Source organism: Hemitrygon akajei, chromosome 9 (assembly GCF_048418815.1).
Source record: "Hemitrygon akajei chromosome 9, sHemAka1.3, whole genome shotgun sequence".
Lineage (NCBI taxonomy): Eukaryota > Metazoa > Chordata > Chondrichthyes > Myliobatiformes > Dasyatidae > Hemitrygon > Hemitrygon akajei.
Genome location: NC_133132.1, coordinates 104052720 through 104195117, shown reverse-complemented (window position 1 = coordinate 104195117; position 142398 = coordinate 104052720). Strand labels below are relative to the sequence as shown.

Sequence of the window (142398 nt, the reverse complement as noted above, 5' to 3'; positions counted from 1 at the left end):
CAAATTTTGAGCAGGTGCTTATACCCAGAGTGCAGAATTCGGGGATTAGATGGGTGAACACCAACAGAGGTGAAGGAAGAAGGAAGTCAGAGCAGGGTGGGAATCATAGTGAAGAGGCAGAGGCAGTTGGCACACATGTAGTGACAGACTGTAGGGAGTTTATGAGGAAGGATAGGAAGATGGTAGAGCAAAGAAGCACTCAGCCAGATGATTTGGCATGTGTTTATTTTAATGCAAGGAGCATCAAAAGCAAGGCAGATGAACTTAGAGCGTGGATCAATACATGGAACTATGATGTTGTGGCCATTACAGAGACTTGGATGACTCAGGCAGGAATGGCTGCTGAGTGTGCCAAGCTTTAGATGTTTCAAAAAGGATAGGGCAGGAGGCAAAAGAGGTAGGTGAGTGACACTGGTAATCAGAGTTAGTATCACAGCTGCAGAAAAGGAGGTAGTCATGGAGAAATTGTCTACTGAGTCATTGTGGGTGGAAGTCAGAATCAGGAAAGGTTTCTCACCAGGTGTTTTTTAAAGACCCCCCCCCCCCCCCACCCCCAATAGTAACAGAAACATCAAGGAGCAGACAGGGAGGCAGATTCTGGAATGATGCAATAATAAGAGTTGTTGCAATGGGTGATTTTAACTTTCCTAATATTGACTGGCATCTCCTGACAGCAAGGGGTTTAGATGGAGTGGAGTTAGTTATGTGTGTTCAGGAAGGTTTCCTGATGAAACATGTAGATAAGCCAACTAGCAGAGAGGCTGTACTTCATCTAGTATTGGAAAATGAACATGGTCAGGTGTCAGATCTTTTGGTGGGAGAATATTTTGGAGATAGTGATCACAACTCTGTCTCCTTTACCATAGCGCTGGAGAGGGAAAGAAGCAGACAATTTGGGAAATATTTAACTGGGGTAGGGGTAAATACGATGCTATTAGGCAGGAATTGGAGAACATAAATTGGGAGCAGATGTTCTCAGGGAAATATGCGGCAGAAATACTCAGGTAACATTTGCATGGTCGTTCTGCATAGGTATATTCCATTGAGGCAGGGAGAGGATGGTAGGATAAAAGAACCACGGTGTACAAAGGATGTAGAAAATCCAGTTAAGAAAAGAAAGCTTATGAGAGGTTTAAGAAACTAGGTACTGTTAGAGCTCTAGAAAATTACAAAGGTGTCAGGAAGGAGCTCAAGAATGAATAAAGAGAGCTAGAAGGGGCCATGAGAAGGCCGTGGCGAGCAGGATTAAGGAAAACCCCAAAGCATTCTACAAGTATGCGAAGAGCAAGAGGATGAGCCATATGAGTATAGGACCAATCAGGAGTGAGAGTAGAAACATGTGCATGGAGCAGCAGGACGTATTAGAGGTACTTTATGAATACTTTGCTTCAGTATTCACCAGTGAAAAGGACCTTAGCAATTTTGCGGATGGATGACTTACGGTGGACTGAAACCCTTGTCTGCATAGACATTAAGAAAGAGAATGTGCTGGAGATTTTAAAAGATATTAAGTTAGATAAGTCACTGGGACCAAATGAGATATACCCAAAGCTACATAGGGAAGTGAGGGAGGAAATTGCAGAGCATCTGGCGACGATCTATACATCATCAATAGAGGTGGGGGAGAAGGACCAAAGGATTGGAGGGTTGCAAATGTTGTTCCCCTGTTCAAGTAGAGATAACCCAGGAAATTATAGACCAGTGAGTCCTACTTCAGTGGGGGGCAAATTGTTGGAGAAGATCCTGAGATGCAAGATTTATGAGCATTTGGAGAGACATAATCTGTATAGGGATAGACAGCATGGCTTTGTCAAGGGCAGATTATGCTTTATGAACCTGACTGAATTCTTTGAGGATGTAACAAAACACATTGATGAAGATTGAGCAGTGGATGTTGTGTACATGGATTTCTGTAAGGCATTTGACAAGGTTCCCGATGCGAGGCTCATTCAGAAAGTAACAAGGCGTGGGATCCAAGGAGACCTTGCTTTGTGGATCCAGAATTGGCTTGACCACAGAAGGCAAAGGGTAGTTGTGGGTTCATATTCTGCATGGAGAACAGTAACTAGTGGTGTTCTGCAGGGATCTGTTCTGGGACCCCTCCTCTTTGTGATTTTTATAAATGACCTGGATAAGGAAGTAGAAGGGTGTGTTAGTAAGTTTGCTGGTGACACAAAAGTTGGGGGTGTTGTGAAAAGTCTGGAGGGTTGTCAGAGGTTACAGAGGGACATCGATAGGATGCAGAACAGGGCTGAGAGGTGGCAGATGGACTTCAACCCAGATGTGTGAAGTAGTTCATTTTGGTATGTCAACTTTGAAGACAGAATATAATATTCATGTTGAGACTTTTGGCAGTGTGAAGGATCAGTGGAATCTTGGAACCCATGTCCATAGGATACTCATAGCTGCTGCGCAGGTTAACAGTGTTGTTATGAAGGCCATTAAGATAATAAGATATAGGACCAGAAGTAGGGCATTTGGCCCACCGAGTCTGCTCTGCCATTCAATCATGGGCTGATCCAATTCTTCCAGTCATCCCCACTCCCACTTTCACCCCATACCCTGTGACGCCCTGTTTTCTGCCAAACAGCCAATGCTCCGCCCATACTAGTAACTCCCTGTAATTCCATGGCTCTTGTCTTGCTAAGCAGCCTCAGTGCGGCATCTTGTCAAAGGCCTTCTGAAAATCCAAGTACACCACATCTACTGCATCTCCTTTGTCTACCCTGCTTGTAATTTCCTCAAGGTGGTAGATGCAGATAGAATAGGGTCTTTTAAGAGTCTCTTAGGTACATGGAGCTTAGAAAAATAGAGGGCTATGCAGTAGGGAAATTCTAGGCAGTTTCTAGAGTATGTGCTGTAGATCTCTTTGTTTCTATGATAGGGCAAATGCAAAGTATACAGAATTATGAAGGATATATTTTATTTTATCTAGAGATACAGTAATGAGCAAACCTTTCCAGGCCAATAAGCTGCACCAGCAGTATCTTACCTTTTTAACCCTAGTCTTATCACCAGGACAATTTACAATGACCAATTAACCTGCCAACTGGTACATCTTTGGAACGTGGGAGGAAACCAGTGCATCTGGAGGAAACATACACAGTCATGGGTGGACATACTGAGACTTTTTACAGAATTGAACTCCAAACACTGATGCCCCAAGCTGTAAAAACATTGCGCTAACTGCTATGTTACCGTAGTGACCACATATAGATTGGTTAAATGCAAGCAGATGTTTTCTACTGAGGTAGGTGGAAGCTATGAGTCATAGATTTAAGGGTGAAAGATGAAATATGTAAGGGGAACATGATGGGGAACTTGTTCACTTAGAGGGTGGTGCGAGTGTGAAACGAGCTGCCAGCGGAAGTGGTGGAAGCGGGTTCGATTTCAACATTTAAGGGAAATTTGGATAGGTCCATGCATGGGAGGGGTATCGAGGGCTATGGTCCAGGTCCTGTGAGATCCGGCTAGGCACAGTAACAGACCTGCATGGGCTAGATGGAATGAAGGGCCTATTTCTGCCTTGCTGAGTGCTATAATTCTTATGAGGCTATGACCTTCAAGGAGTAAAGAGTTGTCTACAATAAAACCCTGGGGCCTTAGAATCTGCAGGTTTGACCAGCTGTGGTGGAGTGATTACAATCTTGCATTGAACAGTGCAAAGGAAGCAGTGTTGTCTAACTTCCATCAAGCCTGACATTCCACAGTATCTGTTTTAACCTCACAAAATAACTCGATATGATTGTGCACTTGATCGTTTGCCTGCACCGCACTCTTTCAGTATATTTTACACTTTATTCTGCATGGTTATTATTTTACCTTATTCTATCTCAATGCACTGTGTAATGATTTGATATATACAAAGCTTGCAAGTTTTACACTCTATCTTATATGACAATAATAAACCAAAAACCACAAACCAAGGATGCAATCTACAGCAAATGATAAAAACAACAGATTCTGCAGATGCTGTAAATCTAGAGCAACACACACAAAATGCTGAAGGAACTCAGCAGGTCAAACAGCATCTATGGAGGGGAGTAAAAGTAAGGTGGTGTTTATAAAGAGCAGACAGCTGGTATCTTTTTCCCAGCATTGAATTCCAGCAGGCCAATCAGCGGCAGGAGCGGCACAGAGAGGAGTAAGTAAAAGTACAGAAGGGACAAGCAGGGTGGCCATTATTGGGAGTGGGCCAGTGGGTGTGTCACCTGTGTGAAGTGCATCCAGCTGCAGCTCCTTGAAGACCGTGTTAGGGATTTGGACCAGCAGCTGGGTGACCTTCAGCTTGTACAGGAGAGTGTGGAGATTATTGATTAGAGTAACAGGGAATTAGTCACCCTTAGGCTGCAGGAGGATGGTAGCTGGGCGACTGTCAGGAGAGATGGAAATGTGAATAGGTGGTTAGTGCAGAGCAGCCCTGTGCCAATTCCCCTCAATAATAAGTATAACATTTTGGATACTGCTGAGGAGATGACCTCCCAGGGGAATGCCATGGAGACCAGTTTACTGGCACTGAGCATGGGTCTGTGGTGCAGAAGGGAAAGAAGGAGAAGATTCTTATTGACCTACAGATTCCATTCTGCCTAGTCCCATCACACTGGACCTGGACCATAGCCCTCCCTAACCCTCCCATGCATGTACCTATCCAAATTTCCCTTAAGTGTTGAAATCGAACCCGCTTCCACCACTTCCGCTGGCAGCTCGTTAGTGATGGGGACTAAATAGTCAGGAACAGATAGGATATACTGTGGATGTGAACAAGACACCCGAATGGATGTTGTCTCCCAGGTGCCAGGGTTAGGATGTCTCCAATCATGTCCACAGTATTTTAGAGAGGGACAGAGAGCAACAGAGCAGCAATTGCTTGAGTTTCTGGAAAAAAATGTGAAAGGTAGAGGATAGATGTATTCCAAAAACAAAGAAATAATCAAATGGCAAAATAGTAGAATCGTAGCTGACAACGGAAGTCAAAGCTAACATAAAAGCAAAAGGGAGGGCATACAACAAAGCAAAAATTAGCAGGATTGGGAAGCTTTTGACAACTTACAGAAAGCAACTAAAGAATCACTAGGAGGGAAAAAAATAAATATAAAAGCAAATTAACAAATAATATCAAAGTGGATAGAAAAAGCTTTTACAAGTATATAAAAAATAAAAAAGAGTTGAGTGTGGATATAGGATCACTAGAAAATGAGGCTGGAGAAATAATAATGGGGGACAAGGAGATGGCAGATGAACTAAATGAATATTTTGCATCAATCTTCACTGTGGAAGACACTAGCAGTGTGGCAGATGTTGAACGGTGTGAGGGAAGAGATGTGAGTGCATGGGAGAAGGTGCTCAAAAAGCTGGAAGATCTAAAGGTTCATAAGTCACCAGGACCAGATGGACTGCATCCTAGGGTTGCCAAAGAGGTAGGGGAAGAGATTGTCGAGGCATTATTAATGATATTTCAAACATCATTGGACTCTGACATGCTGCCAGAGCACTGGAAAATTGCAAATGTCTCTCCACTCTTTAAGAAAGGAGGAAGGCAGCATAAAGGAAATTATAGACCACTTAGCCTGACCTCTGTAGTTGGGAAGAGGTTAGAGTCAATTGCTAAGGATGAGGTTATAGAGCACTTGGTGACAGAGGACAAGATAGAACAAAGTTGGCATGGTTTCCTTAAGGGAAAATCTTACCTGACAAATTGGAATTATTTGAGGAGATTGCAAGTAGGATAGATAAAGGGGATGCATTGGATGTTGTATTTTAAGATTTTCAGAAGGCCTTTGACAAGGTGCCACACATGCCAAGTTATGAGCCCATGGTATTACTGCAAGTTACTAACAGGGTAGGAGTATTGGCTGATTGGTAGGAGGTAGCAAATAGGAATAAAAGGATCCTTTTCTGGTTGGCTGCTAGTGACTAGTGCTGTTAGTAGTGGTCGCAGGGGTCAGTGTTGGGACCAGTTCTTTTTATGCTGTAAATCAATGATTTAAATGATGGAATAGATGGCTTAGTTGCCAAGTTTGAAGATTAGTGGAGGGGCAGGTCGTGCTGAGGATACGGGAAGGCTGTAGAAGGACTTAAACAGATTAGGAGAATGGGCAACAAAGTGGCAAATGAAATACAATGTTGGAAAATGCATGGCCATACACATTGGTAGAAGAAATAAACGTGCAGACTATTTTCTAAATGCAGAGCAAATCCAAAAATCTGAGGTGGAAAGGAATTTGGGAGTCCTTGTGCAGAATATCTTAAAGGTTAACTTGCAGTTTGAGTTGGTGGTGAGGAAGCCAAATGCAATGTTAGCATTCATTTCAAGAGGTCCAGAATATAAGAGCAAGGATGTGATGCTGAGGCTTTATAAGGCACAGGTGAGGCCTCACCTTGAATCTTGTGAACAGTTTTGGGCTCCTTATCTAAGAAAAGTTGTGCTGGCATTAGAGAAGGTTCACAGGAGGTTCACAAGGATGATTCCGGGAATGAAAGTGTTATCATCTGAGGAAAAATTGATGGTTCAGGGCCTGTACTCGCTGGAAGTTATAAGAATGAGTGGGTGGGGATCTCATTGAAACCTTCCCAAATGTTGAAAGACCCAGACAGAGTAGCTGTGGAAAAGATGTTTCCCATGGTGGAGGAGTCTAGGACAAGTAAGCACAGCCTCAGGATAGAGAAGCGTCCATTTAAAACTGAGATGCAGAGAAATTTCTTTAGCCAGAGGGTGGTGAATTTGTGGAATTTGTTACCACGGGCAACAGTGGAGGCCAGGTCATTGACTGTATTTAAGGCAGAGATAGATAGGTTCTTGATTGAACTTGGCATCAATGCTACGGGGCGAAGGCCGGGAAGTGAGGCTGAGGAGGAGTAAAAAAGGATCAGCCATGATTGAATGGCAGATCAGCCTTGATGGGCCAAATGGCCCAATTCTGCTCCTATGTCTTATGGTCTTATGAAATGTCTAACAGTGGAGAACATGCATTTAAGGTGAGAGGTGCTAAGTTCAAATGACCAACACACACAAAATCCTGGAGGAACTCAGCAGGTAAGGCAGCATCTGTGGAGGGGAATAAACAGTCAATATCATGGCCCAAACTTTGTTCATTTCCCTCCACAGATGCTACCAGACCTGCTGGGTTCCTCCAGAATTTTTTTGTTTATTGCTGATTATTTATCAGCCTATCTATTCTCACATGTATACTTTACAACTTGTACCAGTGAAATGTATACAAGAAGAAAGCTGTGCCTTAATATGCAATGTATTGCACAGCCGGTTATGAGGTCAGCTAATTACTGTAATAGGCACATGTCAAACATTAACATCATTTCTAGCCTAATCCAAAGCAAATGGTTCCATCGACAATGTTTGCAAATGTAATCCGCTGCATGAAATAGTTCCATGCTGCTTTTATGGAATGCTAGCATTTGATCATGGGAAGAATAAATGTGGAAATAGAATTCCTCACCAAAGGTCACTCACACATAATAAAATCCATACTTTAAAAAGGACTGAAAATTCAGGTGTTTCTCTTGCTACGCTGAAAGATCTAGATAGAGTGGATGTAGAGATGGTGTTTCCTATAGAGTGAGATTCTAGGACCAGAGGGAACAGCAAGAATAGAAGCAAGTCTCTTTAGAAAAGAGATGAGAGGAATTTCTTTAGCTAGAGGGTGCTGAATCAATGAAATTCATTGCCACAGATGCCTGTGAAGGTCAAGTCAATGGAAATATTTAAAATGGAGTCTGATAGGTACATGATAAATTAGTAAGGGTGTCAAAGGAACATAGGAAAAAAGGGTTGAGTGGGAAAATAAATCACCTGTGATCAAATAGCAAAGCAAATTTGATGGGCTGAATGGCCTAATTCTGCTTCTATGTGTTAGGCTTTTATGTCTTATGGTCACATCACTTGTAAACATGATTCAAGTATACTCAACACTTTCATTCTTTCATGCAACTTCAGGAAATTGAGCCAAACTCAGAAAATACTTTTGGAAGAAGGTGTTGATTAGTAAGGGCATCAAAGGCAGGAGAATGGGATTGAGAAGGATAATAAATCAACTATGATTGAATCGTGGAACAGATTCAATGGGCCAAATGGCCTAATTTGCCTCCTATCTCGTATGGTTTTGGGCCTTAATTGCTTCTTCCCTTGATTACTGGGACCTGTGATGAAAAATCTTGTACAGAGCAGTACTGTGCAACAAATTCTTAAGTTAATTAATGGACTCCCCAACCAGTCATTTCTGAGGTTGGGAGAAGTTGGTGTGTCAAGGATTGTAAGAGTTTGCAACCTCTGCTTGAGTATCTGAAGGCTCTGCCCAATCTGACTGCCTGCCTCCCTTCTGTCAGTGTATCCCTGGAGAAGCACATGGTAGCCACGGATAAGATGGGGATTTCCTGGACTGCTGTTGCCACAGGGGCACGAGTATGTTCTGGATAGTGATCACCATGTTATAATTCAAAACTGTAAATAATGCATATCATGAAGTACTGTAAATTGTTTTAGAATCAGAATCAGGTTCAATATCACTGGCATATGTCATGAAATATGTTGTTTTGTGGCAGAAGTGCATTGCAATTATAACTATAAATTACAATAATAAGTATATGTAAAATAAAAGAAAATTAAATTAAGTAAGTATTTGCAACAAGAGAGGGGGAAATACTAAGGTAGTGTTTATGGATTCATTGTCCTTTCAGAATTCCTGTAATCAATGAATAATCCAGCTTTGGAAAAAAGAGCTAAATTGTTATTAGAGCTTGGAAATTGGGTGGAATGTCTTTGATTGGAGAAAAATTTATCCAAAGCAATGTTTGTTCAAGCAGGGATACTGTTTACCTGGAAAGTGATGGTACAACAGAATGGTATTATAGAGGGGAATATATAGTTTATATAGTAGAACATATGGAATTAGGCAGCAATGTAACATAGCTGTTAGCATAATGATATTACTGAACCAGTGACTGGGTTCAAATCTCACCACTGTCTGAATCAGGTTTAATATCACCAGCATATGTTGTGAAATTTGTTAACTTTGTGGCAGCAGTACAAAGAAATACATGATGGATATAAAAAAACTGAATTACAGTATATTAAATAGTTAAATTGAAATAAGTAGTGCAAAAACAGAAATAAAAAATGAAGTAGAGAGGTAGTGTTCATGGGTTCAATGTCCATTTAGAAATCAGATAGCGGAGAAGAAGCTGTTCCTGAATTGTTGAATGTGTGCCATCAGGCTTTTGTACCCCCTTCCTGATAGTTACAATGAGAGAGGGCATGTCCTGGGTGGTGGAGGTTCTCTGTGATGGACTCTGCCTTTCTGAGATGCCGCTCCTTGAAAATGTCTTGGATACTATGGAGGCTAGTCCCCATGATGGAGCTGACTAACTTTATAACTCTCTGCAGCTTTCTTCAACCTTGAGCAGTAGCAACCCCCCCCCCCCCCCACACCCCTCACCAGATGGTGATTCAGCCATTCAGAATGCCCTCTATGATGCAACTATAGAAACTTTTGAGTATTTTATGTGACAAACCAAACCTCCTCTAGCTCCTAATGAAATGTAGCCTCTGTCTTGCCTTCTTTAAAGCTGCATCGATATGTTGGGGCCAGGGTTAGATCCTTGGAGATACTGCCACCCAGGAACTTGAAATTGCTCACTCTCTCCACTTCTGATCTCTCTATGAGAACTGGTTTATGTTCCTTCGTCTTATCCTTTCTGAAGCTCTTTGGTCTTACTGACCTTGAGTGGAAGGCTGTTGCTGTGACACCACTCAACTAGCTGGTATATCTCTCGTTACCATCTGAGATTCTGCCAACAGTGGTTGTATCATCAGCCAATTTATAAATGGCATTTGAGCTATGCCTTGCCACACAGTCTTGGGTATAGAGAGAGTAGAATAGTGGGCTAAGCACACATTCCTGAGGTATGCCAGTTGTTGATTATCAGTGAGGTGGGAGTTGTTATTCCAATCCACACAGATTGTGGTCTTCTAGTTAGGACATCAAGGATCCAATTGCAGAGAGAGCTACTGAGGTCCAGGTTCTGTAGCTTTTCGATCAGGACTGTTGGAATGATGGTGTTAAATGAGCTATTGTCAATGAACATCATCTTGACATAGATATTTGTATTCTCCAGGTGATCCAAGGCCACATGGAGAGCCATTGAGATCATGTCCGTCATAGACCTATTGTGTTGATAGTCAAATTGTCATGGGTCTAGATCCTTGCTGAGGCAGGAGTTGATTCTAGCCATGACCAACCTCTCAAAGCATTTCATCACTGTAGATATGAGTGCTACTGGACAATAGTTTTTAAGGCAGCTCACTCCACTCTTCCTTGGCACTAGTATAATTGTTGCCCTTTTGAAGCAGGTGGGAACTTACATCCATAGCAGTGAGAGATTGAAAATGTATTTGAATACCCCCGCTAGTTGGTTGGCACAAATTTTAAGAGCCCTACTAGGTACTCCATCAGGGTCTACCACCTTGGGAGGTTTCATCCTCCTGAAAGACAGCCTTATGTTGGCCTCCGAGGCAGAGATCACAGGCTCACCAGATGCAGCAGGAAACCTCACAACTGTCGTTTTGTTCTCCCTTTCACAGCAAGCATAAAATGCATTGAGCTCATCTGTTAGTGAAATGTCACTGCCACTCATGATGTTGGGTTTTGCTTTGTAAGAAGTTATGGCTGGCAAACCCTGACAGAGTTGTGTGGAGTAAGTATGTTCTTCAAGTGACTACACAGGTTTCCTCCGGGTGCTTCGGTTTCCACCTACATTCCAAAGATGTACATGTTAGTAGACTAATTGGTTAATAGGTTAGCAGGTTTAAAGCAGAGGTTGATAGGTTCTTGATTAAAGGAAAAGGTTATGGGGAGAAGGCTGGATAATGGAGTTGAGGGGGAATAATAAATCAGTCATGGTGGAGCAGACTTGATGGACTGTATGGCCTAATTCAGCTCTTATGATTTTATGGTCTAAAATGCCACTTTTTACAAAAGAATTCTCCTGATTTAAATCACATTCCAAACTATCCCATCAAAAGCACAGATGTGCATTCATAAAGAAAGCAAGTATCAAGCTTAAAGCATGACATTCCCATAGAGAAAAGACATCTAGTAAATGGATAAAATACGACATAATAATCAAATGACCACAGCTTGTTTTTGCTCCCCACCCCCACTTTGAACTCCTCCAGCTCATATTCGTTCCTTTTGATTGGGATGTTGTGTCTAAATGTAAGGCAGACTCCCTCTGTTATGGTTTTGGACCCCGCCTAAGGCATTGATTTACTTCCCTCCCTTTGGTTTGGCCTCGCTCTTTGCTCAGCTGTACATATTCTTCACCGGGATTGTATTGGAAAGCCAAACCCTTCTCTATGCTCTTAATGTTGTTATATTCTCAATTCTGACAGATAACTACCTTTCTAAAAGGCATTACCTGCCTTTTAATGCTTCTGTTATGAGGACAAAAAAATCATTCTGCTGAAAGCCAGTCTATTAACACCTGAAATCTCTAAAACTTAAAACCTTTGAGTTAAATATTGAGTTGAATCAGTTGGCACACTCTTCTCATAGGACATAGAACATAGGATAGTACAGCACAGTACAGGCCCTTTGGCCCACAATGTTGTGTCATTGTTTTAACCTACTCTAAAATCAGTCTAACCCTTTCCTCCCATATGACGTTCCATTTTTCTGTCATCCATGTGCCCATCTAATGATGTTTACAGAGTAATCAGCAGTCAGTGATCCTCTATCTGGGCAGAAGAAGCACCTGCATTGGGAGACTTGAAGCCCGGATGCATTATCCTGAAAACATTAACTCTGATAATCCTTCTGCAGTTATTGCCCTGCCTGTGGTGTATGGATGGTTCCAGTACCTGGAGATACAAGAGATTCTGTAGGTGCTGGAAATTTGGATCAGCACACACAAAAACACTGGAGGAACTCAGCAGTTCAGGCAGCCCTGATGAAGGTTCTTGTTACGAAAACTTTGACTGTTCATTCCCCTCCATGGATTACTTAGTATTACCAAATGCTGGTATTTTTGTATTTATTTACATTTTATTTCAAATCCCTGCTTTAACCTCTAAGTATATTTAATTCTTTATTCTTGTAATTGTTGAATGTTGCTGTTTTTTGTTACATGTTGCATCAACACACCACAGTAAATTCCTAACACATGTGAACATATATGGCAAATAAAATTGATCCTTGATGGCCCTTTATTCATATCATTTAACTATACTCTGCAATCAATGGGTAGTCAAAACTGCCCAATGCATTCACCGGCACCAGCCTGCCCACCATCAAGGACATATATACAGAAGGGAACCAGAGAAAGACCTGTAATATCATGAAGGATCTTACCCCCCCTGCTAATGGACTGTCTCATTCCCTTCAGGGCGGAAACTACAGAGCATCCAGGCTAGGACCACCAAACTCAAAAATATTTACTTTCCCAAAACAGTAAGGCAGATCAATACCTCCACCCACTAACCATCCCACCCCACCACCACTAGTTTATCATTTGCTGTCAGAGTTGCCTTATGTACAGACACTCCTATATCAGGCATCATTTTATGCATACATTCAATCTATGCATTTAAATTATCTTATACATTTATAAGTGTTTTTATATCTAATTGTTTTTTTTAAGCTGCATTGTATCTGGAGTTACAATTATATCCTTCCCCTTTATACCTGTGAACTGAAAATGACAGTAAACAACTTTGAATGTCGAATGTTGATTATGCTCGCAAGTGTGATAAGTGCCATGGCCTCCCATGTCCAGCCAGCTGACTCTTGCTCAAGATCGATTTATCTTGCCGCTACATGTCCAGCGCAGATGTTCAGGACAGGCCTGCCAGAACCTTTGAAGTGCCTGGCTTACGATTGTGCTAAAGAGATGGCTACCATTAAAAAGCACTGTAATTAGTTCTTCTGAGATCATTTCTGTTCACCAGTAGGGTAAATCCCACTGCATTGTGGAGAATCTCAATCGTACTTCAATTTAACCCACTCTAAAATACATACATCAACAAAAAAGGATGTACAAGCCATTTAATGTTAGTTTGTTAACTGTTACCAAAATGTGCATGTGGATTGAATTATTTAATAAGAATTGACGTGCATTTTTTGACTTCCATTTGAGAATATTGCATTTCAAAGTTGACTCTGATCTTGGCACACTCGGAACAGGCCATTATCTAGTCAAAGAATCTAATGCAATACATGTGTTTTTTTTAGACAACCATTAATTTAATTTAAGAAATGTATCTCTTCTGGAGTTGTAGCAGATTGAAAAAACACATCTTCTGTCTGTCGAACAGCATTTGGCGTGTTTTGAAAATCCACTATTATTCTTTTGAATTAATCAATAAAGACAACACAAAATTTGTTGGCATCATTACCGATCATTTTACAGATAATTATATAGTTACAATACCTTTATCTCTTTAGTAAGGACCACATGATGATGTACTTTAGAATGGTCTCCCTTGTCTCTTAGCAACGGCCAAGGTGATGTATTTTATCACCCTCTCATTCAACGTTCACTTTTCCACTGTAAATGTAAATTTTATTTAGAGATACAGCGCAGTACAAGCCCACCCAGAAACCCACCTATTTAACCCTAGCTTAATCCCGCGACAATTTATAATGACCAATTAACCTACTAACTGGTACATTTTTGGAATGTGGGAGGAAACCGGAGCTCCCAGAGGAAACCTATGCACTCATGGTCAGGATGTACGAATGTCTCAAAGCAAGTACTGGAATTTTGAACTCCGAAATCTGATGCTCTAAGATATAACAGCATCGTGCAACTGTAAACTGCAAATTGGTTTATTAATGTTACATGGACCGAGGGGCAGTGAAAAACATTATTTTGTATGCCGTTCATTACTTTGCCACACTGAGGTGGTAAAAGAGAAAAGCAATAACAGAATGTAGAAGAAAATGTTGCAGTTACAGAGAAAGTACGGTGTGGGCAGACAATAAGATGCACAGTCATAATGCGGTAGATTGCGAGTTTAAGGTTAAGGTGACCGGTTGTATCATTGCCTGCTATGGAAGTTCCAATATACAGAATTGGAAAAGGCTTCAGAAGTTTGTAAACTCAGCCAGCTCCACCATGGACTCAAGCCTCCCCACCTTCAAGGACATCTTCAACAGTCAGTGGCTCAGTTAGGCAGCATCCATTGTGAAAGCAGCATCTGTAGAGTTTCATAGTTGGGGACCTTCACCATTCAGGTCATGCCTTCTTCTCACTACTACCATCAGTGTGGAGGTACAGGAACCTGAAGAACTTCTTCCTTCCCCCCACCCCCATCAGGTTTATGAACAGTCCATGAATCTACAATTGTCAGTGCTCTGACTGACGAAGACCAGAATCAGAAATAGGTTTAATATCACCAGCACATATCATGAAATTTGTTAACTGGCCAATGTGCTAAACTCGTTTTTTCAAAGTTCAAAGTAAATTGTGGCCTTCTCTACATTGCTGAGACCCGTCATAAATGGAGGGACGCAACACAAGGAAATCTGCAGATGCTGGAAGAACTTCTTCCTATAGATGCTGCCTGGCATGCTGCGTTCCACCAGCATTTTGTGTGTGTTGCATAAATTGGGGACCGCATTGTCGAGCTCTATCTGCCAAAATTGAAATTTCCCGGTGGCCAACCTTTTTAATTATTATTTTCATTCCCGTTCCGACATGTTGGCCCATGGCCTCCTCTTGTACCACAATGAGGCCGCTCTCAAGGTGGAGGAGCAACACCTCATAGTCTGTCTAGGTACCTCCAACCTGATGGCATGAACATCAATTTCTCCATCCAGTAAAAAAAATTCCCTCTTCTTCTATTCCCCACAATAGCCTCTTCCCTCTTCTCACCAGTTTATCACATCCCCCTGGTGCTCCTTCTCCTTCCCTTTCTCCCACGATCCACTCTCCTCTCCTATCAGATTCCTTCCTCTCCAGCCCTTTACCTTTCCCACCCACCTGTCTTCATCTATCAACTTCTAGCCATCCTTATTCCCCTCCTCCTACCTTTTTATTCTGGTGTCTTCCCCCTGCCTTTTCAGTCCTGATGAAGGATCTTGAGCCAAAACATTGACTGTTTGTTTATTTCCATAGGTGCTGCCTGACCTGCTGAATTCCATTTTGTGTGTGTTACTGGGGATTTACAGTAATGGCAGAATTTGTTGTGTTTATCCTTTGTTAATGACCTTCACCATCCAGGTCATGCCCTCTTCACACCACTGTCATCAGCGTGGAGGTACAGGAACTTGAAAACCCACTCTCAAAGTCTTAAGAACAGCTTGTTCCTGCCCGCCATCAGATCTCTGAATGAAGCATGAAGCCATGACTGATGAAGGCCAATATGCTAAACTCCTTTTTTCAAAGTTTAAAGTTCAATGTAAGCTTATTATCAAAGTCCATATGTCACCATATACTACCCTGAAATGCATTATCTTGTCATCCTGTCTACCTGTGGCACTATATTCACTAACTAAAAGACGTCTCACACTCGACAATATCCCTCAACAATATTTGGGAGGAGGAGGTCCATTAAAGCACCACAAGCTTATATCTGACCTCATCCATTGTGCACACGCAGATATGAATTCACTGAATTGTTTCTGAGCTTTTCCTTTCATTTGCTCCTCTTTCTGCTTTATGCCTTTATCAATGGGTAGAAGTGTAGGGATGTGGTAATTCGAATCTCTTTGGGAACACTTCTATCCCACTGTTATTAGACTCCTGAATGGATCTCTTGTACAATAAAATAGACTCTAGGCCACACAACCTCGTTACGATGTTGCACTTTATCAATTACCTGCACTGCACTTTTTTGGTAGCTTTTGCACTTTATTGTTATTTTACTTTATTCTAGCTCAACGTACTGTGTAATGATTTGATCTGCATGAACTGTACGCAAGACAAGTTTTTTTTATTGTATCTTGACTCATGTGACAATAATAAACTAATACCAATACATGTGCCCTGGAAGAAAGGTAAATTGGTTTATTATTATCGCATGTACCACAGTTCAGTGAAAAACCTGTCTTTTCATAAAAATCAATTCTTTACAACAGCTCATTGAGGTAGTAAAAGCAAAATTCTGTGAGTGAAGACTAAAGTGTTCCAGTTACAGAGAAAGTGCTGTACTGGTGCAAGGTCACACGAGGCAGATTGTGAGGTCAAGAGTCCATTTTATCGCACTAGCAAGACATTCAGACATTCTAACTGCTTTGGGGAAAACAAAATCTACCAATGAAATCTGCACATAACCACAAAGTAAATGGGATGCAAGTATGCGAAAATGGGAATGGCCAAGTACTGAGCATTGACTTTTCCTTTGGTCGCTAGGAAACCCAGAGGGAAGGTTCTCCCACAGAACAATGGAATGGAGTTCTTGGATTTGGTCCAAATTGTTATTTGCTAATTCTTTCTGAAAGCATGCTCAGATGAAAATACATGACCAATAGCAAACCCAACTGCAATGGATACAATGCGTAGGTTCCGAATGCCTCAGAATGCATGTGAAATCTTAAACCCTTCAATTGCTTGTGGCACAATTCTGGCTTTTACACTAAACCAGCTTTGCTAATAAACTTATAAATTCTTTCTAAACATAACAAGTGTTTCAGGACTTCTATCAATTCTGCTTTCCTTCCATGAAATCAAATCCATCTGCCATGGCTTGTCAGTTCAAAATTATATCGGCCGTTTTTTTTAAAATCAAGTTTTCACAAATATTTAGCGATTTCTGTCTGTTTGGACCTGTAGCAGTTAGAAAAACTTTATACAGTCCACTATGGACTGGAGCAGCATGGTAACACAGTGATTACTTTAACAGTATTACAGTGCCAGCTGTAAGGTTGGGGTTCAATTCCCACCATTGTCTGTAACAATCTTCCTGTGGGTTTCCTCTGGGTGCTCCAGTTTCCTTCCATATTCCAAAGATGTATGGCTTAATAGGTTAATTGTTCACATGGGTGTAACTGGGCAGCACTGGGCATGTTGGGCTGGAAAGTCCTGTTATAGTGGTGCATCTCTAAATCAACCACTTATCCCATATTTTTGTGGCTTGAAAAGTAGTTGTCTTGAATGTTTTAAAAATGTACAGCAACATTTTAACCCCCTTTTGCCAGTCCATCATAGGCAAAGCCCTTCTCACTACATCTACATGGAGTGCTGCCACAAGAAAGCAGCATCCATCATCAAAGACACTTCTACCCCCACTATCCAGGCCATGCTCCCTTTTCACTGCTGCCATCAGGAAGCAGGTTTAGGAGTCTGAGGACCCACACCACCAGGTTCAGTAACAGTTATTACCCTACAACCATCAGGTTCCTGAATCAGTGTGGATATCTTCACTCACCTCAACACTGAACTATTTCCACAACCTACTAACTCACTTTCAAGGATTCCACAACTCCTGTTCTCAGCATTATTTGTTTTTATTTATTTAGAGATACAACATGAAACAGGGTCACACCACCTAGAAACCCATCTACTTTACCCTAGCCTCATCACAGAACAATTCACAATGACCAATTAACCTACTAACCGGTAGGTCTTTGAAACAGAACATAGAACATAGAATAAAACTGCACAGGAACAGGACATTCAGTCCACAATGCTGTACTGAACCCACTAAAAAGCAAGTTAGGATGTGGGGGGGCATGGGAGGAAGATAGGGCACCCAGAGAAAACCCGCACATTCATGGAAAGGATCTACAAACTCCTTAAAGACTGACAGAATCAGAACTCCAAACTCCAACATCCAAGCTGTAAACACGTTGAATTAACAGCTACGCTACTGTGGTGCCCAATTTTAAATTTGCACAACTGCCTTCTTTTGAACACTGGTTGTTTGTCAGTCTTTATTTATGCAGAATATAAATTCTCGTGTATATCTTTATTTTCCTGTAAATGCCTGCAAGAAAATGAATCTCAAGATAGTACATGGTTACATAATCATACTTTGATAATATACGTACTTTGAATTTTGGCTTTGACTTTTTTCCACAGATCTCACAATGCTATCAGCCAATGCACAGGTCAGTTACAACTGCTCATGATGTTATAAAATGTTTATGTCTATGCCTTGATATGTAAGAGATTACCTGGGACAAGGGATCCCTGGGTAATCCACCTTCACACAAGTTCTCCCATACATTTTTAAAGTATTTTGAGATTGTATTACAACAAACTGTTTCATTGTGTTCATTACTGACTGGATACAATACACAGGTATATATTCCATTGGTATAATTGAGGAGAGTGTCAAGGTGAACTGGGGTGGCACGATGGTATAGCAATCACTGCAATGCCTTACAGCACGATTGTAAGATTGGGGTGGGTGCAATTCCCACCACTGCTTGTAAGGAGTTTGTACGTTCTCCCTGTGACCGCATGGATTTCCCCAGGGTGCTTTAGTTTCCTCCCACATTCTAAAGATGTCTGAGTTAGGGTTAGTAAGTTACTGGCGTGCTACGTTGGCGAAGGAAGCAGAGTGACACTTGCAGGCTGTTCCAACACATCCTCAAGCTGTGTTTATCGTTGATGCAAGAACAACACAGTTCACTGTATGTTTCAATGTTTCAGTGTAAATGTGACAAATAAAGCTATTATCTTAGAGAATTTATATATTTCAATGTTTTTTATTTAGCAATACAGTGTGGAGTAGGCTCTTTCAGCCCTTTGAGCCATGCTTTCCCAGCAACCCCTGACAAACTCAATTAACCCTAATGGCAAACACAAGGAAATCTACAGATGCTAGAAATACAAGCAACACACACAAAATGTCGGTGGAACGCAGCAGGCCAGGCAGCATCTCTAGGGAGAAGCGCTGTTGACGTTTCGGGCTGAGACCCTTTGTCAGGACTAACTGAAAGGAAAGATATTAAGAGGTTTGAAAGTAGGAGGGGGAGGGGAAAATGCGAAATGATAGGAGAAGACCAGAGGGGGTGGGGTGAAGCTGAGAGCCAGAAAGGTGATTGCCAAAAAAAATTTGCCAATCAACCCCCAAATCCCACCTCCCCGTAAAAGAAACAAACAAAAAACAGAACAGGCTCATCGTCCCCTGCACCCCACCCCGTACAAAAACCGAGCAAAATTGATCAAGCACATTGACCCCAAATCCCTGCTCTCACACAAAAAAAAACAAAGCAGATCAGGCATATCGAACCCCAAATCCCTCCTCCTGTACAAATAAAAACTCGATAAGATATGGGGCAGAAAAACACAGAATATAAAAACTATAAGACTATAAAATAGAGTTATAGTCAAAAGACAACATCCAAAAATACAGGAAAAAACTGGACAATACTCTCTAGGCCCAGGCACAGCAGCAAGCCTTTCCCTCTCTGGTACTGAGCAACCGATCAAAAGCCAGGGAGCCCCCACTCACCCTCTGCACTTTCTTCGATGCTTCAATCTCCCTCATTCCTTTGATCAGTGAACAATGGGAGATTTAATCGGTGAAATGGAGCCAAATCTTGGCTGCAGCCCTGCAGCCTCCCCCTATGAGGTTTGTGCAAGCTGTCTCCCAGAATCCTCTCAAGAGGCTACAGAGCACTAGAACACCCAAGCAATCTCCAAACCTCCGCACTCGCCTTGATGTCTCAATTGCCCTCGTTGCTTTAATCAGCAAAATGGGATCAAACATGAGCTTGTGCGCCTCCCTGTAGCCTTCTCACCTCGAGAATTGTACCCACTGCCTCATGGAATCGTTAAGAGAATGCAGAGCACTGAAGTACCCAAATGATCTCCTAACAGCAAAACACAATCTCCAACAGTTCCAGAATCACATTCAAGACAAGAGACAAACATAAACACATAAGAGTGAATCCATCCAGAAGATGTCGACCAGAGGAGCATTGTACACAGGCACCATCTTGACTGGAAGGTTCCTGCAAACAATAACCGGTAGATCTCCGGACTGTGTGACGAAACCAGGGCACCTGGGGAAAAACCATGCATTCCACGGGGAGAGCACAGAGAATGATACCAGAATTGAACTCTGAACTCTGGAATGCCCTGACCTGCAATTGCAGTACGCAATTCTCCAGTGTGGCCCTCATGGAATTGGCAGCCACTGTCAGGCAGGAGGTGCAGAAGCCTGAAGTCCCATGCCACCATGTTCAAGAACACCTACTTCCCTCCAACATTGCTGTTTATCTGATGCTCTGTGCCTGTGATGGTGTTCTAAGCTTTTCATATGTGGATTTGTGCAGGTGATAATAAACCCCAATGTACCTCTGACTGTTTTATCAATACAGGTTTCCCCCACTATTCAAAAGTAGAGCGTTCCTGTGAAATGGTTTGTAAGCCAGAATGTTGTAAAGTGAAGAAGCAATTACCATTTATTTATATGGGAAAAATTTGTGAGCGTTCGCAGACCCAAAAAATAACCTACCAAATCATGCCAAATAACACATAAAGCCTAAAATAACAGTAACATATAGTAAAAGCAGGAATTATCTGATAAATACACAGCCTATATAATGTAGGAATACTTTTCTGCAATTATTGCAGCTCTGTCAACCGCAGCGAAAATCTCACGCAAGTGCTCTCAGCAGCACTCGCGGCAAAAACACTCGGCACAAGCTCTTCCGGCAGAAGCTCTCTTTCCAGTAACCTTTAAACTATGAAGCTACCATATAACACATAAAAATACACAGCCTATATAAAGTAGAAATAATGTACAGCCAATGTAGTTTCACTTACCGGAATCGGGAAGACAGTGAGGATACTGATGATGGTGTGTTAGGCTGAGTCGGAGTTTGGGGTGGTGGGAGGTAGAGGAGACTGGGGTGTCATCTCATCATCGTCCGTTTCCATCAGGGCAGGCAGGTCACCTTCTTCTATGTCTGCCCGCCTCAATGTCGAAGGTCGAGTTTCATCGTCTGCTGTGGCTGATGTGGAAGGCTTGAAATACGACAGTATGCTTGACTGCTCAGCCTCACGCATTTTTCTATCGTACAGTTATTTGTAAGCACTCAAACCATCCTGCAAATATGCCCTAAACCCACGTACCCTTTCAAAATTAAAGTCATACTTTTCTGCAATCATTGCAGTGTTGTCAATCGCAGCGAAAATCTCATGCAATTGCTTTACGTTCAGTTCCTGGACGTCTTCATTTTCGGGCTACTGCGTTTGGCTTCAATTGTTATCCTTTCCTCTTCATCAGCTCTTCTTCATCTGTCAGTTCTTGGTCATGGGATGCCAAAACCGCTTCAACATCACCTTCGTCAACTTCCACAAACGCTTAGCCAAACTCACTATATCCTTACTTTGTTCACCATAATCAAAATGCTTTATTATGTCTAGTTTTACGCTAAGTGTAACACCCTTACACGCTCTTTTAGGCTTTTCCGATACCTTAGAACTCATCCTGCTAACGGATGCACAAAAATAATCGACATAAAGCACAGATGCTCACAGACACGTGTTTAAGCAAAGCCAGCTAGAATGCAGTTCCGGGGGAGGAGCTTGGCTGCTCGGTGCACGCGCTGCCTTTTTTCATAACAGTAAGAACACCTTCTGTTAGCGAAAACAGGTAACTAATGTAGGTCTTTCGTAACAGCGAGTTGACGTAAAGCGAACGTTCGAAAAACGGGGGATACCTGTAGTCACCATCACCCAATTTTCCACTGAATTAAGTTGATCTTTAATAGAAAGTATACATTTTGCATACTCAACATGACACAAACACATTCAATTTACCGAACTGAGATCTTTCATACATTGCGAACATTTGAAGTTTAAAGCTTTCATGTCAAATAGATTAACACTCAAAACTTTAATGCTACAGATAACACAGATTCTAACTTAGATGTAAAATAATCTCACAGGAACTTCTCTGTTACATTGTGGGATAAGTTAATCAAGTAATAAGACACATTGCATACATGGCACAGGTGTTCAAACAATACCCTGAGAGTCAGATGAATAACAAGAATGAGGCAGTAAAATAGATGGTACACATCTAGGCAATACATATAGAAAAAGACCTTCATTCACTTATTTTGGACAATGAGCAGATGAATAACTTGCATGGGCTTTGGTTAATAATATTATTAACATTGCATTTTGTATGATCCCCAGGCTATGAATATAATACTCCAAAACAGGGAGCAGGTCCCAAACTCAAGAGATTCTGCTGATGCTACAAATCCAGAGTAACAATCACATAAAACGCTGGAGGAACTCAGCAGATGAGGCAGCATCTGCAGGGAGGAATAAATAGTCGGTGTTTCTGGCCGAGACCCTTCATCAGGACCAGAAAGGAAAGAGGGAAGAAGCCAGAATGAGGTGGTGTCAAAGATAGAGAGGGTGATTTTAAATTCCTTGGTGTTATCATATCGGAGAATATATCCTGGCACCAGCACATAAGTGCTATCACAAAGAAGGCACGACACATCCTCTACTTACTTCGAAGTTTTCGCATTTTAGGCATACCATCTAAAACTCTGACAAATTTCTACAGATGCACAATGAAGAATATTCTGACTGGTTGCTTCACGGTCTGAAGGCAGTAATGAAAAGAGGGCATGTCCCGGCTGGTGAGAGTCCTTCATGATAACTGCTACCTGCTTGATGCACCATCTCCTGACGATATGCTCAATGGTGCTGAGGTATTTGGGGCCACGTTGCAAGAGGACTCAGACACATAACTAAAGACATTAACTATTTGACTCTGTCTCGTTCCTTTGCTCCAGAAATGTTTGATAAACGTAACTAACAGAAGCAACATACACAAAATGCTGGAAGAATTCAGCAGGTCAGACAGCATCAACTGAAGGAAATAGACAGCTGACATTTCAAGCTGAGATCCTTCACCATAGATGCTGCCTGACCTGATGAGCTCCTCCAGCATTTTGTGCGTTTGCTCAAGATTTTCAGCATCGGCAGAACCTCTTGTATAACTATGTTGCATCACAGAAGCTAAATGCAGGCATAAAAAAAAACTATTTATATCATTACCCATGTTCCATTTGAGTATCCTCATGAAATACAATGTTGTGATGTATTGCACTATGGCACATTACATTATTGGAAAGACTCCAGTGCAGTATTGAATTTAGTAATAGCATTAAATACTATGGCTTAAGTACTTGCAACAGGAATTCTCTTCAGTGCATCGCCAAGATCTCTGTCAAGGGTTGTAACAAGCTTGAGCCACTTTTGAGTTGGTCTTCCTGTTGAGCACTTCACAAATGAAGTGACCAGCTTCCATTAATTTGTACAAGTCTATTCCCTGGAGTCAAATAAAAGAAGAAATAGCATTGAAGAACTGCAGCTAACACAATACACTTTGCAGTCATTTTGCATTGAAGTTTACTCACCTGAATAGAGACAGAAAAATCAATGCAGAATTCTGAATGGTAAAGAAGCACAAATCAAAAAGGAAAATCCAGTCTTTTATCAGAGCATAAAATGTGAGACTTTTTACATATTATTTAATATCAATAGCAAATATCAGACTGTTGGTATTTCTTATGAGGCACAGGCATTAATAATTTAAGGGGAACCTGAAGGGGACCCCAGCTGATTGTGACCATAGGTGTTTTCTGTGTGGGGTTTGCACGTTCTCCCTGCAACCATGTGGTTTTCCCGAGGGCTCAGTTTTCCTCCCACCTCCCAAAGATATGCAGGTGGTTGACTGGCTGCTATACATTACCCCTTAATGATGGTCAGCAATATAAGACAGTGGGGCAACAATAATAAACCAATACCAAAGTCACCTGTGTTGTATGTACACTAAGTGGCTACTTTAACGAGGTACCTCGTGTACATGATAAAGTGGCCACTCAGTGTGATAAACATGGCTGCCTGTTGCTGTAGCCCACCCATTTCAAGTTGTAGCATTTGTTTGTTTCAGTTACTGTCACATTCCTGTCAACTTGAACCAGTCTGGCCATTCTCCTCTGACCTCTCTAATTAACAAGGCATTTTAACCAACAGAAGTACCCTTCACTGGATGTTATTTTTGTTTTTTTGCACCATTCTCTGTAAACGTTAGAGTGTTGTGCATGAAAATTCCAGGAGATCAGCAGTCTCTGAGATACTCAAACCACCCTATCTAGCGCCAACAATCATTCCATCAAAGTTGCAATACCTAATCTGCCAATCATGTGGCAGCAACTCAATGCATAAAAGCAGATATCAGATAAAAGCACTGAGTTGCTCCCACATGATTGGCAGGTCACATTTCTCCCCCATTCTGATGTTTGGTTTGAACAACAAGTCTTGACCATGTCTGCATGTTTTTATCGATTGAGTTGCTGCACACGATTGGCAGATTATTAGGTACACCTGCTTGTTAATTCAAGTAATACTGAGTGTATTGAACCCGTGCTTCTGTTGCATTCTTTGTGAGGTTATCCCAGCATCACATTATGGACCTGCAGAGGGTGTAAGTGGTAGGTAAACTACAGTTATGTTGGATAGAAATTTTTAAAAAACTAATGCTTAATTGGCAATGCAACTCAGAACACTCTGAAATGAATATACATTTTCTTCTGAATCTCAGAGTTGTACAATCGGATTTAAATAAATATTCCCTCTCTTTTTCTTGATTTCTAAAATCTTTGGAATGGGTAGAATGCAATTAGCTATTAACAGCAAATTTCCATTGCAGCCCTGCTGATAAAATGACATATCAAACTACATATTACCACAGCAAAATGCATGTGACAACATGGATAAAGTGTACTGAATGCACAGATTTATTTCATCTTGTACATTCACAGCCGGTTTTGCATCAATACTGCTCAATCATTGCTCAGACTGACCCCCGTCCCTAATAGCATGTTATGATTCATCAAGTATTAACCACTTCCATGAAAGGTCTTCTATCTGCTAGTTCTTCTCAGTCCCCTCTGATCTGCTGAAAACACTCACAGCCTGGTCATTCTCTCCCCAAAAATGTTTCCCTTTTTAGCAACATCCTTTAAGATCTCCTCCCTAGTACTTCCTTGAAGGTTAATGGCAGGATTCTTAGCAGTGTGGAGGTACAGAGGGATATTGGGATCAAAGACCAAAGATGCCTCAATGCTCCCACACAAGTCGATAGACTGTTTAAGAAGGTGTATGGTTTGCTGCCCTCCGTTAGTCAGGAGACTGCGTTCACGAACTGCAAGGTTCAATAGTTCCATTGAATAACAGAGAATGCGCACAAGATGCAAAATGAAATTCTCACTCCCTACCTCCAAACGGAAAATAACAGAGACCGATTGACAGAACTGCAAAACCCCCTACCCCCATGCGCAAGCAGCATCATTAACTCCCCCCCCCCCCACTTGCTCTCACATAAAGCATCAGCATTCGTACCACCTGTCAGGCAAGCAACAGCAAAGCCCCCAAAGAGAGACCATGACCTCATGATCTACAGTGCATCAAAAACTAACTGTTCATTCCAACATTTTCAACATCTCACACACACACGGGTAAGACAAATATCACTCCTTCCACTGAGTGAGTGTTACAGCTCTATAAAACTCTGGTTAGGGAGTATTCTGTTCAGCTCTGTGCCCCATTAGGAAAGATGTGGAAACTTTAGAGGACACAGAGGAGATCCACCAGGATGTTGCCTGGATTAGACAGCATATCTTATAAGAATAGGTTAAGTAAGCATGAGAAGTGACTTGATGGAAGTGTACAAAACATTAAGAGGGATAGACAGAATGAATAGCCTGCACATTTTTCCTAGGATAGCAATGGCATATACTAGAGAACATCCATTTAATGTGAGTGGAAGTAAGTTTAGGGGAAATGCCAAAGATATATACTTTACATGGAGAGTGCTGGTTGTGTGGAACACCCTACCAGGGGTGGTGATGGAGGCTGATAGAGACATTTAAAAAAACTCTTAGACTGGCACATAGATAATAGAAAAATGGAGGGTTACATCTGAGTAGGAGGAAGAGTTAAACTGATGGAGAAGTAGATACTGTATATATAGGTCGGCACAACATTGTGGGCCAAATGGCCTGTACAATGCTGTACTGTTCCATGCTTTATGTTCAAATGTCATTGTGCCCTTCCTTTTGGATCGTAAACAGTGTTAGGGAGAAGCAGCTATAATCAGGGATTCATGTCAAGTAGACATATAATAAAATTGAGAACCAGCCTTCAAACCGCTTTCAAAAGTAATCTACAAGCTTTAATTAGTTTTGAAGTTACAAAGATGGCTGTGTAAATAAATATCAATGTCTGTGAAGAGAACAGATTGTCAGCACATAATGAGGGATCACTTAGATCTGGTCTGGAACCTGATATGACCACGAAGGATTCTTGTGTACACTGACTGAATGGGCAGAATAGGCAGTGAAGAAAATTAGTCGACGTCAAATGATGCAGAAGACATTGTGAGCTGAAGAACTTTGCGCTATTGTGACAGAGGTTAAGATAGGTTCCAGACAACTGCTCCCTCTAAACTGCATGGGTGTGTGGCCATGCAGCAACTGAAATGCTCCCACACACATAGCATTTGTTGTCTTGCAGCTGGAATTTTCTGAAAATTTAAACATTTAAAGTGCCATACAGCTTCAGACCATCCATGAAAAAATTTCTGCTGTTAAAAAAAATTGAGGGAACATTACTCCAGACTGATTATTCTATCCTGCAAACTGCTTATAGTGGTATTTACCAAGTCAGCCCTGTAAAAATGACCTCAGAAACTTTTAAGAAACTGATGTGAATTACATTCAGTGGCCTCTTTTTTTAGATACAGATGTACACATTAATGCAAATATCTAATCAGCCAATCAGCAGCAACTCAATGCTCAAAAGCATGCAAACATGGCCAAAAGGTTCAGTTGTTGTTCAGACCAAATATGAGAATGGGGAAGAGATGTTATCCAGCTGACTTTGACCATGGAATGATTGTTGGTGCCAGACAGGGTGATTTGGATATCTCAGAAAATGTTGATCCTCTGGGATTTTCACACACTACAGTCCCCAGAATTTACAGAGAATGGTGAACAAAAAACATCCAGTGAGAGGTAGTTATGTGGTTGAAAACAATTTGTTAATGAGAGAGGTCAGAGGAGAATGGCCAGACTGGTTCAAGTTGGCAGGAAGGTGGCTGTAATTCAAATAACCATGTGGTACAACAGTGTTGTCCAGAAGAAGACCTCTGGATGCACAACACATCGAACCTTGAAGTGGATGTTCTACAGCAGCAGAAGGTCACAAACATACACTCAGTGGCCTGTTGTACTTCTGGCTGCCGTCTCTGTGTGGCTCATTCAAACTCACAACCACAACCACACATGCTCTAAAGGGAGCCTAATCTTTGTTTTTACGTATTATCCTCATGCCTCATCCAACAAAGACATAATGTGCTCTTTTAATTTTTCCCGCTCCATCTTTCTCTCTTTTCCATTCTGACTCCCCTCACAACCCTTCTCCTCTCCTCACCTGCCCATCAATGCCCCCTGGTTTCTCTCCTCTTTCCCCTTCTTCCATGGTTCACTCTCCTCCTCAATCAGATTCCTTTTTCTTCAGCCTTTACCTCTTCTATTCATTTCCTCCCAGGTTCTTACTTTATCTGTCCTCCCCCACCTATCTTCCCCCTCACCTGGTCTTATCTACCACCTGCCAGCTAGTGTTCCTTCCCCACCCCAACCTTCTTACTCTGGCTTTTGCCCGCTCCACTTCCAGTCCTGATGAAGGGCCTTGGGCCAAAACAATGACTGTTTATTCCTCTCCATAGATGCTGCCTGACTTGCTGAGTTCCTAAAAGCACATTATGTGTATTCCTTGTGATTTCCAGCATCTGCAAAATCTCTTTGTATTTATGATTTGCCCTTTCATCCTCACAGTCAATCAGCCCCACTATGTTCTGGGATATGCCTTCAAATTACCTCTATGTCCCTGTAATGATAAAAGATAGCAGTGATGGCTTGCAAACTTCCCAGCTGTGACGAGTAACTTGTGGTAAGCAGGTTCTTAGATGGCAAGGCAGTGTAGCAGTTAGCACATTGCTTTACAATGCCAGGTTTTTAATCAATCGGGGTTTAATTCCCAACTCTGTCCGTAAGGAGCTTGTATATTCTCCCCATGACTGCATGGGTTTCTTCCAGGTGCTCCAGTTTCCTCCCATGTTCCAAAGACGTACCCCCCATAAGACCATAAGACATTGGAGCAGAATTAGGCCATCTGGCCCATTAAGTCTGCTCTGCCATTCAATCACGGCTGATCCCTTTTTTTCTATCTCCTCCTCAACCCCAGTTCCCGGCCTTCTCCCTGTAACTTTTGATGCCATGTCCAATCAAGAACCTATTGATCTCTACCTTGAATACACCAAAAGAACTGGCCTCCACAGCTGCATGTGGCATCAAATTCCACAAATTCACCACCCTTTAGCTAAAGAAATTTATCTGCATCTCTGTGTTGAAGGGGCACCCCTCTATCCTGAGGCTGTGCCCTCTTGTCCTACAATCTCCCACATGGGAAACATTCCTGATAAAGGGTCTCGGCCCGAAACATTGGCTACTCTTTTCTCACAGATGCTGCCTGACCTGCTGAGTTCTTCCAGCGTTGTGTACGTATTCTGGGAAACATCCTTTCCACATCGACTCTGTCTAGGTCTTTCAACATTGGAAAGGTTTCAATGAGATTCCCCCCCCCCCCCCCCACCGAATTCGAGCGAGTACAGACCCAGAGCCATCAAACGTTCCTCGTATCATAACCCTTTCATTCCTGGAATCATCCTTGTGAATCTCCTCTGGACCCTCTCCAATGCCAGCACATCTTTTCTTTGATGAGGGGCCCAAAACTGTTCACAATACTCAAGATGAGGCCTCACCAGTGACTTATAAATCCTCAGCATCACATCCCTGCTCTTGCATTCTAGACCTCTTGAAATGAATGCTAATATTGCATTTGCCTTCCTCACCACCGACTCAGCCTGCAAGTTAACCTTCAGGGTGTTCTGCACAACGACTTCCAAGTTCCTTTGCATCTCAGATTTCTGGATTTTCTCCGTTTAGAAAATAGTCCGCACATTTATTTCTACTACCAAAGTGCACAACCATGCATTTCCAACATTGTATTTCATTTGCCACTTTCTTGCTCGTTCTCCTAATCTGTCTCAGTCCTTCTGCATCCTACCTGTTTCCTCAACACTACCTGCCCCTCCACCAATCTTTGTATCATCTGCAAACTTGGCAACAAAGCCATCTATTCCATCATCTAAATCATTTATGTACAGCATAAAAAGAAGTAGTCCTAACTATGACCCCTGCGGAACACACTAGTCATTGGCCAACTAGAAAAGGATCATTTTATTCCCACTCGCTGCCTCCTATCAATTAGCTAATGCTGTAAATTTGTTAGTAACTAGTGTCTTCAACAGTGAAGACTGACACAAAATACTCATTTAGTTCAGCAGCAATTTCCTTATCTCCCGGTATTATTTATTTTGCCTCATTTTCCAGTGGTCCTATATCAACTCTCATTTCTTTTATTTTTAAACATACTTGAAATAACTTTTACTATCCATTTAGATATTATTTGCTAGCTTGGTTTATTATTTCATCTTTCCCTTCTATTGATTTTTTTTGTTGCTTTCTAAAGGTTTTTAAAAACTTCACAATCCTCTATCTTCCCACTAATTTTTGCTTAGTTGTATGCCCTTTCTTTTGCTTTTACAATAGCTTTGACTTCTCGTCAGCCACGGTTGTACTATTTTACCATTTGAGTATTTCTTTATTTTTGGAATACACATGTCATGCACCTTCCTCGCTTTTCTCAGAAACGCACACCATTGTTGACTCTGCTGACATCCCTGCCAGCAGCTCCTTCCAATTTATTTTGACCAACTCCCCCCTCATACCACTGTAATTTCCCTTACTCCACTGAAATACTGCTACATCAGGCTTTACTTACTCCCTATCAAATTTCAAGTTGAACACAATCATTTTGTGATCACTGGCTCCTAAGGGTTCTTTTACTTTAAGCTCCAGAATTGCCTTCAGTTCATTACAGAACACCCAATCCAGTATAACTGTTCCCCTCGTAGGCTCAACAACAGAGTGCTCTAAAAAGTTATCTCTTCGGCATTCAACAAACTCACTCTTGAGATCCATTACCAACCTGATTTTCTCCAATCGACGTGCATGTTAAAATCTTCCATGACTACCTTAACTTTGCCCTTTTGATTCGCCTTTTCTATTTCCTATTGTAATCTGTGGTCCACCTCCCAGCCACTGTTGAGAGACCTGTATATAACTGCCATCAATGTCCTTTTACCCTTGCAGTTTCTTAGCTCAACCCACAAGGATTCAACATCTTCCAATCCTCTGTCACATCTTTCTTCTGATTTGATGCCATTCTTTGCCAGTAGAGCCACACCACCCCCTCTGCCTACCTTCCTATCCCTCAGATACAATGTGAGTCCTTGGACATTCAACTCCCAACTACAACCATCCTTCAGCCATGATTCAGTGATGGCCACAACATCATACCCGGCAATCTGTAATATTGCAAGATCATCCACCTTATTTTTTATACTACGCGCATTTAGATACAACACCTTGAATATCGTATTTGCTATCCTTTATCTATCCTTATCAATCCTGATTCTGCATCGCTAATGATTTGATATCCTGTTGGCTGCAACTAAGTCCCATCTCCTGCCTGCTCTTCCTGACAATCTGACTACACGCTATCTTTACTTTTTTACCATCTGTCCTATCCCGAGTCCCTTCACTCCAGTTCCCATCCCCCTACCAAGTTAGTTTAAACCCTCCCCAACAGCTCTAACAAACCTGCCCACGAGATTATTGGTCCCCCTTAGGTTCAGGTGTAACCCGTCCCTTTTGAATAGGTCATACCTCCCCCAAAAAAGATCCCAATGATCCAAGAACCTGAAGCCCTGCCTCCTGCACCAGCTTCTCAGCCACACATTTATCTGCCAAATCATCCTGTTTCTACCCTCACTAGCACGTGGCACAGGCAGCAATCCAGAGATTACTACCTGGGTGGTCCTGCTTCTCAGCTTTCTACCTAGCTCTCTAAATTCTCTTTTAAGGATCTCGTTGCTTTTCCTTCCTATGTCATTGGTATCAATATGTACCAAGATATCTGGCTGCTGCCCCTCTGTCTCCAAAATGTTGTGGACATGATCTGAGACATCCCTGACCCTGGCACCTGGGAAGCAGCATACCATCCGGGTGTCCTGTCACGTCCACTGAATCTCCTCTCTGTTCCCCTCTCTATCAAGTCCTCTATCACTATCACTCCCTTCTTCTCTCTCTTTCCCTTCTGCACCACGGACCCATGCCCAGTGCCTGTAATCCAGTTGCCGTGGCATTCTCCCAGACAGTCACCCCCGACAAAAGTATCCAAAGCGGTATACTTGTTTTTGAGGGGAATGGCCACAGGGGTGCTCTGCTCCAACTGCCTATTTCCATTTCTCCTGACAGTCACCCAGCGACTCGCCTCCTGCAACTTCGAGGTGACTACTTCTTGATCAATTATATCCTCGCTCTCCTGTACGATCTGAAGGTCATCCAGTTGCTGCTCAGATACAGGCTAGGGTTAGTAAGTTATGGGCAGGCCATGTAGCCACTGGAAACGTGGTGGCACTTACGGGATACCTCCAGCATAATACTTGCTGACTTGAGAGGGAATTTGTTGAAAGCCTGAGCTTGAGTCTACCAGGGGAAAGGCCATCTTAGATTGGGTGTTGTGGAATAACCCAGATTTTATTAATCAGCTTAATACAAAGGAACCCTTGGGATGCAGTGATGATAATATGATTGAATTCATTCTGCAATTTGAGAGGGAGAAGCACAAGTCACATGTATCAGTATCATAATGGAATAAAGGTCATAACAAAGGCAAGTGAGAGGAGCTTACCGAGGTGGATTGGAGGGGGATAGTGGCGGGGATGACGGCAGAACAGAGGTGGCTGAGGTTTCTGGGAATAGTTCACAAGGCACAGGATAGATATGTACCACATAAGTAGTAGTTTTCAAATGGCAGGAGTAGGTAACTCTGGCTGACAAGAGAAGTTAAGGGCTGCATAAAAACCAAGGAAAGGGCATATAAGGTAGCAAAAGTGAGTGGGAAGTTGGATGACTGGAAAAGTTAAAATCCAACAAAAGGCAACTAAAGTAACTATAAGGGAAAAGATGAAACGTGAGGGCAAATTAGCCGATAATACAAAGTTCTTTTTCAGTTATATATAGAATAAAAGGGAGGTGAGAGCTGATATTGGACCACTGGAAAATGATGCTCGTGAGGTAGCAATGGGGGACAAAGAAATGGAAGATGAACTTTTTAAGTACTTTACTTCAGTCTTTACTGTGGAAGACACTAGCTGTATGTCAGAGGTCTGGGAGTGTCAGGGAGCAGGAGTGAGTGCCATTGCTATTACAAAGGAAAGAGTTCAAGGCAACCTCCAAAGTCTTAAGGTGCATAAGTCACTTGGGCGAGATGGACTACATCCCAGAGTCTTGAAAGAGGTTGCTGAAGAGATAGCAGATACATTGATCATAATCTTTCAAGAATTATTTGATTCTGGCATGGTCCCGGAGGACTGGAAAATTGCAAATGTCACTCCACTCTCTAAGGGAGGAAGACAAAAGCAAGGTAACTATAGGCCAGTTAGCCTAACTTAAACACAAAATACTCTGCAGATGCTGGGGTACAACATGTACAACACGCTGGAGGAACTCAGCAGGTCGGGCAGCATCCGTGGAAACAAGCAGTCAACGTTTCGGGCCGAGATCCTTCTGTCCTGACGAAGAGTCTCAGCCCGAAATGTTGACTGCTCGTTTCCACGGATGCTGCCCGACCTGCTGAGCCTAACCTTAGTAGTTGGGAAAGTATTGGAGTCTATTATTAAGGATGAGGTTTCAGGGTACTTGGAGACTAATGATAAAAAAAAAGTCAAAGTCAGCATGAGTTCTGTAAAGGGAAATCTTGCCTGACAGGTCTGTCAGAATTCTTCGAGGAAGTAACAAGCAGGTGGACAAAGCAGAGGCAGTGGATGTCATTTATAACCATATAACAATTACAGCACGGAAACAGGCCATCTCGGCCCTTCTAGTCCGTGCCAAATGCTTACTCTCACCTAATCCCACCGACCTGCACTCAGCCCATAACCCTCCATTCCTTTCCTGTCCACATACCTATCCAATTTTACTTTAAATGACAATACCGAAACTGCCTGTACCACTTCTACTGGAAGCGCGTTCCACACCGCTACCACTCTCTGAGTAAAGAAATTCCCCCTCATGTTACCCTTAAACTTTTGCCCCCTAACTCTCAACTCGTCCTCTTGTTTGAATCTCCCCTCTCAATGGAAAAAGCCTATCCACATCAACTCTATCTATCCTCCTCATAATTTTAAATACCTCTATCAAGTACCCCCCCTTCAACCTTCTACACTCCAAAGAATAAAGACCTAACTTGTTCAACCTTTCCCTGTAACTTAGGTGCCGAAACCCAGGTAACATTCTAGTAAATCTTCTCTGTACTCTCTCTAATTTGTTGACATCTTTCCTATAATTCAGTGACCAGAACTGTACACAATCCTCCAAATTTGGCCTTACCAATGCCTTATACAATTTTAACATTACATCCCAACTCCTATACTCAATGCTCTGATTTAAAAAGGCCAACATACCAAAAGCTTTCTTCACCACCCTATCCACATGAGATTCCACCTTCAAGGAACTATGCATCATTATTCCTAGATCACTCTGTTCTACCGCATTCCTCAATGCCCTACCATTTACTATGTATGTCCTATTTGGATTATTCCTACCAAAATGTAGCACCTCACACTTATTAGCATTAAACTCCATCTGCCATCATTCAGCCCACTCTTTTAACTGGCCTAAATCTCTCTGCAAGCTTTGAAAACCTACTTCATTATCCACAACGCCACCTACCTTAGTATCATCTGCATACTTACTAATCCAATTTACCACTCCATCATCCAGATCATTAATGTATATGACAAACAACATTGGACCCAGTACAGATCCCTGAGGCACAACACTAGTCACCGGCCCCCAACTTGACAAATAGTTATCCACCACTACTCTCTGGCATCTCCCATCCAGCCATTGTTGAATCCATTTTACTACTTCAGTATTAATACCTAATGATTGAATTCCTAACTAACCTTCCATGCGGAACCTTGTCAAAGGCCTTACTGAAGTCCATATAGACAACATCCACTGCTTTACCCTCGTCAACTTTCCTCGTAACCTCTTCAAAAAATTCAATAAGATTTGTCAAACATGACCTTCCACTCACAAATCCATGTTGACTGTTCCTAATCAGACCCTGTCTATCCAGGTAATTATATATACCATCACTAAGAATACTTTCCTTTAATTTACCCACCACTGACGTCAAACTGACAGGCCTAGGTTTACTCTTAGAACCTTTTTTAAGCAATACGCCAATACACCATGAGCAATATGCCAATCCTTCCGGCACCATCCCCGTTTCTAATGACATTTGAAATATTTCTGTCAGAGCCCCTGCTATTTCTACACTAACTTCCCTCAAGGTCCTAGGGAATATCCTGTCAGGACCTGGAGATTTATCCACTTTTATATTCCTTAAAAGCGCTAGTACTTCCTCCTCTTTAATTGTCACAGTTTCCATAACTTCCCTACTTGTTTCCTTTACCTTACACAATTCAATATCCTTCTCCTTAGTGAATACCGAAGAAAAGAAATTGTTCAAAATCTCCCCCATCTCTTTCGGCTCCACACATAGCTGTCCACTCTGATTCTCTAAGAGACCAATTTTATCCCTCACTATCCTTTTGCTATTAATATAACTATAGAAACCCTTTGGATTTATTTTCACCTTACTTGCCAAAGCAACATCGTATCTTCTTTAAGCTTTTCTAATTTCTTTCTTAAGATTCTTCTTACATTTTTTATATTCCTCGAGCACCTCATTTACTCCATGCTGCCTATATTTATTGTAGATATCTCTCTTTTTCCTAACCAAGTTTCCAATATCCCTTGAAAACCATGGCTCTCAAACTTTTAACCTTTCCTTTCAACCTAACAGGAACATAAAGATTCAGTACCCTCAAAATTTCATCATTAAACGACCTCCATTTTGCTATTACATCCTTCCCATAAAACAAATTGTCCCAATTCACTCCTTCAAAATCCTTTCGCATCTCCTCAAAGTTAGCCTTTCTCCAATCAAAAATCTCAACCCTGGGTCCAGTCCTATCCTTCTCCATAATTATATTGAAACTAATGGCATTGTGATCACTGGACCCGAAGTGCTCCCCAACACATACCTCTGTCACCTGGCCTATTTCATTCCCTAACAGAAGATCCAAAACTGCCCCTTGTCTAGTTGGTACCTCTATGTATTGCTGCAAAAAACTATCTTGCACACATTTTACAAACTCCAAACCATCCATCCCTTTACAGTATGGGCTTCCCAGTCTATGTGTGGAAAAATAAAATCTCCCATAATCACAACCCTGTGCTTACTACAAATATCTGCTATCTCCTTGCAAATTTGCTCCTCCAATTCTCGCTCCCCATTAGGTGGTCTATAATACACCCCTATAAGTGTTACTACACCTTTCCATTCCTCAATTCCATCCAAATTTACTTAGATTTTCAGAAGGTTTGATAAAGTGCCTCACATGAGGCTGCTTAACAAGATAAAATCCAATGGCTTTACAGGAAAGATACTGACATGGATAGAGGAATGGCTGACAGGCAGAATTAAAGGGGGCCTTTTTTGGTTGGCTGACAGTAACTAGTGGTGTTCCTCAGAGGTCAATATTGAGACCGTTACTTTTCACTATTTTAAATCAATGATTTAGATAGTGGAATTGTTGGTTTTGTGGCAAAGTTTGTGGTTAATACGAAGATGGGTGGAGGGTTATGTAGTGCTCAGGAAGCAATGTGATTGCATTAGGACTTAGACAAATTGGAAGAATGGGTAGACAAAGTGGCAGATGGGATACAGTGTTGGGAACTGTATGATAATGCATTTTGCTAAAAGAAACAATAGTGCAGACTATTATCTAAATGGAGAGAAAATTCAAACACCAGAGGTGCAAAGGGACTTATGAGTCTTCATGCAAGACTCCCAGAAGGTTAATTTACAGGTTAAGTCTGTGGTAAAGAAGGCAAATGTAATGTTGGCATTTATTTCAGGTAGAGTAGAATATAAAAACAAGGAGATAATGCTGAACCTTTATAAAACACTAGTCAGGCCACACTTGGTGTACTGTCAACAGTTTTGAGCCCCTTATCTCAGAAAGGATGTGTTGTCATCAGGGAGAGTCCAGAGGAGGCTTACGAGCATGATTCCAGGAATGAAGGAGTAATACATGAGGAATGTTGGCAGCTTTGGGCCTGTATTCACTGGAATTTAGAAGAATGTGTGGGGATCTCATTGAAATGTACCGAATGTTGAAAGGACTAGTTAAGTTGGATATAGAGAGAATGCTTCCCCTGGTGGGGGTATCCAGAACTAAAGGGCACAGTCTCAAAATTGTGGGGTGACCTTTTAGAGCAAAAGTAAAGAGGATTTTTTTTTAAGCCACAGAGTAGTGAATCTGTGGAATTCTCTCCCACAGACTGTGTTGGTGGCCAAGTCCATGGATGTACTTAAAGCAGAAGTTGATAGATTTCTGATTGGTTTGGGCATGGTGAGAGGGCAGGTGCAAGGAGTTTGTGGGCAGAAGGGCCTGTATTGTGCTGTAGGTTTTCTATGTTTCTATTACTCAAGAGCAAACAGTGAGACCCTCAGTAACAGTAAGACATCATCAAGTCAGGACATGACAGAACATAACAGCACAGTAAGACCCTTCAGCCCACAATGTCATGCGACTTTTAAACTACTCTAGATCAATCTAACCTATTTTTCTATCACCCATGTGCCCATCTAAGACTTTCTTAAATCTCCCTAATGCATCTGCCTCTACCACTACCCCTGGCAGGGGTTTCATGCACGTGACACCTTTCGTGTAAAAACCTTACCTCTGACACCCCTCTATACTTAACTCCAATCACATTAATATGATACCCCCTTGTATTAGCCCTTTATGCCCTGGGAAAAGGCCTCCGGCTATCCACTCAATCTATGCCTGTTGTTATCTTGTACACCTCCATCAAGTCATCTCTCATCCTTCACTCCAAAGAGAAAAGCCCGAGTTCGCTAAGCCTATCATAATAAGACATGCTCTATAATCCAAGCAGCATCCTGGAGATGGTATGAGATATTTTGTTTTGGTGTCCTCTTACAACTTTTCTGTGAAGCCCATTATACTCCATTTAATGCTAGTTTTCAGTGAGAAAGCTGCAAAAGAAATGGTAATATTACTCAGCGCTCTGAATAGAGGAAAGCACATGATCAGGAGGAAAATAAATATTATGGTCTATAATTTAATGTCCTTAGAGTAGATACAAGATTTTGTAAGCATCCAATAAGAACATAAAAAGTATGAAGGGAAATGATTATGTACTTAATGGAAATTTAGCTACCTAAAACCCCCAATTATTCCATAATAGCAACCAGCTGCACTTTAGTTGATCAATGTTCAGAAATTCAGGCACTAAATTTATGAGGATGTTGCCAGGACTTTAGGACCCGAGTTATAGGAAAGGTTGAATGGGTGTGACGTGTGCTCATGGAACAACCCACATCAAACTCGTCAGTGGAAAAGACACCTTTCAGCTTCGACATCTTCTCTACCAGCCTCCGCTTCCAACCGCAGGAACCGGGGAGTCCCCAAAGTTGAATGACTCAGCAGTCAACTTTCCCACCTGTCCCAATAGTTTCTCCCCGGCTTGTCTCACAGGGACACTAGACATTACCGTCACCAGGAACAAATGCACTGGAGCATCCCCCGCTTGAAGGTGACCCCTCTCTTCATAGTGTTCCTGACAATCACTGCCATCCTGCATTCCTGTACAACTGAGGGCTTCTGCAATTTGGGTGTCACCAATACCCCAGCAGGAAATCCTGACTCCCCCCATGGTCTTCCGGAGTGTTCACTAAGAGGCTCTCGCCCTCAGGCACTCCAGATAATTTGGGGGTCCCCATCACTCTACTTCCCTGGGCCGTACCACCATTGGCTTTGACTGGGTGAACCACACAGTCCCTCGTCTAAATTCAGTATCCGGTCTAATGCAGCCACGCACTTCCTCAAAACCAGCTCAAAAAAAACAGGTGCACAGACAATGTTCCCAGAAAGCTCTCGCCAGCCTTCTCCTTGCAGGCTTCCATGAGCCTCCTCACAAGAGGGGTGTTGGTCCTCACCAGAATTGAAACACCACCCTTCTCAGTGGGGTCCGGACCAACCAGCACTAATGTATCAAGGACCTCAGACACTCCTACATCAGCCTCCGAGAACTCCAGTTTCACTGACAAATAACCATAGTACGATAATCACTAACATTAAGCCCCCAGACCTCCGGTGCCCTGAATGGGATCAAGGGTAAATGCTTCAGATACCGGTTGTAAAACGAACGGTACAACAACGTGACCTGCGACCTGGTGTCCTGATCCTAATACAGGATGCCACCTAAACCCTCTCGGCTGGCATCCACGTGCCGTACATATGGCAATCGGGGTTCTGCAAAAGCCAGCACCGGCACCTGGGTCAGCAGCTCCTTCAGCGACTGAAAGGCCTCCTCACATTTTGCATCCCACCTCGGTCTAAAGAGCTCTGAAGCGGGTAAGATACTCTCCACCCTCCTGTCCACTTTCCCCCTCCCTTCCTCTCTCTTCGTTGCTCCCCAACAAAAGAGTGTGAAATCCCCCTCCCAGACACACAAGAAAGAACAACATTCTGCTCATTGGCTAACATGCCCCATTATCTCTAGTCATAACCCAAACATTGCTGTTACAGAGAAACTATTACCTTTGCCTTAGCAGTGAAACATTACATTAGCAGTGAAACTTTAGCGCGTTACATGGGTTCGGACTTTATCCCCTGGAGCACAGGAGAAGGGAAATTCAATAGAGATATGCAAAATTATGAAGGGTATAATTTCCATTAAGTTTAGATAGAAATAAAACTAGAAACCTTAGGGTTCAGGGTGAAAGGGGAAATATTTAATGGGGATATGAGGGAGAAGTTATTTCGTCAGAGGGTGGTGAGAGTATGGAACAAGCTGCCAGTGGAAGCTGTGGCTGCAGGACTCAATTTCAACATTGAAGAGAAGTTTGGATAGGTACATGGATGGAAGGGAAATGGAGGGTTATGGTCAACACAGAATAACAGTTCAGCCTGGACTAGATGGGTCAAAGGGCTTGTTTCTATGCTGTAGTGTTCTACATCCCTACATACAAGTGCATAAGACTCGTGGTTCCCACTTTGGATATTTGAGTCTCAGAGGGATTATAGTGACAGAATCAGGTACAGAAACATCCCCTTCAGCCCAATGAGTCTGTGCTAGGCATCCAGTAGCCATTGGCACTGAATCTCATTTTATTGCTCCACATTCCCATGATCTTCCAGCCCGATTCGAACCCTCATCCACACTGCAGGCCAACTGAATTACCCAGCCCACGTGTCTTTGGTTTGTGAGAGGAAAGCAGAGCCCCAGAATCGCAGGAGAACATGCAAACTCCACACAGGGAGCACCAGTGTTCAGAATCTAACTGGGTCTCTGGAGTCACAGCCCCAGCCCTAGCAACAGAATTTAAATTCGGGTCATCGACATCAACAATGCAACTTATAGTCAGCCTCCGCTGGCCTTTCTCTGGAATGACAACATCATATTCTGCATTCTCCTTCCTTTTTACTACTTTGATATTATGTATGCATGACCTGCCCAGACAGCACACAAAACAAAAGTTTTTCAAAATAAACACAAGAATTTCTGCCAATGCTGGAAATCTTAAACATACACACAGGGGGGGGACATCACGTGGAAATCCAGCTCTCCCATAAAAAACCAGTAAAATAATGTTTAAGTGCAGAAAAGTTAGTAAATACTTTTTAAAAATTACTTATAAACTACTCAGGATTGTCTTAAGATATGTCTCCTAAACAGAAGCAGAAGAAAACTACTACTTTGAAGACAACACAAGTTGGAAAAGAATCAAGGCCGGCTGCCATGAAAGAGCCTCGGGCTCAAGTGCATTTTACCTCCGGCGATACAGAACAGGAAACTGCGGCATCATCAACCGTTTCCAAAAAAAAAGAGCAATAGGAATTGCGCATGCGTGAAGGAAGGGGCATGCGCAAACACAAGCAACCCAAACTTAAAATCCCAGTTATGATCGGAACTGAAAGTGAAAGTGAATATGAGGTGGAATTAGATTCTCTGGATAAATCAGATGAAGAGACAAACAAAGAGGAGCAACAAGAAGAGGTTGGAGGTGATATTGGAGACATAAAAAAATCTTTGGTGCAAATAATGCATGAATTAAAAGCATTAAAAGTAATAAAAAAGATATTAAAAATATGAAGATTATGTTTGATAAAATGATGAAAAGACAGGACAAAATGGACAAGAAAATTAAAAACTTGGAAGAAATAACAGGAGACACCATTGATAGAGTGAATAAAATGGAAGATAATATTTCTGCCTGGACATCAGAAAGAAAATGGTTGTTGGAAAAAGTGGATGTACTTGAAAATTTTAGCAGACGAAATAATATTAAGATTGTTGGACTTAAAGAAGGTATAGAGGGAGAGGATCCAATAAATTTTTTTCAAAAATGGATTCCGGAAATTTTGGAAATGGAAGAAGGAACCCAGTTAATTGAAATTGAAAGGGCTCACAGAGCCTTAAGATCAAGACCTCAAGTTGATCAAAACCCATGATCAATCTTGATAAAATGCTTAAGATATCAAGATAAAGATCCTGAAGGCGGCCGCCCAACGTGCCAGAAAGAGAAACGGGCCATTGATGATAGAAGGGAAAACAGTTCTTTTCTATCCTGATATAAGTTTGACCTTTTTGAAGAGAAAGAAGGAATTTAACCTAGCGAGAAAAGTTTTATGGGAAAAGAGTTATAAATTTATATTGCGCCACCCGGCAACCCTGATAATTTTTTTGGATGACGGAAAAAGAAGATTTTTTACGGATTATTGGGATGCGGAAGAACTTGTACAAGAACTCCCAAATATTCGCTAACCATAGCCAAAGATTTAAAAGTAAAACAGATTAAAGATGAAGACAGGGACAGTGAATGGAGTTGATGGATGTTTAAGGACAGAAGAATATTTAAATATATTCTTAATTATATGATACAGGGGGAGAAAGGTAAAAATTTGAGAAATATTAATCATGAGTAGTGATATTATTTTTTCTTCTCTTATATATACTTTTTTATGTTACGGGGGAGCTGGGGGAACTTTGGATCGATTGCTACGGGATTCACGTGTGTAATCATGGCGATTGCCATGACCCGTACAACGGAGGGGGGTAATGTGTTTTTTTTAATTCACAACATTAGTAGGGGGGTATTTTGTTATTTTTTTCTTTATAATCTATTTTTCTTTAATCTTTCTTTCTTTGCCTGGACAATCAGGGGGGAGACACATAGCAACACGGAGAATTTTTAAAAGATTCCCCAAGGTACTACGAAAGTTGAAAAGTTAGTATTACTATAGACTGGAGTAACCCTGTTAAAAATAATGACTAATTTACTGAATTTTTAAAGTTTTAATGTTAATGGGCTTAATGGATCGTTGAAAAGAAAAAGAATTTTAACATACATTAAGAAAATGAAAATAGATATAGCTTTTAGCTGCATTCCATTTGAAAAAATTACTTATAATAAGAGATAAATACAAAAGATTTCTGAAAATTTGGCGCCCTTATTTACAAAAGATAGGATTAAATATATAGGTGCTCCGAAGATAAAATTATTGGTTATTTGGGGGAAAGAAATAAATATATATACTAAAGTTACTATGAACTCCATGGAGCATGTGGGGATCTTCCGATATCCAGGCATTCCTCCTTTCTTTCTTTCTTTTCTCTCTTTCTACAGGGGTATGTTAGGGGGGAGGGGTTAAGGGGAGGGGGAAGGGTTTTTTTTCCTTCTGTAACCATTTGAAAATTCAATAAAAAAAATTTATTTAAAAAAACATACACACAAAATGTTGGAGAAATAAACAGTCACCATTTTGACTCCTTATTCCCTGCCATTGATACGACTTGACTTACTGAGTTCCTCCAGCACTTCATACACGTACCAATAACCCAGGTTTGGGGAATCAAAGCAAGCAGGCATAGGGTTAAGGTGCGATGGGAAAGATTTAATTGGAACCTGAGGGGCAACCTTTTCACCCAGAGAGTGGTCAGTATGTGGAATAAGCTGCCAGAGGAATTGGTCGATGCAGGTACATCCTAGATCTTTAGGAGATCTAGGCCTCATATGGAGCCAGTGATCATTAATGGAGAATGTGTGGAGCAGGTTAAGACCTACAAGTATCTGGGAGTACAGTTAGACGAGAAGCTAGACTGGACTGCCAACACAGATGCCTTGTGCAGGAAGGCACAGAGTCGACTGTACTTCCTTAGAAGGTTGGCGTCATTCAATGTCTGTAGTGAGATGCTGAAGATGTTCTATAGGTCAGTTGTGGAGAGCGCCCTCTTCTTTGTGGTGGCATGTTGGGGAGGCAGCATTAAGAAGAGGGATGCCTCACGTCTTAATAAGCTGGTAAGGAAGGCGGGCTCTGTCGTGGGCAAAGTACTGGAGAGTATAACATCGGTAGCTGAGCGAAGGGCGCTGAGTAGGCTACGGTCAATTATGGAAAACCCTGAACATCCTCTACATAGCACCATCCAGAGACAGAGAAGCAGTTTCAGCGACAGGTTGCTATCGATGCAATGCTCCTCAGACAGGATGAAGAGGTCAATACTCCCCAATGCCATTAGGCTTTACAATTCAACCGCCAGGAGTAAGATATGTTAAAGTGCCGGGGTTGATTGTATTTAATGTATTTAAGTAAACTACTTAAGAACTTTTTAAAAGCTATTATTAATGCTTTTTGAGAGCGTGATTTAGATGCATATCATATTTTTACTGAGTTAAGTATTGTATGTAATTAGTTTTGCTACAACAAGTGTATGGGACATTGGAAAAAAATGTTGAATTTCCCCATGGGGATGAATAAAGTATCTATCTATCTATCATCAACAACTTTGAAGAAAGTACTTGACTGGTAGATGGATAGGAAAGGATTAGAGGGATATGAGCCAAACACCAGAGTAGGTGGGAGTCTCGGGCAGCAAGGATCTGTGGAGCTGAGGGGCCCATGTATGACTCTTATCACTCTAATAAACCAATTAGCAATGTAGCCGAGTATGCTGGGATGTTATTAATCTAAATAGACCGCAACAAACATTGTTCAATTTCTGAGACCTTAGTAGCTTAGCTTTTACTGCCCAGTAAATTGATTGTCCTAAGCATTCTAGTAACCCTTTGGCATGTTGTCTCCACTTAGGAAAATCACCTGTTCTTGCAGAGCTGGAACATTCCTTCCCTGGAGAACTTTGAACACAGAACATTACAGTTCAATACAGGCCCTTTGGGTCACAATGTTCTGGCAAATTTTAATCTACTTTAAAATCATATAATTCCTATATAGTCCCCAATTTTCTCTCATCCACATGTCTGTCTAAGAATATCTTAAATATGCCTGTTGTACCTGCCTCCACCACCGGCCCTGGCAGGGCATTCTGTGCACTCACCACTCTCTTAGAAAAAAACTACCTCCAACATTCCCTCTACATTTCCTCCAATCACTTTAAAATTATGTCCCCTCATTTTAGCCATTTCTACCTTAGGAAAAAGTTTCTCCAAACCAGGTAGCATCCTGGCAAATCTCTTCCACACCCTCTCTAAAGCTTCCATATCCTCCTATAATGAGGCAACAAGAACTGAACATAATATTCTGCAACCATATTTGCTTTCATAACTATTCAACAAATGCTCCTCCTAGCCCAATTTATAAAACAAAACTCAGGAGTCATGGAGAAGTGATCTGAAAGTCAACTCACAGTGTGAATCCCCAAACCAGTCAGCATGTATACGACATCTTCGGTAGAGACATTGCCAGAAGCACCATCAGCATAAGGGCAGCCACCAAGACCAGCGACAGAGCAGTCCACCACACTGATTCCCATCTGCAGAAAGGAACAGGATAACAATTGTAAAACTAGAAATTCTACAGATGCCGGAAATCCGAGTAACACACACAAAATGCTGGAGGAACTCAACAGGTCAGGCAGCATCTATGGAAAAGAGTACAGTCGACATTTTGGGTCGAGACCTTTCGACATTACATACAAATGTAATTCAAAGTTCAAAGTAAATTTATTATTAAAGTTCGTACTGTATATGTCACCATATACAACCATGAGATTTATGTTCTTCTGGGAATTCACAGTAAATACAAAGAAACAAATAATCAAATTAATAATAATAAATAATAAATAAATATTGGTAACATGAGATGAAGATTCTATGAAAATGAGTCCATAGGTTGTGGGAACAGTTTAGCGTTGGGGTGAGTGATATTATCTGCTCTGGTTCAAGAGCCTGATGGTCAGAGGGTAATAACTGTCCCTGAGCTTGGTGGTATGGGACTCAAGGCCCCTGTACCTCCTTCCTGATGGCAGCAGCAAGTAGAGAGCATGGCCTGGATGGTGGGGGTCCTTGATGATAGATGCAGTTTTCCATACTGATGTATCAATAATCTATTCCATATTGGTAAGATAAATTCCTGGGCCACTGGCAACACCAGCAATACTTGCACCTTACTGATCGAAGAGTGTTCACCATAACACTCTACATTCCCATTGTGGTCTGTTAGGAGTTTGCATGTTCTCCCTCTGACCCGAGTTTCCTCCGGGTGCTCTGATTTCCTCCAACACTATATTCTGCTTTCTGTTTTCTCTTTGATCCCTCAGTGTATGATCTGTCTGGATGGGATGCAAAACAAATGCTTTTCATTGTATCTCACTACATGTGGTGAAACTAAACCAACAGCAAAACCTTAGGAAAGGACTTTGTCATTTCCACTGGGAGTCTGTGAGGAGCTGAGATACAACAGCAGATGGCAGTGTTAAATAACTTCATTCAGCAAGGTCATACACAAGCAGCCCCTTTCACTCATTTAACTTGTTATCTTCCTGTAACTATGTCCTTACACATAATACATTATTCATATAGGTATCAGGATAGACATGATTTTCTCAATTCCTTGTAAGAGATTTATAGAGAAAGGTTAAATATCTTACAACACAAGATTCTACAGATGGTGGAAGTCCTGAACAACAAACATAAAAAGCTGCAAGTCAGGCAGCATCTCTGGAGGGAATAAAAAGACAATGTTTTGGGCCATGACCCTTCATCAGGATAGAAGGGAAGGGGGCAAATGCTAGAATAAGATGGTGGGAGGAATACTTTGAGGAATTGGGGCTGGAATTGGATAGATAGAGACTTTATTGATTCCAAAGGAAATTACAGTGCCACAGTAGCATTACAAGTGCAGATATACAAATATTAGAAGAGAAATAGAAAGAATAAAAAATAAGTTACCTCAAACAGTCATTTCCCCGGCTATATGTTGACTCATTATAGAGCCTAATGAGTGAGAGCAAGAATGACCTCATATAGCGCTCTTTGGAGCAGCATAGTTGTCTTAGTCTATTACTAGAAGTGCTCCACTGTTCAGCCAAAGTGGTGTGCAGAGGGTGAGAAACACTGTCCAGAATTTACAGGATTTTCCGTAGGGTCCTTTGTTCTACCACAGCTTCTAGTGTGTCCAGTTTGACTGTTGTAACAGAGCCAGGCTATCTAATCAGTTTATTGAGCCTGTTGGCATCACCCGTGTTGATGCCATTGTCCCAGCACACCACCGCATAGAAGATAGTACTGGCGACAACAGACTGGTAGAACATGTGAAGGAGAGGCTTCCATACTGTAAGATTCAAAATTAAGATGTGCGTTTCTGAAAGAGGTCTGGATTAAAGTCAAGGGACAAATGTGATTTAATTATGTCTAGGGACAAATATGATTTAATTATGTCTGGGTTAAAGTCTGTAAACAAGTGTGATTTAATTATGAATGCAGAAGCCCTGACAAGATTAACTGTTTGTGGAATCATTGAAGTCCTGAGATATGGACTATTGTTTTACAGAAACATGTAAAAAAACAACTCCAAATATGGAATGGGAAAACACTGTGTACCTCCTGAGTCAGGGAGAAGGGGTGGTAAGGAAGAAGGATAAAACCTGCTGCCCTGTAAGGTTCAGGGTTCCCTTCTCTGAAGGGGCCCAGCTCTGCAGAACTGTTAATAAACTTTGTTTCCTTGAATTTGTCTTGAAGCCATTATTCGGGAGCGTGGCTCGTTTCTGACAACTTGGGGGCTCGTCCGGGATCCACACTCCAGCCGTGAGGGGGGCAAGGAAGGACATCGGAGAAGGTGCACCCTGCCGAGTTCGGCAGTCCCTGATTCCTTGCTCGTCGCCCCGCGCGGCTTGAGCGAGTGATATCCGGCGGACTCAAGGAAACAAAGAGGGGTTGTCGAGGCAGTTGAGACAGTGAGCGATCGAGTAATTTCTGTGCACAGGACCCAGGTAAGAAATTAAATTCCTGTAGAGACGTAGTACACGAGAATCGTGGAACTGCGGGGTTCCTGCAGGTGATTCCTCCTGTAGAGACGTAGTACACGAGAATTGTGGAACTGCGGGGTGCCTGCAGGTGAATTCCTGGGCGATCGCGGGAATACAGGTTCCAGAATTGGACAGGAGTGACCGAGCTAGGTGGGTCACATTCAAATTAAATTCCTGCAGAGACGTAGTGCACGAGAATTGTGGAATTACGGGGTGCCTGCGGGTGGATTGGAACCGGGCAAGTCCTCGAGATGGGGAATAAGGGGTCTAAGAGAGACAAGGGTAAAGGAAATCCAGGCGCCAATGATGAAAAATACCCCGGGGTACCCCGATAGTCCGTTGGGACGGATGCTAGAAAATTGGGATTACGGGAGGCGAAAAGGGAAGTCAAAGAGAAGGATGATACAGTACTGTGAATTCTGGTCCCGCCAGCCGATCCAAGGGTCGGCTGTGTGGTGGCCTAAGTTCGGGTCTAGCGAGGATTGGGTACAACAAGCCCTTAATCTGTACGTGAATTCAAAACCTAACGTTAAACCCGAAGAAAGTGATTACGTCCTATGCTGGTTACCAACGACAAATAGTTATAAATTGAAAATGATAAATGAAGGGGGACAGAAAAAGAATACATGGGAGGTGCTCGACCACCTGCCGCCCCATATGTGCCCCCTACCGCTCCGCAAATCGAAGACCCTGAGACGGAGGTTGGCCAACAGCTGATTCGTGTTGAATTTGTATCAAAAGCATGGCCAGATAAAAAAAAAACTGGAAAAACTAGAAGATTGGAATACTAAACCCTTAAGTGAACTACTTCGGGAGGCACAGAAAGTGTTTGTAAGAAGGGACGAAGAGAAACAAAAGAAGACGGCAAGGATAATGGTCCAGACAGTGCGACAAGTAACCGCAGATAGTAGAGAGAGACAGGGACCATGGTTGGATCGAGGTAGTAGCCAAGAGCAAGGAGGAGGGCTAAGGAAGGCTTTAAGATGTTTTCACTGCAACGAAGAGGGACACTTCAGGCGCGAGTGCCCCAGATACCGACGGGAAGTGCGCTCGTATGCCATGATGGAAGATGAAGACTAGGGAGGTCGGGAGTTCCACCCCTTGGGGATGAATTATCGGCAGGAACCCCTGGTAAATTTAAAGGTAGGTCCCCAAGGGTCAGATACAACTTTTATGGTAGATCCAGGTGCCGAAAGATCTAGCGTAATCCAGATACCTCCCGGCGCCCGAACTGGAACAAAGGTAATGGGAGTATCCAGTATTGGAGGCAAAATAATACAAGTACCTGTTATAGAAAACGTGAAAATTGAACATGAGGATAGGGTAACGGGACAGGACCTACTTTTGTTACCCTCTGCGAGATTCAACCTGCTCGGGCGGGATCTGCAAGTCAGGCTAGGCATCGGGACTGTGCCCAGGAACGGGAAGATAATGGTACAGCTGTTTGCCCTCAGGGAAGAAGACGATAGGAAAATAAGCCCGGAGGTATGGTACCAGGAAGGGAACCGGGGGGGTTTGAACGTCCCCCCTTGCAAATCTCACTATTACCTAACAGTTTGCCAGTACGGAGAAAACAGTACCCTATTTCAATGGAAGGAAGAAAAGGGCTGCAGCCGGTGATTGAGGGATTGATCGCTGACGGACTACTGGAGGAATGTATGTCACCATATAATACCCCAATACTCCCGGTGCGAAAGCCAGATAGGACTTATCGGATGGTACAAGACCTGCGGGGCCTAAATGCAGTAGTCCAAACCCGATACCCGGTAGTGCCCAACCCTTACACACTGATGAGTAAGATCTCCCCTGACCATGAATGGTTCAGTGTAATAGATCTAAAAGATGCCTTCTGGAGTTGCCCGCTAGAAGAGAGCAGTCGTGACATGTTTGCGTTTGAATGGGAAAATCCTATGACGGGGCGGAAAAGACAACTCCGGTAGACGGTCCTGCCACAGGGGTTCACCGAATCACCTAACCTATTTGGGCAGGTCTTGGAGCAAGTACTAGCGGAATTCCAATGTGCTCCAGAAAGCCAACTGCTACAGTATGTGGACGATCTATTACTATCCGGGCCAACACAGGAAGGGGTGCAGGAAGACACCATCAGACTACTGAACTTCCTGGGGAAGCAGGGGCTACGGGTCTCAAAGAAAAAGTTACAATTTGTAGAAAAGGAAGTAAGGTATCTGGGACACCGGGTCAGTAAAGGACAGCGATGCATTACCCCAGAAAGGATAGCTGGAATAACGGGAATGTCACTACCACGTACCAAGAAGGAGATATGCACCAGTTAATTTGTGATGCACTTGATATCGAATGGAAGTACCATACCCCGTGGCATCCCCAGAGTTCGGGACGAGTAGAAAGAATGAACAGCACCCTAAAGGCACAACTGACCAAGTTGATGTTAGAAACCAAACTACCATGGACTAAGTGTCTCCCTATTGCCCTTTTAAGAATACGAACAGCGCCCCGCAAGGACATAGGAATATCCCCATATGAGATGTTGTTCGGACTCCCGTATTGGAATAAGGTGGAAGGGTACCCCACGCAACAAGGGGGTGATATCTTTGTAAGGGACTATTTACTGGCACTATCTCGTTCCTTTGCAGAACTGTGGAAAAAGGGTCTCTTGGCCCAGACTCCGCCGCTCGACTTTGCTTTACATCAGATCGTGCCTGGAGATTGGGTTCTGGTAAGGACCTGGAAGCCGGAGAAGTTACAGCCACAGTGGGAAGGCCCTTTCCAGGTCCTGCTAACAACAGAGGCGGCTGTACGGACAAAAGAAAAAGGGTGGACACACGCATCCAGGGTAAAAGGACCGGTGAAGCCCGAAAGCCGCACTGAGTGGACCTGTGTTCCCGGTGAAGAACCGATGGTGGTGAGGCTAAAAAGGCAGCAAAAATGAACTCTATGTGGACTGTAACATTATTGACTGTAATATATTTGATTCTATATGTCGGGGAAATTGAAGGGAAATGTGACAAGTGCAGAACCGTGGTACGAGTGGGGCAGAGGGTGTTCCCAGGATCATTTGTGTCCCACTCGCATGTGAATGATCGATGCTATGATCTAAGCAAGAGAGAAACATGTTGGGAGAATAGTAAACCTTATTACCAAGTATATAATAAAGGATACATGGGACAGGGGGGGGACCATGAGAAGTCTCAGCTGTCCCAGGAAAGACCGGTGGTTGTGTATAAACAAGGAAGGCGGCAGTGGTCTCCACGGACCCGTCTATATATCAGGAGATAGAGAAAGATATAGTCCTCCCCGATGTTAAAGAGAACCTCTTTATAGACTTAGCGACTCGGATTGCCACGAGCCTAAATGTGAGTGGTTGTTGGGTCTGTGGAGGACCGCACATGAGTGAACAGTGGCCGTGGAGGGGTGAGAGCTTGAGTGTGTGGGAATTGCTTGCGCACAATTGGACAAATGTCCCAGACCGGAAGAAGCAAAGGTAGAAATTGACCAATTACCCGGAGAGACAAGTATGTGTTGAAAGGAAGGGGAAAGTAAAGGTGGGAGAAAGTCCCTGTCGAAGCATTAAATTAGCAAAGAGGGAAGGTAATGTTACCTGGTGGCCAGAGGAGCCAGCATGGTACATAACCAGAGAACCGAATGGCAGTTACGAGGCCGTAGGAAACGGCTCTAAATTCTGGAAGTGCAGCGGAACGAATCCGTACGAAGGGGTCCCCAGGGTCAGGGAAGTATGGAAGGAAGCAAAGAAAGGAGGATTTGCCCCGGAGGGGTTATTCTGGATCTGCGGTAATCAGGCGTATACCAAACTACCGTGGGATTGGGCGGGTGTTTGCTTCCTGGGTCTCATAAGACCGGAGTTCTTCCTCCTGCCTCAGGAGGGTGACCGGAAGCTGGGAACTAAGCTGTTTGATTCATTAAGGAGAGAAACACGGGAGATAAAGGTGGGCGAGTGGGGTGATGAGTGGCCACCGGCTCGCATCATTGAATACTATGGGCCAGCGACCTGGGCCCAGGATGGGTCGTGGGGGTATCGCACTCCTGTCTACATGTTAAACCGAATTATTAGACTGCAGGCGGTGGTGGAAGTGATAACCAATCAAACGGCACTGGCATTGGAGCTGTTGGCAAAACAGCAGAGCCAGATGCGAACAGCAATATACCAGAACAGGCTGGCTGTGGATTACCTATTGGCCTCTGAAGGCAGGGTATGTGGGAAGTTCAATCTTACAAACTGTTGCCTTAAGATAGACGACAGTGGAAAGGCCGTGTTAAAAATATCCGACAAAATTCGGAAACTGACCCACGTGCCAGTACAAACCTGGAGATCCCTGGGGAACATGAGTTGGCTAGACAGGCTACTGGGAGGTAGTTGGTGGCGCACCGCTCTCCTAGTAGCAGGCGGGGGTCTAATGATTCTCTTACTTTTGCCGTGTTTGATTCCTTGTATACGAACACTGATCAGGCGCAGTATATTCCAGCTCCAGGCAGTAGCGATACCCCAACATGGGACAAACGAGCTAAAACTTATGCTATTAAAGAAGAAAGTTGACCCTCCACGGGGGGCGGAGGAAGGACGGTGGGCCCCCTGGGAGTGAGAGAAATGCTAGCTGAAACGCACATCTTAAAAAGAAAAAGGGTGGTATTGTAAGATTCAAAATTAAGATGTGCATTTCTGAAAGAGGTCTGGATTAAAGTCAAGAGACAAATGTGATTTAATTATGTCTAGGGACAAATGTGATTTAATTATGTCTGGGTTAAAGTCTGTAAACAAGTGTGATTTAATTATGAATGCAGAAGCCCTGACAAGATTAACTGTTTGTGGAATCATTGAAGTCCTGAGATATGAACTATTGTTTTACAGAAACGTGTAAAAAAACAACTCCAAATATGGAATGGGAAAACACTGTGTACCTCCCGAGTCAGGGAGAAGGGGTGGTAAGGAAGAAGGATAAAACCTGCTGCCCTGTAAGGTTCAGGGTTCCCTTCTCTGAAGGGGCCCAGCTCTGCAGAACTGTTAATAAACTTTGTTTCCTTGAATTTGTCTTGAAGCCATTATTCGGGAGCGTGGCTCGTTTCTGACACATACTCCAAGAGACCCCAGCCTCTTAGGAAGTAGAGGTGACTCTGGCCCTTCCTGTACACAGCCTCTGTGTTGGTGCTCCACTCTAATCTGTCATCCAGGTACATCCCCCATGTACTTGTAGGTCCTCACCACATCCATATCCTCACCATCAATAGCAACGGGAAGAGGTGCAGACTTAATCTTCCAAAATGCATTACCATCTCCTCTCATTGTCTTACTGATGAACTCCAGATCATTCGAGAAGCTGAGTGGGTGATAGATAGGACATAGAGAGAGGATGTTACACCCAAAATGCAGGGCACAAGAAATTGGGTGACATTCGAAAGGGGAAAGGGATTAAACAGTCAATGCCTCTGTGGCCATCCCCCTCAACAACAGGTACATCACTTTGGATACTGTTGGTTGGGGGGGGGGGGGGGGGGGGGTTGGGGAATGATCTAGCAGAAGAAAGTCACATTTGTCAGGTCTCTGGCATTGGATTGGGCTCTAAGACTCAGAAGGGAAGGTGGGGTGGGGGGAGAAAAAGCGAGCTGTGTTGATAGGTGATTCATTATTTAGAGGAATGGTTAGGAGGTTCTGTGGGTGAGAACAAGATTTCTGGATGATATGTTGCCCCCCGGGTACCAGGGTCCAGGATATCTTGATCATGTCCACAGCATTCTTAAGTGGGAGAGTGAACAGGCAGAAGTCATGGTCTATGAAGATACCAACGACATGTAGAACAAGTTATGATGTTCTGTATGGCGAGTTAGGTGCTAAGTTAAAGGGCTGGATCTCCAGGGTTATGATCTCAGGACTGCTACTTGTGCTGCATGCTAGTGCAGCCAGAAATGGGATAATTGAACAGTTAAAACACAGCCACGGATTTGGTGTAGGAGGGAGGGCATGTTTGGATCAATGGGCTTTTCCAGGGAAGGTGGGACCTCTACAGAAGAGACACTTTGCACCTGAACTGGAGGGGGACCAATATCCCAATGGGAAAGTTTGCTATTGCTGCACAGTGGGGTTAAACAAGAGTTGCAGAGGAATGGGAACCAGAGTGCCAGAACAGATAATGGAGACGATGCACAGACAGGCATTTTTAAGACATGTGACAAAGTCAGGAATCAAAAGGTTGAGCATGGAGCAATTACTGTCCTTAACTGCATATATTTCAATGCAAGAAGTATCATAGGAAAGGCAGATGATCTCAGGGCATCTATCAACACCTGGAATTATGATATTATAGCCATTAGTGAGACTTGGTTGTAGGAGGGACAGGACTCACAGCTCAATGTTCTGGGGCTCCGTTGTCTTAAACACGACAGAACAGGAGGGATTAAAGGAGGGGAGACGTTATGAGTCAAGGAAAATGTCACAGCAGTGTTCAGCCAGGACGAACTGGAGAACTCATCTAGTGAGGTGCTATGGTGGAACTGAGTAATAAGAAAGGTATGACCTCATTTATGGGGTTATATCACAGACCACCCAAAAATCCAAGGGATTTAGAGGTAGAAAGTTCGCAGAATATTGCAAGAAACACAAGGTTGCTATAGTAAGTGATTTTAACTTTCCACATATTGACTGAGAACCCATATGGTAAAAGGACTAGATGAGATAGAGTTTGTCAAATGTGTTCAGGAAAGTTTCCTAAATCCGTACATAGAAGTCCCAACAAGAGAGTGTGTGGTACTTGCCTGCTATTAGGGAATGAGACAGGGCAAGTAACAGAAGTTTATGTAACAGAAGACTTTGAACCTAAGGATCACAATGCCATTAGTTTCAACGTAAATATGCAAAAGATAGGTGTGGCCTGTGGGTTGAGATTCTAATTTGCAGAAAGCCCAATTTTGAAGGCTTCAGAAAGGATTCGGCAAGTGTGGATTGGGACAGGCTGTTTTCTGGCAAAGGTGTACTTGGTAAGTGGGAGGCCTTTAGAAGTGAAATTTTGAAAGTACTAAGCTTGTACGTCCCTGTCAAAATAAAAGGTAAAGATAGCAGGTGTGGGGAACCTTGGTTTTCAAGAGAAATTGAGGCCCTGGTTGAGTAAAATAAAAGAGATGCATTGCAGGTCTAGGCAGGTAGGAACAAATGAGGTGCTTATGGAGTATAAGAAACATAAGAGAACACTTAAGAAAGAAATCAAGAAGGCTAAAAGTAGGCACAAGGTTGCCTTAGCAGACAAGGAAAAGCAGAACCTAGGGGAGTCTAGAGATATATTAAGCACAAAAGGATTGCAAGGGACAAAGTTGATCCTCTGGAAGATGAGAATGGAGCCAAAAGAGATGGGGGAAGTCTTAAATGCAGAGTGAGGCAAAACAGCATCAATTCATGGACTTTTGAGATTACAGAGGAGGAGGTGTTTGCTATCTTGAGGCAAATTAGGATGGAAAAATCCCCAGGGCCTGACAAGGTATTCCCTCAGACCCTGAACGAGGCAAGTGCAAAAGTTTTCAGGACCATAGCAGACGTATTTAAATCATCCTTAGCTACAGATGAGAGGTGCCAGAGGACTGGAGGATACCGATGTTGTTCCACTGTTTAAGAAAGGCACTAAAAATAAACCAGGAATTTATAGGCCAGTGAGTCAGACATCGATTGTGGAAAAGTTATTGGAAGGTGTTCCAAGGCACCAGCTTTATGAGAAAGTTGATGAAAACAAGACAGTGGATGTTCTTTACATGGACATCAGCAACTCATTTGACAAGGACCCACATGAAAGGTTGGCCAAGAAAATTCAGTCACTCGGCATTCAAGAGGCAGTAGTAAATTGGATTTGACATTGGCTTTGTGGGAGAAGCCAGAGAGTGAGAGTAGATGGTTGCCCCTCTGTGACTGGAGGCTTGTGACTAGTGGTGTGCTGCAGGGATCAGTCCTGTGTCCTTTGTAATTTACATGAACGATGTGCATGACACCAAGATTGGGGTGCAGTGGACAGCGAGGAAGGCCATCATGGCTTGCAACAGGATCTAGATCAGCTGGAAAAATGAGCTGAGAAAATGCAGATGGAATGTAATGTAGACAAGTGAGAGGTGTTGCAATTTGGTAGAATCAACTAGGGCAGGTCGTACGCAGTGAATGGTAGGGCACTGAGGAGTGTGGTAGAACAAAGGGATCTAGGAATACAGGTCCATAATTCATTGGAAGTGGTGCCACAGGTTAGAAATATAGAAAACATACAGCACTATACAGGCCCTTTGGCCCACAATGCTGTGCTGAACATGCACTTACTTTAGAAATTACCTAGGGTTACCTATAGCCCTCTATTTTTCTAAGCTCCATGTACCTATGCAAGTCTTTTAAAAGACCCAATTGTATCTGCCTCCACCACTATCGCCAGCAGCCCATTCCACATACTCACCACTCTCTGCGTAAAAAACTTACCCCTGACATCTCCTCTGTACCTACTTCCAAACACCTTAAAACTGTGCCCTCTCACGTTAGCCATTTCAGACCTGGGAAAAAGCCTCTGATTATCCATGCGATCAATGCCTCTCATCATCTTATACACTTCTATCAGGTCACCTCTCATCCTCCGTCGCTCCAAGGAGAAAAGGCCGAGTTCACTCAACCTATTCTCATAAGGCATACTCCCCAATCCAAGCAACATCCTTGTAAATCTCCTCTGCAACCTTTCTATAGTTTTCACATCCTACCTGTAGTGAGGTGACCAGAACTGAGGACAGTACTCCAAGTGGAGTCTGACCAGGGTCCTATATAGCTGTAATATTACCTCTCAGCTCTTAAACTCAATCCCATGCTTGATGAAGGCCAATGCACTGTATGCCTTCTTAACCACAGAGTCAACTTACGCAGCAGCTTTGATTGTCCTATGGACTTGGACCCTAAGATCCCTCTGATCCTCCGCACTACCAAGAGTCTTACCATTAATAGTATATTCTGCCATCATATTTGACTTTCCAAAATGAACCACCTCACACTTGTCTGGGTTGAACACCATCTGCCACTTCTCAGCCCAGTTTTGCATCCTACCGACGTCCCTCTGTAACTTCTGACAGGCCTCCACACTATCCACAACACCCCCAACCTTTGTGTCATCAACAAATTTACTAACCTACCCCTCCATTTCCTCATCCAGGTCATTTATAAAAATCATGGAGACAGGGTCCCAGAACAGACCCTTGAGGCACACCTGTGGGCAAGCCAATTCTGGATCTACAAAACAAGATCCCCATGGATCCCATGCTTCCCTTCTTTCTCAATAGCCTTGCATGGGGTACCTTATCAAATACCTACACTACATCTACTGCTCTTCCTTCATCAACGTGTTTAGTCACATCCTCAAAAAATTCTATCAGGCTCGTAAGGCATGACCTGCCCTTGACAAAGCCATGCTGACTATTCCTAATCATATTATGCCTCTCCAAATGTTCATAAATACTGCCTCCCAAGATCTTTTCCATCAGCTTACCAACCACTGAAGTAAGACTCACTGGTCTGTAATTTCCTGGACTATCTCTACTCCCTTTCTTGAATAAAGGAACAACATCTGCAACCCTCTGAAACCTCTCCCATCCCCACTGATGATGCAAAGATCATTGCCAGAGTCTCAGCAATCTCCTCCCTCACCTCCCACTGTGGCCTCATTTACATCTCGTTCGGTCCCGGAGACTTATCCAATTTGATGCTTTCCAAAAGCTCCAGCACATTCTCTTTCTTAATATCTACACGCTCAAGTATTTCAGTCCACTGTGAGTGACCGCTACAATCGCGAAGGTCCTTTTCCATAGTGAATACTGAAGCAAAGTATTCATTAAGAACCTCTGCTATCTCCTCCGGTTCCATACACTTTTCCACTGTCACATTTGATTGGTCCTATTCTCTCATGTCTTATCCTTTTGCTCTTCCTTGGAACGTAGAAGACCGAGAGGAGATTTGATAAAGATATATAAAATTATGAGGGGTATTGATAGGGTAAATGCAAGCAGGTTTTTTTCTACTTAGGTTGGATAGCACTACGATTAGAAGTCATGGGTTAAAGGAGAAAGATGAAAAGTTTAAAAGGGAACATGAGCGTAAACGTCTCCACTCACAGGCTTGTGGGAGTGTGGAATGAGCCTTCAGTGCAAGTGGTGCACGTGAGCTTGATTTCAATGTTTATGAGAAGTTTGGATAGGTATATGGATGGTAGAGGTATGGAAGGCGTAGATCAGTGGGAGATCAGTTTAAATGGTATGGCACGGATTAGATGGGCAGAATGACTTGTTCATGTGTTGTACTTTTCTATGACTGTATGATCTGCCAGCTTGTACTCCTTCCAGCCTCACTTAGCACCTTAAGACGACAACATCCATCATCAAAGATCACCACCATCATCTCACAGCGACCATTGGGCAGGAGATGCAGAAGCCTGAAGTCCCACACCAGCAGGTCCAAGAACAGCTACCTCAACCATTCAATTCTTGAACTAACTGACAAAAGCCTAAACATTGCCTCTGAACTGCAACACTATAACCACTTGGCACCGCAAAGGGCGCAGTCTTTCATGTTCTAATTGTGATCTTCTTGAATAATTTATATTGTTTAATTGATGTTTTCACTGTGAATGCAGCTCATTTGACGCTGTGCACCTGTGATGCTGCTTGCAAGTAAAGTCATAACACCCTGTGCATTCTGATACAGATACACAGTGACTATAAAAAGTATTCACCCCACTTGTAAGTTTTCATGTTTTACAATATTGAATCACAGTGGATTTAATATGACTTTTTGACACTGATCAACAAAGAACAAAAATCAAAGTGAAAACAAATTTCTACAAATTGGTCTAAATTTATTACAACTATTGAACACAAAATAATTGATTGCATAACTGCTCGCCCCCTTCAAGTCAGCATTTAGTAAATGCACCTTTGGCAGCAGATACAGCCTGGAGTCTACGTGGATGGTTCTCTATGAGATTTGCATATATGGACACTGCAATTTCCCATTCTTCTTTAAAAGTTCTGTCAGATTGCATGGGGATTGTGAGTGAACAGCTCTTTTCAAGTCCAGCCACAAAATCTCAATTGAATTAAGGTCTGGGCCCTGATCTAGCCACTCTAGGACAGAAACGTTGTTGTTTTTAAGCCATTCCTGGGTAGCTTTGGCTTTATACTTGGGGTCATTATCTTGCTAGAAAATAAATCTTCCAAGTCTCAGTTTTCTTGCAGGTTTTCCTACAGGATTTCCCTGTATTTTGCTGCATTTATTTTGCCCTCTACCTTCACAGACCTTCCAGGGCCTGCTGCAGTGAAGCATCCCTACAGCATGATGCAGCCACCACCGTGCTTCATGGAAGGGATGATGTTTAATGATGTTTGTCTTACGGCAAACATAACATTTAGTCTGATGGCCTAAAAGCTCGATTTTTGTTTCACAAGAACATAGAACTTCCTTGCAGATAACTTCAGAGACCCCGCATGCATTCTGGCAAACTCTAGCCAAGATTTCATGGGAGCTTTTTCAACAGTGGCTTTCTCTTTGCCATTCTCCCATAAAGCTGCGACCGGTGAAGCACCCGGGCAACAGTTGTTGTATGAACAGTCTCTCCCATCTTGGCTTGTAACTCCTCCAGAGTTGTCATAGGGTTCTAGCTGGCCTCCCTCATTAGTTCCCTTCTCGCACATTCAGTTTTCGAGGATATCCTGCTCCAGGCAGATTTACAGCTCTGCCATATTCTTTATATTTCTTGATGATTGACTTACCTGTACTCCAAGAGATGTTCAGTGACTTGGAAATTTTCCTGTATCCATCTCCTGATCTGTGCTTTTCAATGACCTTTTAGCAGTTACTTAGAGTTATCTTTTCTCTTCATGGTGTAGTTTTTGCCAGGATACTGACTCACCAGCAGTGAGAGCTTTCAGACACAGGTGTATTTTTACTATAATTAATGGAAACACCTTGAATGTACACAGCTGATCTCCATTTAATTAATTATGTGACCTTTAAAACCAATTGGCTGCACCACTGATGATTTGGTGAGTCATGTTAAAGGGGGTGAATACTTGTGCAACCAATTGTTTTGTGTTTTATATTTGTAATGAATTTAAATCACTTTGTAGAGATCTGTTTTCACTTGGATACGAAAGTCATTTTCTGTTTAACAGTGTCAAAAAAACCAAATTAAATCTACTTTGATTTAATGTTGTAAAACAATAAAACATGAAAGCTTCCAAGGGGGTGAATACTTTTTATCAGCACTGTAGATTCAGAGTTAGGTTTAGATTTAGATTCAGGTACAGATACAGATACAGTTTCAGATTCAGAATCAGATACAGATTTAGATTAAGATGCAGTTTAATTTTATTTGTCACATGTACATCAAAACATACAGTGAAATGCATGGCTTGTGTTTACAACCAAGGAGGTGCTGGGAGCAGCCTATAAGCGTCACTACACCTTCCAGCGCTAACATAGCCTGCCCACGCTGCTTGGCAGAACAACACACACAGCAACAAAACAAGCTGCTTTCCTCCCTCCCACCTATTTACCCACTCACATACAAACAAGACTCCAACCTTAGGACATGATGCTGCTGTGCCTCCAGTCCTTGGCCTCAGTTTCACAGACGTATGATAATAAACCTGACTTTGACTGCATGTCCACGCCACATACTGCATCTGACAATGATCCACAAGGCATAGGAGTAGAATTAGGCCATTCAGCCCACCGAGTCTACTCCATCACTCCATCGTGGCTGATTTATTATTCCTCTCAACCCCATTCTCCTGCCTTCTCCCTGTAATCTTTGATGCCTTTACTAATCAAGAACCTATCAACCTCCACTTTAAATACATCCAAAGACTTCACCTCCAAAGTTGTCTGTGGCGATGGCTTCCAAAGACTCACCACCCTTTGGCTGAAAATGTTCCCCCTCACCTCTGTTCTGAAGGGGCATGCTTCTATTATGAGGCCATGCCCCCAGGTCCTAGGCTCCCCCACCATCCTCTCCACATCCACTCTATCTAGGCCTTTCAATATTTGATGGCTTTCAATGAGATCCCCCTCATTTTTCCAAACTCCAGCAAGAACAGGCCCAGCGTCATCAAACACTCCTCATATGTTAAAAAAAATCTGTGTTTCTTTGGAAGGACTTTCATGTCATGTGTGGCACCTCAGACCATTCGACCACCTTGACAATCCCTTGCTCTAGTCAAGTGATAAAATTAAAATAATGCATCAGTCTGTCTTTAACAGAAGAGAGAAATCATTAATTATTCACCCACTGTTTAAAAGTAGTTAATATGGTAATCATGCTATGGCAAAACAATAAATCACTATAAATATATTCACTGAAATCTTTACACAGATTTTTTTTTGCTCATTTCTATCCCAACATGATCCCTAAAGTGCTGAGTAACAAAATTGTGGAGGGACACTTGTGGGCTGCCCCAAGCACATCCTCGGACTGTCTTGGTTGACAGAAAAGAAGAATGTTACTGTATGTTTCGATGTGTCAAATAAAACTAATCTTAATCTTTATCCATGTACCTGTCCAAGTAAAATATAATACCTTGCCAAATCTGGTGCCCCTCCTCCTTCCCTTTCTCCCAAGGTCCACTCTCCTCTCCTACCAGTTTCCTTTTTCTTCAGCTTTTTCCTTTTCTTCCCACCTCCCAGCTTCTCAATTCATCCCTCCGTCCCACAGCCACCCACCTCCTCCCTCATCTAGTCCCACCTATCACCTACACGAGAAAACCTGCAGACACTGGATATACTAAGTAACACACAGGTCCTGATTAAGGGTTCTGGCCCGAAACATAGACTGTTCATTCTTTTCCATAGATGCTGCCTAGCCTGCTGAGCTCCCCTAGCATTTTGTGTGTGTCACCTATCATCTGCCAGCTTGGACTTCTTCCCCTCCCCAAGCTTCTTATCCTGGCTTCTGGCCTTTCCTTCCCAGTCCTAATGAAGGGTCTCAGCCCGAAATGTTGTCTGTTTCCTCCTCTCCATAGATGCAGTCCTGTTGAATTCCCCCAGCAATTTGTGCATGTTGCTCTGTATTTCCAGCACCCACAGAATCTCTTGTGTTTATCCTTAAAGAGCTGAGTTGTGTCAGAAAATGGGAACTGGGTCCAGGGTGAGAAACGTGACATAGTCAAAACTGCACAGATAAAAATTGCTTGACTGAGATTTTCCAGCAGCGTCTGTTTGCATTATAGACTTCCACACTATTTTTGCCTCGAGATTGTGGAGGATTTCGTAACACTGTGGACACACACAGAGTGGGAGTGAGTAGTTGAGTCACTGTTGACCAGAAACTTAACTAAACCAGCCACATAAATACTGTGGCTGCAAGTGGCGGTCTAAGGTTGGAAAGACCATGTCAAGTGATTCATCTTGTAAATCCTTTCCAAAGCTCTTCCCTCATCTCGGAGGCACAGATCAGGAGGGTAACAGAACATGGAGGGTAATGTTGCAGTTGCCCAGGGGTGGAAATGCCAGAAGCAGTGTTGAAGAGAGCAGAGGTGTGGCATGCTGGAGTCAGTGCTGGATTGAGGGCGAGCCCCTCCTGTTGGTGCTGCTCTCCAGTGTTCATTTGGTGGATGATCCAAGCTGGATTGCATTTGTCTGCAGCTGTACTAACATGTTGAGGACTGCCGCATGCTTGTTTTTGCAGAAACCTGGCTCCAGGACAACAGCCCATGCACCATCAATCTACAGGCCACAACACTGAGGGATTTGGGCAAAATTTGTGACTGTGTGTGTTTCTGCTATCGTAGCTATTTGCACTATACATGCTGAGTGCTGTGTGTGACTGCCGAATCTAGGTTTTGCACCTTGGCTTTGGAAGAATGCAATTTCATTTGGCTGTATTCATGTGTGCGGCTCAGTCACAAATAAACTTGAACTTAAACTTTAAACTTAGAAATGAAGTTATTTTCCACTTGCCCTGGACGACACTGTAAAAACATCCAAGTTCAAGGCCATTTAGTACAAAGTTTGCCTTCTGTTTCTTCTCAGGCAGTCCGTTGGCATCAGGTTTGACTTCCTCCCACCCTATTTTTGGGGTTCTTGAGGTGGCTAATGAGACCAATGTGAGACATGCAACTTCAAGTTCCTGGACATCAACATCTCAGAGGACCCAACATACTGATGCACTCACAAAGAAACCACGCCAGCAGCTCTACTTTATTAGGTGCTTGTGGGGATTTGGTAAGTCACCAAACTCTTACAGATTTCTGTAGTTCAAACAGTTCAAAGGAAAATTTATTATCAGAGTACAGTGAAGAGTATTCTGACTGATTACATCACAGTGTGGTATGGTGGCTTCAATGAACAGGATCACAAGGGACTTCGGAAGGTTCTAGACTTAGTCAGCTCCATCATGGGCACAAAACTCCTCATCATTGAGGACAGCATCAAGAAGCAGTGCCATAAAAGAATATCCATCACTAAAGTTCCATTCAGGACATGCCTTCTTCTCTTGACTAACACTAAGGACCCTCAGCATTCAGGACATGATTAACATGCGACTAATCCTGTGTTACTTTCCCCACATTTTCATCATCTCCTCTCAGGTTCTAACCTCATTTTTATATGAAGTTTCATACTTTATCATTGTTGAATTTTGTTTTTGTTGCATATTGTGTCCTGACCAACACACCACAGCAAATTCCTAACACATGTAAATATAAATGGTGAATAAAGTTGTTCCTTGATGCTTGATTCCACCATTCATCCACACCTTGCTGACATTTTACAGTGATCAACCTTTGGGATGTAGGAGGGACCCAGAGGAAATCCATGTGGGCACAAAGAGAAGCGTGCAAACTCCACACAGATGGCAATGGAGGTCAGGATCAAAGCCAGGGCTGTGGAAGTCTGATGCAGCTGCACCACAGAACTTTGCCTTCTAATACTTAGAGATTCTCAGCCTCCATAACCTTTTAGTCTTTTAGACAATCTTTTTATATCAATGTGGTGCGTCTTCATATATTTGAAAATGTATTTATTTATTTAAAGATACAGCACTGTAACGGGCCCTGGACATCCATTACACCACCTAACCTCCTAACACGTACACCTTTGGAATGCGGGAGGAAACCAGAGCAGCAGGAAAAAAACCCATGTGGTCACGGAGACAGTGTACGAGCTACTTACAGACAGTGGCGCAACTGAACCCGGGTTGGTGGCACCTCAACAGCATTACTCTTACTGCTGTACTATTGTGCAGCCCCGTTAAATTTAAAAAAAAAATTCTCATTGTTTCTCTTCTGAAAGGATTCGGAAGCTGTTGTTTGCTTTTACAAAAAAATGGATTTAATCAAATTTAGAACGGAAAGTAATGGGCTTCGGGCATTTTATGAATCTTTATCATTGCCAGATGTTGACAGCTGGCCAGGATCACTGGATGCAATAGGGAAATCGGTACTTTGTCCTGGAGATTTCCAAGAAGTATTCACAGCACAATGAGAGAGAATGCCCATAGCTATCGAGCTTTGTCTGATGTACATTACAAAGGAAGAGGCGCTGGTAGCTGGTTAATTAACACCTCCGTTAAGTAACTCAGGATCAGGAACACTGCAGCACATACTGGTAGAACTGCTGCTTCACAACTGCAGCGCCCCAGGTTCGATCCTGCTCACCAGCTGTCTGAGTGGAGTTTGTACATTCTCCTCCGTGTGGCAATTTGCCACTCTAAATTATCCCCATTGTGTGGGTGAGTGGGAGAAACCAGACAAGAGTGCACGGAGAATAAAAGGTTAAAGATCAAAGGTCAGTCTGCAAATGTCATAAGACCATAAGAGATGGGAGTAGAATTAGGCCATCGAGTTTGCTCCACCATTCCATCATGGCTGATTTATTATCCCTCTCAACACCATTCTCCTGCTTTTTCCTTGTAACCTTTCATACCCTCACTAATCAAGAATCCATCAACCTCCCTTTTAAATATAACCAGTGACTTGGCCTCCACAGCTGTCTGTAGCAAAGAGTTCCATAGATTTACCACCCTCTGGCTGAAGAAATTCCTCCTGAACTCTGTTCTAAAGTCAGTAGCCTTTGATCCGACACACCCCCACTATAATGAACATCCTCTCCACATTGATTCTATCTAGAATTTTCAATATTCAATCGGTTTCAATGAGATCCCACCATTCTTCTAAACTCCAGCAAGTACAGGCCCAGAGCCATCAAATATTCCTCATACAATTAACCCTTTCATTCTCAGGATCATTCAGCATAGCATGCCCAACCTGTAAATTTTTGGGATGTGAAAGGGAACCGGACCCCACAAAGTCATGGAGAGAACATACAAGCTCTTTACAGACAGTGGCAGGAATTGAACCCCAGTCTTACAGCTGGCACTGTAAAGCATTGTGCTAACTACTACAGAATGAGTAGGGTGGCACAGTAAGGTAGCAGTTAGCCTAATATTTTATAGCACTAGTGACCCAGGTTCAATTCCCATAGTTGTCTGTAAGGAATTTATACACTCTCCCCGTGACAGTATGAGTTTCCTCTGGGTGCACCAGTTTCCTCCCACATTCCAACGGCGTATGGGTTAGTAAGTTGTGGGCATGCTACACAGGCACTAGGAGTGTGGCAACATGTGGACTGCCCTCAACCCCACCCCCCCCCCCCCCCCGGACATCACTGTGTTGGTCTTTGGCACAGAATGATGCAGCCCACTTTATATTTCAATATTTTAATGAATGTGTGACAAATAAAGCTAATGTTTATCTTTAACTTTGAACATTTACATAAGAGAGTTCAATTTCAGAATAGGTTAAGAATTCGGCACAACATTCTGGGCCGTAGGCCCTATACTGTACTGTAATATTCTATGTTCCAATATTACTTGTTACTCTATCTTATTCCCACTCTGACTTAGCAGTCTGTTGCTTCTAACAGTGTTGCAATGAGGCCCAACACAAGCTTGACAGAACGCCAATTTTAAGTTAGTCATTTCAACTGTATAAATATATACTGTATCACGAAATGAAGCAATGTCATTTGGACCAAGATAGAACAGCACAATATATATATATAACTCACACACATAACACAAAGTAACATTACCATAAATAAATAGTGCATTTACAACACAAGTCGAAGAGTAAACAGTACACCCTGCTGGCACTTCACACGTGATGAGTCCTGTGAGGTGGCAGTTTAGTAGTCTCATGGCCTGGGGCGAGAAGCTGTTTTCCATCTTATCAGTCCTTGTCCTAATGCTACAGTATCTCCTGCTTAATTAGGGGGGGGGGGGTGGTCAAAGAGGTTGCTGGACGAATGGGAGAGATTATTGACGATGCTAAGTGTCCTGCATATGCCATGCTACTGATAAATATCTCCTAATAAGCACCTTATCTTCTGTCTGGGCTCATTGCAGCCTCCAGGATTTATTACTGTATCATACAAGTTAACTTGATTTCGGTCTTCCTGCTCTGAATTTTGTAGCTGCCACTAAATTCTCTGTTCTTTTATCTGCGCTCTCACTCTCTATCTGTCCCCATCCACTCACCTTGTTTCCAGCTCATTGCCATGATCACCCAAATTACTCCAGGCTTACACCTTTGTCCCCTTCCCTGTTCTGATGAAGTACCTTCACCCTGAAATATATCACCTCTGTTTCTCCTCCTGTAGATTTATTTCCAGCACTTAATAAACACACGAGAATCTGCAGATGCCGGAAATGCAGTGTAACACACACAAAACACTGGAGCAACTCAGAAGTTCGGGCAGCATCTATGGAAAGGAATAAAGAGTTGACATTACAGGCTGAGAGCCTTCTTCATAACTCAGGTCCTGGAGGACAAGTTGGATTGCTTGAGGCTGTTGGAGATGAGGAACTTCATGCTGGTCCTTGAAGACATAAGGCTCCAGGACAACATCCAATCACTATCAATCCTCAGGCTTGTGTGAATATTACTTTGTGAGTGTATGTGCCTTTGTAACTATATGTGCTGTGTATGACGGTATGTATTGTGTTATGCACCTTGGCCCCAGAGGAACGCTGTTTTGTTTAGCTGTATACATGCGGATGGCTGTATGACAATTGAACTTGACTCTTTCTCTGCAGCATTTTCTATTCATATTTTACGTTTCTAGCATTTGCAATTCTTTTTTTAATTCATGACTGCCTTTGGGCATGCAAAAGTCTGGCTGGCAGACATTAAGAGATATTGGTGCTGACTTATTTTTGTCACATGTGCCGCGATGGAAAGCTCGTCTTGCATACTGTTCATACAGATCAAATCGTTACACTGTGCATTGATGTAGTACAAGTTAAAACAATATTCTGTGGGAACCAGCACATTACAGCAATTCCTCAGTGCAATTATGCCAACCTAAAAATGAAGGCAAATGACAAATGGGTATATTTAAAGCAAAGATTGATAGGTTCTTGATTAGTATGGGTGTCAAAGGTTACAGGGAGAAGGTAAAAGAATGGGGTTGAGAGGGATATTAGATCAAATGGCAGAGCAGACTCAATGGGCCAAAAGGCCTAATTCTGCTCCTATGTCTAATGGTCTAATAAAAAGAATGCAGAACAAAGTGTAACTGGAATATTGTGTTCAGTTCTGGTGGCATCATTATAGGGAGGATGTGGAAGCTTTGGAGATGGTCCATGGGAGATTTACTGGGATGCTGCCTGGATTGGAGAGCATGTCGTATCAGGAGAGGTTGAGTGAGTTATGGCTTTTCTCTTTGGAGCGAAGGAAGATCACAGATGACTTGATAGAAGTATATAGGATGATACAAGGCATAAATCAAGTAGATAGCCCAGAGTGGAATTAACTAATATGAGGGGGCATAATTTCAAGGCGATTGGAGGAAAGTACAGGGTATGTCAAAGATAAATTCTTTCTATACAGAGGATGATGGTTGCGTGGAATGCGCTACCAGAAGTGGCGATAGAGGCAGATACATTAGGAACTCATAAATTAAGGCAGTCTTACTGAAAAAGGGTCATTTTGGACAGAAGGGTTCGACTGATCTTGGAGTAGGTTAAAATGTTGGCACAACATCATGGGCAGAAGGGCCAGTACTGTATTGTAATTTTCTATGTTCTATGATACAGAGAAAGTGCAGTGCAGATGAGCAATAAAGTTGAAGATCACAGCAGGGTAGATTGTGGGTCAAAAGTCTATCTTATCATACTAGAGATGCAATCGATGGTCTGATAACAGTGGGATGGAAACTAGTCATGAGACTGGTGGTATATGCTTTCAGGCTTTTACATGCTTCTAATATCTGTCAAACAAAATATTCCACTAATCTTCCAGTTCTTTAACTCTAGGCTTCAATTCAGAATTTGAGTAACAAATACACAAGGAAGTATTTGTAGAGTTAGAACTAAGGATATCCAGACCTTTACTTCTGCAGTTCTTTGCTAGTTGTTTATGTAAACTGAGACTCTCATATCATCATCTCAATATTATCATTGTAAAATTCCATTGAAATGTGTTTATATAACGTAGCTTTCCCCTGTCTGACAAGCAGTGCACTTCAGAACACTTTGGGGTGGTATGGTAGCGTACTGGTCAGCCAGCAACCCAGGCTCAATTCCTGCCATTTTCTGTAAGGAGTTTGTACGTTCTCCCCAAAATCACATGGGTTTCCCCAAGGCGCTCTGGTTTCCTGCCACATCCCAAAGATGTACAGGTTAGTAGGTTAATACGAGAAAATCTGCAGATGCTGGAAATCCAGAGCAACACATGCAAAATGCTGGACAGTCCTGATGAAGGGTCTCGGCCTGAAATGTCGACTGTTTACTCTTTTGCATTGATGCTGCCTGGCCTGCTGAGTTCCTCCAGCATTTTGTGTGGTTAGTAGGTTAATTGGCCACATGGGTGTCATTGGGTGGCATGAGCTCATTGGGCCATTAGGGCCTGTTAGCATGCTGTATCTCTAAGAATAAGACAAAATTCTCTAACTACTTCACATGACAACACTTCTGGGCCAACCCCACACAATCCTCGGACTATGTCGGCTAACGACGCCTTTCACTGTTTGTTTCAATATTTTGATGTAACTGTGACAAATAAAGCTAATCTTTAATGATTGCTAGTGAAGAGTGTCTTCAATTTTACGGTTATCTTCTTTCTGAATAAGGGACTACAGTGTGTAACTGAAAGAACTGCTAAGAGCCCAGTTATAAAATAAATACCTGTCATAAAATCAGAACTTAGTCTACAAAGCAGCAAGCTAAATCTGACAATGCAAATAGTCATTAATGATAAAAGTATGATATCCGAGTGCTTACTTTCCAATTTCAAACCCATGCTCAAAAAATGTAAGTAATGCATTTTTTGCCTTTCTTATTTACATTGAGATGTAACGCTACATAGTAAACATTATCAACCCAAGTGGACTTCTTTCCCTGGGATTTTTATAGATTAAACAAGTTACCCATCAGTATGTTTATCACATGTCCATTTTATTACCATGGGACTGCCGGAGATGTTTTCCATGCTCTTTTACTGGGCCAGATGTCACAGATTCCAAAGTGAAGTGAAATTAAGCCAGTCCCCTTTGCATGACCCTCTCTTTATGTTTGTTTTATCAACCACCAGCGTTAAAGTACACAGGCCAGCCTTCCACTGAATATCCTCACATTCAGGCCATTTTGCCAGCAATTACCACAACTGCTGATGGAGTTGAACTGTAGCTTTGCAGCAGAACCTCGTGTGGTTTCCCTCACTCTAGTTTTTCTTTTAATTGCCGATTGCTTTGGCAAAAAAAAATGCACTGGGTCAGGTTTCTTCCGGCCCCTGCTTTCCCTCACATCAGCAAGGGATATTGTACGAGGCACAAGCTGTGTCATATAAGCACACAGACCCGTAATCTATTCTGTCAGCCAGCCGAGGTTTAAGCGTGAACTGCAGGAGTTTGGCCCATTATGGTGACAGCCCTCCAAGCTACTTTCACAATTAGTTATTTTTCTACAAATTCCAAAGTGAAAGGAATGGACTGCAGCAAGACATCATGGTTGGATTAATAAACTTAACTTTTTAAACAGCAACTGTTGTAAATACCTCAAGTGCCAAAAAGCTGTGCAAAAATGATTCATAGTTCATATTTTTCTTTATCACAAACTGCAGGCACCAGCTTGCTGATATTTTATTTGAACAGGACAGCACAATACAGGCCCTTTGGCCCACAATGTTGTGCTGGCCCTTTAACCTACTTCAAGATCAATCTAACCTTTCCCGTACAATAGGCCTCTGTTTTTCTTTCATCAATGTGTCTATCTACGAGTTTCTTAAGTGTCCCTAATGTATCTGCCTTTACTACCAAAACTGTGCAAAAAAACTATCTCTGATATCTCCCCTATACTTTCTTCCAAACAGCTTAAAGTTGTACCCCCTCATATTAACCATTTCTGTCCTGGAAAAACTTCTCTGACTGTCCAATCGATATATACCTTTTAGCATCTTGTACACCTCTATCAAGTTACCTCTCGTCCCCCTTCTCTCCAAAGAGAAAATCCCTAGCTCACTCAACCTATCCTCGTAAGACACACCTTCTAATCCAGCAGCGTCCTGGTAAATCTCTCCAAAACTACTATATCCTTTCTATAATGAGGTGACCAGAACTGAACACAATACCCTAACTAGGGTTTTATAGAGCTGCAATGTTACCTTGTGGCTCTTGAACTCAATTCCACAGCTAAAGGTGGCCAACACACATAACCTTTTAACCACCTGATCAAATTGCATTGCAACTTTAAGGGATGTTTCAACATAATATCTAATATCTGAGGTGAGAGGGGGTAAATTCAAAGGAGATGTGTGCAGGGCAGGTTTTTACACAGAGTGTGGTGGGTTGCTGGTGCGTTGCCAGGGTTGTGGAGGTAAATATTAAAGAAGTGTTTAACAGGCTCTTAGATAGGCACAGGAATATGCAGACAACCCTGTGCTGGAAGAAGGAATAATATTGATTCTATTTATTTTAAAATAGACACGCAGCTGGCCCTCCTGCCCAATAAGTCACACTGCCCAACAACACACCTGTTTTAACACTGGTGTAATCACAGGAAAATTTACGGTGTCCAATTAGCTTACAAACTGGTATGTGTTTGGACTGTGGGGAAAAAACCAGAGCACCCAAAGGAAACCCACATGGCTCCTGGAGAGAACATATAAACTCCTCACAGACGACAGTAGAATTAAACTCAGGAGTCAGGAACGCCCTGAGCTGTAACAGGGTGACACTAACTGTTACACTGCCATGGTGCACGATTATTCCTGCCTGGTTTTGATTCAGGGATCTTTTGCATGTTAAGCGGATGTGATCACCACTGCGTTACGTTTCCATGTATTAGTTATGGCACAACATTGTGAGTCAAAGGGCCTCTGTACAGTTCTACATTTTATATTCTATGCTTTACTACTATTTAATGGCTGTAAGGCAGGGTTCCCAGGCTGTAGAAAAGCAAAAACAGGTTCAAAAGGAAATGCTCTTCCGCTGCTGTTTATAACAACCATTGAGGCTGTAATCTTCCACACCATCGAGATATCTTCAAAACGCAGTGCCTCAAGAACGTGGCATCCATTACATAAGGCCACAAGAAATAGGAGAAGAATTAGGCCACTTGGCTCATTGAATTTGTTCTGCCATTCCATCATAGTTGACTTACTATCCCTTTCAACTTCATTCTCTTGCCATCTCCCCATAATTGTTGATGCCCTTACTAATCAAGAATCTTTCAATCTCCGCTTTAAATATACAATAAACTGGCCTCCACAGCCATCTGAGGCAGTGAATTCCACAGGCTCACCAACATCTGATTGAAGAAATTCCTTCTTACCTCTGTTGTAAAGGGTGTCCTTCTATCACGAGGCTGTGCCCTCTGGTCCGAGACTCCCCCACTATAGGAAACTTCCTCTCCACGTCCACTCTATCTCAGCCTTTCAATATTTGATAGGTTTCAATGGGATTCCACCTCCTCCCCCCCCCCAATCACTCTTCTAAATTCCAGCAAGTACAGGCCCAGTGCCATCAAATGCTCCTTATATGTTAACTCTTTCATTCCTAGAATCATTCTCACTAACATCCTATGGACCCCAAGGACCATCACCAACCAGGACATGACCTTTTCTTGCTAGAACTTGAACACACAAACACTCAGCAATTCTTCCCCTCTACCATCAGATTTCTACATTGTTCTATCACCTAATAACCCCAAGAACATAGAACATTACAGCACAGCACAGGCCCTTCAGCCCACGATATTGTACTGACCCTTTAACCTACTCTATGATCAATCCAGCCTGTTCCTCCCACATAACTCTCCATTTTTCTTTCACTGATGTGCCTGTCTGAGTATACTAAATAACCCCGATGCATCTGCCTCTACCACCACCCCTTACAGCACCTTCCATGCACCCACCACTCTGTGTGTGTAAAAAAATACCTCTGACATCCCTTCCAATCACCTTAAAATGTTGCTTCCTGGTACTAGCCATTTCTGCCCTGGGAAATGGTCTCTGGCTATCCACTCAATTTCTTATCAGTTTATACACCTCTATCAAAATATCAAAACAAGATAAACATAACCACACGTTGCAAAATTGAGGGAGAGAAAAGGAAATACTCTCTGAGCTAGCACAAGGGATTTTTGAGCCAGTTCACGAACCTGATGCGAGTTTGCCTACTCCCCTTCTCTTTTTTTTCCATCCCCATTCTGGCTCCCCTCTTACCCCTTGTCTTCTCACCTGTTCAGCTCCTCCCTCTGGTTCCTCACTCCTTTCCCTTTCTTCCATGGTCCACTCTCCTCTTCTACCAGATTCCTTCTTCTTCAGCCTTTACCTCTTCCACCTATCACCTCCCAGCTTCTCATTTCATCCTCCCTCTCCCACCAACCCTCCTTCCCCCTCACCTATCACCTGGCAGCTTGTACTCCTTCTGCACCACACCACTTTCTTATTCTGGTTTCTTCCCCCTTCCTTTCCAGTCCTGCTGAAAGGTCTCAGCCTGAAACTTTGTGGACTGCTTATTCCTCTCCATCGATGCTTCCTGATCTGATGAGTTCCTCCAGCATTTTGTAAGTGTTGATTAAGGTTTCCAGCATCTGCAGAATCTCTTGTGTTTACAGTCTTGAAAAGCAATCATTTACCCCAATTCTCTGCCCTATGCCCTTCAGCAAGGTCTATGTTTATCAAACAACTTCTGAGGGTCCACCTAAACATCAGCTGCATATGTCTCATTAGCTCCACTTTTCCCATGGAGAACTCAATCAATCTGGATAAGCATGACTCAGCAAACTGATGACACCATTTTACAAAATGATCAAGATGCCCGTGGCAAATGTTGCCAGATCAGGAGGGTCTCCTGATTTTATTCCTGGGAATGTAGAAAAATGTGGGGCAAACTGACAGAGGTATTTAAAATTATGAGAGGCATAGTAACAGTCTTTGCCTCAGGGTAGGGAAGTTTTTGAGTGGGCACAAGGTGAGAGGGGAAAGATTTATAAGGGAACTGGGGGGAATCCATCTTGTGCAGAGGTGTGAATGAACAGGATTGAAGTAAGCTGCAGAGATGAGAGAGGATATTGGACCGCTGGAAAACAATGCTGAAGAGTTAGTAATTGGGGACAAGGAAATGGCAGATGAACAGAGTAAGTATTTAGCATCACTCTTCACTGTGGAAGACACTAGCAGTATGGTGGAAGTTCTAGGTGTCAAGGGGCATGAAGTGTGTGAAGTCTCCATTACTAGGTAGAAGGTTCTTGGGAAACTGAAAAGTCTAAAGGTAGATAAGTCACCAGATGGTGTACAGCCCAGGGTTTCAAAAGATGTGGCTGAAGAGATTGTGGAGGCATTACTAATGATCCTTCAAGAATCACTGGATTCTGGAATGGTTTTAGAAGACTGGAAAACTGCAAATATCACTCCATTCTTCAAGAAGGGAGAGAGGCAGAAGAAAGAAACTATAGGCCAGTTAGTCTGACCTCAGTGGCGGGAAGATGTTGGAGTTGATTATTAAGGATGAAGTCAAGGTATTTGGAGACACACGATAAAATAAGCTATAATCAGCATGGTTTCCACAAGGGAAAATCTTGCCTAACAAAACTGTTGGAATTCTTTGAAGAAATAACAAGCAGGATAAAGGAGAACCAATTGATGTGAACTTGGATTTTCAGAAAGCCTTTGACAAGGTGCCACTCATGAGGCTGCTTAACAAGCTAGGAGCCCATGGTACTACAGGAAAGATACTAGCATGGCTAAAGCAATGACTGATTGGCAGGCAGCAAAGAGTGGCAATAAAGGGAGCCTTTTCTGGCTGGCTGGTGTTCCACAAGGGTCTGTGTTGGGACTGATTCTTTTTACATTATATGGCAATGATTTGGATAATGGAATTGATAAGTTTGTTGCAAAGGTTTCAGACATTATGAAGACGGATGGAGGGTCAGGTTGTTTTGAGGAAGTAGACAGGCTACAGAAGGACTGGGGCAGTTTGGGAGAATGGACAAAGAAATGGAAAATGAAATACAGTGTTGGGAAGTGTATGCCCATGTTCTTTGGTAAAAGAATGAAAGGGCTGACTACCTTCTAAGTGGAGAGAAAATACAAAAATACTCAGGTGCAAAGGAGCTTGGGAGTCCATGTGCAGGAATTCCTAAAGGGTTAATTTGCAGGTTGAGTCTGTGTTGAGAAAGGCAAATGGCTAGAATATAAAAGCAAGCATGTAATGTTGACTTGGCTTAGAAATGATGTGTTGCAACTGGCGAGTGTTCAAAGGAGGTTCACAAAAATGATTCCAGGTTTGAATGGCTTGTCATGTGAAGAGTGTTTGATGGCTCTAGGCCTGCATTCACTGGAATTCAGAAGAACAAGGGGAGATTTTATTGAAACCTATCAAATGGAGGCATCTCTTTTTCCCTTATTAGGGAGCTAGAGAGCCTGCGGTATGTCGAATGCCGGGTAAACAACGTAGTCTTTGGAATACTGCAAGTCTGTGTCTTTGCTGTTGCTTTGCTCACACTTGAGTGCTCAGTGGTGGGTGGTGCACTCTTCTGTTTTGAGGATGGCTACGAAGAAAAAGCATTCCAGGATGTATATTGTATACATTTCTCTGACATTAAATGTACCTTTGAAACCTTGAATGGTGAAAGGCCTTGATAATCATGTGCTATCTTAATCAGCGCTATCATGTTTGCTGTTGTGTGCTGGGGCAGCAGGCTGAGGGTAGCAGACACCAACAGAATCAACAAACTCATTCGTAAGGCCAGTGATGTTGTGGGGGTGGAACTGGACTCTCTGATGGTGGTGTCTGAAAAGAGGATGCTGTCCAAGTTGCATGCCATCTTGGACAATGTCTCCCAACCACTCCATAATGTACTGGTTAGGCACAGGAGTACATTCAGCCCGAGACTCATTCCACCGAGATGCAACACTGGGCGTCATAGGAAGTCATTCCTGCCTGTGGCCATCAAACTTTACAACTCCTCCCTCGGAGTGTCAGACACCCTGAGCCAATAGGCTGGTCCTGGAATTATTTCCACTTGGCATAATTTACTTATTATTATTTAATTGTTTATGGTTTTATATTGCTATATTTCTACACTATTCTTGGTTGGTGCGACTGTAACGAAACCCAATTTCCCTTGGGATCAAAAAAGTATGTCTGTCTGTCTGTAATGTGGATGTGGAGAGGATGTTTCTCATGGTGGGAGAATCTAAGACCACAGGACAGAGCCTCAGAATAGAGGGGTGTCCTTTTAGAACAAAGAATAGAAGGAATTTCTTTAGCCAGAGAGTGGTGAATTTGTGGAATTCTTTGCCACAGGCAACTGCAGAGGCCAAGTCTTTACGTATATTTAAGGCAGAGGTTGACAGATTCTTCACTGGTCAGGGCATGAAGGGCTACAGAGAGAATGCAGGAGATTTGGGTTTAGAGGAAAATTGGATCAGCCATGATGAAGTGGTGGAGCAGACTCGATGAGCTAAATGACCGAATTCTGCTTCTCTGTCTTGTGGTTTTATGGGTTATAAAATCAGCCATTTCCATTATTGAGAGTAGCCTCGGAACCACTGAGGGCATCTTCAAAAGGCAATGAATGCCTCAATAAGCTGACATCCATCATTAAGGACCCTCACAATCCAAGACATGCCCTCCTCTCATTATGACCATTGGCAAAGAGGTACAGGGGTCCGAAGACACATACTCAACATTTTAGGAACAGCTTTGTCCACTACACCATTAGATTTCTGAATGGACCATGAACCCATAAAAAGTACCTGAGCTTTTGCTCTCTTTTTATGCTACATGTTTGTCTTGTTTTATATTTCTTATTGTAACCTTGAGTAATATTTTATCTATTGCATTGTATTGCTGCTGCAAAACAACAAAGTTCACGGCATGTATTAGTGCTAATAAATCAATTTCAAATTCTGCTTCTGCTTCTGATATTTTCACTGCGAGGGTGGTGAGCATTTGACAATTAAATATATGGGGAATATTAATCCCCATATTAATTGGGTGTCACATTAAACACCCTGAAACCAATGTCTGATTTAAAATTCTAGTTCAGTAATATCTGTTGCAGAAGTAAATTTCTTCGACCTCCCACATTCGTCCCTACATGACTCCAGATTTCTGTGGCTGAGGGTTAATTGCCTGCCAGAAGTCCAGCAATCCAGACAACTCCAGAGTAATTAGACTCTGGCTAACACTGCTCTCTTTGCTAATAACAACCTTCTTGAGAGCAAATAAGCAGGTAGTTTAGGCAGTAGTGCAGGAATTATAATTTTGTTTCCATGCTTCTGTGCTGGAAATCAGGAATATGGACTACAATTTACTTTTAAATTTTGAATTTAGTCATCAGTCTTATTCATTTCAACTTGCATTCAGTGGCCACTTATTAGGTACACCTGTACATCTACTCATTAATGCAAGTACCTAATCAGCCAATCCTGAGGCAGCAACTCAATCCATAAAAACATGCAGACATGGTCAAGAGGTTCAGTTGTTGTTCAGACCAAACAGCAGAATGGGAAAGAGATGTAATCTAAGTAACTCTGATCATGGATTGATTGTTGGTGCCAGACAGGGTGGTTTGAGTATCTCAGAACGTGCTGATCTCCTGGGATTTTCATACATAACAATCTAGGGTTTACAGACAATGGTACAAAAAGCTCAAAACTTCCAGTGCGCAGCATTTCTATAGGTGAAAACATCTTGGTAATGAGAGAAGTCAGAGGAGACTGGTTCAAGCCTACAGGGAGGCAACAGTAACTCAAATAACCATGTATTGCAACAGCAGTGTGCGTAACAGCATCTATGGATGCACAACACCCTGAACCTTGAAATGAATGGGCTACATCAGCAGAAGATCACAAACATACACTGAGTGTATATTAGGAGCTACCTAATAAAGTGGCCACTGAACGTACAAACGTTTGTATCTTTAAACATTTTTGTTAGACTGTTATAATCAATAATTACATTTGTACCATTATGTAACGAAGCAGGGATAATGTCAATGATAATAATTATTTAGTTCATTTAGTGTCGTGTGATATCGCCTTTTAGTTGTATTATTGCAGTTCTCATGTTGAAAGAAGCAGAGTTTCTAGAAATTATTGATGGCGCTGGACTCAAAAGATTTTTTGTGCGGTTTCCACCTTCACACACCAGCTAACCCTCAGGATAGTTTGCCAAAGATCAGTGCAGATGGGGACTGTGATGCTGTCACATCATGTCTTTCAGTGGGTTGAACAGTGGACCTTTTAAACTGCAAACCTGTTCCAGTCCCCTGTCATTTACAGTATTTTACCACAAAACCTTATAATCTGCCCCGTGGGCTGGGCTGGTTTTCAGTTCTTTCTCGGGTATCCTATGATCATGGTTTTCTGTCATACAGGGATAATGAAAGGATCCTTATCCCCCTGCATCTGGCAGGAGCTCATCATGTGCTTCAACCATTTAGAGATAAAGAAAGCATAACCCTTAAGGGTGTCCCTTGCCCTGAACTTGAATGTGGTGCGAATGACATGTGCTGTCGCATTCACATATGCTGAATAGCTGAATCTTTGTCTCATGCTTTCACATTGGCGTGAAGTTCTCTGAAAAGAACTGTTTCACTTTTGGGAAGAGGAAGCTGTAGAGAAGTACAAAAAGACTAACAAACAAAATGGCAATTTAAACTGGCCGTATCTTTCCAGGTGAAACCATCTGTATATCTTTCTAATGGATTTTTTTGTAACAATTAAAGAAAAGGATTAGTTTTATTTGTTATATGCACATCAAAACATCAAACCATACAGTGAAATGCATCGTTTGCATTAGCAACTAGCACACTCCTAGGACACCGTGCTCTTGGCACCAACTATGCGTGCCCACAACTTATTTTGGTTTTTTTTTATAAAGGTTTATTTACACAAAGTGCAAACAATCAATATTTACAAGACAGTGGACAAACTGGAATTAAAATATGATTACTACAATTTTTAAAACAGTCAATTCCTGGGGGGGTGGGGGGTCCACCACTCTGTAAATTCCCCAACGTACCCATTGTGACCACATGCTCCAAGGACAGTCAGGCGTGAACGTGTTCTTGGAAGAGGGGAAGGCAGTCAGACCAGACAAAGCCCTCAACTTTCCACCGCCTAGACCCATGAATGGCCATCTTGGCCAGGCCCAGGAGCAAGCCCACCAGTAGATTCCCCTCGCAACCCGTCCCCTTCTGTACAGGGTGCCCCTACGGAGGATCATGGGGCTGAAGTGCAACCAGATTCTAAGCAGTTGCCCTTTCAGATACTCGGACAGGGGCTGCAACCTCTCACACTCCGTGTAAGCGTGGTACACTGACTCCTCCCAGACACAGAATGGACAAGTGGACAGGGTGGATCTATTAACTGCTACTGAAACGTATGTCTTTTGTAGAAAATGGGAGGAAACCGGAGCACATGGAGGAAACCCACCCAGTCATAGGGAGAACGTACAAACTCATTAGAGACAACGGTGGGTTTTCGCTAGTCACTGACGTAGTAATAGCGTTCCGCTACCATGCTGCCCGTAAACATACCTGGAGGAAGGTTTACTCTAAAGGAATTTAAAATAATGACTATTAGAGATTCTGCAAATGTTGGAAATCTTGAGCAACACACAAAAAATGTAGAAGGAATTCTATGAAGGAGAATAAACAGTTGAAGTTTCGAGCTGAGGCCCTTCATCAAGACTGGAAACAAAGTGGGTATAAGCCTGAATAGGGTGGGTGGGAAGAAGCAGAAGCTGGTGGGGTAGGTGTGACCAGGAGAGGGATAGATAGATGGGTGGGGGAGGGGGATAAAGTAAGAAGCTGGGAGGAAACTGATAGGAAAGGCCAATAGATCATGGAAGAGAAGTAAAAGGAAGGTAAAGAAAATGGGCACCAGAGGGGGGTGAGGGGCATGTGAAGAGAAGGGGTAAGAGGGAGTCAGAATAGGCAATGGAAAAAGAAAGAAAAGGTGGGAGGAGAAATTACAATGGTTAGAGAAATTGATGTTCATGTCATGACTGCAAGTGAGTGAATGTCTGTCCGTGTCTGTGTGTGTGCGTCTTTCTCTCTCTGTGTTTGTGTGATAAAAAATATCAGTCTTGACTGGATAGTTGGGCCTGGAGCCAACTCAATGGGCTGAATGGCCTAATTTCTCCTACATCTTATCCAATTATTTCTGCCCAGGGATTGGTCAGGACGATAAGCACACCAGTGTAGGACAGGGCAGGGAGATAAACTGCCTGTCCTGTCAATGGTCAGTCTTGCAGCCTGCTAACACCCATCAGCAGTTTATTGTCATTTTCTTTACACCTATGTATGTCTTTGGACTGTGGGAGGAAACCAGGGTACCCGGAGGAAACCCACACGGTCACTGGGAGAATGTACAAGCTCACTACAGTCTGCGGCAGGAAATGAAACCAAGTCACTGACACAAAACACTACACTACCAAGGTGTGGTATTGTCCGGCTCAAACAAAGGCAGCCGGCACGATGTCTGGCAGATGTAAGTGAGTGAGGATTTACCACAAAGAGTGAGTGTGAGCACTTCAGTTTACTCGGCTTGGCTCTGGAACTTCTGCCTCAGTAAGCGAAGGGACGAGCGTTTGTCCAGTCAGCAAGCAAGAGCCTCCTCACCTTCACCCATCTCACATTCCCCAGAAAACACCCAGGGAGGCTGTGGAAAGGAATTGCCAAGGAGGTCCATGCCAAGGGTGTTGGAAAAACTATGTGGTTGGGGAAGTATTTCTTCACTGCAAGCAGAATTTTTGCGATCCACACAGCTCTGTCAGTTGCTGCCTCATATATCCTCACACGAACATCACCACTTACCTACATTCCTTACAGCACAGCACTTAATCCCCAACTCATCGTCATTATTGGAATTGGTTTATTATTGTCACATATACTGTTACAGTGAATCAATTCATTGTACAATGAATTGAGTAAGTAAAGGGAAAACACAGATCATTACAGGCCCTTCAGCCCAAATTGTTGTGCTGACCTTTTAACCTACTCCAAGATCAATCTAACCCTTCCCTCCTACATAACCCACCATTTTCTATCTAAGAGTTTCTAAATGTCACTAATGTATCTGCTTCGACCACCCTTTATAAAGTGTAGCAGCTACAGAGGAAGTGCAGAGCAGTGCACAAGGTCAAGACCATAACAGGTAGATCGTGAGGTCCAACTTACTCTTCTTGGGGACCGTTTAGTAGTCTTATAACAGCCAGCGGGGTAGAAGCAGTCCTTGAACCTGGTGATGCAAGCTTTCAGGCTTTTGTTTCTTCAGCCCGACAGTAGAGAGAAGAGACAATGAATGGGGTGGGTGAGGTCTCTGACTACCGGTTACTCTACTGATGCAGCAGGAAATGTAGACAGAATCCATGAAGGGGAGGCTACTTTCCGCAGTCTCCCAACCAACACCCCCCATAAGTTCCATAAGTTGAATACACAAGCATGCACACACGCACCATGAACCAAAGCACACACACATCTATACCCATCATTTTAAATTTGATCTGGTCCATTCACTTGATAGGTGATGGGATAAAGATTGGATTGATCAGGTCACTAATCAGCATTGGGGATAAGAAGGGATCGGAGAGCTGGATTAGGGAATGGAGTCATGAATGGGAGCCGACAATATGGTTCACCATAAGACCAGAAGACATAGGAGCAGAATTAAGCAAGTTGACCCATCGAGTCTGTTCTACCATTCAATCACAGTTAGTTTATCATCCGGCTCAACATTATTTTCCTGCCTTCTGCCCATAATCTCTGACACCCTTACTAATCAAGAACCTATTTACCTCTGCTTTAAAGATACTCCACATTAGTCTGTGGCAATGAGGTCCACAGATTCACCACCCTCTGGCTAAAGAAATTTCTCCTCATCACTGTTCTAAAGGAACATGCTTGCATTCTGAGACTGTGCCCCCGGTCCTAGACTCCCCCACTACAGGAATGGCAATACAAATGATGAAGCATCAATCAAGTGGACAGTGAAAATCACTTTCCCAGGGTGGGAATGGCTAATATGAAGGTGATTTTAAGGTGATTGGAGGTAAGTTTTTTTACAGAGAGTGGTGGGTACATGAAACATGCTGCTTGGGCATTAGGGACAGTTAAGAAATTTAGACAGGTAAATGGATGAAAGAAAAGATGGGTGGCTTTATAGGAGTGGAGGGATAGACTGATCCCAAAGGATAGTAGGTTAAAAGTTGATGGAACATCAAGGGGTGAAGAGCCTGTAAGGTGCTGTAATGTTCTATGTTCTTAGGTTTTTTAAGGTGATAGAACAATGCAGAGATCTCATGGCAGAGGGGTAGAGGTCCTATACTGTGCTCTCTGTGTACTATAAAGCATTACCACGTACTGATAATGAAGAGAAAAATTATTCTAGCAAATACGTAGCTCTATGTTATATCATGGTAAAATCTCTATTTTATAACTCTCCAACTAAACTCAGGCTTACCTGTAAAGCCACATAGACATTGGCCAAAGCTTGTCCGTAAGTGTCATGGCAATGAACCGCCAACGCATTTTTAGGAATCACCTTCATCACTGCTTGAAGCAATCCCTTCATGTCACCAGGAGTCCCTATTCCCGTGGTGTCCCCCAAAGAGATTTCATAGCAACCTATATCGTACATTCGTTTTGCCACCTACAAAGCAAAATTAGAGTTAACTTCAAGTTCAAGTTCAAGTTTATGGTCATTTCAACCGTACACATGTATACCGCCAAATGACCAAGGTACACAACACAGTATAGATATAGCTCATACAAAACATAAAGTGATATTACCACAAATAAATGAACAAATAATAAGGTGCACTTATGTCACAAGTTAAAAAGTACAACCCTTCATACAAGGTGAAACCTGTATGGTGGCAGGGAGTATGATGTGGAATTTAAGTTCACTCTCCAGAGATAGAATTTCTTTTTTTTAAAGATTAACTTTATTTGTCACATGTACCTCGAAACATACAGTGAAATGTGTCTATTTATTTCAATGACCAACATAATCTGATTGTGCTGGGGCAGCCTGTAAATGCCAAAATGAGTTGAGACACAAGAGATTCTGCAGATGCTGGTTAATAACGAGCAACACACACAAAATATAGGAGGAACTCAGCAGGTCAGGTAGCATCTATGGCGGGAAATAAACAGTCAACATTTCAGGCTGAGACTCTTCAGAGAAGTGAACAGGAAGGACAGCTTCAAGTTCCTAGGACACAGTATCACCAATAGTCTGTTCTGGTCCAACCACGTAGATGCCACAGCCAAGAAAGTGCTCCAGTGCCTCTACTTCCTCAGGAGCTAAAGAAATATGGCATGTCCCCTTTGACCCTCACCAAATTTTGAGATACACCATAGAAAGTATCCTATCTAGATGCATTACACCTTGGTATGGCAACTGTTCTTCCAAAGACCACAAAAAAAACTACAGGGAACTGTGGAGACAGAAACGAGCCCCCTCTCCAATGTTCTTTACCTAGGTTTGACCTCCTGTTTGACATCAATAAAGTGGTTACTGAGTACATGTTCGTAATCTTCTATTGTTGAAACTAATCCACATCAAGGTTCAACGTGTTGTCTGTTCAGAGGTGCTCTTCTGCACACCACTATTGTAACACACGGTTATTTGAGTTACTGTCGCCTTCCTGTCAGCTTGAACCAGTCTGGCCATTCTCCTCTGACCTCTCTCATTAACAAGGTATTTTCATGTATAGAACTGCCATTTGTCTTTTTTTGTTTGTTTTTCACACCATTCTCTGCAAACTCTAGAGTCTGTTGTGCACGAATATCTCACGAGTTCAGCAGTTTCTGAGATACTCAAACCACCCTGTCTGGCATCAACATTCATTGCACTGTCAAAGTCACTTAGATTAAATGTTTTTCCCATTCTGATGTTCGGTCTGACAAATAACTGAGCCTCTTGACCATGTCTGCATGCTTTTATGCATTGAGCTGTTCCCACGTTACTGGCTGATTAGATATTTGTATTAACAAGCAGGTATAGAGGTGATTCTAATAAAGTGTCCAATTAGTGTAGGTCTGTTGTAACTTTGCCTTGCTATTGGGCTGGCTTCTCCATCACAGCTCCTTTCCAAGCACTTTGCCTATGTTTCCCACTGCATCGGTAAAGCAGATATCCAACCACCCAACATTCTCCCATCAGGCAGAAGATACAAAAGCCTGAAAGCATGTACCACTGGGTTCAAAGACAGCTTCTCTCTAGCAGTAATAAGACTATTGAACTTTTTCCAGTACAGTCAGATGGACTCATAATCTACCTCATTATGACCTTCTCTTTATTTTCTGCCTGCACTGCACTTTCTCAGTAACTGGATTCTTATTCTGCCCCGTTATTGCTTACCCTGTGCTACCTCAATGAATTGATGTAATGAACTGACCTGAAGAGAAGGCATGCCATACAAAGTTTTTCACTGTACCTCAGTACATATGACAATAATAAGCTAATTTACCATTTGAAAAGTGTTGAATTTAATGGCTACAATTTGGATGTTCTCAGTTCAGAGAAATTACCTCAGCTGATGTATGCAGGAATTAACAGAGCAGCTAATTCATATTTTAATCAGTTTTGTGAGAGAATTCTGCAAGTTTAGTTAATTATGGCTCTGACTCCTCATCTTTTCTTCTCCAGTCCTGATGAAGAGTCTCAGCCTGAAATGTCAACTATACTCTTTTCCATAGATGCTGCCTAGCCTGCTCAGTTCCTCCAGCATTTTGTGTGTGTTGCTTTAATAATAAGGATGTGGTTTTGAAGTTGGTAAGGATATTTTTTTGACAGGCTCATAAACTGTCAGAGTTTAGAATTCATTTCTGAAGTCCTCTGTAAGAATTGTCTCTTTCCCATGAACGCTCCAACATTCCAAACCCTTCAGCTCCTTTGAATGGTGCTATAAGCTTTTAAATCTCTCTTGAATTCCTGTTTCTGACATCATTAACAGTGATGGACCAGGCACCAGAAAGGGCACTTGCTTTTATCTTATTTCCTCAAATTTATTAACAACTCTGCAATTCTTATTGTTTCTGGAAGATGTCTGTACGAACACCGTCATCAGTTTCAGACTGGTTGTACGGCTTACCTCTGCAACTTTTGCTGGGGCGATGGTTCCTTCATATGGACACCCAACTGCACAAGACACATACCTGTGGTTGAAGCAGAAGTAAGTGCTTTGGTTTACTTCCCTTTTTGAAAACAAAAAATAAATATATTAGAAATCTAGAGATTAGAGTCATAGATTCTTGGGAATCAACCTTTCAGCCCAACCAGTCTGCATCGATCGTCGACCATGCATTTATACACTGTCGATACTTTTCACTGCCTCAATAAAGCAGTCAGCATAATAAAAGACCCCACTGACCTCGGACATTCTCACTTCTCCCTTCTCCCAGTGGGCAGAAGGTACAAAAGCCCGAAAGCAGGTACACCAGGTTTAATGATCAATTCAACCACATTCAATGATCATTTCATCCTGGTAGTGGTATACATTCCACCTCAGGCCAATGTCAGGCAGGCACTGGAGCAGCTGAGCAACATCATCAGCAGACACAAAACTGCACACCTTGATGCCTTCCATATCACTAGGGAGATTTCAACCAGGCCAGCTTGAATAAGTCTCTGAACAACTACCATTAATATATCACCTGCAGTACCCGAGGAGCCAACAGACTTAGCAACTGTTATATATCACCATCAAGAATGCTTACCGCATCATCCCAGGCCCATACTTTGGAAACTCCCATCATATAAGGAGAGACTAAAGACCACGGTCCCAGTGGGGAGGACCATGAAGGTATGGTCAAGGAAGATGGAGGAGTGCTTACAGGACTGCTTTGAGTCAGTGGACTGGACAATGTTCAGAGACTCACCTTCAAACTTGAATGAATATGCCTTAGTTGTCACCCACTTCAACAAGACCTGTGTGGGTGTGTATATGCTTTTGAGAACATACCAAATATACCAAAACCAAAAGCCATAGATAAACCAGGAGATTCATAGTCTGCTGAGGTCTAGTTCTATAGCATTCAACACTGGTACAACCTATGGAAGGGTATTTTAAGAGTGAAAAAACAATTCCCACTAAGATTAGAGAGAGAATTGGTTGCACATCAGCTCTGACAGTGTTTACAGGCCATTACTTCCTACAAAGTGAAACCTAACATTATGAATGGCTGTAATGCTTCACTCCCAGATGAGCTCAACGTTTTTTATGCATGCTTTAAAAGGGAAAATAAAGCTACACCTGTGTGAATCTCTTCAGCATCCGGTGACCCTGCGATCTCTGTCTCGGAGGCCGGCATCAGGACATCTTTCAAGAGGGTAAACCCTCGTAAGGTATCAGGTCCTGATAGTGTACCTGGTAGAGCTCTCACAATCTGTGCCAACCAACTGGGAGGAGTGTTCAAGGATATCTTCAATCTCTTACTGCTGCGGTTGAAGATTCCCCCGTTTCAAAAAGGTGACATGGGCCCCAAGAAGAGCTGTCTGACTAACTATCACCCAGTGGCACTCACATCTACGGTAATGAAGTGCTTTGAGAGATTGGTCATGACTAGAATCAACTCCTGCCTAAGCAAGGACCTGAACCTGCTGCATTTCACATATTGCCACAATAGATCTATAGCACAGATGCAATTTCACTGGCTCTCCACTGACCATGGATCATCTGGACAATAGTAATAACTTCATCAGGCTGCCGTTTATTGACTACAGCTCAGCATTCAACACAATTATACCCTCAGTTGTAATCAACAAGCTCCAAAACATGCACTTCTGTACCTTCCTGTTCAAATGGATCCTTGACTTTCTCACCAGGAGACAGATCAGAAATAACATCTCCTCCTTGCTGACAATCAACACTGGCACACCTCAAGGATGCATGCTTAGCCCACTGTTCTAATCTCTCTACCTCCACATTTGTGTGGCTAGGCACAGCTCAAGTGTCATCTAAAAAGTTGCCGATGACACAATTATTGTTGGCAGAATTTCAGATGGTGGCAAGGTGTACAGGAGCAAAGTAGATCATCAGCTGATTGAGTGGTGTCACAGCAACAACTTTACACTCAACAATAGTGAGACCAAAGAATTCATTGTGGACTTCAAAGAAGAGGGAGTTGAGGAAACACTCATCGAAGGATCAGAAATGGAAAAGGTCAGCAGTTTCAAGTTCCTGGGTGTCAGCATCTCTGAGAATCTATCCTGGGCCCAATATATTGATGCAATTACAGTGAAGACACAATAGCAGCTATATTTCATTAGGAGTTTGAGGAGAACCAGTATGTCACCAAAGACACTTGCTAATTTCTATGGATGCATCGTGGAGAGCATGCTAACTGTCTAGTATGGAGAAGCCACTGCTCAGGATCAGAAAAAGCTGCAGAAAGTTGCAAACTCAGCCATCTCCTTCATACGCACTAGCTTTCCCAGCATTGAGGACATCTTGAAAAGGCAATGCCTCATAACATGATCCTCTGTACTTTTGGATCAAGAAAGATCTCCAACCACACCCTACTCCTTCAGTGTCATCAAAAGGACATGGCCACAATTAACATGAGAAAACATTAGAGATAGAATGGGCACATGATGAGAAGTAAGGCCAACTCCATCATCAAGATAGGACTTCACTGGACCCCTGAGGGTGAAGAAATACAGGAGACCAAAGACAGCTTGGCCCTGTAGAGTTAGAAATGAGGACTCAGAACTATACCTGGGGCAAATAGAGAAGATGGCCAAGGGCAGACAGAAACAGGGGACCTTCATTGCTGCCCTAAATTTCAGTGGCATAATGGGCAGTAAGTAATTAAGTCAAAAAGCCTTATCCATCATTAAGGATCCTCATCACCTAGGACATGCCCTCTTCTCATTACTACAATCAATGAGGAGGTACTAGAGCCTGAAGATGTTTCAGGAATGGCTTCTTCCCTTCCACCATCAGATTTCTGTGTAGACGATAAGCCCATGGCCTTTCACAGTCCAACATTGTGAGAGGTGGAAATGGGTAAGATCGGCCATCAGGGCTCTGCTGAAGCTGTAGAGACCAATCCCCAGTAAAGTGGTTGCAATGGATTGCAAAAAGATTGATGAACTCCAACCACACCATAGACTTCAGAGAACAATGGAGACGGGAGGTCATCGAGGGCCTCTGCTCCACTGGGCACTAAGAGCCCAAGTAAGTAAGTAATAAACCCATGTATTTCCCCTCTCTTTTTGCACTAATTATTTAATTTAATTTTTTAAATATACTTCCTATTGTAATTTATAGTTTTATTACTATGTATTGCAATGTATTGTTGCCACAAAATAACAAATTTCACAACATATGCCAGTGATATTAAACCTGATTCTGATTTTGATCTGATTCTGAATATTTCAGATTGATTATCCTTCATCAGAATAGTTTCAACATTTCTCAGAAGGACAAGCTAGCAATAACTTAGCTTTGAGATGTGTCCTGACATGCTGATTATTTCTAGTATATTCCAGGTTATCCTCCATAAAGTATGTGTGTGGAACCAGACACAATAAATTTAAACCTTCAATTTATATCCTGAATAATTAATCCTATGTAAGATTAATAGTCTGGATTATGATGAGTATTAGAATTCCCCCTTTGCTATGAAAGTCAAAGTTGGATGTATTATCGTCCGCATTAATGCAATGAAAAACTTCCAGCAGCGTCACAGTTGCATCGCATCATATATACAGCATTCTCAAGAGAAACAAAAGTTATACGTAAATCATTCACAATTTTTGCAAGTAGTTATGGTGTTGCTATACTGAGGCAGCGATTAGGGGTGTATGGCTTACTCCAAGAATCGAATGGTTGGAGGGAAGTAGCTGCTCTTGAACCTGGTGGTTGTGGTGCGGAACTTTAGGGTAGGTAATCACATTTATTTGTTCGCAGTCCAGATGCGGTTTGCACTCAAATCGTAAGAATCATGCTTTTTACAACTGAAACCCAGCAACTGTTTAAATTGTATAATTTACGGAAATATTTCCATGTATTTCTATTTTGTTTATGTTTGGCTACATTACATTATGGAAAGTTCCTCAGCTAAATCTAAACTATTACCTAATTGCAAATAAAAAGTCTCAGTTGATAAAAGTTCATGCATTAGTTTGGCCATTGGTATAAAAAGCTACCTCCTCAGTAAAACAGCTGACTAGAACTCTTCACTGTTACAGTGATTATATTTTTAAAGTTTAATGAGATACTCTGAATATTTTTAAATGACATTATCAACTTTAAGGCGACTAAGCAAGAATAAAGACAACAAGGTGCTTGTATTGTATTTTGGGAGCACTTGCAATTGAAATCATAGAGTCATATAACACAGAAGCTTGGCCCTGTGGCCCAACTGATCCATGCCAGCCAAGATTCCCATCTAGTCTAGTCTCAGTTGCTTACATTTGGCCCATCCTTACATACCTGTCCAAGTTTTTATTGAGTGTTGTTAATGTACCTGCTTCAGCCACTTCCTCTGAAAATGTTGCCCTTCATGGTCCTATTAAATCTCTCCCTTCTTATCTTAAACCCATGTTCTCTAGTTCATGATTTCCCAAACCTGAGAAAAAAGATTGAGTACATTCACCCCATTTATGCCACTCATAATTTTATTCTGCTCCTATTGCCCCTCATTCCCCTACCCTCCAATGAAAGAAGCCCCAACCTGATCAACCTCTCTTCATGACTCTGTCCCTCAAGTCCTGGCATCATCCCTGTAAATCATCGCTGCACTTGTACCAGTTTAATGACACCTTTCCTACAGCAGAGTGACCTAAACAAACACAAAATTCCACAAATATGGAGCGAAGGAGGATGAGAGATGACTTGATAATAAGAGGCATAAATCAAGTGGATAACTACAGACTTTTTCCCCAGGGTGGAAATGGCTAATACAGGAGGGCATAATTTTAAGGTGATGGGAGGCTAGTATAGGGGATCTTAACAACGTTTTTAACAAAGAAATTGGTGGGTGCATGGCATGTTCTGCTGGGGTGGTGAAAGAGGTAGATACGTGAGAAATACTTAAGAGATTCTTAGGTAGGAAAATGGATGAAAGAAAAACAGAGCACTCAGTGGGAGGGAAATGTTATATTGATCTTGTAATAGGTTAAATACCATGGGCCTGTATTATGCTGTAATGTTCTATATTATATGCTTTATGTTCTCTGCATTGGTCTCTAACAACTGCAGTAAAACATCCTAACTTCTAAACTGAATGCCCTAACAGCGGCAATTAGAACAAAGGTGATGAGAAATGTCTTTAACCAGAGGGTGGTGAATCTGTGGAATTCATTGCTACAGATGGCTGTGGAGGCCCAGGCTTCAAGTGTATTTAAAGCAGAAGATGACAGGCTCTTGATTAGTCGGGGCTTCAAAGGTTATGGGGAGAAGGCAGGAGAATGGAGTTGAGAGGATAACAAAACTGCCATGACAGAATAGAGGAGCAGATTTGATGGGCCTAATGGCCTAATCCTGCTTCTATGTCTTAGAGTCTTAAGATAGAAAAAAAAATGGTGGGCTATGTAGGAGGGAAGGGTTAAATTGATCTTATAGTAGGTTAAAAGTTCAGCACATCATCGTGGGACAAAGAGCCTGTACTGTGCGGTAATGTAATCAAAGTCTCTAACAACTGCAACATAACATCCTAACCTTTACACTCAATACCCTAACTGATTAAGGTCAGATACCACATGCTTTCACCACTTCCCTGTCCACCTGTGATGTCACTTTCAGGGAAGCGTGTATTGTACTCCTGGGTCCCTCTGCTCTGAAGGGATCCACCCTAACACCCCGATTATGCCCCGTGATGATTAGCAAGTGGTGTAGTGGGCAGGATTACGTGGATCTGGACTGACCTCTATGACCACCTGAAGGCCGACCAAAAGACAACCCCTCAGGAGGGTATCATACTCAACTGGAACGATCGTGCTATTACTACTGTCACAGCACAGCTTTTATAAGCTGATAATAAATGAGCTTATTTACAACGCTGTGTCTCTAAAAATCCCTCTCACCAGTGATAATAACCATGGTTATGAACCACATGGTTATTATTTAGTAATTAATCTATCAAAAGCTGGCTGGTGGTGTAACGGCATCAGCACCGGGCTTCGAGCTGAAAGGTCCCAAGTTCGAATCCGTCCGGCTCCTTGCATGCTTTTCATCTATGCTGAGTTGAGCATCGAGCTAGCAACATAAAAAAGTCAAATGATACAGAAACAGCAAAAATGTGCGCCACAAGGCATGAAAAGGAACAACAACAACAACAACAACAATCTATCCAGGTATACAGTTTAAATGCTGACATATCCCATAGATGGCAGACCAGTTTCATGCCTGTAGACTCAAACTTCACAATTATGGAACATAGCCCTTCGCCCATGATGTTGTGCTGACCTATTCCACAATCAATCTAAACTTTCCCTCCTACACAGCCCATAACCCTCCTCCACTTTTATTTCATCTATGTGACTCTAGTGCATCTGCTTCTATAACCATCCCCGGCAGTACATTCCAAATACCCATCACTCTCTGTGTAAGAAACTGACAACTCTCCTAAATTTTCCTTCATTCATCTTAGAAAAAGTCCTCTGCTATTAGCTTTTGCCACCCTGGGAATAAGCCACTGGCTGCCCACTTTATGTATGCTTTTTATAATCGTATACACCTCTGTCAAGTGCTGCTCATCCCCCTTCACACATAGCTCACTCAATTTTTCCTCATAAGACATTTTCCTTAATGTAAGCAGCATCCTGGAAAATCTCTGCACTCTTTCTAAAGCTTGCACATTCTTCCTATAATGATGATTCCAGAAGTGAACATATAGTAACTCTTCCCAAAATATCTCTACAAGGATTTGCAATTATTCACAGTAGTCATCCATGGGATAACAGTGTGTGCCAGTGACAAAATGAACTATAGTTACCTCTACCCATACCCCCTGACAAAACAGCTCTTTAACCTGTGCTGCCGAGAAGGAGCAGGGCACAAGCTACATGGAACATCACATCTCCAGTTTTTCTCTGAACTGCACACCATTCGGACTTGGAAATTGCCTCTGGGCCTAAATCCAGGATCTCTTTACCCAACAGTGCTTAGGGTAGCTTCACCAACTGGACCTCAATTTCCCTCATCACCACCTCTTTGGTCAAGAAAGCACAGCAAGGGGGGACGTCACGTGATGACGTAGGATCGAGATGTGGAAATCCAGCTCTCCCGTAAAAAAACAGTAAAATAATGTTTAAGTGCAGAAAAGTTAGTAAATACTTTTTAAAAATTACTTATAAACTACTCAGGATTGTCTTAAGATATGTCTCCTAAACAGAAGCAGAAGAAAACTACTACTTTGAAGACAACACAAGTTGGAAAAGAATCAAGGCCGGCCGCCATGAAAGAGCCTCGGGCTCAAGTGCATTTTACCTCCGGCGATACAGAACAGGAAACTGCGGCATCATCAACCGTTTCCAAAAAAAAAGAGCAACAGGAATTGCGCATGCGTGAAGGAAGGGGCATGCGCAAACACGAGCAACTCAAACTACAAATCCCAGCTATGATCAGAACTGAAAGTGAAAGTGAATATGAGGTGGAATCAGATTCTCTGGATAAATTAGATGAAGATGAAGAGACAAACAAAGAAGAGCAACAGGAAGAGGTTGGAGGTGATATTGGAGACATAAAAAAATCTTCGGTGCAAATAATGCATGAATTAAAAGCATTAAAAGTAATATAAAAAATATTTAAATATGAAGATTATGTTTGATAAAATGATGAAAAGACAGGACAAAATGGACAAGAAAATTAAAAACTTGGAAGAAATAACAGGAGACACCATTGATAGAGTGATTAAAATGGAAGATAATATTTCTGCCTGGACATCAGAAAGAAAACAGTTGTTGGAAAAAGTGGATGTACTTGAAAGTTTTAGCAGACGAAATAATATTAAGATTGTTGGACTTAAAGAAGGTATAGAGGGAGAGGATCCAATAAATTTTTTTCAAAAATGGATTTCGGAAATTTTGGAAATGAAAGAAGGAACCCAGTTAATTGAAATTGAAAGGGCTCACAGAGCCTTAAGATCAAGACCTTAAGTTGATCAAAACCCATGATCAATCTTGATAAAATGCTTAAGATATCAAGATAAAGAAAAGATCTTGAAGGCGGCTACCCAACGTGCCAGAAAGAGAAACGGGCCATTGATGATAGAAGGGAAAACAGTTCTTTTCTATCCTGATATAAGTTATGACCTTTTGAAGAGAAAGAAGGAATTTAACCCAGCGAAAAAAGTTTTATGGGAAAAGGGTTATAAATTTATATTTCGCCACCCGGCAACCCTGATAATTTTTTTGGATGACGGAAAAAGAAGATCTTTTACTGATTATCGGGATGCGGAAGAATTTGCACAAGGACTCCCAAATATTCGTTAACCACAGCCAAAGATTTAAAAGTGAAACCGATTAAAGATGAAGACAGGGACAGTGAATGGAGTTGATGGATGTTTAAGGACAGAAAAACATTTAAATATATTCTTAATTATATGATACAGGGGAGAAAGGTAAAAATTTGAGAAATATTAATATTATTTTTTCTTCTCTTATATATACTTTTTTATGTTACGGGGGAGCTGGGGGAACTTCGGATCGATTACTACAGGATTCACGTGTGTAATCATGGCAATTGCCCTGACCCGTACAACGGAGGGGGGTAATGTTGTGTTTTTTATTCACAACATTAGTAGGGGGGTATTTTGTTATTTTTTCTTTATAATCTATTTTTCTTTAATCTTTCTTTCTTTGCCTGGACAATTGGGGGGGGGGGGGGGGGGGAGACACATAGCAACACGGAGAATTTTAAAAAGATTCCCCAAGGTACTACGAAAGTTGAAAAGTTAGGTATTACTATAGACTGGAGTAACCCTGTTAAAAATAATGACTAATTCACTGAATTTTTTAAGTTTTAATGTTAATGGACTTAATGGACCGGTGAAAAGAAAAAGAATTTTAACATACATTAAGAAAATGAAAATAGATATAGCTTTTAGCTGCATTCCATTTGAAAAAAATACTTATAATTTAAGAGATAAATATGAAATATTTCTGAAAATTTGGAACCCTTATTTACAAAAGATAGGATTAAATATATAGGTGCTCCGAAGATGAAATTATTGGTTATTTTTGGTGAAAGAAATAAATATATATACTAAAGCTATTATGAACTCCATGGAGCATGTGGGGATCTTCCAATATCCAGGCATTCTTTCTTTCTTTCTTTCTTTTTTTTCCTCTTTCTACAGGGATATGTTAGGGGGGAGGAGTTAAGGGGAGGGGGGAAGGGTTGATTTTTTTTTCCTTCTGTAACCATTTGAAAATTCAATTTAAAAAATTTATTTAAAAAAATTTTAAAATTTAAAAAAAGAAAGCACAGCAAGATCTCCACTTCCTGGGAAGATTGAGGTGAGTGAAGCTCTCCCCACTATTTTAACCAATTTTTGCAGGAGAGTGGCCTGACCAGCAGGTATGGGAATTGCAAGGCATCTGACTGCATCCCTGCAAAGGACTGCGAAGACTACTGAGTGGATTATTGAGGCACTCTTCCACCCATCCAAGATACTTAACAGGAGTGCTGCACACGCAGGGCCTTTAGTATTGTCAAAGATCTCTCCCACCTGTCCAGCAATCTCTTTGACCACCCCCCCCCCCCCACACACCATCAAGTAGGAGGTACCATAGCATTAGGATAAGAACTGTTAGGATGGGAAACAGCTTCTCCCCCCCCCCCCCCCCCCCCCCGGGCCACAAGACTACTGAATCTCTGCCTTCATCCAGCTCTCACCATGTACGAACACCAGCAGCGTTACACTGGTTAGTTTTTAACTTGTAGTGTATATGCAACTTACTATTTGCTAACTTATTGTGGTAATATTACTTTATGTATTATGTGGGTGAGTTATATGTACCACGATGTGCAGTTTTGTTCAGAGGAACATTGTTTCGTTTTGCAGTATACATGTGGATGGTTGAATGACAATAAAAATGAACTTGAACCTGATATAGGAAGGTTCTCACCACCTTCACAAAGACAATAAGTGTTGGCCTGGCCAGCAACATCACACTCCAAAATTAAATAAGTCAATGCAGTCAAAGATGCAATTACATCATGATTACAAATGGCTATGTCCCTCCTATATACCGCATGGAGAGCATCTGATTGGTTGCATCATCTTGTGGTATGCAGGCTCCGCTGCACAGGTTCAAGAGAGGCTGCAGAGGGTTGTAAACTCAGCCAGCTCCATCACAGACTCCCTACCATCAAGGAAATCTGCAAGAGGTGATGCCTTAAGAAAAAGAGATCCATCATTAATGGCCCTCACCGTCCAGGACATGCCTCTTCTCATTACTCTCATAATGAGGTACAGGAGGCTGAAGACCCACAATCAATCATTTAAGATCAGATTTCTGAATGGTCCACAAACTCATCAACACTACCTCACTGTTTCACTTTTGCATTATTTATTTTTATTGTAACTTAGATAGTCATTTTTATGTCTTGAACTGTACTGCTATCACAAAACAATAAATATCATGAAACATTAGTGATAATAAACCAGATTCTGATAGATAACAAAACATGAACAACTTTTAACTACATAAACCCCAATATTGGATGATGCCTTGAATATTTTATTTAAAGTCAGCCGGAAGATATAAAATACTCAAAATATGTTCCTTAATATTCCATTCATATAATTCCATTTATAAGATTCCAAAATTAAAATGGAAAGAAACATTTTTTTATAAATGACAAACATAATTATCAAAAATGTGTACCCTTCCTGAGAGGTCAAGTTGAGCTCTGTTTATTTAATGTCTTCCTGGTAATTGGCTGCAATGTTTATTTAACATGCTTTATTAGCACAAGCATTTGTTTAAATACTTGCTGTCAGATTACAAATTGTGTCATGGAGGACTGATAAGATATTTCCAGAGAGACGAAACAACATAAACATCTACCACATATTAACAAACTAGTTGCAGAGACTCCAGCAAGATTGACAAAGTTGAATAACTGCATAGCTAGGAGAATTCAACAGCTCCTTGGCCAACAATTGAGAGCAGATGTTCTCCATCACCTTTTGCTCTTCAATACTTTTATCAAACCTATTGAACAGTGGAAGGCCTAGATAGAGTGGATGTGGAGGGCATGTTTCCTATAGTGAAAGAGTCTAGGATCAGAGAGCACAGCCTCAGAATAGAGGGACATCAATTCAGATCAGAGACAAGAAGGAATTTCTTCAGCCAGAGGGTGCTAAATCTGTGGAATTCATTACCACAGATAGCTGTGCAGGCCAAGTTGTTGGGTATATTTAAAGAGGAGGGTGATAGGTTCTTGACTAGTAAGGGCATCAAAGGTTACAGGGAAAAGGCAGGAGAATAGGGTTGAGAGGGACAATTAATCAGCAAAGGTGGAATGATGGAGCAGACACAATGGGCCAAATGGTCAAAAGCTGCTTCTATGTCTAATGGCCTTACAGTCTTTTGGTTAGACCACTAAGCTCCCAAAGTTTACTACACTCTTCCTTTGATCTGCATCTGATGTACCTACATTGTTGAGGATTTGGTCTTACAGGTGTCATTTGATAAGCTGCCAACTTCTTTGCCAGTTGGCTGTTTGTTTGTCTTTGTGTGTAGATTTTCATTGATTCTATTGTGCTTCTTTGTATCTATGTGAATGCCCACAGGAAAATGAGTATCACGGTAGTATATAGTGACATTTGCGTACTTTGTTAACAAATTTATCCAGCACTTTTTTTTCCACTTGCATTTTTTTTTGAGGAACAGATAACATGCCTAGAGGGTTAGTTCTTTGCTCTGGGTGCCAGAAGTGGGAATCCTGGGAATCTTCCAGTCTCCCAGATGGCCACATTTGTGCCAGGTGTACCGAGATGCAGCTCCTGAGAGATGGTGTCAGGGATCTGGAGCTGCGGCTTGATGACCTACAGCTAAGTAGGGAAAATAAGCAGGAGATAGATAAGAGCTACAGGGAGTTAGTCACCCCGAGGCTACAGGAGTTAGATAAGTGGGTGACTGTCAGGGAAGAGATGAGAAGAGCTCAGACAGTAGCGAGCACCCCTGTGACCTGGCCATCCCCCTCAGTAATCGTTATCTCATTTTGGATGCTGTTGAGGGGGCTGACCTGACAGAGGAAGATGACAGCAATCGTGTCTCTGGCACTGAGCCTGGTTCTGTGGTGCAGAAGGGAAAGAAGATAAGGAATGTGGTAGTCATAGGGGATTCCATAGTGAGGGGAACGGACAGGAGGTTCTGTCAGCCTGATAGAGATACCTGCATGGTGTGTTGCCTCCCAGGTGCCAGGGTATGGGATGTCTCAGATCGGGTGCAGAGTATTCTGAAGGGAGAGGGTGAAAAGTAACACACATAAAATGCAGGAAGAACTCAGCAGGTCAAGCAGCATCTAAGGAGATAAATAAACAGCTGATGTTTCAGGCCAAGACCCTTCATCAGGACTGGAACTTCTTCTCCCTTCCTTTCCAGACCTGATGAAGAGCTCAGCCTGAAATATCGACTGTTTGTTCCTCTCCATAGATGCCTCCTGACCTGCTGAGTTCCTCCAGCATTTTGTAAGAACTGCAGACATTAAAACTGCACTACAGAATCAGATTTACTGCCGCATGTCACGAAATTTGTTGCTTAGCAGCAGTAGTACAGTGCAATACATAAATAGTACAATTAATTATAAGAAGAATGTATATAAACAATCACAAACCGCTACACTGCCATGTGGCACCATAGCAATGCAACTCAGGGCATCAGAATCCAGAGTTCAATTCTGGCACCGCTGTAAGGAGTTTGTACATTCTCCTCGTGACTGCATGGATATCCTCCAGGTGCTCCAGTTTAGAACGGAGGTGAGGCGGAATTTCTATAGCCAGAGGATGGCAAATCTATGGATTCCGTTGCCACAAATGCCTGGGGAGGCCAGGTTATTAGACATACTTAAGGCAAAGGTTGATAGTCTGGGCATGAAAGGTTACAGGGAGAAGGCAGAAGAATGGAGCTGAGAGGGATGAAATAGTGGAGCTGACTCGATGAGCCAATTGGCCTAGTTCTGCTCCTGTGTCTTAAGATCTTATAGTCTAAATTACAGGTTAAGTCAGTAATAATGAAGGTAAATGCAAAGTTAATTTTGAGAGGACTGGAACAAAAAAACCGGATGTACTGCTGAGGCTTCATAAGGTGTTGGTCAGTATATATTGAATAGGAATATATTGAGCAGTTTTGGGCTACAGTTTTTGATTTGATAAGTTCCCAAGAATGATCCCAAGCTTGGCATGTGAGGAGAATTTGAAGTCTTTGGGCCTGTACATGATGGAGTTCAGAAGGGTGAAGTGGAATCCCATTGATACCTACTGGATACTGAAAGCTTGGATAGAGTTGACTTTGAGTAGATGCTTTTATTAATAAGAGGGTCTAGGACCAGAGGGCACAGCCTTAGAATAAAGGGATGCCCCTTTAAAACTGAGGAGGATTTTCTTTAGGCCAAGGGTGCTGAATCTGTGGAATTCATTGCCAAAGAACTGTGGAGGCCAAGACATTGAGTGTATTTATGGTAGAGATTGATAGGTCTTGATTGTTAAGGAAGCTAAGGATTACAGGGAAGAGGCAGGAGAATGGGGTTGAAAATAAAATCAGCCATGATTGAATGGTGGAGCAAGCTCGATTTTGAATGGCCTAATTGTGCTCCTATTGTCTTATGGTCCAAATCTTTGAACCTAAATGTCAAGTGTCAGGAGAGCTGCCCAAGCCTGCTTGTACTGGACGTTTATCCCCCTGCACTGGTGGACCATGTCCTCTATTTCATCACAGACCACAGGTAGCCTGCTCTGGCCCTCCCCTGTCCAGCCATCTACAATGTCATTACCACACTGTTACTGAACGTCACAGCAGTACCTTAACAGTGTCAATTCTAAAGCTCAAGTCCCAGAAGCAATTGTTCAAGGCCAAAATTGCTAACTTTGCTTTTTTGCTGTTTGCTCATCTTTGAACCACACTTACCTTTGTTTCCTTTAAGTGAATTATCAATACTCCAAAATTGTTAGAACTATCAATAGTTCATGATACAAAACCCTGACAGCATTTACCACAAGGCTCAAGGATAGCTTCTATCGTACTGTTATAAGACTATTGAAAAACGCAATGGACTCTTGATCTTACAATCTACCACATTATGACCTTGCACCTTAAAGTCAGTCTGCACTGCACTTTCCCTGAAACTCTATAATACAGTGTTCTCCATTCAGTTATCACTTTTTCCTTCTGCTACCTCAATACAGATTGCAATGATCTGCATGGCTGCCATGCAAAACAGTTACACCAACCAGATATATAAAACACAGAGCAGTACTACATTGCACCAACCTTCTTATCTACTCCAAGATCAATCTAACCTTTCCCTCCCACCTAGCCCTCCATTTGCTCAAGAGTCTCTTAAATGTTCCTAATGTATCCACCTCTACCATCATTCCCAACAGCACATTCCATGCACTCACCACTCTGTGTATAAAAACATACCTCTGACATCCCTCAGAACTTTTGAACTCAATCCCCCCTCCCCAACCCTACCCCCGACAAATGGCCAACATTCCATACACCTTTTTAACCTCTCTATCAACTTGCATGGTAACTTTCAGGGATTTATAGATCTGGACCCCAAGATCCCTCTGTTCCTCCAGACTCCAAGAATCTTGCCATTAACACTGTAAACTGCCTTCAAATTCGGTCTTCAAAAATGAATCACTTAGTACGTTTCCAGATTAAATTCCGTCTGCTTTTTCTCAGCCCAGCTCCTCATCCTATCAATGTTCCATCGTAACCTATGACAACCTTCTACACTATCCACCACACCTCCAACCATCACGTCATCTGCAAACTTACTAACCCACTCTTCCACTTCCTCATCCAAGTCACATAAAAATCACAAAGAGCAGTAGTCTCAGAACGGGTGTCAATAGGTACTTGATGGACATGATAGGCTGAAGGTCTGATGTGATTCTATGACCCTATGGCATACAGTTAATGCCAAAGAAAACATGATGTACCTACCCTCGTACAGGAATGTTGCCTTTCTTTGCGGCTCCGATCACCTCCTCAAATCGCTGCATGCTCTCCTCAATGGAACAATTCATGTTCATCCGACTGAACGTTTCCGAGGCTGCTCCGAAGACAGCCACCTCTTTTGCCCCTGCTTCAATCTGAAATAAAACCATCATTGCCATTTCACAGAACAAGTTGCAAGGAACACAAAGTCGTTTCAAGTTCCAGTTTACACGTTTCCCCCACTATCTGAAAGTAGAGCATTCCTATGAAATGTTTTGTAATCTGAAATGGCGTAAAGCGAAGAAGCAATTACCATTAATTTACATGGGAAAAATTTTTGAGCATTCCCAGACCCAAAAAATAACCTACCAAATCATACCTAATTGCACATAAAACCTAAAATAACACTAACGTATAGTAAAAGCAGGAATGATATGGTAAGTACATAGCCTATATAAAGTAGAAACAATATATGTACAGTGTAGTTTACTTACCAGAATCAGGAAGACAGCGAGCACGCTGGAAGGTTCACCCATTTTTCTATCATACAGTTCTTAGTAAGCACTCAAAGCATCCTGCAAACCTGCCCTAAACCTACATACCCTTTCAAAATTAAAGTCATACTTTTCTGCAATCATTGCAGCACTGTCAATCGTAGCAAAAATCTCACGCAGTTCAAAGCTACGGCGGCTTCATGCTGAGAAGCTGAGTGTTTGTTTTGCTGAGAGCTAAACAAATGCTGATCGCTATTTTCGCTTTTCGCCACTTGCTGCTCGGGGTGCACGCTGCCTCTATAACAGCTCGCTAAAAAACAATCGCCGAATGCTATTTTCGCTTTTCGCCTTTTTTCGTAAAAGTGAAAATCCTCTTCGGATTTCTTTGTTAGCAAAAGCAGGTACTAATATAGGTGTTTCATAAAAATGAAGTGGCGTAAAACGAACTTCTGTAAAGCGGGGGATACCTGTATTGTCATTCAACCATACAAAGTAACCAGGTGACTACCAAATATCAATGTTTTATTGTTAAAGTGCACTGAAGTATTCACCTTGGTCTTTTTTTTGTAATTTTTTTTATTGATGTTCATCATCAAACAAACATTTCCATAAGATGTATTTCAGACATTGTACATATATATCATTTAATCATATATATCACAAATCTCCACAAAGTATTTATCTGAGGTATACACTCATAGAAGAGTGGAAAGAAAAAACAAGCAAAAGGAAAGAACTATGTACAAGTAGGGAGTGATCTTTTTTTTTACAACAGATTCATTGATTTGTGAGAATAAAATCAGGCCTATGAGGCATTATGTAGTTAAACCATTTTTCCCAATATGAATCAAATTGTTCCAAATTGGATAAAATTCTCTTATGTTTGATTGGATTTAATAGCCCATTGACATTAAAAGAAATGAATTTTACCTTGTCCTTAGCCATCTGTATTTATCTGTCTATGTACCATTGAAATTAGAATAAAATTTAATCGATCTACTCCCTGAACAAATAAGAACCAAGAAACACAAATAACAACAAAAATGGCAACGAACGTGTGATTCCAAGGCTGAGGTCTCTAGTAGATGACCCTGCGTTGAGCTAGAGAAAATGTCTAGCTGTGGGGGATAACCCCTCCTACTTGTGAGTTGAGGGCCCCCAATCCAGTATTCATAAAAGTCAGTGAACAAATCCATTACACAGAAAAGATTTCCGTGTACTCCACCTATATATATACATATATACACACACACACACACACACACACATATATATACACACACACACATATACATACACATACACACACATTACATATACATATATATATTCTCATTTTGGTGGAGAAAAAGGAGTAAGTGGGAGAATAAAGAATAACAACTAAGTAATATAAAATCCACATTATAATAAGTATTTCTCGAGATAGGTATATCACCGTGTACTTTTGCTTCCATTTAGCTTCTCAACATTTTTAAAGTTAGCCAAACCTTATGGCTCTTCTGAAGGGGGTGAGGACTGTCTTTGGGAAACTCCCGGTCTCTTCCTGATATACTTCTCTCGGCCTCCTCCCGTCTCCTGCCTTCTCGATTCTCGCACTGTTTCCCAAGCGGAGCGGGATAATTCCTCAATCAGGCTTTCCCTCGTTTTGGTGACACTGATGGGCAACCCCGTCACCTCTTCCACTGTCTGGTACAACCGCATCCCGTTGTCATAAAACACTCAAAGTTTAGCAGGGTACGGAGTTTGAAATCTAATCGTGCTTTGCTTTAGTACTCGCTTTACTTCAGGGTATTCTTTGCGTTTCTGCAGGACCGCGGGGGGGGGGGTAATCTTGGTCGAAATATATTAATTTATCGTCGTAAAACACTCTCTTCTTACCCCAGGCCCTTTGTAGAATCTGCGCCTTGGTGCTGTACCACAGGAATTTAATTATTATTGAGCGTGGCTTCCTATCCTGGGTAGGTTTCGGAACGAACGTACGGTGGGCTCTCTCGACTTCCAGCTCCATAACCGAGGGAAGATCCAGCGCGTCCCACAGTAACTTTTTGACAAACTCCGTCATAGACGATCCCTCTGCTCCTTCAGGAACGTTGTAGATTCTGATATTTTTCCGCCGTGATCTTCCCTCCAGGTCAAGCAGTTTACCTTCTTGGTGATGTATTATTTTTATTGTCTTGCTCAGTATCCGTTCCACGTTTTAAATGCGATCTTCCACCTTCTCAATTCGAGCCTCCGCCACTGCTATTTTTTGATTAACGCTGGCGAGCTCTGCCTTAATATCATGGAGCTGCTGCTTTATATCTTTCAGGATTTCGAAGATATTCACCACCTCGCCTGAACGAGGCCCAGCAGCCGCCCAGCTCGCACACAGTCGGGTCGGAGAGCCGCTCGCTGCACTCCTCTCGGACGCAGACTCCACAGTATCGCTTATTTTATTTCCATTTCTTCTCCCCATTCTTGCCCCTCTTTTCAGTTCAAATGTTTTTCGAAAAATATTATATTTGATGGGATAACGGGGCTTAATACGCGTTTTTCCGGAGGAGCTTGTGACTTAAGCTGCCGTTCTCGGCGATGACGTCACCAAAACCGTATTCACTTTGGTAATGCTAAAATAGTTGCCTGTGCCTTTAAAACGGTGATGTCATTTTGCATGGGTAGAGTAGCACGAAGAGATGCCACGTTCTAGAAAGGACGACATTTGAATGCTTTTCCCAGGTTTGGTGAGGAAAGGTAAATAATATTTGATAACATCCATGTAAATTCATTTATATTTGTTTGTAAATCTAGAATATTAGTAACTTGATGTGTTTTACATGTGGATGCAATAGACAATAGGTGCAGGAGTAGGGCATTCAACCCTTCGAGCCAGCACCGCCATTCACTGTGATCATGGCTGATCATCCACAATCAGTACCCAGTTCCTGCCTTCTCCCCATATCCCTTGACTCCGCTATCTTTAAGAGCTCTATCTAACTCTTTCTTGAAAGCATCCAGGGAATTGGCCTCCAGTACCTTCTGAGGCAGAGCATTCCATTGATCCACAAGTCTCTGGGTGAAAAAGTTTTTCCTCAACTCTGTTCTAAATGGCCTACCCCTTATTCTTATACTGTGGCCTCTGGTTCTGGACTCCCCCAACATCGGGAACATGTTTCCTGCCTCCAACGTGTCCAATCCCTTAATACTCTTATATGTTTCAATCAAATCCCCTCTCATCCTTTTAAATTCCAATGTATACAAGCCCAGTCGTTCCAATCTTTCAACATGACAGTCCTGCCATCCCGGGAATTAACCTCGTGAACCTTTGCTGCACTCCCTCAATAGCAAGAATGTCCTTCCTCAAACTTGGAGACCAAAACTGAACACAATACTCCAGGTGTGGTCTCACCAGGGCCCCGTACAACTGCAGAAGGACCTCTTTGCTCCTATACTCAACTCCCCTTGTTATGAAGGCCAACACACCATTAGCTTTCTTCACTGCCTGCTGTACCTGCATGCTTACTTTCAGTGACTGATGTACAAGAACACCTAGATCTCGTTGTCCTTCCCCTTTTCTTAACTTGACACCATTCAGATAGTAATCTGACTTCCTGTTCTTGCCACCAAAGTGAATAACCTCACACTTATCCACATTAAACTGCATCTGACATGCATGTGCCCACTCACCCAACCTGTACAACTCACCCTGCATTCTCCTAACATCCTACTCATATTTCACACTGCCACCCAGCTCTGTGTCATCAGCAAATTTGCTAATGTTACTTTTAATCCCTTCATCTAAATCATTAATGTATATTGTAAATAGCTGCGGTCCCAGCACTGAGCCTTGTGGTACCCCACTAGTCACTGCCTGCCATTCTGAAAAGGACCCGTTAATCCCTACTCTTTGTTTCCTGTCTGCCAACCAATTTTCTATCTATGTTAGTACCCTACCCCCAATACCATGTACTCTAATTTTGCCCACTAATCTCCTATGTGGGACCTTATCAAAGGCTTTCTGAAAGTCTAGGTACACTACATCCACTGGCTCTCCCTTGTCCATTTTCATAGTTACATCCTCAAAAAAAGATTAGTCAAGCATGATTTCCCCTTTGTAAATCCATACTGACTTGGACTGATCCTGTTACTGCTATCCAAATGTGTCATTATTTCATCTTTTATAATTGACTCTAGCATCTTCCCCACCACTGATGTCAGGCTAACTGGTCTATAATTCCCTGTTTTCTCTCTCCCTCCTTGCTTGAAAAGTGGGATAACATTAGCTCTCCTCCAATCCTCAGGAACTGATCCTGAATCTATAGAACATTGGAAAATGATTACCAATGCATCCATGATTTCTAGAGCCACCTCCTTAAGTACCCTGGGATGCAAACTATCAGGCCCTGGGGGTTTATCAGCCTTCAGTCCCATCAGTCTACCCAACACCATTTTCTGCTTAACGTAAATTTCCTTCAGTTCCTACGTTATCCTAGGTCCTCTGGCCACTATTATATCTGAGAGACTGTCTATGTCTTCCCTAGTGAAGACAGATCCAAAGTACCTGTTCAACTCATCTGCCATTTCCTTGTTCCCCATAATAAATTCACCCGTTTCTGCCTTCAAGGGCCCAACTTTGGTCTTAACTAATTTTTTCCTCTTCACATACCTAAAGAAGTTTTTACTATCTTCCTTTATATTCTTGGCTAGCTTACCTTCGTACCTCATCTTTTCTCCCCGTATTGCCTTTTTAGTAATTTTCTGTTGCTCTTTAAAAGTTTCCCAGTCCTCTGGCTTCCCACTCATCTTTGCTATGTTATACTTCTCTTTTATTTTTATACTGTCTCTGACTTCCCTTGTTAGCCACAGTCGCCCCCTACTCCCCTTAGAATCTTTCTTCCTCTTTGGAATGAACTGATCCTGCTCCTTCTGTATTATTCTCAGAAATACCTGCCATTGTTGTTCCACTGTCATCCCTGCTAGGGTATCCTTCCAGTTAACTTTGGCTAGTTCCTCCCTCATGGCTCCATAGTCCCCTTTGTTCAACTGTAATACTGACACTTCCGATTTTCCCTTCTCCCTCTCAAATTGTAGATTAAAATTTATCATATTATGGTCACTACCTCCTAATGGCTCCTTTTACCTCGTGTTCCTTTATCAAATCTGGTTCATTACATAACACTAGATCCAGAATTGCCTTCTCCCTGGTAGGCTCCAGTACAAGCTGCTCTAAGAATCCATCTCAGAGGCACTCCACAAACTCCCTTTCTTGGGGTCCAGTGCTTTAGATTTTCGCGAGTAAACTGATCAGCGCTGGATAGCGTGATTCCGAAGTTCATTAATCAGCCTGCTAGGTTAGTTTTTTCAGTAATTCAACTGCAAGGAAATATATTGTAAAAGTTTATTTGTCTTTCTTTATTACTTCATGACCGAAAATGAAGGTAACAGAGTAATGTGAATGTGTTAATCTCTGTTCACATGAGCAAGGAGAACTCATTTCAAGGTCTATCCTATATGTGTTTGGATGTTAAGCACGTGTGTGCCAAATGTGAGTATACCTCTTAGTTGAGATATACTTTCATATCTTCCGGGGTGCAAGTTGGTGGGATTCTAACATTGTTGTTTTCAGATTTGCCACTACAGTATTGGTTTTGTATATTTTGTTTTAGTAATTTTCATACTGCATACGTAACAAGGATGTGGTCTGAAGTTAAACTGAGGTTGTAATAGCAGGAACAGTTTTTTAAAATTTATTTTGTCATTTTTATTTTGATACCCTCTTTCTGCAATAAAATATCTAAAACAGATAAAGGAATTTAAGACCCGAAAATACATTTGTTGTCTTGCGTGTGCATTTTTCCCCAGGCTACACACGTATACAGCAAAATGAAACAACATTCCTCTGGGACCAAGGTGCAAAATACATCCACTCTTCTCCCCTCTCCCATCAAGCAGAAGATACTAAAGCCTGAACACATACACCACCACACTGAAGGATAGTTTATACATTGCTGTTATAAGAATATTTAAATAGTTCTTTCGTACGGTAAGTTGGGCACTCAACCTCATTTTATTATGAGCTTGCACCTAATTGTTTACCTGCAATGCAATTTCTCTGTAGCTTTTATACCTTATTCTGCACTGTTATTCTTTTACCTTGTTCTACCTCATTGCACTGTGTAATGATTTGATCTGTATGAACAAGACAAGCTTTTCACTGTATGTTAGTACATTTGACAAGAATAAACCGATTCCAATTCTAATTCCTCGATTGTATGACAAATTTGTCACATCCATTACAATAAAATACACATTAGTCTGTCAATCAAATGTGGAGTATTATATTCATTTACAACTCTTTAATTAAAATGAAGCATACTTCCAATCATAAAATTAATCACCTGATACTTGTATACATTTTTAAATCATCCCAATTAATTTCTTTAAAAAATGATTCTTTAATTATCTTTTTATGCCTCTAACAATCATCTTCTTATTCTTTTGCATTCAATTCTGTTTGCTTCATTATAAGAATAACGTGGAGGTGATGGAGAGGGTGAAGAAGAGTTTTACCACGATACTGCATGGATTAGAGGGTAGGAGTAATTAGGAGACATTGAAGAAGCTTGGGTTGTTTCCTCTGGAGAGACAGGTGTGAAGAGGGGACCTCATAAAGGTTCATCAGGTTATGACAGACATAGATAGAGAGTTGGTATCTTTTTCCTGGGGATGAAATAACTAATAGTAAAATGCATTGTGTTTAATGACAAAGGGGAAAAGCTCAAAAGAGATGAGCATGGCAAGCTCATACACAGACTACTGAGTGCCTGGAATGCACTGCCAGGGGAGGTGTTGGATGCACTTGTGACCGAGCCATTCAAGAGGCTCTTAGAAATGCACATGAATGACCATAAGATATAGCAGCAGACTTACAGGCCATTTGGCCCACTAGGTGTACTCCACCATTTCATCATGGTTGATCCAATTTTCCTCTCAGCTCCAATCTTCTGCCTTCTTCCCGTACCTCTTCATGCCCTGACCAATCAAGAATCTAACAACCTCTGCCTTAAATATACATACGGACTTGGTCCCAACAGCTGCCTGTGGTAAAGAATTCCACAGATTTATCACTCTCTAGCTAAAGAAATTCTTCATCTCTGTTCTAAAATGACATCCCTCCATTCTGAGGTTGTCTTTTCTGGTATAGACCTCACACTATCGGAAACATCCTTTCCACATCTACCCTATCAAGGCCTTCTACACAGTCAGTAGGTTTGACTGAGGACATCCCTCATTCTCCTGAATCCTAGTGAATACAGGCTCAGAGCCATCAAACGCTTTTCATATGACAAGCCATTCAATGCTTGAATCACTTTGTGAACCTCCTTTGAACCCTCTCCAGTTTCAGCACATCCTTTCTGAGATGAGGGGCCCAAAAACTGCTCACAATACTCCAAGTGAGGCCTCACCGTGCTTTATAAAGTCTCAACAGTACATCCTTGCTTTTACATTCGTCCTCTTGAAATGAATGCTAACATTGCATTTGCCTTCCTCACCACAGACTCAATCTGCAAATTAACCTTTAGGGAATCCTGCACAAGGACCCCCAAGCCCCTTTAGACCTCAGTTTTTTTTGTATTTTCTCTCCTTTTAGCAAAGTTAACTGTTTCTTTATTCTACCAAAGTGCAAGACTTTCTGACAGTGTATTCCATCTGCCATTTCTTTGCCCATTCTCCTAACCTGCCTGAGTCCTTCACAAAACTACCTGCCCCTCCACCTATCTTCATATTGTCTGCAAACTTTGCAACAAAGCCATCAGTCATCCAAATCATTGATATATAATGTAAAAAGTATCGCCCAACACAGACCCCTGTAGAACACCACTACTCACCTGCAGCCAAACAGAAAAGGCTTCCTTTATTCCAACTCTTTGCCTCCTGCAAATCAACTACTCCTATATCCATTCGACAATCTTTCTTGTAACACCATGGGCTTGTAGCTTGTTAAGCAGCCTCATGTGTGGCACCTTGTCAAAGGCCTTCTGAAAATCCAAGTACACAACTTCAGCTGATTCTCCTTTGTCTATCCTGCTTGAAACTTCTTCAAAAAATTCCAACAGATTTATCAGGCAAGATTTTCTCCTGAGGAAACCATGCTGAAAACGGCCTATTTTATCAAGTGCCTCCAAGTACCCTGAGACCTCACACTTAATAATCGACTACAACATCTTACAATAGTAAGGATTTGGTTACCAAATTACAACAGGAGATAGAAAATGCGTGTCAATAGGGCAATGTTACAATAGTCAAGGGGGATTTCAATACTGAGGTAGGTTAGGAAAGTCAGATTGGCGCTGGATTCCAAGAGAAGGAATTTTTAGGGATCCTTCAGCATTTTGTGTGTGTTGCTGGGAACCCCCTGCCAGTTTCATCTATCACCTTGTGTTTTTCTCTCTCTCCCCCACTTTTTATTTTTCATGTTTTTTTCCTTCAGTCCTGACGAAGGGAATCCAGCATCTTGTGTGCGTTGCTTGGATTTCCAGCATCTTCAGATGTTCCCTTGTTTGTGCAAGTTCATCTATCTTATTCTGTATACTGCACACATTCATATATATAACACCTTCGGTCATGTAGTCACCCTTTTCGATTTTGCCCGCGTTTTACATTCCAACTCATCCTGTTGATTGCAATTTTGCCCTATGCTCTCCTCACTACACATTGCCTCTGTTTGTAAACCAGCTACCTCATCTTCAGCACAATCATCCACCTTTCCTATAATACTTCTTACTTTGAAATATAGGCAGCTCAGGACACTAGGTGCACCATGCTCAACCTTTTCATTCCTAACTTTGTCTGAGGACTTACCAACATCTTCCTACAACTCCTCCACTAGCTGTCCTAGTAATCTATTTCCCATTCCCCTGCAACTCTAAATTAAATCCCACTGTGCAACATTAACAAACCTTCCCAATATGCTATTAGTCACCATCCAGTTCAGGTGCAAACCATCCCTTCTGTACAAGTCCCACCTTCTCTGGAAGAGAGACCAGCAATCCAAAAATCTTATGCCCTCCCTCCTACACCAACTCCTTAGCCAAGTATTAAACTGTATAATCTTCCCAGTTCTGACCTCACTGGCATGTGGCATGGGTAGCGATCCTGAGATCATAACCCCGGAGGTCCTGCCCTTTAACTTAGCACCTAACTCCCTGAACTCCCTATGCAGAACCTCATCACTCGTCCTATGCATGTTGTTGGTACCTACATGGACCATGACCTCTGGCTGTTCACCCTTGCACTTAAGAATGCTGAAGACTCGACCTTAGATATCCCGGACCTTGACATCGGGAAGGCAACACACCATTCAGAAATCTCATTCTCCCCCACAGAACCTCCTGTCCATGCCTCTAACTAAAAAATCACCCTATCACCACAGCATGCCTCTTCTCCACCACCATCCCCCCCACCTTCCCTTCAAAGTCACAGAGCTAGACTCAGTGCCAGAGATCTGGCCACTGTGACTTTCCTCTGTTAGGTCAATGCCCCCTCCCACAACAGTTTCCAAAGTGTCCAACAGTATCCAGTTGTTTAGGAGAATGACCACAGGAGTACAATGCTTTGACTCCATAATCCCTTTCCCCTTTCTGACTGTCACTCAGTTTCCTGTGTCCAGCACTACCTCTGCATATGTCCTATCCATCACCACTGCAGCCTCCCGAATGACCTGGAGTTCATCCAGTTGCAGATATTCAAAGGAAGCAGTGTTAATCCAAAGTACTGAAGTAAACAATGCATTGTAACTATTGAAATTGTATTAAATCACCTATTGTTACCATTGATCTTAAGAGTATAAAATATGATGTACTTTTGAGTTTGTGAGACTCTACCGAGAGGATCTCCAGAAGAATGCCTGCTTGTTGTGATGAATGAAGACTTCTGTTTCACCTGCTTCCGTGTCTCTCCGGTGACAGCCACAGAAACACTTGGAAAACAAATGCTTTTAGAGAGCTTTGTAGCTTAACAATGCTTCAGAATCAGGTTTGTTATCACTACATACGCTGTGAAATTCTTTTGTGACAGCAGTAGAGTTCAAGACATAAAAATAACTACAAATTACTATAAATAAATGAAGAGAACAGAAGATGTACACAGATCGATAGATAGATCAAAGATAGATAGTTCTGAAGTATTTTACTGTACTTTTACAAGCCTGTATTTGTCCTGAAAAGCCTCTTTTCAGATTAATGAAGAAATTCCTCTTCATCTCCTTACGGTAGTGCAGTGGTTAGCGTAACATTATAATAGCAGCAGTGACCCAGGGTCAATTCTGCTGCTGTCTGTAAAGAGCTTGCACCTTCTTCCCATGAAGGTGAGGATTTCCTTCAGATGGTCCAATTTCCTCTCATGTTCCAAAGACACACGGTTTAATAATTTACTTGGTCACATGGATGTAACTGGAGGACATGGACTTGTTGGGCTGAAAGAGCCTGTTACAGTGCTGTAGTTCTAAATAAATAAATAAATAAACCTCTCTCTCCACAAGGAACGTCCTTCTATTCGGAGGCTGGAAGTTAAGTCCCTTCCAGGCCCTTGGTTCAGGTGTGTAGGTTATGGCCCTTCAAATAGTTACTCTTTTAAAGTGATGGTGCTTTCAAAGGCTTTTCACTGATCTCCAAGTGTGCCAGTACTCATCATACGTAGAACACAGTACACAGGACTGAACAGCTCAACAAAAGACCCTTCAGCCCATGATGTTGTGCTAGGATAATTAATCTAGTAATTAAACACCTAGCTAAAGTCCCTCCTGCCTACACAATATTTACATCGCACCATTTTCTGCACATTCATGTGCCTATTTAAGAGCCTCCTGAACCCTCTATCGTATCTGCCATCACCAATACCCCTGGCAGCATATTCCAAGCATCCACCGCCTTCTGTGTAAAAATACTTGAAATTCCTTTGAAATTTCACTCTCCCACCTTAGCAGCTTAGCTGCCTAGTATTAGACAGTTGGTCTGTGGGAGAAAGATACTGGCTCTCGGCTCTATTTGTGCCTCTCATAATCTTATAGATTTCTATCCAGTCTCCCCTCGTCCTCTGCTGCTCCAGAGAAAGAAACCCACGTTTGCCCAGTCCCTCATTATTGTACAGGTCCTCTAATCCAGTAAACCTCAACAAAAATAATTATCATTGACTTCCCTCAAAACCACTGAGCAGTTAAGTCTACACCCACTCAGCTTTAGAAACAGCAAATAATATTCTGTTACTTTCAGAGCTTTTATAAAGTAGTAAGATGGATATACTGTAAAACATACTTACAGCAGCCTGAAACCCATGGAGATTTGGAGTTAAGACTGGGTAGGATACTTGTGGGGACTTCTTTATTCCTTGCATTACTTCTGTGTGATCTGCCATCTGACAAAAACAAGCATAAAATAGAGCAATCATACATTTAATCTCCTCATAAACATTCAGTGATACAAATATATCGAGGTTGCAAATAAATAAAAATTACAACACATTAAATATGTCCTGCTTAAATTTGACATAACAAACCTCAATATCCAAAACACAAGAAATTCTGCAGAATCTTGAGAAATCTTGAACAACATTCACACAAAAGCTGGAGGAACTCAGTGGTGTTGTGTTTTTGATATTTCAGTAATATTTGAGTAGTACAGTAACTATATTGTGTGATCAAGCATCCTTTGCTTGTTCCTGTAATTCATTATGAGTTATATGGAAGAAGTACGTGAATGGTATACGTCACTAAGCCACCACATCATATGTGAGCACTTTCCTAAAGAAAAGAAACTACGGTAAGTACATGAGTATCCCCAGCCCGTGAGTTTTTCTTTCAGCAGGTCGAGCAGCTTGCCTTGCACCGTATGGAACGCCAACATGTTCAGAAGTTGCCAAGAGCAGCGCCTCTCCGTCTCTGGGAATGGCCTGCATTGCCCAGGCAGAGGATTGTGCTGCATTATTCATGGGCACATGTTTCCTGATAGTAGTGGATGCAGCTACCAAGTGGACAGAAGTGTTCCCAATAGCCTCCATTACAGCCTCGCAAACGGTTGATACGTTGAGAAGCTCCTTGTCAAGGGCTAGTGTTGCAGAACCCTTAGCCAGTGACAGTGGACCGCAATTTGTTAAGGAACAGTTTCAGTCATTCCTGAAGATGAATGGAATAAAACATATTACATCTGCACCATACCACCCAGTTATAAATAGCTTAGAGAAAAGGTTTGTCCAGACTCTAAGGATCACGCCGCACTGACAGAGTCAGAAACTCACCAGTATATCACAATGCAGCACAATCCACAACCACCACTTCAGCGGTTATGCTGTTCCCGGGTCGTCCCTAGTGCTCCCGCTTGGATCTCCTCAAACCCAATCTCAGAAGATGTGCGAAGGACAAACTGCTGAGACAAATTGAGGGCTCTACAAATAGGGAGGTTCGATATTTCACTCCCGGACAAGCAGTCCCACAGAGATGAACGAGGTGATTACTTGGAAAGATTAAGGACAGAACTGGATCACTCTCTTACACAGTGGAGGCTGTGTCTGATGAACCGGGCTTCGTTTCCAGATTAGCTCAATACCTTCGATGCTTGTTTTAACCATCAAAACATGGTGAACCATTACAAACTATCACAGCCCCTTGATGACCCCGTGATAGCTGTCTCCGAGGCTGACGTGACAGCATTCTTCAGGAGGGTAAACCCATGGAAAGCATCCGGCCCAGATGGAGTACCTGGCTGAGTAGTAAACACATGGTGCTGATCTACTAGCTGTTAAGTTCACTGACATCTTTAACCTTGCATTTTGGCAGTCTGAGGTACCCACCTGCTTCAAACAGACTTCAATTATACTGGTGCCTAATCAGAACGTGGTAACCTGCTAAAATGGCTATCATCCAGGAGTACTTACAGTTTTGATAGGTCGATGATGAAACATATAAACTCCTGCCTAAGAAGCAATTTGAATCTGCTCCAATTTGCCTATTGCCACAAGTTCACAGCAGAAGCCATTTCATTCAGGATGCTCTTTATCAACTACAGCTCAGCATCCAATGCTACCATCCTCTCAAAACAAATCAATAAGTTTGGCATCAATACCTCCTTGTGCAATTGGATCCTCAATTTCCTCATCAGTTCTGATTGGTAACAACATCTCCTCCACAATCTCCATCAGCTGAAGTACACCACAAGGCTGTGTGCTTACCCCCTGCTCTACCCAATTTACACTTATGACTGTGTGACTAGGAAAAATTCCAATGCCATATTTATGTTTGCTGATGACAACAAACACTGCTGTTTGCCAAATCAAAGGTGGTGATAAGCCAGTATATAGGAGAGAGATTGAAAATCAGCTGAATTTTGTCACAATAACCTCTTACTCAACGTCAGCAAAACCAAGGAGCTGATTACTGACTTCAGGAGGAGGAAAGCAGAGGTCAATGGCCTCTTTAGAGAATCAGAGGAGGGGAGGGTCAGCAACTTTAAATCGGTCAGTGTTATCATTTCAAAGGACCTGTCCTGCACCCAGCATGTAAATGCAATTACAGAAAAAAAACACAGCAGCACCTCTACTTCCTTAGGAGTTTGCAAAGATTTGGAATGACATCTAAAACCGTGACAACTTCTATATATATATGGTAGAGAACATACTGACGGACTGCATCACTGCTTGGTATGAAAGCACCAATGCCCTTGAATGGAAAATCCAACAAAAAGTAGTAGATATGGCCCTGTCCATCATGGGTATAGACCTCCATGCTATTGGGCACATCCACATGGAGTGTTGTTGCAGGAAAGCAGTATCTATCATCAGGGACCCCCACTACCCAGGTCACACTGTCTTCTCACTGCTGCCATCAGGAAGAAGGTACAGGAGCCTCAAGATTCACAACACCAGGTTCAAGAACAGTTGTTACTCCTTAATCATCAGGCTCAGAACCAGAGGAGATAACTTCACCCACCTTCACTTGCCCCTTCACTGAACTGCTCCCATAATCTATGGACTTATTTTTAAGCACTCTTCATCTCATGTTCTGTATATTTATTGCTTATTTTTTCTTTATTTTTGTATTTACAGTTTGTTGTCTTTTGCACACTGGCTGTCCATCCCATATGTACAATCTTTCATTGATTCTATTCTGCTTACTGGATTTATTTAGTACGTATTCCTGCTAGAAAATATATCTCAGGGTTGTATATGGTGACATATGTGTACTTTGATAATGAATTTACTTTGAACTTTGAATGTCATCCAGACACAACACATCAATCAGTTGAGAGGAGCAGAGTCAATTGTGAAAGGAAATTGTCCAGAGCTGTCAGAACCACTTACTGCAGTCCCAGTGTCAACTCCTACAACCACCACAGAAGAGGCCCCAGAACTTGAGATTGTTTCACAGCCACAAGCCTCACCTGCCAAGTAAAGTAAAGTGACACCCTCCCACCACCCATCATTAAGACGGTATCCCACAAGAGTAAGAAATCCTCCACATCAATAAATCTTTCGGCCTAAAAGGGACATTTTAAAATGTATTATGCTGTGGATGTCTATACAGTAGTTGTATTATATAGTATTTTGTTCTTTACTAAGACTGTAATTTTCCAGCTCCAACCACCTTTTACTGACAAGGCTGATTAATTACATGAGCATTCATGCTCTTGAAGTCTACAGATGTTGAGAATTCTGCCAAGTATTTGTTTGAACACCTGCCATTTTTAACAGCTGTTTCATCACTTAACAGTTCTATCTGGCTACTGTGATCAATACTCTGCTTTTAAAGTCAACAGCATCAGATTTTAAAACCATAATTCCTGCTGGAGGCTTTGACTTTCAAATATGGTACTACCCCACATATTTGTTATGACAAAGGAAGCCATTTGGCCTATCTATTCGATGCAAGCTCCCACCAGTCCCACTTCCCTGTCACTTAGCAGCTTATTCTTTCTCACACAGCTTCCAACTTCCCATTTCATTTCCTTGTTGTTCTTGAGGTGTGGGAGGGAACTCCAATATTTCAAAGCCACCACTCACATCTCATTACGTATGAAGCGTCAGAAGTGTTACACTCTTTAATTTTTTAGTTTCTGTCATAAAAGCACCTTATAATTTGTTAATTTATTTGTGGTAATATTACCTTACGTGCTATGTGTGTGAGTTATACGTACTGTGCCGTGCAACTTTTTCCAGAGGAACATTGTTGCATTTGGCGGTATACATGTGTTCAGCTGAATGACAATTAATTTGAAATTGAACTTGAAACCAGAGCACCCAGAGGAAAATCTAGCAGTCGCAAGGAAACTGTGCAAACCCCACTGAATTGATGACCCTCCAGCTGCAGTTGATATCTGTGTGAGTGTGTCTGAGAAAAGCCGGCAGATCAGAGTCCTCTGTCATGCAGCTGCTTATAATGGACCATGACAAAGACCCTTACAACCCCATAAGCCACAAAAAAGGCAGCAATCATCTCATCCCCAGTGCAGTCATCATCGGGACAGCCAGTGATGGAAGCGATGTTCCCAACGTGCAAGAACGATGCGACTGGGTGGGACCTGCTCAAAGCCGGCCAAGCGAGGCCTCGGTGCTAGCTGATGAGTTGTGGTGATGAGGCATTCTGCCAGATGGTTTGGACGGTTTGCTTGGAGAACCAGCCAACCCCGTCCAGCCACAATACCCAAGGTCAGGATGCAACCTGGCTCCCTGCAACTGGGAGGGGCTACATTTGCTGCTTTACCACCACAACACCCCATTTCAATCTCTGCATAGTGACCATTGGTTAGAAGTCTCCAGTCTATTATAAACCAATCTGAGCTTATCAGTGGATTTAACGCAGCTCATCTTCCACTTGGTTCAAAGCAGGACCCAAACCACTCCCCATCGAGGGGTCAGCAGTGGAAAGGGTGAGAAGCTTCAAGTTCCTGGGTGTCAAGACCCATGAAGGTCTATCCTGTGCTCAACATATTGATGCAATAATGAAGAAGGTGTGACAGTGGCTATATTTCTTTTAGAGTTTGAGGAGATTGCTCTGTCACCAAGATCCTTACAAATTTATACAGATGTACTACTGAGAGCATTCAAATAGTTTGTGTCATCATCAAATACAAAGTCTCCACTGCACAAGATCAGAAAAAGCTGCAGAGGGTTGTAAACTCAGACAGCTCTATCATGGAGTCTAGTCTCCCCACCATCAAGGACATCTTCAAAAGGCATTACCTCAAGAGTGTGGCATCCATCATTAAGGTACCTCACTCTCCAGGACATGCCCTCTTTCAATTGCTACCATCATGGAGAAGGTGCAGAAGACACTTACTCAATGTTTTAGCTTCTTCCTCTCCGCCATCAAATTTCTGAGCGGACGATGAGCCCATGAACACATTCTCACTATCTTTGCCTTCTTTTCAAAGTTCAAAGTAAATGTATTATCAACCCAGTTTGTTTAGGTGCATTAGACACTCTCAAGAAGAAAAGATTAGCTCTATTTGTCACATGTACAGTGAAACACACAGTGAAATGCATTGTTTATTGGCAATGACCAACACAGTCCAAAAATGTGCTGGTGGGGTGGGGGGGGGTGGCATTCTTCTGAAGATAACAGAGAATGCTCACAACTTATTAACTTGCACACCTTTGGAATGCAGCAGGAAACCACCAGCAACCAGCAGAAACCCACAGAGTCACAAGGAGATACAAAAATCCTTAGACAGCAGCAGGATTTGAACCTGTGTCATTGCAGTTTCTATTAGAAGGGTGAAGGTGCTCAAAAAGCTGGAAGATGTAAAGGTACATAAGTCACCCAAACCAAGTGAACTGCATCCTAGAGTTCTGAGAGAAGTAGCAGTAGAGATTGTTAAGGCATTAGTAATGAACTTTCGAAAATCATTGGACTCTGGTATGGTGCCAGAGGACTAGAAAATTGCAAATGTCACTCCACTCTTCAAGAAAGGAGAGAAGCAGCAGAAAGGAAATTATAGACCAGTCAGCTTGACCTCAGTGGTTGGGAAGATACTGGAGTCAATTGTTAAGGATAAGGTAATGGAGTACTTGCTGACACAGGGTAAGATAGGACAAAGTCAGAATGGTTTCCCTTAAGGAAAATCTTGCCTGATGAACCTTTTGGAACTCTTTGAGGAGACTAAAACTAGAATAGATAAAAGAGAAACAGTGGATGCTGTATATTTGGATTTTCAGGTCTTTGACAAGGTGCCACACATGAGGCTGCTTACCAAGTTAAGAGCCCATGGTATTACAGGAAAGTTACTGGCATGGTTAGAGCATTGGCTAATTGATTAAGAGGCAGCAAGTGGGAATAAAAGGATCCTTTTCTGGTTGGCTGCCAGTGACTAGTGGTGTTCTACAGGGTCAGTGTTGAGACCACTTCTTTTTATGTTGTATATCAATGATTTAGATGATGGAATAGATGGTTTTGCTGCCAAGTTTGCAGATGATATGAAGATTGATGGAGGGGCAATTAGTGCTGAGGGAACAGGAAGGCTGCAGAAGGATTTAGATAGATTAAGGGAATGGGCAAAAAAGTGGCAAATGAAATACAATGTTGGAAAATGCATGGTCATGCACATTGGTAGAAGAAATAAATTTTCTAAACGCAGAGCAAATCCAAAAATCTGAGATGCAAGAGGACTTGGGAGTCCTTGTGCAGAACACCCTAAAAGTTAACTTACAGATAGAGTTGATGGTGAGCAAGGCAAAAGCAATGTTAGCATTCATTTCAGGAAATCTAGAATACAAGAACAGGGACACAATGCCAAGGCTTTATAAGGCACTGGTGAGGCCTCACCTTGAGTATTGTGAACAGTTTTGGGCTCCTTATCCAAGGAAAGATGTGCTGGCATTGGAGAGAGTTCTGAGGAGGTTCACAAGGATGATTCTGGGAATGAAGGGGTTATCATAGTTCTGGGCCTGTACTCACTGGAATTTAGAAATATGAGGGGGGGGGATCTCATTGAAACTTTTCAAATGTTGAAAGGCCTAGACAGAGTATATGTGAAAAGGATGTTTCCCATGGTGTAGGAGTCTAGGACAAAATGGTACAGCCTCAGGATGGAGAGACGACCATTTAAAACAGAGCTGTGGAGAAATTTCTTTTGCCAGTGGGTGGTGAATTTGTAGAATATATTGCCACAGGCAGCTGTGGAGGCCAGGTCACTGGGTGTATTTAAGGCAGAGATTGTTAGGTTCTTGATTGGACACAGCATCAAAGGTTACAGGGAGAAGGCCTGGGAAGTGGGACTGAGGAGGCCAAAAAAGGATCAGCCATGATTGAATGGTAGAGCAACTTGATGGGCCAAATGGCCTAATTTTGTTCCTATGTTTTATGGTCTTATGGTGATTGGTGCTGGAAAGCATAACAATAACTGTTATATTATCATGCCTCTCCAACGTCTATTGCCCAACAATATCCAGACAGCATCTGTCTCTGTAGGCTCTTACAATTACATCCTCTTTATAATGTCACCAGAAGTCCTTTATGAATCTGTTATGCACACAGAAGAGCCATTTTGACTGCCAATAGCACAGTGGTGATGTTAAAGGAGGATAATCACAGTACCCCCAAATTCCCATTATCAAGCCCATCTGGTTTTAATCCTACTGAAACACAGCTTGCTGGAAACTGTTTCACTGGGTTTTTTTTGTATTGACTGTTGATTGCCTGTCATGTGAAAAAAAGTAGTTCAAATTTATTGGTTCATTATGTGACACACTCTCAGTACTGACTGGGAGTTCACGCACATCTTTTCAGTCTATTGACATCTTTAACTACTGAGTATTTCAGCTGTGGTTTACCAGGCCAGCCATAACTTTCTCTCTCAAACCAAACTGGTGTGGAATTTAGAAGGAGGTATGGGATTCTTTTAAAATGTGCTCTCCATAGTATTTTAGACGTCAAGGATAAAACTTTGTTCACCTTCTACACTCAGTGGCCACTTTATTATGTACAGGAGTTCATGGTCTTCAACTTCTGTAACCCATCCACTTCAAGGTTTGACATGTTGTACATTTAGAGATGCTCTACTGTACATCACTGTTGTAATGCATGGTTGTTTGAATTACTGTTGCCTTCCTGTCAGCTTGAACCACTCTGGCCATTCTCCTCATATCTCTCATTAATAAGGCTTTTTCACCCACAGAACTGCCACTCATTGGATTTCTTTTTGTTTTCACACCTTTTTCTATACACTCCAGAGACTGTTCTGCACAAAAATTACAAGAGATCAGCAGATCCTGAGATACTCAAACCACTCTGCCTGGCATCAAAGTCGTTTAGACAACATTTCTTCCCCATTCTGATGTTTGGTGTGAACAACAACTGAACCTCTTGACCATGCTTCCTTTTTATTATGCTTTGAGTTGCTGCTGGCTGATTAGGTATTTGCATTAACAAGCAGGTCAACAGGTGTACGTAAGAAAGTGGACACTGAATGTACATATATTAGGAATTTGCTGTGGTGTTTTGATCATGACTGACATGCAACAAAAAACATCATAAAGAATAGAGAATTATATAAAATAAGTTAGTGGTTAAAGTACCTCTAATTTATTGTTGTTTCTCAAGGTCTCCAATGCAAGAGCTATGATTTAATAATTAAATACCGCAACTATCTAAACTAATATGGTTTTTGAAATTCTAAATGGTGTAATTAAACTAATGACACTAAGTGAGGTGAAGTCAAGTCAAAAGTAGTCATTCAGCATGGAAACAGACCTTTCAGCTCAATTGATACATGCCAACCAAGATTCCCATCTAAGCTAGACTTAATTGCTCATGTTTGGCTCATATCTCTTCAAACCTTTTCTATCCATGTACCTGTCCAAGTACATTAAAATTAAATGTATTTAAAAGGAGGAAAAAAGATAGATTGATTGTATAGAGTAGGTTAATATAGATCGGCACAGCATCATGGACAAAAGGGTCCATACTGAACTGTACTATTCAATACTGTGTTCCATGTACCTGCCTCAACCACTTCCCTGGCAGCTCATTCCACATACTGACCTCTGGGTGAAAATGTTGCCCCTCAGATTCCAATTAAATCTCTCCCCTCTCACCTTAAACCTTGGCCCTATAGTACTTGATTCCCCAACTGTGGGGGGAAAAAAGACTCTGCGTATTAAACTTTAGTTATAGTTAATCATAAAAATAAACATATTTACAAGTATAATAGGCATTGTCTCACTAATTTATTAACATTTGTATGTGCCTTCATGCTCAACATGAAGGAACTTGGTGATTCCAAGCTCATCAGACATCACCCAAATATTTAGAAAATAATAAATAAGAAAAATTGACTGGTGTTGAAATCTTATACATATGATCTGAACTAAAACAGATGATTCAAAATCCTTTCAAAATGTGTGAAATGATTTTGCAAGCACCAATATGTTTCTTGTTAAGCTACAGGCTAAAATAAATCTCAGATCAGTTCACATGCAATTTCCCTTTTCATGTACAATTTATAAATACAGTAAAATGTAAACATTATGTCAAGGAAGGAGAGTGTGCTGGAACTGAGTGAGAAACGTAAAACTGTCCCTGAGGAAGATTGATTACTGAAATGGCATTCATTAAATGTGTCCACACCCCATGGACCACTCTCCTCTCCTATCAGATTCCTTTTTCCACAGCCCTTTACCTTTTCCACAAAACACTTCCCAGTTTCACCCCTCCCCCACCCACCTGGCTTCACCTATCACCTTCTATCTAGCTTGTCCTCCTTCCCCACCTCCCACCTCCTTATTCTGGCACTTTCCCTCTTCCTTTCCTGCCTTGATGAAGGGTCTCAGCCCAAAACGTTGACTGTTTATTCATTTCCATAGATGATACCTGACCTGCTGAGTTGCTTCAGCACTTTTTGTGTGTTGCAATGGTTTACCGGCATCTACAGAATCTTATTTGTTCACTAAATGCATGTACACTTTATAAAGCTACAGGAAGCTGTCCTGAATATTTCTTTAAACCTGCTTTAACATCTGCAGTGTCCAATGGATGAAATTTGAAGGCAAGCTTTACCTACTGCACCTCCTCTACGTGTTGGGGCAATAACCACTATAGTAAAACTTCGATAATTCAGCAACTTTAAGATGTTGGTAGCAGACTTCTTTTACTCTGAATTCCTTGGCATTTTCATTTCAGAGGACCAGCAGTGCCTTTACAAGGAAGGCACGACAGCATTACTACTTTCTTAGAAGTTTATGCAGACTGCAAATGTCATTTAAAACTTCAATAAACTTCTACAGATGCAGAGTGGAGAGTGTCCTGACAGGCCTAGTACAGGAACACCAATGCCCAAGAACAGAAAAGTCTACAAAGAGAGGTAGATACAGCCCAGTCCATCACAGGTAATGCCCTTCCCATCATTCAGTTCATCTATAAGGTGTGCTCCGTCAAGAGACGGCATCCATCCACAAGGACCCCGACCACCCTACTTGTTTTTTTTTATTTGGCCTACTAAAAGGATTACTTAATGCCTGTTAATATTGATAATATTTACATAATTTTCTATATTTGAATACATTATATTCTCTATGCTTGTCTTACAGTTTTTAACCTTGACTCGTACTTTTATTACGACATTGATTTATTTTTACAATCTATGTAAAGCACTTTGAGCTTGCATCTTAATGTATGAAAGATACTATATAAATGAAGTATTATCACTGAAATTATACCAGTGCCTAAGAAGAATAATGTGAGCTGCCTTAATGACTACCGCCCAGTAGCTCTCACATTGACAATGATGAAATGCTTTGAGAGGTTGGTCATGACTAGACTGAACTCCTGCCTCAGCAAGAACATGGACCCATTGCAATTTGCCTATCACTACAATAGGTCAATGGTAGACACAATCTCAAAGGCTCTTCACACGGCCTTAGACCACATGGACAACACAAACACCTAGATCAGGATACTGTTTATCGATTATAGCTCAGCACTTAGCTCATACAGCACATTCCTACAATCCTATAGCAAATATAGGCCACTCAATAATGGGCTGATCCAATTCTTCCAGTCATCTCCACTCCCCTGCTTTCACCCCATACCCTTTGATGACTTGGCCTCCACAGCCACTCGTGGCAACAAATTCCACAGATTTACCACCACCTGACTAAAGTATTTTCTCCGCATCTCAGTTCTGAAAGGATGTCCTTCAATCCTGAAATCGTGCACTCTTGTCCTAGACTCCACTACCATAGGAAAACTGCACACAATACTGCAAGTGTGGTCTCACGAGTGCCTTATACAGGCTGATTGAGAAGTTACAGAAACTGGGCCTCTGTACCTCCCTCTGCAATTGGATCCTCAACTTCCTAACCAGAAGACCACAATCTGTGCAGATTGGTGATAACATATGCTCCTCGCTGACGATCAACACTGGTGCACCTCAGGAGTGTGTGCTTAGCCCATTACTCTACTCTCTATACACACATGACTATGTGGCTGGGCATAGCTCAAATACCATCTATAAATTTGCTGATGATACAACCATTGTTGGTAGAATCTCAAGTAGTGACAAGAGGGAGACATGCCAACTAGTGGAATGGTGCCGCAGCAACAACCTGGCCCTCAACGTCAGTAAGACAAAAGAGCTGATTGTGGACTTCAGGAAGGGTAAAACAAAGGAACACATACCACATAGAGGGATTAGAAGTGGAGAGAGTGAGCAGCTTCAAGTTCCTTGGTGTCAAGATCTCTAAGTCCCAACATATTGATGTAGTTATAAAGAAGGCAAGAGAGTGGCTATATTTTATTAGGAGTTTGAAGAGATTCAGCATGTCAACAAATACACTCAAAAACTTTTATAGTTGTACAGTGGAGAGCATTCTGACGGGCTGCACCTCTGTCTGGTATGGAGGGGCTGCTGCACAGAACCGAAAGAAGCTGCAGAAGGTTGTAAATCTAGTCAGCTCCATCTTGGGTACTAGCCTACAAAGTACCCAGGACATCTTCAGGGAGCGGTGTCTCAGAAAGGCAGCATCCATTATTAAGGACCTCCAGCACCCAGGGCATGCCCTTTTCTCACTGTTACCATCAGGTAGGAGATACAGAAGCCTGAAGGCACACACTCAGCGATTCAGGAACAGCTTCTTCCCCTCCACCATCCGATTCCTAAATGGACATTGAATCGACGGACATTGAATCTTTGGACATTAACTCACTTTTTTTTAAAAATATACAGTATTTCTGTTTTTGCACTTTTTTAATCTATTCAATATATGTAATTGATTTACTAGTTTATTTATTATTATTATTATGATTTAGATTTAGATGTATATCATATTTTTTTACTGAGTTAAAGTTTTTACTAGTTTTGCTACAAGAAGTGTATGGGACATTGGAAAAAAGTTGAATTTCCCCATGGGGATGAATAAAGTATCTATCTATCTATTGTTATTTATTTTATTCATTTTTTTCTCTGCTAGATTATGTATTGCATTGAACTGCTGCTGCTAAGTTAACAAAATTCACATCACATGCTGGTGATAATAAACCTGATTCTGATTTATTTTTTCTCAGCTCAGGCTAGTAAAACCTGAGGTGCGGGCATAGCCATAACACTCATTTCTCAATTGCTAGGAACTTTCAGAATATTCTAGTGGTGTTTAGTATTGTGGCTTTCTGGAGATTTACATAAATATTGCTGTCTAGGCCTAACTGTATAATGCTATTGTGTAGTACTTTGGGATGATACCAGTTGTAGATATTACTACTGGTGCAAAGTATACCCTGTTCATGTTCCATAGTCCTTCAATTTCTTCTTTTAATTCAGGGAATTTCTGATGTTTTTCACTTATTGTTATGTGTGTTTGAAATTACTATATCTATTAAATAAATTGTACTTGCTTGTTTATCATGTAATATTATATCCAGACCATTATTATGCATTGTTCAATTTGTAATAACAGATCGGTCATATATAATTTGTGGGATTTCGACTCTAAAACTGGATCAGACTTGTATTTATAGTAAGGTATGAGTTCTTTTATGAGTTTGTACTTTAAAGCAAGATATTTGTGAATATGTTTGCCACTTGATTGTGCCTTTGGAAGTAATCAGATTGAGTTAAACTGCTGCAGGATCCGGTCATGTGTTAGATTGTCTCTGTTTTTTCTTGGTATGTTCTACATTTATTATCTTGAACTTGTTAGTCTTTTATTATGTACTTCTGATAATATTTTTGTGTTAACCACCTGGTCCTGTATTGCCACAAGGAACCCGTTTCTGGAAAGAGGTCTCCAATCTGAGCCAGATTTTTGATGCTTCCTTGTCGACATCTAGTCTGCTCAGATTGTGGGGATGTCTTCCATGGAGGCTCAAGCTCTTCCATTGGTTAAATTTTTCTTCTGCAGTGATAATTGCTTCATTTTACTAAGCTGCGCTTCAAATCAAATCAAGTTGAGTTACCATTCAACCGTACATAGATACAGCTGAACAAGACAGCATTCCTCTGGGGCCTAGGTGCAAAACATTCAACATAGCAAGCAAAAATTCAAATAGTGAGTAACATTTAAAATAGTGAGCCACATCAAAATAACAAGCAAAGAAGCTATATATAGTTCAAGACCATAAGCGACAACGTCTGACAATTGATATTACAGTATCCCAGCAGTACGCAGATGCGAGCAATCCAACCTGTCGTTCCACCATTCATACACATGACAGCAGCAGTACCAGGAGAGGCCAATCCCCAACCGAGCGTGAACATCATGCTCTAACACTTCCACATCTTCTCAACTGGTCTGCAGCAGCAGGCAAGACTGAGGCTTGAGGCTAGTTCCCGCTACCACCAAGTCTACAAAGCTGTCACACCGCCAGACAAGGGTAACAGGCCTGTGGCAACTTCCATTATCACTGTCCAACAGAATCTTGCTAACACAAGTGAAATGTCTCAGACAATCTCCCACGGCTATGCTATAGGCTGCCTTCGTGCGCCAACTATGATGCCTTTGAGTAGCAGGCAGCAGCATGATCTGCAGCCAGGTCAGTTCCTGTGACCCAAACTGGGTCCTCCTGACACTCTGGCCAGTCCCTTTCCCGACATCCCGGCCGCTCCCTTCGACACCTCGTCTGACAATACAGTCAACACCAGTTCAGCAATTCCAATCAACAAACAGCTCACTGGTGGAGTAGCCATGCAGTACCCAAAGTTCTTGGAGAAGAATTGTCTTTGGACCATAAAAAACAAACTTAGCAAAGGAAAAAGTACCTTTGGTTGGCCTCCGAGAGGCCACTGCAATCGCGCACGTTGCCATCTTACCAGAAGTACTGAAAAGAATGCCTTAATTTAAGTTCAGTTGTGTCCACTTCTTATCAGAATTATTATCATTATTATTGTTGTTATTACTATAATCATCATCTTCATGTTTGATGAAAAGCATGTGTTAGGGAGGTCAATGACACGCTCTACTCCACGGAACTGAACGCCATCTGCTTCTAAACATTGTAATAACTTGAGCAACACATACAAAATGCTGGAGGAGCTAAGCTAGTCAGGCAGCAGCTATAGAGGGGAATTAATAGTCAATGTTTCAGGCATTTACAGTAGAACAAGGAAATACAATAGAATCAACAAAAACTGCATACAAAGATTAACAAACAACCAATGTACCAAAGACAAACTGGGCAAATACAAAAAAAACATAATAAACAAACAAGCAAGTAAATAAATACTGACAACATGAGTTGTAGAATCCTTGCAATTAAGCTCATAGGTTGTTGGATCAATTCAGTGATGAGGTGACTAAAGTTATCCACACTGATTCAGGAGCCTGATGGCTACAAGGTAGTCACTGCTCCTGAGCAAGGTAGTGTGGGGCCTAGGATCTCCTTCCTGATACTTTGTTGTGGCAACACTCCTTGTAGATGTGTTCAATGGTGGGGTGGGCTTTGTCTGCAATGGACTGGGCTGTATCCCCTAGGCTTTTCTGTTCTTGGGTATTGGTGTTTCCATACTTTGAAGAAATCAGAGGCCCTGTCATGCCTTCTCTATAATGGCACTTCCGTGCTGGTCCCAGGACAGATTCTCTAACATGATAAAGCCAAGAAATTTAAAGTTACTTACTCTCTCCACCTCCGTTCCACTAAAGAACCTCCGTTCCACTACCTCCGGTAGTCTATGATTAGCTTTTAGGTTTTGCTGATATCATGTGAGATGTAGTTGCTGTGGTACCTTTCAACCAGAGTTTCAATCTCATTCTTATATGCCTTCCATAAATCACCTCCCACACTGCCCCTCCTCCTTCCTTTTCACTTATGGTCCGCTGGCCTCTTTTATCAGATTCGTTCTTCTTCCTCCCTTTACCTCTTCCACCTATCATCTCACAGCTTCTCACTTCACAACACTTCCCCACCCACACACCTTCCCTCTCACCTGGTCTAACTTATCATCTGCCAGCTTGTGATGTGATGTGGCATGAGGGCCTCCGTCAGTCAGAGTTGACCATTATATTGTGATTGTGTCCCAGCTATCCCAATATGCAAGCCTGGGCAGTACGAAATGGAGAGCAAGTTTGTACTCCTTCCCATTCCCCCATCTTCTTTTGCTGGCTTCCGTCCCCTTCCTCTCCAGTCCTGATGAGGGGTCTCGAACAAAACATCGACTGTTTATTCGTTTCTATAGCAGACACTTGAACTGCTGAGTTCTTCCAGCATTTTGTATGTGTTGCATCAGGCATTATATTTTTAAAATATACTGTAATTATCTATTGACAGAACGTCACCTACATCAAAACTGAACATCAATTTACTTTTCAAACTACAGTGCAAATAAAAAGTATTCACCACCCCACCCCCAGAAGTTTTCACATTTTATTGCTTTACAACATTGAATCACAGTGGACTTAATATGGCTTTTTTTTACTCTGATGAGCAAAAAAAACTCTTTCATGTCAAAGTGAAAACAGATCTCTACAAAGTGATCTAAATTAATTACAAATATAAGACACAAAATAATTACATAAGGATTCACTGTCTTCAAGCATTTAGTAATTACAGCCTTGAGTCTTTGCACATCTGGACACTGCAACTTTTCCCCATTCTTCTTTACCGAACTGCTAAAGCTCTGTCAGATTGCATGGGGATTGTGAGTGAACAGCCCTTTTCAAGTCCAGCCACAAATTCTCAATTGGATTGCGGTCTGGACTCTGATTTGGCCACTCCATGACATTAACTTTGTTGTTTTTAAGCCATTCCTGGGTAGCTTTGGCTTTAAGCTTGGGGTCATTATCTTGCTGGAAAATAAATGTTCTCCCAAGTCACAATTCTCTTGCAGGCTGCATCAGGTTTTCCCTGTATTTTGCTACATTCATTTTACCCTCCACCTTCACAAAGCTTCCGGGCCTCTGCAGTGAAGCATCCCCACAGCATAATGCAGCCACCAATATGCTTCACGGTGGGGATGGTGTGTTTTTGATGATGTGTGGTGTTTGGCTTCTGCCAAACATAGCGTTTCGACGGATCGCTAAAAAGCTCAAGTTTGGTTTCATCAGACCATAGAACCTTCTTCCAGTTGACTTCAGAGTCTCCCATGTGCCTTCTGACAAACTCTAGCTGAGATTTCATGAGAGTTTTTATCAACAGTAACTTTTTCTTTGCCACTCCCCCATGAAGTTGTGACTGGTGAAGCACCAGTTGTTGTATGCACAGTCTCTCCCATGTCAGCCACTGAAGCTTGCAATTCCTCCACAGTTGTCAGAGGTCTCTTAGTGGCCTCCCTCTGCATAAGACCTGCAGAAATCTCTAGAACTTGCTAAAGTCTATGTTCATGTATCCATAGAGGAAACCACTGCACTCCAAAAAAAAACATTGCTGCAGGTCTCAAGTTTGCAAAAGACCACCTGAATGTTCTACAACACCTCTGGGAAAATGTTCTGTGGACAGATGAGACAAAAGTTGAACTTTTTGGCAGAAATGCAAATTCTATGTTTGGAGGAAAAAGGGCACTGCACACCACCCTCATCCCAACTGTGAAGTATGGTGGAAAAAGCATCACGGTTTGGGGCTGCTTTGCTTTGCTTGGACAGCTTGCAATCACTGAGGGAACAATGAATTCAAAATTGTATCAAGACATTTTACAGGAGAATGGCAGGGTAGCAGCTTATCACCTGAAGCCTAACAGAAGTTGGATAAAGCAACTAAACAATGATCCTAAAGACAAGAGTAAATCAACAACAGGATGGTTTAAAAAGAAAAAAAATCCATGTTTTGGAATGGCTGAGTAAAAGTCCTGACCTTAATCCTAGAGAAATGTTGTGGATGGACCTGAAGCAAGCGGTTCATACAGGAAAGCCCACCAACATCCCAGAGTTGAAGCAGTTTTGTAAGGAGGAATGGCCTAAAATTCCTCCAAGCCAACGTGCAGGTCTAAACAACAGTTACTGGAAATGGTTGGTTGAAGTTATTGCTGTCAAGGGGGTCACACCAGTTACTGAAAGGAAAGGTTTGCATACTTTTTCCAACAAATATTGCATCATTGGAACATGGATCTATGTCAAGTTCAACTTTAGTGCTAATGATATTATTTCTGACTTGAGTCTGCTCCCAACTGAAGAAAATGCAGGAATCTTTATAAACCTTTTCTTTTCCAAAGCATCTTACAGGCAATTTCATTTTTCAACTTACTTGGGGCACCCATTTCGAAGATACAAAGCTTGTGGCTTCAACAACAGACAATCCCGTTTCTGACAGAAGATCGATCAGTTTAATTTTCACTTCAGTTGGGACAATCACCTGAAAACAAATCATTCAACTCTAGTAAAGATCCATAAAAATTAGCTTTATTTGTAACATGTACATCGAAATATACAGTGAAATGTGTCTTTTGAGTCAACAACCAAAACAGAGTCCAAATATATGCTGAGCAGCCCTGCAAGTGTCACCACGCTTCCAATGCCCACATAGCAAGCCTACAACTCACAGCATGGGAGGGAATGTTCAACTTCATCTTGGAGTATGTTAAAAGGTCAGGACAACATTGTGGGCTGAAAGGCTGTACTTTGCTGTATTGTTACATGTTCCACTTAATTTGTTTTTATTTCGCGACTCAGCACAGTAGCAGGACCTTCCAGCCCTTGAGCCTGCACTGCCTAAGTCCACCCACATGACCAATTAACCTACCAAACCATACAATTTAGGAATGTGGGAAGAAATCAGAGTACCTGCAGGAAACCAACACAGTCACAGGAAGAATGTACAAACTTGTTACAGACACTGGTGGAATTGAACCCTGATCAATGATTGCTGGCACTACAGAGTAATGGCGCTCACTTCTACACTACAGTGCCACCACCCATTCTACAGACTCCACATTTATTGGACTCCGCTCTAAAATTCTCAACGTCTCTAATCAAATCCCAGCAGACTTTGAAATTGCATTATTACTCTGAATCTAAAGAATATGTAAAACCTATGCATGCTGATAGTTTGGTAGAGACATACTAAGTTTGCATCAATGTATTCAATAATGTTCATGAAGTAAATATACCTTCTCATTCTGCAGTCCATCCCTCGGCCCAACCTCAACAATCTTTACAAACTCAGGAAGGGTGGGTTCAGCGCTGTTCTGGAATTTTAAAGAAAAGGAATAAATTTAAGCATGGGAAAAATCATAAACACCAAAGATTCTGCAGATGCTAGAAATCCAGAGTAACATACACAGAATGCTGGAGAAACTCAGCAGGTCAGGCAGCATCTATGGAGAGGAATAAACAATGGACGATTTGGGTCGAGACCCTTTATCAGGACTGAGGTGGAAGGAGGCAGAGCCAGAAAAGGAAGGTGAGGGAAGGAGAAGGAGAGGTGATAGATGAAACTAGGTGAGAGGGAATGTGGGTGGGTGAGTGGGGGAGGGGTGTTGAAATAAGAAGCAGGGAGGTGTTAAGTGGAAGAGGTAAAGGGTCGAAGAAGAGGGAATCTGATAGGAAAGCAGAATGAACTACTGGAGAAAGGAAAGGAAGAGGGGTACCAGAGGGAGGTGTCAGGCAAGTGAGGAGAGGAGTGAGAGGGTAACCATTACGCAGAATGGAAAAAGAGAGAAGGGTGGGGGGGGGAAGCAACACATAAAAGTGCTGTTTCTCCAGCATTTATGTTTGCTGGACAGAAATAATCAATGCTCAGTCTTTCCCAGACAGCAATTAGCAAACCTGAGGGCCAGTTTTCCTTGGATGTGTTCTTTACCTTAAGATAGAATATATTCTGCTAACTATGCATTTCTTGGGCAGGTGGAGCTCATCGGCCTTGAACGGCAGCCCACCTAGGAGAAGGAAACTGATTTGAAACCTCCGCTGCCTTGTGGCCGTACCCACCCATGGGAAAGGCTTTGGGAGTAAACCCCGATGAAGAAATCTGGAGCCCCGCCGGGGTCCCTTAGGCAGTCTGATGTTGTTTGCAACTTCATTCTAGCAACCTCTGCGATGACACTGGTGCCAAGCTGCATCGGCGCTTGCCCCTCCCTTGGACTACATCAGCGATGTGGAGAGGGAGACCCCACCGCATGGGCAACAGCTGGATCTTCAAATCTTCCCACCCAGGCTTACACCCTGGAGAGGACACAGTCCACCAGAGGCACAAACCCAAGATCCCCTGAGATCAACGGCTGCCTACTAATTATAGGTTTGAATGTTAATAACAAATATATTTAATCTGCAATGTGAAAATATATGTTATATTTTTGTTACAATATTAAATAACACCAATATAAATGTTAATATAATGAGACCTATGTATGGACAATTTCAAGGACTCTACAAACAATGATCTCATTATTATTTATTTACTTATTTATTTTTGCATTTGTTCAGTTTGTCTGCTTTTGCACATTAGTTGTTCGTCAGTCTTTATGTGTAGTTTTTCACTGATTCTGTTGTATTTCTCTGTTCTGCTGTGAATGCCTGTGTGGAAGTGATGGTAAGGCAAGGATTAACATAAATGTCCAGGTATAAAGTGCAGACAGGCCAGGGAAGAAGAGTCTTTGAAAAGCAGAGCTTCCCTTTGCACATCAGGGATCTGCAGATAAGTGATCTAAGACAAACAATTGTTTTATGAACTGTAAAGTATCATTGTTGTCAGTCTGTAGTTTCTATTTTTTATACCTGTACCATGCATGATGATTATTCTTGCAAGTAAGGAATTCAAACATACATAGTTTACCAAATAGTCAATATCTGTAATTGTTAGCCAATTTTGTATAAAAATGGCATATCTCTGTTCAGAATTCAGAACAGGGTGGTGACAGGGGCCATGCTGTTCTCTTTGTACACAAGTAAAATAAAGTATGAATGAACTGTAGATGTGCAAAGAATGCCTAATCAAACAATACAGTATATTTACATTATTATTCAAATATTACAGAAAATTGAAAACCACACTGAACCATATACTATACAACTACTATAATGACATCCACAGCATAGTAAATTTTAAGTTGCCCCATTTAGGCCTTAAGATTTTATCGCTGTGGAGGATTTCTTACTCTTTTTTTTAATTTTATTTAATTGCATTTTTAATTGATTACAAGTGTAGAAAAAAAAAAGTATGTGTCCCTTCCCCCCTCCCCCCTAACTTCCCTATATAAAAAAAATTAAGAAAGAAGAAAAAAAGAAAGAAAGAGTGCCTGGTTGTTGGAAGGTCTCCACATGCTCCATGGAGTTCTTAATAACTTTAGTATATATATTTATTTCTTTCCCCAAGTAACCATTAATTTCCTCTTCAGAGCACCTATATATTTAATCCTGTCTTTTGTAAATAAGGGCCCCAAATTTTCAAAAATGTTTCATATTTATCTCTTAAATTATAAGTAATTTTTTCTAATGGAATACAGCCATAGATTTCTTTTTTCCAACAATCTATACTTAAATATGTATCTGATTTCCAAGTAATTGCAATAGCCTTTTTGGCTACAGCCAGTGCAATTTTTATGAATTCTTTCTGATATTTATTTAGTTTGAGTTTCGGTTTTGTCCCTTCAATATCACCTAGTAAAAGTAATATTGGATTATGAGGAAGTTGTATTCCCGTAATTTGTTCCAATAAAAGTCTTAAATTTGTCCAAAAAGGTTGAATTTTAGAACAAGACCATGTAGAATGTAAAAATGTACCAGTTTCTTGGTTACATCGGAAACACTGATCAGATAAACTTGGATTTAATTTATTTATTTTTCGTGGTGTAATATATAATTGATGTAAAAAGTTATATTGCACTAATCTTAACCGAACATTTATTGTATTTGTCATACTATCAAGACATAGTCTTGACCAATTTGTTTCTTCAATTTTAATATTCAAATCACTTTCCCATTTTTGTCTTGACTTATGGACTCCTTGTTTAGTTGCCTGTTTTTGAATCAAATTATACATACAAGATATAAATTTTTTAATATTTCCTTTTTGAATTAAAATTTCTATTTCTTTAGATTTCGGCAATAACATTGTTTGACCTAGTTTTTCTCTTATGTAAGCCCTTAATTGAAAGTAACAAAATAAAGTGTTATTTGATACTTTATATTTATTCTTTAATTGATCGAATGACATTAATATACCTCCTTCAAAACAATCTCCTATGTATTTAATCCCTTTTTGAAACCAATTATATAAAAGTTGATTGTCCATTGTAAAAGGAATAAGTCTATTTTGAATTAAAGATCTCTTTGCTAATAAAGATTTTTTTGTCTCATCATCAACACTTATCTTATTCCATAAATCAATCAAATGTTTTAATATAGGAGATTCTTTCTTTTTCCGTATCCATTTAGATTCCCATTTATATATAAAATCTTCTGGTACGTTTTCTCCTATTTTGTCTAGTTCTATTCTAATCCATGCCGGTTTAGAGGATTTCTTACTCTTGTGGGAAAACGTCTTTCCTGACAAGGAGGATCACACTGCTTGGCAGGAGAGACTTGTGGCTGGGAAACAATGTCAGGTTCTGCGGCCTCCTCCATGGTCGTTGTAGGAGTTGACTCTGGGACTGCAGGAAATGGTTCTGACAACACTGGACACCTTGTTTCTCTGACAATTGACTCTGCTCTCCTCAACTGATCAATGTGTCATCTCCAGAAGTTATCAGACATGATCACCGATGCGCGTGAGGGTGGACCAGTTCTGTCCTTAACCTTTCCGAGTCTCTACATTTGATTATGTCGATAGTGCCTTGCCAGGACTGTTTGTCCTGCAACCCGCTTCTGAGACTGGGTTTGAGGAGATCCAAGCATGCGTGCAAGGGACGACCCATAACAGCATTGCTGGTGAGTTGATTGTTGAGGCGTGTGTTGCACAGTGGTAAGCAAAGAGGAAATTGACGTGCTTCTGTTTTGGATTTTAGTGCAGTATGAAGAAGAAGGACGCCTCACGTCTTAATAAGCTGGTAAGGAAGGCGGGCTCTGTCGTGGGCAAAGTACTGGAGAGTTTAACATCGGTAACTGAGCGAAGGGCGCTGAGTAGGCTACGGTCAATTATGGATAACTCTGAACATCCTCTACATAGCACCATCCAGAGACAGAGAAGCAGTTTCAGCGACAGGTTACTATCGATGCAATGCTCCTCAGACAGGATGAAGAGGTCAATACTCCCCAATGCCATTAGGCTTTACAATTCTACCGCCAGGACTTAAGAACTTTTTAAAAGCTATTATTAATGCTTTTTGAGATAGTGATTTAGATGTATATCATATTTTTTACTGAGTTAAGTATTGTATGTAATTAGTTTTGCTACAACAAGTGTATGGGACATTGGAAAAAAGTTGAATTTCCCCATGGGGATGAATAAAGTATCTATCTATCTATCTATCTAGTATGTTCTGCTGACACTACTAAGATATTTAGACTCTGATTAAACCTTCCTGCCAAGTCATTTGTAGCTGGTTGACATGGTGCAGATGCAATATGTCTTATTCCATTCATTTTCAGGAGTGGCTGAAACTGTTCCGCAACAAACTATCATCTATTGTCACTGACTAACTGAATGTCTCCCTGTTACGGCAGAGATATCCAAAGGGAAATCAGAAAAGGATATCTCTGCCATAATAGGGAGACATTCAATTTGCATCAGGGAGAAAACATCAAAAGCAGTGTCCTGTTTTGTAAATTTTTCAGGTATTTCTTTAACCAAGGGCGAACAGGACAATCCATCAGCATTTCTATAATTAGTCAGTCTCTTGCAATTGAGTCCATGTGTCCTTCAAGAAACAAAGCCCACCTCTGCATTCATGATGCTGCTGTTAATGGAACTTCCTTCTGTGGATTGAAATTAGACATTAATGGTTGATGATCATTAATGTGGGTAAATTCTCTCCCATACAGGTACTGGTTGAAACGTTTTATACCCCAAACCAGACTCAAGGCTTTTTTGTCAATCTAAAACATAATTTTCCCCTACATTGTTAAGGGAATGTGATGCAAAGGCTATGGGCTGTTCACTTACATAACTCACAACACCTGACGTGACTGTACCTATAACATTAGGCAAGCATCAGAGCCAAGCTTCACTTGACGATATGTATCATAATGTGTGAGTACAGTACCTGATGTCACCATTTCCTTTGTCTTTTTGAAAGCCACCTCATGCTGCTTTGTCCATTGCTATTTCTTCCTGATCTGTAGTAATGAGTGCAAGGATTGGAGCACAGTAGCCAGGTTTGGCAGGAACATGTTATAGTAATTGACAAATCCTTAAAACGGACCACAACTGTGACACATCATTTGGCTTTGGCCTTCAGGCATCCACTATGGCTTAAATATTCTCAGCAACCTTGAGTGATTCTTGTGCATCTCTAGAGCGACCACAGTAAGTGGAGCTTGGTTAAAAAATTCACACTAGTTGCATCATGCCAAGCCCATAATTTTTAACAATGTCTTAAGAGTCTGGAAATGTTCCTTATCATCCTCACCGGTAACAATGATGTCATCCTGGTAACACTGAGTGCTTGGGCAGCCTTGTAGCGTCTAGCTTTCTGCCAGTGTGGGTACGGATACTACTCCAAAAATAAGCCATTAATACAATAAAGCCTTTTGTAAGTGATTTTGGTGAGAAAAACTTTGGACTCTTCCTCCATCTCCATCTGTAGGTAGACCTCAGCTGAGTCTTGTTTGCTGAAGTGTTTCTCTCCAGAAAAGTTTGCAAAGATGTCTTCTATCCTGGGCAGACTGTACTGATTTAATTTCAGTACTAGGTTTATGGTGATCTTAAAATCACCACAGATCCTGACAGACACATTCTTCTTGGCTTCTGGCACCACTGGCATTGCCCATGAGCTCCACTCAACCTCGGAAAGAATTCCTTCAGCCTCCACGCGATCTAGCTCACTGGCTACTTTATTACAGATGGCATAAGAAACTGGATAGGCTTTGTAAAACATGGGTACGGCACTTTGATTTCATATTATTTTACCATTGATATGTTTTGAGTTTCCCAATGCCATCTTTGAACACTGATGTGGCATCATCTAGTACCTTTCTTAATTTGCTTTCAGTTAACTCTATTGCAGGAATTGTGGCATACAAACAGTGGGTGGATCTCCAATCACACTGTAGTTGTCTCAGCCATTCATGGCCCCTCAATGCTGGCCCTCCTGCTTTCATTACATACAAGCCCATACAAGCCAAGAGGTTTGTTGGTTCACTGTGATGAATGTCATTCCCACATAAGTCATCATCTTCCTGTATAAATTATTGGGTAAATACCTGCAGGCTTCTGGTCGGTGTATTTGAAGTGTGTTCGAATTCATTTTGTGTAATGACTGAAACAGCTCACCCAGGGTCCAATTTCATTTTAATTAATTTGCCATTCACTTCTGGCGTGATCCATATTGCTCATTTCCTGTTAGTTTTCACATTGTAAATCTTAAGGCTACGCAGTCCTGTGTCACTCTCATCAATATCAGATTTTTTTCATCAACAGCATGCAGATTAGTGCTCTCTTTGAAACTGTAACTTAACTTACTATCTTTTTCTCTTCCCTCTACAAACCATTTATTTTTTTCTGTCTGACATGCTCTTTGTATGTGTTACATTTTCTTCAAGTTTCACCTTTAAACCTGCATTGGTCCGTTGTATATGTGCCCCTGCCAAAATGTTAACACAATTTGTTCGGCCAGGCAGGTTTCTGTTTAGATGCTGCAATTTTTTTCATGTTCACTTTTATTCCTGACTGCACTCAACTGTGTCTCTGGCTGCTGTTTTCTCAATGATACAGCAATTTCAACTGTTTGTTTAAATGTGACTTGAGCTTCGGTTAAGAGCTGTTTTTGAATGCTTCCTTGTAAGATCCTACAAACCAAATGATCTCTCAGTGCATCATTAAGCCCACTGACAATGCTCAAACAATCTTTCAATTCAGGCATGTAAGCTGAAATGGCTGAAATTCCCTTACTTTTGATTCCACTTATGAAACTTAAAGCATTCCACAATCAACAATTTTTTTTGTTCTAAATGTTACATTCACAATATCAGCAAAGCTCCTTTCGGCTGGTTAGGTTAATGCAGTTAAATGTCCTTGTTGCCACTGTTATGTTTCGCAACTCCAGAAACTAATCAAAAGAAAAACATGGTATCCAGGGATACTCGAACCTAGTTCCCTTTTGTGAGACACTCAGATATGATGTGGTGGCATGATGGTGTATGCCATTCACATACTTCTCACATATAACCCATAATGAACTATGTAAACATGCAAAGAATGTTTAATCAAACAATATATTTACAAAATTACTCAAATATTACTGAAATGTTAAATACACTACATCCTCTGCTATTCAATCATGCCTGATTTATTTTCCTCCCAATCGCATTCTCCTGTCTTTTCTCCATAAACTTTGACTCCTTATTAATCAAGAACCTATTAACCTCAGCCTTAACCCTGTGACTTGGCTTCCACAGTTGTCTGTGGCAATGAATTCCACAGATTCACCACCTATGTTCCAATGTCATGCTGCTTTAGTCTGAGGTTTGCCCTTTGGTTCTAGGCTTCTCCACCATTGGAAACATCCTCTCCATGTCCATACTATCTAGGCCTTTCAATATTGGATAGGTTTCAATTAAATCTCCAGTCATTCTTCTGAACTCCAGAGAATACAGACCCAAAGCTATCAAATGCTCTTTATACATTTATCCTTTCATTCTGGAGATTATTTTCGTGTACCTCCTCCAATGCCAGCACATCCTTTCTTAGATAAGGGGCCCAAAACTGATCAGAATACTCCAAGTGCGATTTAGCCAATGACTTATAAAGCTCAGCATTACATCCTTGGTCTTATACTCTAGTCATCTCAAAACGAATGCTAACATTGCATTTGCCTTCCTTACCACCGATCCAGTTAACCTTTAAGGAATCTTCTAACAAAGTGTATGACCGTACACTTCACTACACAGTATTCCATCTTCCACATCTTTGCCCATTCTCTTCATCTGTCCACACCCTGCTTCTTCAACGCTACCTGTCCATCCACTTATCCTTGCACCGCCCGCAAAATTGGCCATAAAACTATCAATTCCTTCACCCAACAACGCTATGAACAATAACAGACCCAACACCGACCCCTGCAGAACATCACGGGTCAGCGGCAACCAAAGAGAAAAGGTCCCCTTTACTCCCACTCTGATTTTTGCCAGTTAGCAGCAACCCACACTCCCAGAACTCCACAGACCCAATGGGTAGATCAGCCGATCTAGTTCCTGTCTGTGATTTTGTTGCAGGCAAATTCCTATCATCATGCGGGTCGAGGTGCAGGAAAGGAGAGCGTTCATTCATTTGAGCTACAGCCGCCGGAGGCAGTAACGACAAAAAAGCTTCCCTACCTGCCGTCCATGTGACAAATCGTGCCCGGCCGAGATCCAGTCTAGATCCAAGCCGGCGCTCAGGCATTCCTTGACGGTCACGGGTACGTTCCCCATGAGCGAGGGTCGCTCCAGCTTAACACGCCCCTCCTTCCCCTTCGCGAAGCCGACCGACCGAGGCAATTACATATTAGCTGGCGGCAGCTTTCGCCGGCTGGCGCCGGTTCTGAATGAACACGGATAGTGACCGCCCCGTCTGAGCGCATGCATTCATCCGCTGGGGCTGGACTCCGGACGTGCACAGAGACACACATACAGACAGCCACATACCCCGCCAGCTCTGAGTGTTTACATCTGCAGAAAGAAAAATAATGCATTGTACCTGCTTTGCTATTTAATGCAACGCCCCAGGGTATAAACAATATAGTTTATCTAAAATATATATATATATTTTTGCCTGCCCTATTATATTTAAATGTTTTCTCATCCTTCTGGTGGAGACCTCATCGTACCACCTGCCAATCTTCAGTACTAAAGGAGTTGGCAAATCTTAAACACAAGAGATTCTGCAGATGCTGGAAAACTTGAGCAATACACACAAAATGTTGGAGGAACTCAGCAGGTCAGGCAGCATCTCTGGAAATGAACATAAACAGTCGAGATGGAGTGTTTCCATTATAAAAATTGATTATATAAGATGCAGATGCTAGAATCTGGATTCTATAACCTATAGACATACTTTCACGGATTCCACAATTCATGTTCTGAATGTTTATTACTTTTTTTCTTCTTTTTTATTTGCACAATTAGTTGTCTTTTCCACACTGGCTGTTAGTCCATCTCTGTGTGCAGTTTTTAAGATTCAAAATTGTTTATTTTTATTGTAATTTATTTTTTATTGAAGTTTATCATCAAACATTTCCATAAGATGTATTTCAGATATTGTACATATATATCATATAATCATATTTGTCACAAATCTCCACATAATAATTATCTGAGGTATACACTTATAGAAAGGAGAGGAGAGAAAGATCAACAGAAATAAGAAAACTATGTACAAGTAGGGAGTGATCTTTTTTTAACAACATATTCATTGACTTGTGAGGATAAAATCAGGTCTATGTGGTGTTATGTAGTTAAACCATTTTTCCCAGTATGAATCAAATTGTTCCAACTTACGATTAATAAATGCTGTTATCTTCTCCATTTTGTAAATGTCCATTGTAATTTCCATCCATGTATTTAAAGTTGGTCTCTCCTGTGATAACCATTTCCTAGTAAGAGTCTTTTTACCAGCCACCAGCAGTATATTCATTAAATATTTATCTCTTTTCAACCATTCTTGAGGTAAATATCCAAAATATATGGTCTTATTCTCTAAGGGTATTTAACATTTAAAGATTTCTTGTAGGGCATTATGTATTCCACTCCAATAGTCTTTGATAACGGGGCATTCCCAGAAAAAATGATAATGGTTTGCATTTTGATTTCCACAACTTCTCCAGCAAACAGGGATGTTATTATCATAACGGGATTTCTGAGATATCTTACCAAGTTTTTCCACCCAAACTCCCTCCAATTCTGTGAACTGGTACACTTCCATTGATGCCGCCATATTATTGTCCATTCTTCCTCAGATATTATTATCTCTACTTCCTTCTCCCATTTTGTTTTAATGTATGAAGTTGAATATATTGTAAGATTCGACAAACCCTTATACCAGCTTGAAATGATTCTACTACCATTGTCTGAATTATATGCTTTTCTAAATAGCTCTATCAAGCATGTACTTGCCTTGGTTACATTTTTAACTGTCCTATTAGCATACTGTCACATCTGTAAATACCGATAAAAGTCTTGTTTTTCTAACAAGTGTTTCTCTTTGAGCATTTCAAAACTGAACAGTGTTCCTTCTTTCATTACTGTATATTGCAAATAGCTGTTAGTCCTTTAGCTGTCCAGTCCTTAAATCTAGCATCCAGTTTATTCAGCGTAAAATCTGAGTCATATGCACACCATTTAAGAATTGCAATCTCTCTCTCTCTCTCTCTAGTTTATATTCTTTTATAATAGTTTTCCATATTTTAAGAGTCCATTTCACCCACAGGTTATCAATAGTATTTATGTAACTTTATAGGTTGTTATCAGCCAAAATTGCCTGTATGGGGATGGGAAGTACCTGCTCCTCAATGTTTTTCCATCGAGCGTCATATGATGGGTTGCACCAACATATCACAGCTCTCAACTGTGCTGCAAAATAATAATCTCTAAGAGAAGGATGCCCCATCCCCCCTTTTTCTTGGCTAATAGCAAAGTTTTGAGACGAACTCTAGGCCTTTTACCTTGTCATATATATCTTGATAGCATCTTGTTCCATTCATTAAATTGATTTTGGTTAATCTCTATTGGTAGGGTCTGAAAGAGATATAATAGTCTGGGCAGTATATTCATTTTAATAGATTCAGTCCTTGAACTGAGACTAAGAAAAGGAATTAGGTTCCATCTTGTTATATCTTCTTTAATTTTTTTATATATAGGCTGATAATTGCATTTTGATAATTTTGCCAAATCTTTTGGTATAATGATGCCCAAATATTTGAAAGACTCTGTTTGCCTTGCCCAGGGATATCTACTTTCGATTTCTCTTGGTGGGCTATAGTTATATAGCCAGTGCCTCTTCCGCAAGGCACCACTGCTCAGTATAAGAGGACATGGCTTTAAGGTAAGGGGAGGGAAGTTCAAGGGGGTTATTAGAGGAAGGTTTTCCACTCAGAGAGTGGTTGGTGCATGGAATGCATTGCCTGAGTCAGTGGTGTAGGCAGATACACTAGTGAAGTTTAAGAGACTACTAGACAGGTATATGGAGGAATTTAAGGTGGGGGTTTATATAGCAGGCAGGGTTTGAGGGTCGGCACAACATTGTGGGCCGAAGGACCTGTAATGTGCTGTACTATTCTATGTTCTATATAGTTATATGAAAGTACTTGGGTTTTATCTATGTTGATCTTGTATCCTGATAATTGGCCATATTGTTCAAAGGATTGCATCAATTTAGGTAAAGAGTATGTTAGTTGCCCTAGATAGATCAAAATGTCATCTGCATAACATGCCAATTTATGTTCTGTCCCTTTAATAGTAATTCCCCTGATATCTTCATTTTGTCTGATGTATTGAACTAATGGTTCCAGAGATAATTGCGAAGTGTAGTGATGACCATGCACAACCCTGTCTCGTGCCCCTTTCCAGGGTGAAACTATTAGATAAATATCCATTGATTTTAATCCTAGCAGTGGGATTGTCATATAGTGCCTGTATAATTTTAATAATTGTGTCATATAGACAAAATCTATGTAAAACTCTGTAAAGAAAATTCCAATTAACCAAATCAAATGCCTTTTCAGCATCAATGTTTATCACTATTGCTTCGATTTCAATGTTTTTATATGATCCATAATGTGTAGTGTCCTTCGTATATTGTCTTGTGTTTGGCGTTGTTGTTTAAAACCTGTCTGATCATTATGTATCCGTGTGGGTAGAAACTCTTCCAGTCGTTTGGCCATGATGGAGGTAAATATTCTATAATCCACATTAAGAACAGATATTGGTCTAAATGACCCACATTCCATTTTATCCTTGCCTTCTTCCGGTATAGCTGAGATTATCGCCTCCTTTGTTTAATGTCATTTCCAGCACGCAAGTGTACAGAAGAATGGAGTAATTGTTACTCTGAATCTGATGCAGCATAAAAAACTCAGTAAGATAAAAACTCAATAAATATAAATACATAAAATAGTTTATATTCATAGATTGATTGTCCATAATATGCAAGGCACAGCAGTGTCTGTACATAAGGTGACCAACAGGAATTGATAATGTAGTGGTGGTGGGGGATGTTGTGGGGTGGATTAATTAGGGAAGGTGTTGATCAGCCTTACTGCTTGGGGAAAGCAACAGTTTTTGAGTCTGGTGCTTCTGGCATGGATGCTACCTGACATGATGGGAGTGGAACAAACAGTGCATGTGCAGGGTGGATGGGATCCTTCAAGATATTACTGGCCCTATTTCTGACACCCTGCTGTATTTCATTGATTCTATTCTGTTTCTTTATATTTATTGTGAATGCTCACAAGAAAATGAATGTGTGGGTAATGTTGGGCTTGAAATTCTGCCCTGTGTTCGTTTAGGAAGAGAGACAACCAACACCGGAATATTACAAAACTTGGGTTTATTGCAGAATTCGTAACTGGCACAACGAATCCACGGAGTCGCTGGAGAAGGCGCGTTCCGACTTCCCCTTACAATCTGCTCTTATTTATATCCCTTTTCCCCCCAGCACAACCCCCCGCTACATATTAGGTAATATCGGGCACTTGTGTCCATCTTATTGGCCCGATGCCATACACTCACGAGTTACCTGTTTCTTTTGTTTACTGAATCGCGTGACACTAGTAGTTTCGGTGTAGCGGAATCCCCAGTTTCGCTTCCCCCCTCTCTCGCATTCCGGTCTCCTAATATTACGTGAGCCACTCCTGACCTGTAATGGCAGTCTCGAATTAACCCTAACATTAACCCTAACACTCCCTCCCTTGGCCTCCCAGAGGCCACATCCCTTACAAGATTTTCCGCGGCTGCCGGGATCAGGCAGGGAGGTGAGCGTCCCCCGGCACTCTTTGGCGTGTCCTCCCTATTTGCTTATCCTGATTTGTCCGACCTAGGGTCACAAAATATGGGTAGGGGTTCCCTAAACATCCGCAATTTTTACAAGTAGCATGCAACATTTCAGAAAACTTATTCAAGAACAAATTCACAATCCCCCCCTTGCCATGGTCCATTTCAGTCCGTGTCCTCCCATAGCGCGTCCGCTTTCCGGGAGGGCCGTGTCCTCCCCTTCCACCGGGAACAAGGGTGCCTGGTACGCCGGTGGAGGTCCATTCTTTCCAGTCAAGGCTCGATCTATAGTCCGGATGACTAGGGTCCTGATACAGGGTATGCAACAACAACCACACGTGATAAAGACAGCAATTGAAATAGACAGTCCTAGAGCCGACTGTCCCAGAAACGCTCCCCACTTGCCAGAGGTCTTATTTAGCCAGTAGAAAATGATGCCAGTTATTGTCCCCCTCCCATCTTACCCTTTAATGCCCTGTTGGAGACCTCGGTGACAGGGTATGGACCATGCCACCGTTTTCCGTTCCAGGTGAGCTTCCCCGGGCCTCGGAGGAACACTTCCACTCCTACCTTGATGGTGTCCGACCCCTGCGGCTGCTCACTGTTAGATTATTGAACTCGCACAGTTATCAATTTTACCATATTTCTAAAAACTCTCATATACTCTGTTACTCAACACACAAATGTCTGAGTTTCGGTAACTCAAAATTGAAGTGCTCCATGGCTCCCTAGTACACAGAGAGGATCAAATGTGGGACGGTTGCCTTTCAAAACCTGACCTTCGCGTGGGAGATTTCTCCTCTTAACAACCAGTTTAAGGTAGGCGCCGTCAGTATCCCTGTGTACTACGGTGTACCGCGACACTTTTCTCCTCCTCACTCCTGAGACTTTTATGCCCTTCGTGGGCGGCGGGTACCCTCACTCAGAAGACTTTTCCACGGGCGGAGGATCTTCCTAAAAACAGATAAGAGTTAGTACTTACCAGTCACGATTCTGCACCGGGAATGATCTCTCCCAGGGTAATTTGGGGTTGGTGAGGATCCATCAGCAGACAAGATCTAACTCAGTGATTTAACTATCTAGTGGAAGTCTTCGATATAACAGGCACTTCCTGACCTTAGTCGAGGTGCGGCCGCAAGTTGTCTGCTGTCGGACCCGCCAGCCTGTGTTGTCTCTTCCCTCCCCACGTCGGGGTCACCAAATGTTGGGCTTGAAATTCT

At 41.9% G+C, this 142398-nt stretch overlaps 1 protein-coding gene across 2 annotated transcripts; it reads right to left on the bottom strand.

Moving 5' to 3' along the window:
- Positions 1-21321: 21321 nt before the first annotated feature.
- hmgcll1 (3-hydroxymethyl-3-methylglutaryl-CoA lyase like 1) lies at positions 21322-136794 on the bottom strand. 2 transcript variants are annotated; one of them, XM_073056705.1, is made up of 9 exons: positions 136529-136794; positions 128227-128304; positions 127365-127472; positions 110033-110128; positions 98253-98401; positions 83212-83275; positions 80574-80762; positions 44001-44126; positions 21323-23266 (listed from the first exon to the last, which is right to left on the bottom strand). In XM_073056705.1, the coding sequence occupies exons 1-9, from the start codon at positions 136622-136624 to the stop codon at positions 23165-23167; spliced, it is 1008 nt and encodes a 335-aa protein (XP_072912806.1). In that variant the 5' UTR covers positions 136625-136794; the 3' UTR covers positions 21323-23164. The 2 variants fall into 2 exon arrangements, with proteins under 2 accessions (XP_072912807.1, XP_072912806.1); XM_073056706.1 differs by lacking the exons at positions 127365-127472; positions 128227-128304 and having other exon boundaries at positions 21322-23266.
- Positions 136795-142398: the final 5604 nt, after the last annotated feature.

Excerpts from the sequence above, each read along its gene's own strand:
- hmgcll1 (XM_073056705.1), bottom strand. The coding sequence starts at position 136,624 with ATGGGGAACGTACCCGTGACCGTCAAGGAATGCCTGAGCGCCGGCTTG. Across the intron at positions 127,473-128,226 it reads ATGGACTGCAGAATGAGAAG|GTGATTGTCCCAACTGAAGT; the intron begins GTATATTTACTT and ends ATTTGTTTTCAG. Across the intron at positions 23,267-44,000 it reads CTGGTTTGGGGATTCACACT|GGAATAGACTTGTACAAATT; the intron begins GTGAGTTGACTT and ends ATTTGACTCCAG.